At 42.4% G+C, this 144,179-nt stretch overlaps 2 protein-coding genes across 4 annotated transcripts in view; both read left to right on the forward strand.

Moving 5' to 3' along the window:
• The first annotated feature begins 22,343 nt into the window (after window positions 1-22,343).
• CEP170 (centrosomal protein 170) lies at window positions 22,344-115,241 on the forward strand. 3 transcript variants are annotated; one of them, XM_072141159.1, is made up of 18 exons: window positions 22,344-22,543; window positions 35,315-35,457; window positions 36,477-36,566; window positions 37,931-38,009; window positions 46,045-46,103; window positions 46,189-46,339; window positions 52,702-52,830; window positions 57,948-58,424; window positions 61,184-61,791; window positions 69,563-69,689; window positions 78,909-80,621; window positions 91,688-91,943; window positions 95,225-95,399; window positions 96,658-96,822; window positions 99,430-99,518; window positions 104,682-104,775; window positions 105,164-105,215; window positions 110,007-115,241. In XM_072141159.1, exons 2-18 carry the CDS (start codon window positions 35,353-35,355, stop codon window positions 110,288-110,290), a joined length of 4,653 nt encoding a protein of 1,550 aa, XP_071997260.1. In that variant the 5' UTR covers window positions 22,344-22,543; window positions 35,315-35,352; the 3' UTR covers window positions 110,291-115,241. The 3 variants fall into 3 exon arrangements, with proteins under 3 accessions (XP_071997260.1, XP_071997263.1, XP_071997262.1); XM_072141162.1 differs by lacking the exon at window positions 110,007-115,241 and adding an exon at window positions 109,039-109,916; XM_072141161.1 differs by having other exon boundaries at window positions 22,345-22,543; window positions 95,225-95,372.
• Window positions 115,242-140,631: 25,390 nt separating this feature from the next.
• The window catches only part of MAP1LC3C (microtubule associated protein 1 light chain 3 gamma), a 13,209-nt gene continuing 9,661 nt past the window's right edge, over window positions 140,632-144,179 (forward strand). The window contains exons 1-3 of the mRNA XM_072139514.1: window positions 140,632-140,785; window positions 143,006-143,061; window positions 143,158-143,264. Coding sequence (XP_071995615.1) covers window positions 140,731-140,785; window positions 143,006-143,061; window positions 143,158-143,264 — 218 coding nt within the window. The 5' untranslated portion in view covers window positions 140,632-140,730. The remainder of the gene's footprint in view (window positions 140,786-143,005; window positions 143,062-143,157; window positions 143,265-144,179) is intronic.

Below are 144,179 nucleotides of genomic sequence, written 5' to 3' on the forward strand. Positions count from 1 at the left end.
AATCCCATGCCATATCTCTGGAGGGAGGTATGATAATAATATTACTCCTCCACAGTTTGTTATATATATATTTTTTTTTCTTTCTTTGTGTTTCATTCTGCCTGTTATAAATCATTAGGCTCCATTTGTTTAAGACCAGCCAGAAGATGAGCCTAGCAGGGTGGTTATAAAACCCCAGGGAGTCTATGTTTGATCAGAGAAGCATGGTCTTCTAAGTGGTAAAATTAACACCTTTCGGCCAGAGTAGTCTAGCTAGTGGGGGATGAAAAGAAGCCACAGACTGCATGTTTTTCCCTCCAAATTCAGACAAAGGGGAATATCATAGCAGTCCATAACTGGGACATAATTCATAATTATAGGTCCCAAGTTACACAGGACAGTTATGGGGTCTAGACACACTTTTGGACCGAAAATCAGAACATTAGCTGCAATGGAAGGCAGCCAATAGCAGAACACCCCTGATATTAGGCTAAGACACCCCGAGTTTGGTATGGGGTTAATGGGAATAACATGCCGGTTTGGTTGGAAGCCATGGCACAATTGTGCCATCTCCCAATCAAAAGTTATGGGGTTCTGATAAAAACCCAGACCCAAAAAGTAGCTCACTGATGGGAGGGGGATAGAAAAATCCCCTGTTTGTAAGTATTGTATGTGTATTGTTTTAATCCTTTTTTCATTTTATCTGACAATTTAATTCTTTGAGTGTACTGCATTTTTATGTAAATTAAAACTTTTTAATAAGCCTCTGCTTGTAGCCTTAAAGAATCTGAGTCTCTAAAGGGAATCACGTTACCAGAGGTCATTATTAGCATAGTCCATGTAGTAAGCGATTGCATGTTCTGTGTGAATTTATCATTGTAATATAGTGTAAGTAGTGAGTGCATGTGCTGAGTTATCATCAGGGTGCATTGTCTGTGTGGTTGAGGTGCCTACGGCCTTCTTTGCATAAGTAACTCGTGGGTGGTGGCAGTGCGGATTCTGTGGAGTAAATTTAGCGTAAGGACGCCATTTTGTGGAAGTGGGCGGAGCTTAAGGGCTAAATTCTGGGACTCCATAGAGTAGTTATCCCAGTGTGTGAACTCCGGTGAGTCGGGTTCGTGACAGTATGCATAAGCTAAAGGCTGATGTTCTTTTTCTACAGGAGACCCACTTCCGCAGCGGCCAGATACCGGGGTTCCGAGACAGATTCTTCAAGTCCTGGCACCATAGTACAAACCCTGTTTCCAAATCCAGAGGGGTCTCTATTGCGATTCACAGGAGACTGGCTCACGAGGTACTAGATTCAAAAACTGACCCTGAGGGCCGTTATCTTTTTCTTAAGGTGAGACTGTGGGGACACCTGATCACTCTGGCCTCCCTTTATCTCCACAACAAAGGGCAGATTGTGATGTGTAGATCAATCTTGACCAAGCTGCGGGACTTTTCAGAGGGAGTGACTATTCTTGGGGGCGACTTCAACTTCATAATGGACCCACGCACAGATAGCTCCACTCCTAGACCCCCCGCGTCCCCGCTCAGATGCGCTCCCTACAAAGGGCCTTGTACGACTCACAGCTGGTGGACGTCTGGCGTATCCTCAACCCACAGGGCCGGGACTATTCATATTTTTCCCCGGCATACCAGTTGTACAGTCGAATCGACATGTTCTGGTTGAGCCATTATGCGTTGGGATGGCAACCCACAGCCGCCATTGCCCCGGCCCTGTGGTCTGACCACGGTCCGATCTCTATAACCCTGAATGTAACTAGCCCATACTCTACCCCATGGGCTTAGAGATTAAACGACAACTTACTTAAGGACGCAGTTTGTATGACAGGGGTTAAGCAGTGCATTGCTAATTTCCTCGACACCCATGTAGATGATCACACCCCCCAATTCAATGGGAAATCCTAAAGGGAGCGATCCGGGGTGAGTTTATCTCACACGGAGTACGCTTAAAACGAGAGAAAGCCGCCAAAATTCAGGACTTGCTCGGTAAAATCTAGGTGCTAGAGACAGCCCACAAGGCAGGTGGCTCGCAGGCAGTCCTGAACGAGCTGCTCAATACTAGGGAGGAACTACGAAACATACTTAACCAAAAACACCTAAGGTTCAGGGACAGGAATAAAAGATTTTTTTATGAACACTCCTCCACCCTAGGTCACCTACCACCTATATTCCTAAGGTACAGGATAGGGAGGGACGGGTGGCTCACGACCCCTCCACAATCTCTGACGTATTCCGCTCCTATTACCAGGAACTTTACAACATCCAGGGCCAGTATAAAGATATGCACCCGGAACAACTCCAGGATAAAATTAACACATACATTACGGACACGGCACTCCCTAGCCTGGGTGATGAGGATAGGGGGGCTCTTGAGGAGGACATTACTGAGCAGGAGCTCTCAGAGGTAATAAAATTGACCCCGGCCGGGAAATCCCCGGGTCCCGACGGGTTTACCCCCGGTTTTTTAAAGCCCTTAGACAAGAACTGGTCCCCTTCCTTACCAGGGTCTTCAATAGGATCTCATTGCGCACTCCCTTTACACGCCAATCCCTTAAGGCTAATATCTCAGTTATACCCAAGCCAGGAAAAGATCATACAGTGTGTGTTAACTATCGCCCCATATCATTGATCAACGTAGATGTAAAGTTGTACTCAAAACTCCTGGCTAACCGTCTAGGGACCATTCTTCCCTCCATCATACACAAAGACCAGGTGGGCTTCCTCCGCGGGAGGGAGGCCCGGGATAACACCAATAAGACCTTGCTGCTGATATCTGGACGGCCTTAGAGCAAATTGGGGTGGGCCCTAGGTTTCTTAGTATGATTAAAGCCCTATATTCAGCTCCCACGGCTCAAGTAAGAATAAATGGAACCTCCTCCAAACCATTCTCGATTAAGGACGGAACCCTCCAGCGCTGCCCCCTCTCCCCACTATTGTATATTATTGTCATGTGCACGGCGCTTTGTGGCAACCCTAGTGTGCACGGTCTCCAGGTTGGATCTAAACAATACAAGACCGCCATCTATGGGGATGACCTGCTTTTGTATGTGTCACAGCCCGGGTCTCCCTCCCGTCCATCTTGGCAGAGTTTTCCCGCTTTGGCCTCCTTAGCAACTTCAAGGTTAATCTATCGAAATCAGAAGCCCTGAACATCTCCCTCCCTGAGAGTGAAATATCCCACCTAGCATCCCAATTTCCATTCAAGTGGCAGAGATCTCATATTCGCTACTTAGGAATTGACATCCCAGCAGACCTTTCGTGCCTCTACAACCTCAACTATAAAACCCTCCTGGATCACACATTACAGGACCTGGCCAAATACCGTAGCAGTAGTCTCTTGGTTTGGTAGGATCAATGTCCTGAAAATGGACGTAATGCCCCGGTTCTTATACTTATTTCAAACCCTACCGATACGACCCCCGGGCTCATTCTTTACAAGCCTCAAAGCGGCTTTCCGGAGATTTGTGTGTGTGTGTGTGGGGGGGGGGCAAGTAGGATCAGCTATGCCACACTGGCTAGACCCAAAATTGCGGTTGGAGTGGGTCTTCCTGACCCCAAACTTTACCACTCCGCATCGTTGCTCATGCGCATAGTAGACTGCCATTATCATAGAGCAACCAAGCAATGGGTGTCTCTGGAAACAGACCTCACTCACTTTGGCCCAACGGCCAGAGAGCTTCACACACTCACTCTGTCCCATTCTCGGAGGAAGTATGGGGAAAAGACTGGCTTCTCGGGGCACCCTAGTTAGACTACAGGGCCCCCCCACTCCCCTATTTAATAATCCAGCATTCCCCCCTGGGATGGGGAGAGGGAGATTCCTGTGTTGGGAAGCGGGAGCAGATATCCGTATGGGACAGGTGGTGTCTGGAGATACCCTGCCCTCCTGGGACTCATTGAGAGCCTCCAACCCACACATTCCACTATCCTGGCTGGAGTACCAACAACTAGCCTCATATGTTAGCACCGACACCGACTCTAGTTTTGGAGCATCCCTAACCGGGTTTGAGGCACTACTTAGACCTGCATCACCTCCAGCCCATGTCTTGTCTCAGCTATATGCTTTACTGCTCGCTGAGTCCTCTCGGGGGAACCCAGGGTTCGTGTCAGCATGGGAGTCAGACCTATCGACCACACTCACGGAAGCAGAATGGGACAAAGCCTTTTTATTCTCCCATTAGCTCCCTCTGCCCTGCAGCGCTCAGGAGAAGAACTATAAGATCTTATCACGCTGGTACAGGTGCCCCCTCACGCTCCATAGGATCTACCCTGGAGTCTCGGAGCTCTGCTGGAGGTGCGGTGCGGAGGTGGGATCCATTCTTCACATATGGTGGAGCTGCTCGATAATACAGGCCTTATGGCGGATGGTGTTTGACACCTATAGCAGAGTGTCTGGTAAGACTATACAATTTAGCCCACAGGTTGCCCTCCTTTCCGTGCTACCAGGCACCATCTCCTCCATCAAAAAAGGACTCCTTCGCCACTTCCTCACGGCGGCAAGGACAGTGATCCCTCGACACTGGAAGAGACCTCATCCACCCACGGTTGTGGAGTGGATACAGGAGCTCCGCTACATACGGAGGATGGAGGAGCTGGTGGCCGAGGACATGCCCGATCCGAGTAAGACAGCCACTGTGTGGTCCCCTTGGGAGGAATTCCAACTGACCCCGGCCTTTCAGGATCTCTTTGCTTGAAATAATAAGGTCTCTACGTGAATTTGTAACCTTTCAGGACCCTTGCATTGTAAATAGGCGATAGGCTTGTAGTGTATAGCCAAAACATGACACAGCAGCCATCCCTAACCCCAGACCCCTCCCCCTTTCCCCGCCCAGTTATTCCCTTCTCGTCTATGTCTTGTACCCTCTACCCCCTGTTCGTATTTTTGTCTTGTTCTATCACTGAAAAGGTTGAGCGGACCCCTGCAGCCGGTACTTTACGATCTATGCCTCAGTATAATCCCACAGTCTGCTGCTACGTCACTGTATGACATGATGTTGTATGTATATTAATGCTGGGGTCCTGCGAGACCACCCTTCCTGCCTTTGAAATTCTGTTTGCAATTGTTACTCTTTTTTCACCAATAAATGTTGATTGAACATAAAAATCCATCAGGGAATAGAAGATATTATACAAAAATTAAACCTCCTTCGGATAATCCGTCAAAAAACGGGGCAAGCGAAACAAACGAGGAGGGTATGGAAAAAAGGTATACAACACGCAAGAGCAAGAAATAAACGTTAGTGCTGAATCAAAATAAGATAACGTCAAAAACAAGATAACGTCATCGTTCTGTCACCTACAATTTTATCGGAGGACTAACTATCGGTTTTGGCTAAAGGACTTAATTATGTTCCATCCCAGAACTTTGACATTTTCCAGACCCTCCTTGACGTTAACCGTTTTGTCAGGACAATTACTGTAAAAATAAATTTTTTTGCTGATAATTTCTCAGCTGACAAATTTGAGAATTCTTCACCTGGTTCTTCCTTCACATTTCAGGTAGACAATGAATTCACTGATCTTATGTTCCATGAACAGAATGCTCTATTGGATTTGCATGAGCTCAGTGAATTCAAAGACATGCCAACTGTTGATATTTCCAATGTAAATTATGCCATGACCAATAACGATTTTTATCCGATAAAATCTAGAGTGCCTGCACTTGATCTTTTTCAGACATTGGTGGAAAAAGAGTTACATATACTAAACAACACAATCCAGCCTGTAAGGTGTACTAAAAAACACAATTTAAAGCTATGCATATACTTAAGAAAAATACCTACCTTGTAGTCTGAAAATCGGATAAAGGAGGATCAGTTGTTGTGATGGATTCTGGTCTATATGTGCAACTGGCTGAAAACTTCCTATATGATTCCAAAACCTATGTTAAAGGGAACCTACCACCACGAATCTTCCTATAAAGGTAGATCGGGTGGTAGGTGGATGTATGGGACGTGAGGACAGCCCTTTTTAGAGCTAATCCTCACGTCCCCGCTAGCGTAGCATAAACTTTATTGCCTTGATATGTAAATTTTATTAAGCGGCTACTGGGGCGTGCAGTAGCCGGACACGAGGCTACACGGCGCGGCTACTCCACGCCCCAGTAGCCGCTTTCCCCGCCTACCCTGTGATCTTCGGCGCGCAGCTCCTGGCAGCTGCGCGCCCTCGTCCGAGAAGCCGGAGTTCTGCGCATGAGCAGTAACTCCGGCCTCGTTCCCGAGATCGCGCATCCTCGGGCTCCGAGCGCAGGTTTGCGGTGCCCCAATGGGCTCAAAATTCTCCCCATCATTAGCCATATTATTTGTGGCATGGTGGGAGGAAAAAAACTATTTTTTCTATCCATAACCCCTTTTTACGAAATATAATTTTTTTTATGGTAGATATGTGGACGATATATTGGTGGTGTGGCGGGGGGATGCAGGGACATACTCGGAGTTTGTTTTATACATTAATGATAATGATATTAATCTGAAGTTTACATCGGAACAACCTTCTATTAATATACATTTTCTAGACATCGATTTGAGGGCCATACCTGATTGCGAAAACGTTATCACTACCATGTTTTCTAAGCCTCTAGCAGGCAACTCTATTTTATCGACATCCAGTTGCCACCCCTCACATACTGTGCATGCGATTCCCTATGGGGAATTTTTACGAGCCAGACGTATCTGCTCGAATGATGTGGAATTTCGTGCACAGTCTACCATATTCTATTCTCCATCCATGCTAAAAAATGCAAGAGAGAAAGCTGAAACAGTAAATAGGAAAAAAATTGTTAAAAAGAAAGGATACCCCCATTTCCAATCAAACGACAACATATGTTCCTACCTTTAGCACCCCGTACAGTGCACAATTTAATAGAATTAAAAACATCATTCGTAAATATATCCCCGTACTAAATCAGGACACTATACTTTGTAAGGTGATGAAGGATAGCCATAGGAGCGTTGCAAATTGCGGTAGAACTCTGGGTAATATTCTATCACCCAGTACATTTAACACAAGGGTTAATACTGAAAGTTGGCTGTCTGTAACAGGTTTCTATAAATGTGGAGGTAATAGATGCAATATTTGCATATATGCAGCTAACAGAACGTTAGAATTTAAGACTGATATCAACATGAGCAGGAAGATAAAAACTTTTATCAATTGTGACACGCTATATGTAGTGTACATCATTCAATGCATGTGTTGTTCTGTCGTTTATGTTGGTTGCACAATACAGAAATTGAAAGCAAAGATTGCTCAGCATCTTGCAAGTATTAAAAATGGTGACTCCAATTCTTCAGGAGCCGCCAAGCACTTTATAGCTATTGTGGGAGATTTGGCCCAGTAGAGACCGCGGTAGCGTTGTGCTGTGATGCAGTTCACGACAGTGACACCAAAGTACAGTCCAAAACAGGTCTAGCCTGTGTTTATTTCAGCAGGAACAAAATAAAACAGCCTTCACAATCAGGCATCAAAACAAAATAATATCCTACCCGTCAGGGTGCTAACTAAACAATGGTTCTCTGACTCACCACTAACAAAAACACTTTTGCTGCTCCAGGCACAGAGGTCAGGGCTGTGTGCTCTCCAGCCTCCACTCAGAGAGAACACACTCTCAGCTCTGCTGAGCGGCTTTATGCAGGCTGATTGGGCTGTTCCCATCACCTGTGTCCAAGGTGCTGGACAATCCAACCTCAGCACTAAGGCCTTGCATAATAGCAAAACCTAGGGGAAACATACCGCCCATCCACAGTTAACCCCTTCAGTGTCTCACATACCCTCCCCCTCTGTTTGACCCTGTGGGGACGAACACTTTTGGCCATCAGACAGTGGGTACGAGATAGGGCATCGGCATTCCCATGCAGCTTTCCTGCTCGATGTTCTACCGTGAATTTGAAATTCTGCAACATTAGGAACCACCTTGTGACCCTGGCGTTCCTCTCTTTGGCCTGACTCATCCAGGTGAGGGGAGAGTGATCGGTCACTAGTGTAAACTGTCGCCCTATCAAGTAATACCTCAGGGATTCCAGAGCCCATTTTATCGCCAAGAACTCCCTCTCAACTATCATAGTATCATAGTATATAAGGCTGGAAGGAGACGCAAGTCCATCAAGTCCAACCTTCAAGAATTAAATAAATGTTTTATCCCCATAACCCGTGATGTTTTTTCTCTCCAGAAAGGCATCCAGGCCTCTCTTGAACATGTACATAGAGTCGGCCATAACAACCTCCTGCGGCAGAGAGTTCCATAGTCTCACTGCTCTTACAGTAAAGAACCTTTGTCTATGGTGATGGTAGAATCGCCTCTCCTCTAGGCGTAGAGGATGCCCCCTTGTCCTGGTCACAGGCCGAGGTATAAAAAGATCTTTGGAGAGATCCTTGTCCTGTCCGTTCAGGTATTTGTACAATGTAATGAGGTCTCCCCTCAGTCGTCTTTTTTCTAAACTGAATAATCCCAAATTTTGTAATCTGTCAGTGTATTCTAATCCCCCCATTCCCCTAATAATCCTGGTTGCTCTCCTCTGCACCCGTTCCAGCTCTATTATATCCTTTTTATACACTGGTGCCCAAAACTGTACACAATATTCCATGTGTGGTCTGACCAGGGATTTGTATAAGGGCAAAACTATGTCATTATCATGAGAATCTATTCCTCTCTTGATACATCCCATTATTTTATTTGCTTTAGCAGCAGCCGCCTGGCTCTGGTCACTAAAATTAAGTTTACCATCCACCAATACGCCCAGGTCCTTTTCAGCTTCAGTTTTACTAAGTAATTGACCGTTTAGAACATAATTATACTTTTTGTTTCCATGGCCCAAGTGCATAACTTTACATTTATCTACATTAAACCTCATCAACCATTTCTCTGCCCATCCCTCAAGCTTCCACAAATCCCTCTGTAATGCTAAACTATCGACCTCAGTATTTATTACTTTACACAGCTTAGTATCATCTGCAAATATTGAAACTTGACTGTGTAAACCCACTACAAGGTCATTAATAAAAATATTAAAAAGAAGTGGCCCCAATACTGACCCCTGTGGCACTCCACTGGTAACATCAACCCAATCTGAGAATGTGCCATTAATGACCACCCTCTGTTTTCTATCACTAAGCCAATTACTTACCCAGATACACAGATTTTCTCCTATTCCCAGCAGTCTCATTTTATATACCAACCTTTTATGTGGCACGGTGTCAAATGCCTTTGAGAAGTCCAGATATACAACATCCACAGCGTCCCCCAGATCCAGTCTTGAACTTACCTCCTCGTAGAAACCAATCAGATTAGTCTGACAGGACCGATCTCTCATAAACCCATGCTGACGCTGGGTTATAAGGTTGTGCACAGTGAGATACTCCAGGATAGCATCTCTAATAAACCCCTCAAATATTTTCCCCACCACAGCAGTTAGACTTACGGGTCTGTAGTTTCCAGGATCGCTATTTGATCCTTTTTTGTATATTGGTACCACATTTGCTATGCGCCATTCCTGTGGAACATAACCAGTCCTCAGTGAATCTTCAAATATTAAAAATAACGGTCTGTCTATCACGGTACATAATTCATGCAGAACCCGGGGGTGTATGCCATCTGGCCCCGGTGATTTATCTATCTTAGTGGTTGCGAGGCGGCGCCGTACCTCTTCCTGGGTTAAACTGTTGACATTCCAAAGAGAATTAACATTATTCCTCATTGTGTCTTCCACCAGGGGATTTTCCTGGGTAAAGACAGTTGAGAAGGCGACATTCAGTAGATTGGCCCTTTCCTCATCTCCTTCCACCATGACCCCCATGTTATTTCTAAGGGGACCCACACTCTCTGTTTTTAGTTTCTTATCATTTATATACTTGAAAAATACAAGTATACTATGTTCTTCTCAGGAGGTGTGAGCTTGCGGCTCAGGAATGTCACGGGATGTTCCTCACCCTCCACTACTTGGGACAGGACAGCCCCTAAGCCCACGTCAGAAGCGTCAGTCTGCACAATAAAGGTCTTGGTGAAGTTAGGGGTGATCAGTACCGGTCCCTCGCACAAAACCGTCTTAAGTCGCTGAAACGCCCCCTCAGCCTCTTCACTCCACTTTACCATCACCGACCTGCTACCCTTGGTCAGGTCAGTCAGGGGTGCTGCTATGGTAGCAAAATGGGGAATAAATCGGCGATAATAGCCCACTATGCCTAGGAAAGCCCTCACTTGCTTCTTGCTCATAGGTCGTGGCCACTACTGGATCGCCTCCACTTTATTTACTTGGGGTTTGATGACACTTCGCCCAATACGGTACCCCAGGTAACGGGCCTCTTCCAGACCCAGTGCACATTTTTGGGGGTTCGCTGTCAACCCTGCTGCCCTCAGGGAGTCTACCACTGCTTGCACCTTGGCTAGATGACTCTTCCAATCGTTACTATAGACTATGATGTCATCCAGGTAGGCCGAGGCATATCTCCGGTGAGGTTTTAGCACGAGATCCATTAACCTCTGGAATGTGGCAGGAGCCCCATGCAGCCCAAAGGGAAGTACCACATACTGGAATAGCCCATCAGGAGTAACAAAAGCGGTCTTCTCTTTAGCCCTGTCAGTAAGGGGTACCTGCCAATACCCTTTCGTCAAGTCAAGGGTGGAGAAGAACCTAGCCTGTCCAAGTCGTTGTATCAACTCGTCAACTCTGGGCATAGGGTAAGAATCAAATTTGGACACCTCGTTCAACTTCCTAAAGTCATTGCAGAACCGTAGGGAACCATCAGGTTTGGGAATCAACACAATAGGACTCGACCAGTCACTTTTAGACTCCTCGATAACCCCCAGGTCTAAAATCTGCCTGACTTCTTCGGATATGGCAAGCCGGCGCGCTTCAGGGACCCGGTAGGGTTTTTGGTGTACCCGGATGTGGGGCTCGGTTATGATGTCATGCTTGATGACTGAAGTACGTCCCGGTAACTTAGAGAACACATCAACGTTTCGGAGCACAAACTCCTTCGCTTCCTGAATCTGGGCCCTGGAGAGGGACTACGAGATCCGTACTTCAGGCACCTTGGCATCGGGTACACCCACCTCCGGTGTCACCTTCTAGGGGACAGACGCTTTTCCTACTCCCACAGCTATCAGGGACTCTCTTTCCCTCCATGGCTTTAGGAGGTTCACGTGGTATATCTGTTCAGGTTTCCTCCTCCCCGGCTGAGATATCTTGTAGTTAACGTCCCCCACTTTCTCCCTGACCTCATATGGACCTTGCCATTTCGCCAAGAACTTACTCTCAACGGTGGGCACCAGAACTAACACTCTGTCGCCTGGGTTAAAGGTCCTGAGTCTGGCTGACCTATTGTAGACCCTAGACTGGGCCTCTTGTGCCCTTGTCATGTGCTCCTTTACAAGGGGCATTACCACCGCTATGCGGTCCTGCATAAGGGAGACGTGTTCAATCACACTACATTGGGGGGTCCTCTCCTGTTCCCAGGTCCCCTTAGCTACATCCAAAAGCTCATGTGGGGAACGGCCATATAACAACTCAAAGGGTGAGAAACCCGTGGAGGACTGGGGAACTTCACGTATGGCAAACATCAAATAAGGCAACAAACAATCCCAGTCCTTCCCATCTTTGCTGACCACCCTCTTTAGCATCCCCTTCAAGGTCTTGTTAAACCTCTCGACCAGGCCATTTGTCTGAGGATGATATACAGAGGTGCGAAGCTGTTCAACCTGGACTAATTGACACATCTCCTTCATTACTCTAGACATGAATGGGGTTCCCTGGTCAGTCAAGATTTCCTTGGGGAGGCCTGTACGGGAAACACCTGGAACAGCTCCCTAGCAATGTTTTTGGAGGTGGTGTTCCTTAACGGGATTGCCTCTGGATACCGCGTAGCATAGTCCAGGATAACCAGGATGTACTGGTGCCCCCTTGTGGACTTGACTATGGGGCCAACCAAATCCATTGCAATCCGTTTAAACGGCACCTCTATGATTGGTAACGGTACCAGAGGACTCCTGAAGTGGGACACCGGGGCAGTAAGTTGGCACTCAAGGCAGGAGCTACAATACCGGTTTACCTCCTCCCACACCCCGGGCCAGAAAAATCTCTGCAGGATCCTCTCTCGGGTCTTCTCAGCACCTAAGTGCCCTCCCAGCACGTTTATGTGCCAAATCTAGCACCAGCCTTCGGTGAGATTGGGGTACTACAAGTTGCTCAATCTCCTCACCCCGTATCTGGTCAACCCTGTACAACAGTTCCCCAACAATCACCATTCGGGGGTATATTTTGTCAGCCCCTGGTATTTGGAGTACCCCATTTATTACTTTAACATTCTCCCGTGCTTTAAATAAGGTAGGGTCCTGTAGCTGTGCAGCCCCAAAATTTTCACGGGAGATCTCAAGGTCCGGCATGTCGGCTACCTCCCCGTGGCCCTCGACCTCACCAGCTAGGACCTCTAGGGGAGAGAATTCATCGCATGGGGTCACCCCTACTGCTGGTGTGGGTACATCGGCCTCAAAGGGTTCAGGGGCCATGGCCGGACATACCTGTTGTCCATTGTCTGCGACAGCACCTGAGGTGGGTCTTCGTCTCCAGAGGTCCCAAAACACCGGTAAGTCTCTGCCAATAATAGCCTCATGAAACAGGGTCCCCACCACCCCCACTTCATGGGTAATAGTACCACAAGGGGTATGTAGGTTGATGACAGCAGTGGGATATTCGCGAGTGTCCCCATGTATACACAAAACTCCCACTTTCCGCCCACTGTATAGTCCACCGATTGTGACCAAGCACACTTGGGGTTCTGCATCCATGACTGACTCGGCTGCCAGAACCGGCCGGGCAAAAAGTGACACTCGCCGGGTCTGGTTGCAGTCCATTGGCTCCACTGACAGTGGACAGTTGGCAGCAATATGGCCCATTTCATGGCATCGCCAGCACTGGATACGGCCATGACCTCTGTCACGAGCCTAACTGGGTTTCTGGGTATCCACGCCCCCCAATGAACCCCCTCCCAACCTGACATGTCTCCCATTTTCCGCAGTAGCAGTCTTACCAGATGGTTTGGTGACCCTGTCACTGGCACTGCTTCGTGTGGGAGAGGTAAGTAGAAGGTCCTCCGTAGCCCGATATCTCTCTACCAGGGACACGAGTTCCTAAGCATTAGTGGGACCGGCCTGTCCAGCCCACCGCTGGAGCCGAGAGGGCAGAGAACGGGTGAACTTGTCGAGGACCACTCTCTCTACCATCTGTGCTGGGGTGCAGTCCTCTGGTTGTAGCCACTTCCGGACAAGATGGATCAGGTCATGCATTTGGGAGCGTGGGGGTAGTTTTTCTGAGTAAGCCCACTGGTGGACCCGACTGGAACGAACTTGAACGGTGACCCCAAGACGAGCCAGAATCTCCGCCTTTAGCTGGGGGTACTCACGGGCCTCCATTTCACTCAGGTCGTAGTAAGCCTTCTGCGATTCGCCTGTCAGGAACGGTGCCAGGACATCTGCCCACTACTCAGCTGGTAACTCCTCTCGCTCAACTACTCGCTCGAACACAGTGAGATACGCCTCCACGTCGTCGGTCGCCGTCATCTTTTGTAAGGCCTTCTGCACTGCAGCCCGTGCGGAATGCTGGACAACCGGGTACCCTTGCAAACCAGTATGGGACCCCTCAGTAGCCGTCGCCTGCGATGCCGCCATAATGCCAGAAAACTTTTTCATCATCAGCTGGAACATGGCTTGCTGCTGACAGGACCTCTCCTCCTGTTGCTGGAGCATGGCTTGCTGCTGGCGGGACCTCTCCTCCTGTTGCTGGAGCATGGCTTGCTGCTGCTGCCGATTAGCTCTGGCCTCCTCTTGCAGGTATTTAATAAAGTCCTCCATCTTGGCTGTATCCTGCAATTTTCCTGCTGTTCTCACCCAGGCCATGCAATGTTGCAGGATGTAGCGAGCCTTTCAGGTGTGTCTTTTTGAACTGCCCGCAATCCGAAGCACCATATGTGGGAGATTTGGCCCAGTAGAGACCGTGGTAGCGGGGTGCTGTGATGCAGTTCACGACAGTGACACCAAAGTACAGTCCAAAACAGGTCTAGCCTGTGTTTATTTCAGCAGGAACAAAATAAAACAGCCTTCACAATCAGGCATCAAAACAAAATAATATCCTACCCGTCAGGGTGCTAACTAAACAATGGTTCTCTGACTCACCACTAACAAAAACACTTTTGCTGCTCCAGGCACAGAGGTCAGAGGTCTCCAGCCTCCACTCAGAGAGAACACACTCTCAGCTCTGCTGAGCGGCTTTATGCAGGCTGATGGGGCTGTTCCCACCACCTGTGTCCAAGGTGCTGGACAACCCAACCTCAGCACTAAGGCCTTGCATAATAGCAAAACCTAGGGGAAACATACCGCCCATCCACAGTTAACCCCTTCAGTGTCTCACACTATGCATAACAAAAATCTTTCTAGCTTTCGTTTCTTTGGTATTGAACATGTTAACCGACCACTCAGAGGTGGAAACTGGAAGAAAACTCCTCCTAAAAAGGGAGGCGTTTTGGATTCTTGCTCTTAACTCCAAAAATGATTTAGCTTACATTTATTAAATATGCATAACATGTGTAAAATGTCTTTGTATGCTTTACCCCCTTTTTTTGTACCTAGAAATGCATAAGAAATAGATTTGACTGCGTTCAACAAACCGGATGTGACGTTTGAAACGTTTGATTGTTCAGGTGTACTATGGTGTTTAAAGTGCTGTTTTTAACTTGGTTACACTATACCATGATTAAGGCTCCGCAGTGAGCTGAAATGCGTAGGTCTCTGTCTTTATAACCTACACTGTCTATGCACATGATGTGTGCAGTTTTTTAATGGATACCCAATAAAACTACTTTGGATTTTATTCGCAAGCGCTCTGGCTTTTTCTATTTTTTTCCTTGGATCTGCTCTACATGCCAGACGCCGTCGCAGCACTGAATTGGAAAACCCCGATGCGGAGGAGTGCTCAAATTACTTGAAGCATTGTCCGCAATCCACTACATCACCTGTTCGCACTGTTGTGGCCTCAACAGTGCTCTACCACGAGTCCCAGTAAGTTGAGACATGAAGCTAGGGAGTGTAGCTCTGCGGCATTCCCATTCTCCCTCATCAGCAGGTAGTGCAGAAGAAATCAGACAGCAACCTCAGAAGATGATTGCTATGGCTAGTTTCTAACCAACACTGACAGCACACAAAAGGATTTTGTGCTGTGACTGTCACTTTAACTTTTGAAAAACGCTAATGTAGCCCTAACAAGGGCTGTTGGGTTCTTGTAGAATCACTCCTGCCTAACAGTAATCTAATAGAACACCATAACGCTTTCCCTGACCAGCAGCAGCTCTATTGCTAACGGCATCCAGACATAGAATGATCCGAGCAGCTTGGGCAGGGGCTAGTCTATTCCAGGGTCACCTGATCAGGCCAGCCAACCACTGATATCGACATGTAAGTGTACCACGTGATGCTGGGTGTACGGCAGAGTCTCCTGGCTTGTGATTGGCTGTTTCTGGCCGCCAAAAATCTAAATGCCGGGAGATGCCATTTTCTAGAGCTGGCGAAATACTGGTCAGAGCAACGAGCAGTTGCGAGTACGCTAATGCTCGAACGAGCATCAAGCTCGAAGGAGTATGCTTGCTCATCTCTAATCAGCATGTATTTGTGTACATGACTGTGAGTGTATATGAGCATGTATTTGTGTACATGACTGCTGGTGTATGAGCATGTACAGAAAAATATGTTTTGAGCTGCCCGCTCACTCACGTCAACCATAGCTGTGGGACGCCAATTCCTCTATGTGGTCCGGTTATTCAAAGAGATTTGTCGGAGATCTCCGTGTAAACTTGAAAATAGTAGAGATATGACCGGCTCTCCAATCTGCTAAAAAATCTTGAAGCTTTATTTCATTTCTATAAAATAAGGTGCATAATATACATAGACCTACGCGTTTCGAACACTTGTGTGTCTGTTCTTACTCATGTTCTAAAGACTAAGCATAAACACACCACATTAAAAGGGCAGGTAACAGGTGAGGCTAATTAGTTAGCGCATGTATATACTATGTTCTTTTACATGGAACTGAAGTTCGTTTATGTGCAAAGAAAAATTCAGACAGAAACAGCATATTCTGGATAGTACATAACTTATTGTTTTCAATAAAGATACATCGTATCCGTTTTGTTATTCAACCCTTTTGGTGTACGAGTATCCAGCTGTAGAATCCACAACATCGATGCTAGTCATCCTAAGGTGAGGTGATCTCCTGCATTTTTATTTAAGAAGTGTTTTGACAGGTATGAAATGTTTTTATGTTGTATAATCCCACCAAATCTTGACTTAACATCAATACTGATGTCTGATTAAGAAAACATTATTAAACAATATTCGCTGGAGGGTGTCCCTGGGTCTGCACACGGATAAAGAAGCATAATTTTTAGTTCCAGAATTTTCTTTATGTCCCTCAAAACTCACAAAAATCTTTTGCCCCCACCATTGCGCCCTATCATTTCATTGCTAGAAGTGTAAGCAGGTGTGAAAACGTAAACAAAGCTCGAGCCCAGGGGCCCCCACCATCTTGCCACCCCAGGGGGCCCCCACCAGCTGAGCATGTCTGACACTGACTGGGAGCGATGTCCAGCGGCGTGGCTGTAGAGCATCACCCCCAGACAGGCAGGAAAAGTCAGCTTGCAAAGAGCTAGCTCTGCAACATTGCCCGATTGCTGCTGTGAGCTGACAGCCTCTGGATGGAGTGATGTGCTGCAGCGCGGCTGCAGAGCATTGCTCCCAACTAGAGACAGCTCTCAGTGACCTCCCCCTATGATCGGCGGCCATACAATTGCCCCCCCCCCCGCGATCCCCCCTCCCATTTTCCCCCCCAAACCTGTGGGAAACTGTGATGTCAGGAGTGGCTGTATACATGGGGCTGTATGGCTGTATACATGGGTCTGCGAGGCTGGATACATGGGTCTGTTCGGCTGTATACATGGGCCTGTGCGGCTGTATACATGGATCTGTGCGGCTGTATACATGGGTCTGTGCGGCTGTATACATGGGTCTGTGCGGCTGTATACATGGGCGTGTGTGGCTGTATACATGGGTCTGTATGGCTGGTGTTGCTGTATACATGGGTCTGTGTGGCTGTATACATGGGTCTATATGGCTGGTGTGGCTGTATACATGGGACTTCATGGCTGTGCGGGCTGAGGTGTACGTTACATGGGACTGCATGGCTGTGCGGGCTGAGGTGTACGTTACATGGGACTGCATGGCTGTGCGGGCTGAGGTGTATGTTACCTGGGACTGCGTGTCTGGTAGGGGTGAGGGTATATATATAGATGTATTACTTGGGGGGGCGAGGCGGCTGTATGTAGCGGTATTACTTGGGGGGACGAGGCGGCTGTATGTAGCGGTGTTACTGGGGATGAGGCGGCTGTGTGTAGCGGTGTTACTGGGGGCGAGGCAGCTGTATGTAGCGGTATTACTTGGGGGGGCGAGGCGGCTGTATGTAGATGTGTTACTGGGGGTGATGCGGCTGTGTGTAGCGGTGTTACTTGGGGCGAGGCGGCTGTATGTAGCTGTGTTACTGGGGGTGATGCGGCTGTATGTAGCTGTGTTACTGGGGGGTGAGGCGGCTGTATGTAGCTGTGTTACTGGGGGTGAGGCGGCTGTATGTAGCTGTGTTACTGGGGGTGATGCGGCTGTATGTAGCTGTGTTACTGGGGGGTGAGGCGGCTGTATGTAGCTGTGTTACTGGGGGCGAGGCGGCTGCATGTAGCTGTGTTACTGGGGGCGAGGTGGCTGTATGTAGCGGTGTTACTGGGGATGAGGCGGCTGTGTGTAGCTGTGTTACTGGGGATGAGGCGGCTGTGTGTAGCTGTGTTACTGGGGATGAGGCGGCTGTGTGTAGCGGTGTTACTGGGGATGAGGCGGCTGTGTGTAGCGGTGTTACTGGGGATGAGGCAGCTGTGTGTAGCGGTGTTACTGGGGATGAGGCGGCTGTGTGTAGCTGTGTTACTGGGGATGAGGCGGCTGTGTGTAGCTGTGTTACTGGGGGTGATGCGGCTGTATGTAGCTGTGTTACTGGGGGTGATGCGGCTGTATGTAGCTGTGTTACTGGAGGGTGAGGCGGCTGTATGTAGCTGTGTTACTGGGGATGAGGGGGCTGTGTGTAGCGGTGTTACTGGGGATGAGGCGGCTGTGTGTAGCGGTATTACTTGGGGGGGCGAGGCGGCTGCATGCAGCTGTGTTACTGGGGGTGATGTGGCTGTGTGTAGCGGTGTTACTGGGGGCGAGGCGGCTGTGTGTAGCTGTGTTACTGGGGGCGAGGCGGCTGTGTGTAGCTGTGTTACTGGGGGCGAGGCGGCTGTGTGTAGCGGTGTTACTGGGGGCGAGGCGGCTGTGTGTAGCGGTGTTACTGGGGGCGAGGCGGCTGTGTGTAGCTGTGTTACTGGGGGCGAGGCGGCTGTGTGTAGCTGTGTTACTGGGGGCGAGGCGGCTATATGTAGCTGTGTTACTGCTGAGATAGTGGAAAGTGAGAAAGAGGACGTGTATGCACGCTACACTCAGTGGGGGCCTCCACCAGATTTTGCGCCCAGGGGCTCCCACCAACCTTAATCCGGCCCTGCTTCCATCAATGAAGAAAATGGCTTTAAAAGCAGCCAAACACATGGCAACATGAAAAACGTATGGTGGGGCAACAGGAGGGGGCAAAAGCGGGCCGTCACTTTCTCTGATTCAAATTTGGGAGGCATAGTAAAGGGGCCCACTGAGGCACTGGCGCCCAGGGGCCTACTAGAACCTGGAGCCGTCCCTGTGTGTTTGTGTACATGACTGTGAGTGTATATGAGCATGTATTTGTGTATATGACCGAGTGTATTTGAGCATGTATTTGTGTATATGACCGAGTGTATTTGAGCATGTGTTTGTGTACATGATTGTGAGTGTATTTGAGCATGTATTTGTGTACATGATTGTGTGTGTATGCAGGGCCGCATCTGCCATGAGCCGAGATGAAAATCTCGCTTCAGGCGGCAGATTGCGGTTCCCTGTAAAGGGCGGCGATATTCGCCGCTCTAATGTGGGTGATTCGGGCGCCCGCTGCCGCCCGAATTGCCCACCAGCTAAATAAAACTTTAAGAGACAGACGCGATTTATTAGCGGAGCGACGCAGTGCCTATCTTGCTGCTGGCGTCGCTCCGTTCTAAGCAGAGACACAGGCGGCGGATGATGACGTCACCCGCCTGTGACGAAGATGGGAGCTGCACTCCGTGGAAGCACCCTGACGGAGGTAAGTATAAGTTTTATTATTTTTGATGTCCCGCTACTAATTAAATGTGGCCAATAAGGGGGGGATATAGGATTATATAGTTAATATAGCTGTGTAGGGGTGGGGAGGTTTTTCTATATATTTATATATATCGGCCCATATTCCTTTTATCTGGGGGGGGGGGGGCTGTTCATTTTATATGGGGCCATAATCCTTTTATCTGGGGGGGGGCTGTTCATTTTATATGGGGCCATAATCCTTTTATCTGGGGGGGGGAATGCTATTGATATTATATGGGGCCATAATCCTTTTATCTTGGAAAGGGGGGAGGGTGCTGTGCATTTTATATGGGGCCATAATCCTTTTATCTGGGGGGGGGGGGTGATGCTATTAATATTATGTGGGGCCATAATCCTTTTATCTGGGGGGGGGAGGCTGTTCATTTTATATGGGGCCATAATCCTTTTATCTGGGGGGGAATGCTATTAATATTATATGGGGCCATAATCCTTTTATCTTGGAAAGGGGGGAGGGTGCTGTGCCATAATCCTTTTATCTGGGGGGGGGTGATGCTATTAATATTATGTGGGGCCATAATCCTTTTATCTGGGGTGGGGGTGGGGGTTGCTGTGCATTTTATATGGGGCCATAATCCTTTTATCTGGGAAGGGGGGGGGGGTTGCTGTGCATTTTATATGGGGCCATAATCCTTTTATCTGGGAAGGGGGGGGGGGTGCTGTGCATTTTATATGGGGCCATAATCCTTTTATCTGGGAAGGGGGGGTGTGCTGTGCATTAATATATATATAAAATCTTATGTAAAAGGGTGGGATAAATTAGTTATAGGATACAATAGGATACAACTTTGCATCGTGTAAACCAAATGTTGGGGGGAGGGGGTCTGTATTAATAAATTGGGGGTGTTGTATATTGATTGCTGGTGTGCATGCTATAATTCCAGTAGAATGTATATATTATAGTGAAGGGATGTTTTATATGTGGGGAGAGTGTCGTCCATTACGTTGTGAGGGGTATATATTATTTAGGAGCGCAGTGTTGTTATCCAGGAGACTTCATACTGTAAGTGACTGCGGTATTTTTAGGGACACCGGGTGGAGATACTGCACGGAGCTGAAGATATCTGGCCGTGAATTCAGCAGTGATATGTTATGGATTGGAGAACCCAGAATAAAGTCCTCCTGATGGAAGAGATTGTCATCTATAAGGTACTAGATGCCACTAATGACTTCCAGAAACTGTAGTCAGTCACACAGTGTCAGTAAGCTGTCTGTTGGGATGTTAATTGTTAGTAAAGTTTTCAGTATTTACTGAACAGGGAGCGGGGGGCAGCATTTTAATATTCGCCTCAGGCAGCAAATATGCTAGAATCGGCCCTGTGTGTATGAGCATGTATTTGTGTACATTGAGTATATTTGAGCATATATTTGTGTACATGACTGTGAGTGTATATGAGCATGTATTTGTGTATATGACTGTGAGTGTATATGAGCATGTATTTGTGTACATCGAGTATATTTGAGCATGTATTTGTGTACATGACTGTGAGTATATTTGAGCATGTATTTGTGTACATGACTGTGAGTGTATATGAGCATGTATTTGTGTATATGACCAAGTGTATATGAACATGTATTTCTGTACATTGAGTGTATTTGAGCATATACTTATGGACATGATTGTGAGTGTATATGAGCATGTATTTGTGTACATGATTGTGAGTGTATATGAGCATGTATTTGTGTATATGACTGTGAGTGTATATGAGCATGTATTTGTGTATATGACTGTGAGTGTATATGAGCATGTATTTGTGTACATTGAGTATATTTGAGCATGTATTTGTGTACATGACTGTGAGTGTATATGAGCATGTATTTGTGTATATGACTGTGAGTGTATATGAGCATGTATTTGTGTACATGACTGTGAGTGTATATGAGCATGTATTTGTGTACATGACTGTGAGTGTATATGAACATGTATTTGTGTACATGACTGTGAGTGTATATGAGCATGTATTTGTGTACATTGAGTATATTTGAGCATGTATTTGTGTACATGACTGTGAGTGTATATGAGCATGTATTTGTGTATATGACTGTGAGTGTATATGAGCATGTATTTGTGTACATTGAGTATATTTGAGCATGTATTTGTGTATATGACTGTGAGTGTATATGAGCATGTATTTGTGTATATGACTGTGAGTGTATATGAGCATGTATTTGTGTACATGACTGTGAGTGTATATGAACATGTATTTGTGTACATGACTGTGAGTGTATATGAGCATGTATTTGTGTACATGACTGTGAGTGTATATGAGCATGTATTTGTGTACATGACTGTGAGTGTATATGAGCATGTATTTGTGTACATGACTGTGAGTGTATATGAGCATGTATTTGTGTACATGACTGTGAGTGTATATGAGCATGTATTTGTGTACATGACTGTGAGTGTATATGAGCATGCATTTGTGTATATGACTGTGAGTCATTTAAAGTTTCGCCTCAAGCAGTAAAAAAATTGTCCGTGCTGCCTAAGCCCCCTTTCACACTTGCGTTTTTTGTTGATCTCAGCATGCTCTACTTTTGCAAGTCAGGTGCATGAAAAACGCATTATACAGGACTATGATCAGTGAAAAATGCATTGCATTTGCATGTGCAATGTGTTTATGATGCATCTCCAATCGCCATAGAAAACATAGTCCTCCTCAGTTTTGAAAAACTGAACTCTGATCTGCCTTGCAAGTGTGAAAGGGGCCTAAGGAAAAATAACCTAATTGCGCATAGCTTTATATATTTGGGCTCCCCAGCTCATGAACGGCATCACTGATCCTCTATGAAGCAATCACGATCATAAATAGACAGTTTAATTTGCCCCTGCTCAACACTTTGTGTTTTGTGCTTGTATTTGCACTTCTATTGTATTCATTTAGTACCACAAGTAACAAAAACACACAGATTTTAGAGGCGTTTCTTTTCATTGCGTTTAACCACTGACAGTCCCCAAGTCGTCTACTGAGCAGTACCATACACACCCTCCTCCCGACCAAACGTTGCAGTGAACGTAGCTGACTAGTGCGCATGCTCTGTAAATGGTCTCTTCTCTCTCCATCCTTCCCAGCCCCGCCCTTCTTCTCGGTGCCGTTAGTCGTCGATTGTCGTTGACAGCCTCCATCTCGTGATACGAGGGCGATCATTTATGGGAACAGCAGGCTTCTCACTAAAGCTTGGAAGGTGTGGAGCGCAGAAAAGACACGCGGCGACATTCTGGCGGTGAGTGATGACGGCACACTGACGGCCTTTATCCTTCTGACTAGATTTGGACTCTGTGTCCGGAATAATCGCGTCTATTACCGCAGCCTTTGTATTGCTTCCCATTACAATACAATAATCACGGTTCTACTTATATAATTTTGCCGCTTTAATCAGAAATCCTTAAAGAAAGCTAAGAGCACCAGAACAAAGCAGGCCAGTTACTTGTCCCTCTGCCACGACCCATATCTGCTGGTCATGCATGTGATACACAACCAGTATGAATGACATGAAGGTTGTGGGATGAGATCCAGTGCCTGCTTGTTGTTCTCACAGTCAGTCATCTGATGTTACATGATGGCAGGGCTGTGAATTATGGATGCTGGGGATCTGGTAATATAATATGTAGACTGAGGTTAAGTTAGTGGGTGGCACTGTATTGCATACAATAGGTAGTATATGCTCAGCATGTTATATAATGGTCTGAAAATAAGGTTTTCATTTCTTATAGGTAAGATCGGCTTTTTATTTATTCACACACATTTCTGTATTTATACATGCTAGAAGTGGAAATTTGTGTGACAACCTTACTTTATCAAAACAACTGCATTCTCCCTTCTCCTAGTAACATACTATGTTATACTTTTTAAAATATAGAATAAACTTGTTCACATTTAGATGCGAGTGTGATGCGCACATTACACATGCCCGAATGCTTAGACACCAGAACTGAACTCGGCATATGTCAGTTCAGTTCTGGTCTCCAAGAGTTCAGGCTGGACATTCAAGCTTGTGATGCAAGTTTTATGCAAGGAGATTGCATCACCTGTCACCAGGAGACCCATTTTTAGCACTCCCCCAGTCCCCACAGAGCATAGTACATACACTGCCAAAGTGTTTTTGTATTAAAAATTGGTTTTACAGAAAAAAAGATATGTTATATTGTACCTTTCATTAGCATCTGCTGTGTGACTAGGCAGTTGCCAAATGGGAGGGGCTGGAAAGGAGCAGTCCCCCCCACCCTTGGGATTCAGCTACTCCATGTGACCTTTTCAAATATATGAAAACACCCATCACTGGGCTTAGCAACGCCCCCTGCTCCTCTACAGCCAATCCCGAGTGAGGGGAGTTATTCATATATTTGAAAAGGTCACATGTTTCCCAAGGGTGAGCTGGTGCTGGAGCTTACTTTCGTAATTAACCACTGTATTGCGGTTTTAACACTTTTTAAAGTTTATCGCTGTAGCTGCTTTGGCGCTGCGTGCTTCTGAAGCAGCCGAAGCAGCTTCTGCTATAAACTTTAAAAAGTGTTAAAACCCTGATACAGCGGTTAATAACACTAACCAAAGTAAGCAACGGCACCAGTTTGAAATGGTAGGTTTCCTTTAAGTACGCAGCCATTTTGTAGCTTATGGCTTCATTTTAGTGGTAAATGTCGGCTGATAAGTTTTGCGTTTATTTATAAGATTTTTTTGAAAAATTTGCCATTGTCAAAATTCGAAATCGTTGCGTTTTCAGGCAGATAGATTTACCACCTAAATAACTTGCCGGATAACATTTCCTATATGTCTACTTTACATTTCCAAAATTTTTGAAATGTCTGGATAATTTATTTTGACGTCACGCGGGTTACAAATCGAACATCGATAAATCCCGTTTTGAATGAAATTTTACATATTTAGCATCAAAACCCCCTATTTAACCAACCCATTTTCAAATCTGCAGCTTTTAGGAAGATTGTTAGCCCCTTGAGATCTTCATAGTAATGAAATCAAAATGGAGGTGAAATTTGGAATGGTCAAATTGTATCGGTTATACGTTCATTTAGCCCCAAAAAAGGACACATTTCCAAAAGATAAAAAGAGAAAATCCACCATACAATCTTTTGCAGAGACCAATGTGGTCCTAACTTGTTTTATGAGTGCACAGCACGGTGCAGAATGGAAGGAGGGCCCTGCAGCTGCCAAGATTTTAGTTTCCTCATTGGCCCCTTTTGTAGACTATAAAATTTTTGCTTTTTCGTTATGGGGGCCATGTGACGGCTTTTTTTTTTTGCGGGATGAGATGCTTTTTCCATTGTTACCATTTTTACTTTTTTGGCTACATATGTTATTTTTAACACTTTTTATTGCATTTTTTTTTGTGGGATTCAATAGGTAAAAATAATTATTTTTGGCAGGTTTTTAACAGTTTTTTTTTAGCGGCGTTCGGGTTCAATAATTATTTAGTTCTATTCTACGGATTGTTATGGACGCGGTGATACTTATATATGTGGGATTTGTGTCATGATTTTGACTTTTTTTTAGCGTTATATGTTATGGGACTTATGGGTATTTTTACTACTTCCAACATGGGACATGAACAAGCCATCATCTGATTGCTTGTTCATGATAATACTGATGTATTGAAGGATATTAGCAGTGTCACCCTATGCACGTGCATAGGCTGACACTGTGCCTCTCAGGCGATGCCTTCAGGTATCAGACCCCAGAGATGCCATAGCAACGATCGGTGCCCCCGAAAACGGTTCGGGGGGGGGGGGGGCGATCATGGGGGAAAGACCCCCCCAAAGGCATGTTAGATGCCGCGGTCGCACTGACCGCGGCATTTAACGGGTTAAACACCCGCTATCGGAGCCCACTCTGACCACTGTTGTTACACTGAGGTGCCGGCTATCAGTCACAGCCGGCACCCCATGTTTCCTGATGCCGGTTTGGCATATATCAGACGCTGAGCGTTAACAGGTTAATTGTTTGCTGTGTCAAGGAACTGCTTTGCCTGTTTTGCTGTGTGACAGGGAGAATTGGCCTGTTTGAAACTTCTGCCATGTAGCTGTATGAGAGGTACGACACCTGCTGCAGAAAACATTCTCCAAAATCGTCTACACCGACTTCTTTACATACTATGGTGGAAATTTTTAAGTACGATTATTTTTGTGCATACGCCACTTCAACTACATGTGGGCATGGCGGAGAACGACCGCTGTTGGAGTGGGACGGTACAGGGTCTTCCTGCCCTGTGCCTGCATTCTTTCTAAAAACTTGCAATAAAATGTTTTTATACAACATTTCGCCAAGTCGGACCAACGGATACATCATGAGGCCTAATCATGGCGGGCATCAAGCGGCAGTAACTGTATCCTCATACCGCCACCTCAAAAATATGCTGCTGTAAGCTCGGTCCGGCATTCACAGCGCTACAGTGTTTGCTAGCTTTATCGGAAGGTTCAAGCTAGCAGTTTAAGGCTGCATTCAGATCAACGTGTGTCTGTCATATTGTAGCATGGAGGGCACACATCGACGCACGGGAGAGGAGGAGGGGGTGAGCACTGTTCGCCCCGCCCCTCCCCATAGAAATACACGGTGCTGTAATACAGGGAAAGATAGGACATGTCCTATCTTTTCCCGGGAACGGTATGGTGCCGCATGTGTGCTGCACCATACCGCTCCGTACGGCTCCGTGTGCCCCTTGGCTAGTAGGGGGCGTATATATATGACTTATATACGGCGGTCATATATATACGCCTCACAACGGCTGAGTGAATGTAGCTTAACACTGCTACATCTGGGGTAGCGCTAGTAGCTGCTTACTTTAGGGCTTTTACAGGGTGACAGGCCCTCTTTAAGTAATACGTTTTCCGTTCCATTCTGAAAAAAAATGAATATTTGGCAAAAGTTTGGAGAAATTCTTCATTTTTAAAGTTTCAAATGTTCTGCTTTCCAGGCAGACAGTTAAACTACCCAAGAAGCTTATGCTTGGGTCGGCTTATACTTGAGTATATACGGTACACTCTCATAATGAATTAAATGCTCTGCAATAATATGTGGTGGTAAACTGCTGTATGGACAGACGGCCGGGCATAGAATGGAAGGAGCGCCATCCAGAGCAGATTTGTATTGTCACATTGTACAGGCTCTAACATTTCTATTTTTTTGGTAATGCCTTATTTGTGAGGTGAGATACAATGTATAGATGATTCAAGGGGTACACAAACAAAATCATCAATTTTATTTATTCTCTGGTTCACAGCGATTATGGTGATACCTCATTTATATGTTTTTTCTTAGCTTTGCTCAATTTTACTAAGAAAAACCAATATTGGTGAAAATAATTTATTTATTTTTTAGTATCCACAACTTTTCAGGGGCATAACTTCTGTGTTGAGGACTTATTTTCTTTTCACTGAGTGGGTTCAATATTGATTTAGAATTATTGCACAGATTAATACGACATGGTAATACCAGAAATGTACTGTTTTGTGTTTTATGTACTTTATTTGGATTTTATATGTCACCTCGGCTTATACACAAGTCAATTAAAAAAATAAACTTACATACTCCCCCTCCGATGCTTGGTGCGGCTCCTCTTCGGTCTTCTCTCTGCTGTACACTATGGTGTGCCGGCCAGCAGATCGCTTGGATGCATCTCTGCTGGCTAATACAGCAGAGAGAAGGCTGAAGAGGAGCCGCGGTGACGAGCATTGGGGTGCCGGAGGGTGAGTATGTAAGTTTGTTTTTTTGTATGTGCTTGGCAAACTGCGGCCTGGCTGGCTGCATACTACAGGGGGGCTGGCTGGCTGCATACTATGTGTCTGTGACCAATGCATTACTCACCCTCGGCTTATACTCGAGTCAATATGTTTTCCTAGTTTTGGTGGTAAAATTAGGGGCATCGGCTTATACACGAGTATATACGGTATTATTATAAAATTTATTTAAAATATAAATGATAATATATATATATTTTTTTTTACATTTTTCCACATTTGGGCTTGAACAAACATTCATGCCCTTACACCGCAATACACTTGTATTGCAGTGTACAATGTAAGGCTACATTCACACACATGTATGGGGGACGTATGTACGGCCGATATACGTCCCCCATACATTTCTATGGGCTCACGGCCCTGTACGGTAGCGGTACGGTGCAGCACATGTGCGGCACCGTACCACTCCGTAGCAATGTGCTCCATTTATGTCCGGTAGCAGCGAGCGGTCCATGGAGGAACCTCGGACCCCATCAGACACTCCGTTCTTGTGATCACTCCTTTAAAGGGTTAACCTTTAAAGGGTTAACAAGCTTCCTACGTGCTGTTTTGAATGGTTTGAGATAGAGAGCCTACATCCACTATATTATGGACTTACTGGTTGTCAGTGGAAGGATTTTATCTCACTAGAGCTTCCATCGAGTTGCACTGCTCAATTCACATTTCATACATGCTCAATGCACTGGTATATAGAGATGGATCTCCTCAGAGAACTCGCTCTCTCTCTCTCTCTATCTATATATATATATATATATATATCTATCACTACATAATCTGTGTTTTGTTTTTAAGGCATTTGCATTGCTTTTTTAACCCCTAGGCGCACCTGGACGTTATAGTACGTTCCTGTGGCTAGATACTTAGTGCACCAGGACGCACTATAACGTCCTGCTTCTGGCACTGGCTCACAAACGGAGCCGGTACCACAATCAGCGGCTGTCAGCTGTCTAGTACAGCTGACAGCGCTGTAACACCCGCGATCGGAACTGGCTCCGATCGCGGGTGTTAACCCCTTACACGCCGCGGTCATGCATGACCGCGGCTGGTAAGGGTGTTTCTGCTATGGATTGGATCCCCCGTGCCGCTTACCAGGGGATCCGATCCTATTCTGGGCATCCCCGAAGTCTGCCCGATGTCCCTGCCAGTCAGATCCCTTCCGGGTCTGACTGTAAACTGTCTGAGCATTCGTCTGCATGCTCAGACAGTTTACACTGCTCTACAATGAAGAGGTTTGTAGAGCAGTGTATTGGACTTGAACCAGCGATCAGAGCATTGCTGGTTCAAGTTCAACTATGTATAAGTAAAAAAAAAAAAAGTCAAAAACAGTAAAGTTAACACATTAGAATAAATAAAAAATAAATACATTAAAATATAAGCCTCTAAAATGTCACTTAATAAACTATAAAAACCGCAAACACACAAAAAACCGCCACATATTTGGTATTGCCGTGTCTGTAACAATCTATATAATAAAACAGAATACTTACTGGACCTGCACGGTAAAAAAACCCGCAAAAAAACATTCCGAAAAAAGATAATTTTTAATTAATACCTTAAAAAAAATGCTCTAAAAAGTGATTACCGTATGTCTTCCACCAGAGGATTTTCCTGGGTAAAGACAGTTGAGAAGGCGACATTCAGTAGATTGGCCCTTTCCTCATCTCCTTCCACCATGACGTCCATGTTATTCCTAAGAGGGCCCACACTCTCCGTTTTTAGTTTCTTATCATTTATATACTTGAAAAATAATTTGGGATTATTTTTGCTCTCCCTGGCAATATTTTCAATTTTTTTGGGGGGGGAGGGGGGATTGGGAGGCTTTTGTCTTTGAGAACATTATCCCAGTCTATGCCTATAAGGTCTTCCCTTAGTTGCTGAAAATTTGCCCTCCTGAAGTTTAGAGTGCTGTTTGCCCCTTCCCTAACGCTCTTAGTAAAGCGTAATACAAAATCAATGATATTATGATCATTATTCCCCAGGTTCCCCCCAACCTGTAGTTTTGATACCCTATCACAGTGGTGGCGAACCTATGGCACGGGTGCCAGAAGTGGCACTCAGAGCCCTCTTTATGGGCACCCTTGCCATCACCCCAGGCTAGAATTTGCCAGACAGGACTCGAGGCCTCTTGCAGTCTCAGGCAGCCCAGGACCCCAGAAGGAAGCTACAATGATAATCCAAACTTCTTCTCCTTCTTTCTACTGTTATGGTGTCCCCGGGTGCCTATACAATTTAAACCTGTGAAAGAACAGGCAGTAATAAGTTACTGCTTAATTTGTCACATTGGCTCTTTGCGAAAAATACGTGGGTTTTGGTTGTAGTTTGGGCACTCGGTGTCTAAAAGGTTTGCCATCACTGCCCTATCAGGTGTGTTGGTTAGGATAAGATCCAGCAGTGCCCCCCCTCTTGTTGGCTCCAGGACTATTTGCGACAGGTAATTGTCTTTTGTTGTTGACAAGAACCTGCTGCCTTTGAAGGACCTGCATGTTTCTGCCCCCTAGTCAATATCTGGGTAATTGAAGTCCCCCATGATAAGTACTTCACCATGCTTTAAAGCTGCATCCATTTCACTTATCAGCATTTCCTCTGCTGCCTCCATTATATTTGGAGCCTTATAACAAACCCCTAGTAATATTTTATTATTCTTTTTCAGTCCTTCCACCTTCATTCTTTTTATCATCACCTGTTTTCATGCATTCAACTTACATACTTATACACCATATTGTGAAAGTATTATTGATGTTAGCTAAATGATGTTTTGTAGATGTTCCAGCTCATGAGTTACGTTGTTTAACCCTTTAAGGACCTTGCTCTTAAATTATAACTTTTTTAAATAATTTTTTAAAATAATTTTTTACACGTAAAGAGCTCTGTGAGGGATTGTTTTCTGTGTAACAAATTGTACTTCATAGTGATGATATTTATTATTCCATGCCGTGTGGGAGGCGGAAAAAAAAATTCAAAATGCAGTGATATTGGTGAAAAAAAATTACATTTTCAGTGTTTTCTTGTGGGCTTGGAATCTATGGCTTTCACTGTGCACCCCAAATGACATGCCTACTTTATTCTTTGGGTCGGTGCGATCACGGGGATACCAAATTTTATAGGTTTTATAATGTTTTCATACATTTACAAAAATTAAAACCGTGTAGATTTTTTTTTTTCATTTTGCTATCTTCTGACGCTAATAACTTTTTTATACTTGTGGTGTACAGAGCTGTGTGTGGTATATTTTTTTGCGACTTTTGATGAAGTTTTCAATGCTATAATTTTTAGGACTATACAACCTTTTGATCACTTTTTATAGATTTTAAAAAAAAATTTTTTTTTCAAAAATGGCAAAAAAAGTGGCATTTTCGACTTTGGGCGCTATTTTCCGTTACAGGGTTAAATGCAGTGAAAAACGGTTATTATATTTTGATAGAACAGGCATTTTCAGATGCCGGGATACCTAATGGGGCAGATTTACTTACCCGGACCATTCGCGATCCAGCGGCGCATTCTCTGCACAGGATTCGGGTCCAGTCGGGATTTATGATGGCAGTTCCTCCGCCGTCCACCAGGTGGCGCTGCTGCGCTGAAAATCATCTCAACACGCCGGAATGCACCACCTCGGACCAGGTGAAGGTAAGCGCTTCCCAAGCGACACTTTTTCGGTTTTTAAATGCGGCGGTTTTTCCGAATACGATGCAACTGAAGAAAGGATCCCGGCACTTCGAGGTAAGTCGAATTCAAGGTTTTTTTATTTACAAGATATAATACAAAGAATGTCGCAAACGCGTTTTAAAACGCGTTTGAGACATTCTTTGTATTATATCTTGTAAATAAAAAAACCTTGAATTCGACTTACCTCGAAGTGCCGGGATCCTTTCTTCAGTTGCATCATATTCCTATCCACGAGCACGAGGTAACAGTCACCGTGTGCCGACCAACCCCATACCGGTTTTTCCGAATACGTCAGGTTTTCGTTCGGCCACGCCCCCCGATTTCTGTCGCGCGCAAGCCAGCGGTGATGCGCCACAATCCGATCGCGTGCGCCAAAATCCCGGGGCAATTCAGGTACAATCGCCGCAAATCGGAAATATTCGTGTAACACGTTGGGAAAATGCGAATCGGGCCCTTAGTAAATGACCCCCAATGTGTTTATTTTTACTGTTTATTTATATCAGTTCTATGGAAAGATATGTGATTTGAATTTTTAGGGGTTTTTTTATTATAATTTTTTTTTAAAAAACTTTTTTTAAATTTTTACTTTTACTATTTTTCAGACTCCCTAGGGTACTTTAACCCTAGGTAGTCTGATTGATCCAACTTTATACTGCCATACTACTGATCCAAGGCTGTCATGGCAACCAATCGCCGCTCACCGATGACGTCACAGGGAGCGATGATCTCCATAAAGATTGCGCCCATGCGGTGTCATCTTTTTGAAGCCCCCGGCAGTTTTGCTGGCGGCGATGTGTTGGTTAACACCAGCGATCAGTGTTACCGGTAAGTCTTTGCTGCGATATGCTGCAAAGACTTGCTGGCTATGTAGAGCCTTCTCTAAGCACCCGCAGCCGAACTGTGACATAATGGCACGTCACGGGTCGTGAAAGGGTTAAAGTTTAGTGTGGCGCCGCCCACCTGCGGCCAAATGTATTAATGTGATGATGCACGCTGGGACATCTGCTTGAGAAAGCACCATTGCCCGCGAAACTGTCCCGTTGCTATGTTTGGTTTATAATAAATGAAGTTTTTTTAATTCCAACATTGTAAATTATGAGTGCCGTTACCTTTTTCTAATTTGCTTACTGTATTCGTTTGACATTGACACTCGTCCCAGTCCATAGTCTAAGGATGCAGTATGTCAGCAGATAAAGCACAGACACTAGCAATGCTTTACTATACATTCCACACAGACATGAGCAGGGGGTGGAGAGGAGAGGGATAACAGGGGTGACATCACTGCCTCTGACCATGTGACCAACCTCATTTACATAATAAAGAAAAGATGATATTATAACAATTAATGTATGAATTGACTAGATAAAGGCTGGTGAGATAAATCCTTGTGAGATGCTCCAACAGGTAGTAGTGACAGATAAAGTGACAGAGACCTGATGACAGGTGTCCTTTAAAGGACATCTACCACCAGAATGAAGGATTCTAAACCAAGCAAACTGACATGCTGGCCTTTTTTCTTTAAGGCTTTTAAAATTATGCAAATGAACCTGAGGGCCTACAAAGGTGTTAATATAACAAATCCCAAACTCGCTCACACAGCACACACACACACTACGCTCACACAGCACACACACACACTACGCGCACACACACACACTACGCTCACACAGCACACACACACACTACGCTCACACAGCACACACACACACTACGCTCACACAGCACACACACACACTACGCTCACACAGCACACACACACACTACGCTCACACAGCACACACACACACTACGCTCACACAGCACACACACACACTACGCTCACACAGCACACACACACACTACGCTCACACAGCACACACACACACTACGCTCACACAGCACACACACACACTACGCTCACACAGCACACACACACACTACGCTCACACAGCACACACACACTACGCTCACACAGCACACACACACACTACGCTCACACAGCACACACACACTACGCTCACACAGCACACACACACACTACGCTCACACAGCACACACACACTACGCTCACACAGCACACACACACTACGCTCACACAGCACACACACACACACTACGCTCACACAGCACACACACACACACTACGCTCACACAGCACACACACACACACTACGCTCACACAGCACACACACACACACTACGCTCACACAGCACACACACACACACTACGCTCACACAGCACACACACACACACACACACACTACGCTCACACAGCACACACACACACACACACACACACTACGCTCACACAGCACACACACACACACACACACACTACGCTCACACAGCACACACACACACACACACTACGCTCACACAGCACACACACACACACACACTACGCTCACACAGCACACACACACACACACACTACGCTCACACAGCGCACACACACACACACTACGCTCACACAGCGCACACACACACACACTACGCTCACACAGCGCACACACACACACACTACGCTCACACAGCGCACACACACACACACTACGCTCACACAGCGCACACACACACACACACTACGCTCACACAGCGCACACACACACACACTACGCTCACACAGCGCACACACACACACTACGCTCACACAGCACACACACACACACACTACGCTCACACAGCACACACACACACACACTACGCTCACACAGCACACACACACACACACACTACGCTCACACAGCACACACACACACACACACTACGCTCACACAGCGCACACACACACACACACTACGCTCACACAGCGCACACACACACACACACTACGCTCACACAGCGCACACACACACACACACTACGCTCACACAGCGCACACACACACACACTACGCTCACACAGCGCACACACACACACACTACGCTCACACAGCGCACACACACACACTACGCTCACACAGCACACACTACACTGCACGCGCTCACCCGGTCCCGTCGATCATATAAACGGAGGCAGCTGCGGGCAGGGAGAGTTGGAGCAGGGTGGTGAGCAGCAGCCCCACTGTCCACATGTCTCCCCCGGGGCCGGTGCTCTCACTCCCCCTTAGTCATGTGTCCCGCTGAGCTGTTCGGCTCATTTGCAGCGCGTGCTGAACCGCTCAGCCTACGCGCTACAGGGAATAATTGCCAAGCGTAACTTTACGCATGGCAATTATTTTGGGGGGTATTAATGCGACCTCTGTTTGTATGTATATCCTGATGTACTTTTGCACATCTTATACATCTTCACGCCATACCTTGCCCTCTTATTTGGCAGATACTGATGGAAACAAAGTCTCTAGGGACTATAGATCCTTCTTGGGGGTATATGCTTCCACAAATTAGGCACTAAAATGTTCTGTGATGGGCCTGACCTTAAATAACCAATCATAACTGTGTATCATGAATATAATGTAATAATTTATGAAAGGCTTCAAAGCACATCCTGCTCATCGAGGTGTGGTACAAAATGTCTGCGCTCCAATAGTCCCTGAGTGTGGGCTTTTTTACCAGTCCCGTAAGCAGTACTATTCCCCAATATTTCTCCATCTCTGCTGTAGGAACAGTGATCCACCTGTGGGGTTTTGAACAAAAAGTGCAGCATTGAGATTTGTCTTGGATACTATTATACCAATTAGGTCCTCACTAAAAAAAAAAAATCCTAAAAAAAGGCTACTGGTTTGAACCCTGTCGTGTCTACGTATATCCCAGGACTGGCCATAAAATCGGGAACCTGAGGGGCATTATTACTGAAAGTCGCCCATGTGGAGTCAGAAGTCCCATGCACTTCTTCACCACAAGTCTCAAGGTGCCTTCTTGTGGAGTGTTCTGGGTCCCTATGGGATGACAAAAAAATGGACATTCGTCCCCGGTGGCAGATTCTGTATCGGAGGCAATAGGATCCACTCCACTCACCTCCTAATACGGTGTGCACTCGTTCCTCGTCCAGGCACAGCGTGCACTCCTCCAGACACTCCTACACCAATCACTTAAAAGTGCATCCAATGTAATATAATGCTAGAACAGCGCACTAGAAAGTGCGGTTTGGGGGAAGGGAAAAATGGATGATAGGGGTTATAATACACAAGATGATGAGTGTGATCACTCAGATGGTGAAAGATCACACAGACAATGTGGTAATACACAGGGAGGTGGAGGATGATCGATGTAGTAGTGTTTTGCTGTACAGTAGAGGACATATCACAAAGTATCCGCTCTCCAACAACTGAATGGAGGTGTTAGAGAGTGGGACAGCACTTGGATGTGCCCTCCCACAGTTAGAGATTGCTGTCTTTGGTGAGTCTGAATTCACTGGTCAATGGCAGTGATCGCCATCGCAGGACCAGTCACATCGGTCCAGTGATGTCAGAGGATGTGGATGTCCCCTCTCAATCCTGCCATCTTTTGCTGCTGTGACAGGGTGACATCATTAAGGCGTGTCCCACAATGGATAGATATATTCATCACTGAGCATTAAGTTACAGAGCGCAGTGACAGATATATCCGTCAGTGAGTGGCAATAAGTTAAAATATGTTCCATATTTGCTTTTGTAATTTAGAAAACCTCTACATATGAAAGATTAACAGAAGTTTCAAGATGAGTTTGACATCCTGGTTTCTTGTGAGCAGCGGAGGGACACGACATAGACTACCAAGGGAAATGATTTTTGTTGGAAGAGATGACTGTGAGCTTATGTTACAGGTAAGTGTAAGTCTGAGCTAAAATCAACTGTGAAAAACAAATTTAAAGGGACCCTGTCACAAAGTTTTAGCCTACTAAACGAGTAGCCCCCTCAGGTATGGTAAGAAATGTCCTTTGTGGAATTCCTTCTCTTATTTGAAATCTCATCTATTTACCTATAAAAAAATATCCTCCAAAATGACGTAGATTTTGACATCTTATCCCATCTTCACATTAGATGAATAGTTCAGAGGTTGCAATGGTTATGTCACTCCAGACAGTACCAGCCTCAACACAAATATTTTTCACAAAGTGGCAATTTAAGCAGTAACTTATTGCTCCCTGCTCTGTCACAGGTATCAATTGTATTGGCATCCTGAGGGCAACAATACAGTAAAAAGAAGGCGGAATTTTTACATTTTTTAAAATCTACAAAAACCTAATAAAACCTATATAAACTTGGTATCCCTGTGATCGTACCAACCCAAATAATAAAGGGGAGTCCTAAAAGAGTTTAAAAGCATTGCCCTTATGCCTAAATGGTTCCTTTCAATGGCTGCAATGTTAAATATACTGAATTGCAGTATTTTGTGAATATGCATCATTTATACTACAACTTGCCTCCAGCAAGGGGGTAAAAATGAGTGGTTATGGGCAGCCATAAAAGCCTCCCAGAGGCTCCAGGCTTTCATGGCAACCAATCAGTAATCCCTGATGAGGGATGTTGACAGGAATATGGCCCTACAACATGTCCTATCTTTCTACGGAATACAGTGCGGTACGCGATGTTGCTCCCCGTCGCCGATGTGGGCCTGCCCTGCTACGGTACGGCGGACACACATCAGTGTGAATGTAGCCTTAATCTAATTTGTGTACAGCATATAATCAATCACAGATAAGACCTGCTACATGAGTATATTTAAAACTGGCATTAATTATAAATGCAATTGTGTGCCTTTTGAAAGGCTTTCAGTATTGTATCCTATTGGACAATTTTAACTACATATTGTATGTATTATTTTCCCCTTTAAATCAAACAGTCAAGAAGTGTGGACAAACAGCATGCGGTTATTAACTATGAAGTTTCTACAGATGAACATCTGGTGAAGGATCTGGGGAGTCTTAATGGGGTAAGTATAAATGTAATTTGTCTGCATATGAAAATATTTTTAAGGGAACCTGCAATTTGAATGAACCCACTCAAAATAAATACTTCCTAAAAATCTATTTTTTTTTAAAAAACACTGCCCTTATCCCTAAATGGTACATTTCTATTACTGCAATGTTTGTAAACTTATTCGCAACTCAACTGACGTGAGCCCAATGATATTTGTGGGGTTCTGCATACACAGTGTTCACTACACTTCCCTGCCTCCCCAGTCCTGATTGACTTATTGCTCCCAGTACTTAGGAACTGTAAACCAATATTTAAATACAGACATAAATGGCTCTTTAGAAAATACTGGGCTAGATCTATTAAACGCCAGTTTTCTGTCCTACTTTGCATGGAAAAGAACGCCTTTGGAGCTTGTACATTTTGTATTTAAGAAGTGTTTGCACCAGTTTTGTGTCACGGCTGCACTGTATCCGACATGACAAGTTTGCCTCACCTTTGATAAATCTGGGCCACTGGGCCTTGCTGGAATGTTGAGAAAGCTCTGTTACAACCTGCACATTCGTGAGGCAAACTACACTCAGACGACTGTTGGGAAACTTATGTATAGCCGGCGTATATACATCCCCCATAGACCGGCAATGGGCGCCCGGTGCGGAGTCTATGGCGCAGCACACGTGCGGCACTGTACCGCTCCATACCCAGGAAAAGATAAGTCTTATCTCTTCCCGTATTCCGACGCTCACCCCTCCTACCCTCCTGTGTGCCCACCGTGTTACTGCCCAGCAGGCACACGTTCGTCTGAATGTAACCTTAGTGCAGTTTGCCTCACTTTTAATAAATCTGGGACACTGTGTTTTACACAGGGCCTTGCTGGAACCTTGAGGCAGCTCTGTTAAATTATTCAGCACTTCTTGTGATGTGACCAGGGTGATGTCATCTAAGGTCCTGATCACATGAAATCACAGCAGGCCTCCATGGAGCCATGGGGAGGAGTAGAAGTCAATGGAGGCATGCTGTGATTGCGTGTCATCAGATACATTCAGTTAATGGGTTAGATGTTGCAAATGTTCACATCACCCCGAATACATGGCATTAAGTGCTGATTGGTGAGATGGGACATGGGGGAGGAACGGCTGGTCTCAGCTGATAAATTTGCCCGAAGAAATACAATGGCCCACAAAACACTGTAGTACCATAGTCTTCCAAGGGTCTTCCAGATGAGCCTGACAGCTGTGTGATCATGTTCTTATTTTGTTAACTGATTGCTACTGTAGTTCTTCACATCACTCTACACCACCTTTGTAATAACCTTGTAATTATATTGTATGTTTTTGTATATTATATTCATATTACTTTATCATTTTGATCTCCCTACAGACATTTGTGAATGATATCCGAATACCTGAACAAACTTATGTTACTCTGAAGCTTGAGGATAAGCTACGATTCGGTTATGATATCCTTTCAGTTGTGAACTTTACAATTTCTCTAATTCAGTTGTGAGTGATCAGTGAAAAATGACCAAAGCTAGGACTTGCTTTACTTTTTAATTGCATTTCAAACCACTGTGAAAAAATTCCATCAGTGGGCACTGATCCATTAAAGTATTCACTTAGTGCAGTTTTATATCAGACAGCACATAGACGTTTCTCACATCTGCATGTACTTGAATAAACATAGATCAGGGCAGGGAAGGAAAGTGTGGTTAACACGGCAAAAACACATGTTGCTAGTTCCTGAACACAAGTGTTTAGTTCTATATGCATAAAGGGCTGTGGAATTGTAATAAAATAGAATGCCTGTTCTATTCTCGATCTAGGGATTTAGGCCATGGATGAGCTACATTTATTGGTCCAAGGGCCATACTGTCATACTGATCAATTTTTAAGGCATTGCATCAGTAACCTAGATGCACCAACTACCACAGTACAATACAAAATTCTACCCCAGAGTTAAGTGCCTTAGTACAGTAATAAATACCACCCCAGAAATCAAATATTGCATTTACAGCAGACAATACTAGTGCAGACCAAAGAACAGATAATAATAGTACTTGAGACCATATAGCAGGCTTAAAATACTTCACAACTACTAATACTGGAGACCCCCAGAGCAAACGAACAATACTGTAGACCCCCAGAGCAGACAAATACTGAAAACGAAGATTCCCAGGGCAGACGGTAATACTGGAGACCCCATAATACTGAAGTTCCCCAGAGCATAAAACTAGTAATATTGGAGACCACAGCGCAGACAATAATACTGAAGCCCATAGAAGACAATAATAGAGACCTCTACAATACTGCAAACTCCAAACAGACAAATATTGGAGACCCCATTGCAGACCATAATAATGGAAACCCCACAGAAGACAGAAAAAAAAAACCCTCTCCTTTTCTAGTTCTTTTTCTCCTTCTTGCACCACACTGCAGTTTCTTCTCTCCTCCACATCCTGCTCTGCTCTGTGTCCTGTACTGGTTGTATACAACAGCATCAGGACCTGAAGCAGAACTGCGGAGCAGTAGAACTGACAGGTGCTTACCACTCCTGAGTCCTCTCCAGTGGGCACTCTGCTCTGGGACATGACTTTGAAGCATACAACCACTATAAGGACATAGATTGGAGTGGCAGAAGAGGATTCGGGAGCAGCGAGAACTTCCCAGCTGCACTCTCCACTACCCGTCCTTCTTCGCCAATTAACACTTCCATCGGTTATGTTACATCCGTTATGGCAGTGCTCATTGGACTCTTACAGTCAGCAGGGTTAGGACAGTAACTCGTGTCTGGACAGACTGCATGTTGAATGTCAGTGCGGCTTGAGCTGACAGGCGCAGCGTTTAGTAGAAACAAACGACAGAAGTGCTTCAGTTTGTTTCTACTTAAAGAAATTCTACCATATGATTTCCTCCATTATGAACCAAACATATCTTGAGAATGCTGTAGCTACACTTATACAGAAACATATCTTATTTAATCCCTGAACTGAGTGATTTTGCTTAAAAATCAATTAGGAAATTATGATAATGATGCTCTGTCACTCCTTTGATGGCTTGGCGCTTATCATCTTACATTAGTTATGCACTCCACCAGAGAATGATGTAATCACTGTGTTGTGCCTAACAGGCAGAAGTAATCAATCGCTGCACCATCCCCCAGTTTCTGTGTCTGAGTGATCTAACTCAGGTTGATTAGTCCTGTCTGGACAGTTCAGAAAACTCTGTGCAATGTGTTTATCAATGCCAGGCTGAATCAATACAGCTTTCCCAAGGTCCTGAATGTTATAATTGTTCTTTCAGCAAAACCACTTATCTCAGGGATTAAACAAGATATGTGCCTGCATCAGTGTAGCTACAGCTTAACCAAGGTATGTTTGGTTCATAATTCATGAAATGGTAGATTTCCTTTAAATCCGTCATTAATTCTCATTTGAGTTATGCTATGTTACTGATGAAGAGCCCAGGACAGGCTTAAAACGAGTTTCCGTATTATGCCTTTTTTTATTTTCAATTACTCGTGTAGTAAATTGACACCCAACCCAGATATTAACACTTTCCCAGCCAAGGATGCATCTCATTTGTACTAACGGTGGCACGCCTTTGGCCGAGGATGTATGCATCCTGGATTCTAGGAGCCATAACTTTGAATCTGTGGCACATAGAATATCAATCTGAGGCAACCCCACAAATGAAAGCAGATTCAAGTGCGATTGACACAGATTTTTTCACATGTTTCACGTGAATCTTGAGTTTCTCGGTGCCAGGGTTCTGGAGATATTCATGTTTAAAGTGACAACTTCGGTTGCAATTTTTAAATCTATACATCGCTCCCAGCTGTCACTTTAACAGTTAATATCTCTGGTTTCTTGTTCTTAACCTTTTCTTGCCCAGAAAAATCTGAAAATACTCTTGCTCTTTATCATGCTCTTTTAAATTATTACGCCGCTAATAGAATATTAGCAAATATTTCACCCACTATTTTGTTCCAACCTCTAGATGGGTCACATAATTGTGTCAACTAGCAATTACTTTGCAAATATGGAACAAATGACACACAGATCAGGACTGTGGAGTAAAAGTCGGCAACCATTTTTGGTGTAGTCATTTTAACTACACCAAATATATAAACATAAGTACAGTTTGATCAATGCAGTAGGAAGGCCACATTATCATATTGCTGAAATTTAAGGGAACATAAGAGTAACCAGCAACCTGGATGCACCAACAACTACAATACAGCACAAAAATGCCTCCCAAGAAATCATAAATGCCACAGTACCACAATAAACACCACAATACTACATTCAGAGCAGATTATAATAGTGGACAAAACCTATTTAACAAATTGAACTAAGGAGTACACATTTATAGGGGCAAAATAGTGCTCAAATAGGGAAGGGCAGAAAAGAGCTAATACGCTCAAAATTACATGCACTACCAATGTTGAAAAAAGAGAGCATATAATGCTAAAAATTCAAAATGTATTAAATGCACTTAAAAATAGAACGTATGAACAAGAGAGGTGGTTTCAAGGCAGAATCATGTAGGTGCCGGGCAGCAAGCACAGAAATAAGGCTACAAAGTATATGGCGTTTATAAAGTGCTTAGTGCAAAGCCAAAAAGTCCTCTGCGGACGAAACACGTTTCGGGGAGGTGCTGAGCAGCGTCTCGCCTTCTGTGCCGTACTACATCTTGCCATCAGGTATAACTTGTTATTTTATACTGTACGTGCATTGTGTGTGTTTATTCATTGATTCGCTTACCAAACAATGTTTCCCTTACGATGCGTTGCACCTTTTGGCTATGAACTAAGTACTTTATAAACGCCATATACTTTGTAGCCTTATTCTTGTGCTTGCTGCCGGCACCTACATGATTCTGCCTTGTAACCACCTCTCTTGTTCATATGTTCTATTTTTAACTGTATTTAATAAATTTAGAATTTTTAGCATTATATGCTCTCTTTTTTTCAATATTGGTAGTGTATAATAGTGGACACCCCAGAGCAAACAATGATAATAACAGAGATCCCAGAGTAGAGAATAATAATACTGGAGACCCCCAGTCTGTTGGTTGCACGCTCTTGGTGAATTCTCTCGGGCCATTGCAGGGAAGCGCAAGATTCATGATATCTGGCACACCCAGCATTATACACAGGAAAACCGCATTTAGTACAGTTTCCTAGATTCTTAGTAAATGTGCCCAATTTTGTGCCTAAATCCTTACTTTGCTAAGTCACCAGAGAGAGCCGGATGGAGGAAGGGGAAGAGCGGTGCGTGCTCCAATGATGTCAGAGAAGTAGGTGGTTAAAATTGAGTGCCAAGAGGCTTCAGGGACTCTGTGTATTGACTGGCTCGGTCAGCTGGTGTATATTGAGTTCTCTGCTATAAAAGTGACCTGTAGTGCCATGTCCATTGCTGGTCTCTGCTGAATATCGCATATATGTCAGTATGTCCACCTCCGGTGAACAGGAGACCTGCAGATCTGCTCCTACCAGGGTCGCCCCCCCCCCCCCTTCCATATACATCCATTAGTCTACTTAGCTGGCTATACTAGTTACTATGCTTAATTTGTTTGAGCAACCTCCTATAACAGTGATGGCGAACCTTTTAGTTACTGAGTGCCAAAAACTACAACCAAAATCCACTTATTTACCGTGAAGTACCAAGTGGCATTTTAAGCAGGGTCTCCTTGTAGAGGAAGAATGGTGGGTCTAGCAGGAGGACCTCCAAAGATAATGCGGTTCTGTCAACACCTTCTCACTTTTCGCGCAGTTCCAAACAGCCAATAAAGTGTTGGTTTAAAATAGTGCTGAGAGCAGCATCTCATAAGTTGCCTGCGACTGCAGAAAGATTTTTTCCTGTTTGATGAACCCTGTCTTTGGATGATTGTCTGAGTGCCCACAGAAAGCGCTCTGAGTGCCACCTCTTGCACCCGTGCCATAGGTTCGCCACCACTGTCCTTTAAGAAATATAAACAATATAATCCACCTTCTAAGAAATTGTTAGTGCATACAGCATTCTTGTATGACGACAATAAGCGAATTTAGAATGTTGGGGTGGACGAATCACCATATTTGTCTAATCACAAGATGTTTATTAAGTCGCAGCCATTTTACAGCTTAAAGGAAACCTACCACCACAAATCTACCTATAAAGGTAGATCGGGTGGTAGGTGAATCAATGGGACGTGAGGAGAGCCCTTTTAAGGGCTAATCCTCACGTCCCTGCACTGTTTTATAAACTTTTATTACCCAAATATGTTAATTTACTTATGTGGCTACTGGGGCGTGGAGTAGCCGCATCTGAGGTTACACGAGGCGGCTACTCCACGCCCCGGTAGCCACATTACCCCTCCTACTCACCATGTTCGGCGCGCAGCTGCTCGTAGCTGCGCGCCCTCGTCCGCCGATCCTGCCGTCTGCGCATGCGCAGAACAGCAGGCCCGCGCCTGCGCGGTCACTGCTCTGAAGCCGGGGCTGCGCAGGCGCGGGCCTGCTGTTCTGCGCATGCGCAGACGGCAGGATCGGCGGACGAGGGCGCGCAGCTACGAGCAGCTGCGCGCCGAACATGGTGAGTAGGAGGGGTAATGTGGCTACCGGGGCGTGGAGTAGCCGCCTCGTGTAACCTCAGATGCGGCTACTCCACGCCCCAGTAGCCGCATAAGTAAATTAACATATTTGGGTAATAAAAGTTTATAAAACAGTGCGGGGACGTGAGGATTAGCCCTTAAAAGGGCTCTCCTCACGTCCCATTGATTCACCTACCACCCGATCTACCTTTATAGGTAGATTTGTGGTGGTAGGTGCCCTTTAAGGCTCAGTCCCATTTTTGGGATTCTGACTTGCGTCGCTTTATATAATTATAACACTGTTACTTATCAAAGTGATTCTGAGATTGTTGTTTCCTCACATGTTGTACTTTATTTTAGTGGTAAATTTGCGTTTATTTACAAAAAAAAGAAAAATTTATGAATTTTTTTTAAAATTTGCCATTTTTCGGAATTCAAAATCATTGGGTTTTCAGGCTGATAGATTAACCATCTAAATAAGTTGCTGAATAACATTTCCCATTTGTCTACTTTACATTTTCATCATTTTTGAAATGTCTGGATAATTTATTTTGATGTCACGCGGCTTACAAATTGAATATCGGTTTTCCGGATTTTCAGAATTGATCGTTTTGGGGATAAATACAGTTTTGAATGAAATTTTACATATGTAACATCAAAACCCCCTATATAACCAACCCATTCTCAAGTCTGCACCCCTCAAACTATCAGAAACAACTTTTAGGAAGATTGTTAACCCCTTGAGATCTTCATAGTAATTGAATCAAAATGGAGGTGAAATTTAGAATTGTCAAATTTTGTTGGTTATATGTTCATTTAGCCCTAAAATTTACACATTTCCAAAAGATAAAAAAAGAAAACCCACCATACAATTTGTTCTGCGATTTCTCCCGACTGCAGAAACCCCCCACATGTGGACGTTACTTGTTTTATGGGTGCACAGCGAGGCGCAGAAGGAAAGGAGCGTCTTGCAGCTGCCAGGATTTTAGTTTCCTCATTGGCCCCTTTTTGTAGGCTATAAAATTTTTTGATTTTTCGTTATCGGGGCCATGTGACGGCATTTTTTTTTTTTTTTTGCGGGATGAGATGCTTTTTCCAGTGGTACTATTTTGGGGTTGGTATCCCCTATTGTTGAAAATTTAGGAATATTTTTGGAGGCCAGGAGTAGAAAAGCATCAATTCTGTACTGAATTTTTAACTTTTTTTTGTTTTGTGTGTCCCGATGCCGGTTCGGCTCAGATCTTGAGCTGAACCGGCCTAAGCGCTGCATCCGATATATCAAACGCTGAGCACAGGTTAAGGATGAAATTAAGAATGGAAATAATACTTCTCGGCCTAAACCCAGATGAAGATGAAGATGCATCTCTTTGGAACAAGATTTAAAAAGTCAATGCCCCTCATGCCGGAATTTCTAAAAAAAAAAAAAAGGCTCTTCCCCCGCTTGAGGATGTGGGTCTGTTAAAAGACCCCAACGGTTATAAATGTCTTAATCATTCTTGAGGAGCGATCCTGCTAGACAACTATCATCATGTTCACTGCCACCTGTACTGCTAGGTGCATTGGATCGTGGCTTGATCAATTAGAAGAACATATTGTATCAGGTACCCTTGGAGAAAAGAGTTTTGCTTCTTTAGCCATTTTTAAATGGGCTACAAATTACATTGCTGACTGTTCAGTGGATCAAATTATCAGCTAGTGCTTCTGCATTAAATACTGCTAGAAGTTGCACCTGAATGAGGACCTGGTCTGGAGACATTGGTTCTAATAATAAGCTGATTGCTGTCCTATGTAAAGGAGACAAATTATGCATGTAAGAAGTAGACGATATCCTGGAAAAGGAAAAAAAGAAGATATTCCTCAGGAAGCCAAATTCTATAACCCGAGAAGGTCATTTCATAAACAAGGAAATTTTTGTTCAGAACAGCAAAAAAAGAGAAAAGCCTTCAGATTCCAGACCTTTAAGGGCAGAAACAAAAATATGTTTGTCAAAAACCATAATCGTCCAAACAATGACGCTAGTCTTCCAGTGGGGAGGGGGGCTGCGAGGATTCTTTTCCGTAAGGGAGAAGATATCATCCTCGCCAAGGGTCCTAGATGTTGTTTGTCAGGGATATTAACAAGATTTCAGGTCTGATTCCCCAGTAGATCTTTGATGTAGGCATACAATACAAAAACAGCATTTTTTGGAAGAAATTATGTCTCTTCTTAAAGGGAACCGGTCACTAGGTTTTACCCCACTAAACTGCTAGTTCAACCAGGGAGGGTATGAAATCGCCTTTTTGAAATTCCCTATTTTATGTGAAATCTCACCAATTTACCCTTTTAAATTTTACCCAAAGTCAGGCAAAGATGACTCTTCTCATCTCATTTTCACATTAGTTGAGTCAAGTTTAGTAGCTGCTGTGGTAGTGTTACTTCAGAAGCCCCTTTCTTTGGTTCTATAATACCTACAAACAATCTTGTGCCATATTAACACCTTAACGACCAGACCTATTCAACAGCGGGCATTTTGCTTCTGTTAAACCAATCTGGAGAGCAGCTACATTTAGGAACCCTTCTACTTTCGTCAGGCAGAGTAGGTGGATGTAGATGACAAAGCTGATCTTTCATTTGGTAGGAAAGTACTGTGAGTAGTTGTCCCACCCTACATATATGATTACTCTGTTTTTGCTCCTATCGGTGCAGTTGAGATGTTAGAGGAAAAGATAAAAATTACTCTTCCTGGAAATTGGATATTCCAAAACTTTTTCTACCGTTAAGAGTAACTTTTCATCTTTCAGGTGCATGTGTTTGAGTCAATTAGCACATAAGGGGTATTCCTAAACACTATAAGATGATAAATATTTTTTTAAAAATCTTTTAAAATAAAAAAATATTTAAAAAATCTGAAATTTCAATAACTTTTTCTTTAAAAATACTGTATACATACCAACCTTTTCAATGTAGTACGTGGAGAATTGAAGGTACCTGAAGAGGCTCTTAAGGTAGTAATTTTTTTTTTTTTTTAAGAAAAATACTTTTTATCACATTACCATAATTTTTTGATAACTATATCCCCTTATTTTGTAGCATGAAAAATTTACAAGTCAGCTCCATTTTTCACAAAAACATTCAGAACTGGAGGGATCAAAATCAAAAGGAACAGATGTGACGATAAATGTTTCTGTTGAAGGACAGCAGAGGCCATTAGACTCCCAAAAATCTGAAGAAAAAGTCCCAGGTATGTAAATGTTCACCATGATTCCGTGGTTTGATAGCTAAGCAGGTATGGATCCATTTTGTCACTGAACAGATTTCTTTCGAAGCTTCCTTTTTGAAGCAAGAACATGCAGTTTTTGAAGCCATAAACGTGTGGATCATAATGGGTGAAAACATGCATCGAAGAAATGCTCCTCATTTTTTTTCACTCCACTCCTGGTGTGAACATCAGGGGGGATTTATGATTTCTGGCGCCCATTCTTCATGAATCTGACGTCCCCTGCACTGCTCAGGCAGAGTGCACCATTTATTTTTAGGTGCACCTTTAACATGGGACGTTGGACACAATTCTGTCAGACTTTGATGTTAAACCTTGCGCACAGTCTGACAGAACACTGGAACGCCCTCTTATTTGTGTCGCTTAATGGCTTGTGCAGTCGCGCCACAAAAGGGTCGCGTGCGACCCATATGTTGCGCAGACACTTCTTAAATACCTGTGCAAGCAGTTTGCACTAAAAACTTGATTTTGAGAATGTTTTCTCGTGACGCATTGTACTTCATGTAAAAATGAAGTGAAAAGTTTTGCGTTTCGGTCTGAAAAATTTTCGTGAAAATTGCCAAAGCTCACATTTTGAGGAACAACTCAGCTTCCAAGTTACTTTGAAAGGCCTAAAAAATAGTTATACTCCATAAATTACCCCACTATAGAAACTTCACCCATCAACGTATGTAAAACAAATTTTTTTTTTTTTTTTTACTTTTATACATTCTCCTCCTTTTGGCTTGCAGTGTATAGTGTAAGTAACTGAGCATGCTAAGCATGCTCAGTTACACACAGCCGGGTCCTACCAGGAGGCGGAACCCGGCGGGCACAGAAGCCGGCAGCCTTGGGTCACTCGCCGGACCCCGGGGCTGCGGCAGGAGGGAGGGCACTGCTTGACCGTGGCATGTAAGGGGTTACACACCCGGGATCGGAGTTTTTTCCAATATCACAGCCCAGACCCGGGACTATACTGACCCGATGTCCCAAAATCTTCCTTTCTATGGCGGTGCGTCAGAAGAAGTAACCTTAATGATCGCTGTAGGATAGCGATAGGGCGGTCATTAAAGGGTTAATCAGAGGTGTTTCCCAATATCATTGCAGCTGAATTATTTGAAATATTAACTTGTGAAACCTTTCAGATGGCCTCATGGACTACTTTCCAGAATCTAGAAATAATCTTACAATTACACATGATATGCCATAGGTCTGCATAATTTTTTGACAGCTTCTACATCTAACCTCTTTGGGCCAAATTTATCAAACTAGTGGAAACTAGTACAGTTTGTAGAGTGTTCAGAGTGCTACAAATTACTCAAAACTTGGGCAGGGTCTACATTAATCTGGCGCCCCCTGCTCTGCTCTGGAAGTGTGCACCATTTTATTTTGTGCACTTTGTTCATGCTGCAGAATTGTGGCTCATGTCAGTAATAAAGCACTAACTAAAGACTAAGCACTAGCAAACCCACTAACATAAGCAGTTTTTAGGTGCACATTTGGTCAGTCTTTTCGGACACAGTGCAGCCATGACTCAAAACTGGCGCAAACACTTTTGTGCAAGCAGTTTGCATGTTCTTTTCAGTGCACGTTAAAACAAAAAGCTGGCACAAACACTTTAACCCCTTAACGACCTGGCCTCTTTTTGTCTTTTCATTTCTATTTTCACGGCTTGGATTTTGGATTTGGCTTTCACTGCGCCACAAATGACATGTCTACTTTATTCTTTGGGTGAGTGCGATCACAAATTTGTATAGGTTTTATAATGTTTTTATACATTTACAGAAATTAAAACCTCCTGTACAAATTTTTTTATTTTTGGTTTTGCCAGCTTGTGGCGCTAATAAATTTTTCATACTTTGGTCTACCGAGCTGTGGGTGGTATCATTTTTTGCTGAAGTTTTCAATGCTACCATTTTTAGTACTGTACAACCTAATGGTCACCGGAATTCATTGAGGAAACCTGTGATATTAGCTGTAACTGGGTTGTTCCTGTCAAAGATGGGTGGCAGAGAGAAAGATTATGATGAAAGCCACTTTTGGCGAACTGTGAAGGCATCAATTCAATATGCAGATGGCACGCCTGTAAAGATGTGACATGTCTGACCTATTTACAGTAAATTTAAGTCTGCACTACATTATGGAATGGTAGGAAAATTGTCTGGGTCAATGGAAAATGGCTTTAAAAGTAGGTAGTTGGAGGGTCAGGGGAGCATAATGGTTACCAATGCAGATTTGTTTCAATTGCAGTGTGCCAAGTAGTATTATGAAGTTACACTCTGTTATAGTATGTGGATAAAGGTTGTAAAGAGAAGGAGTGTTTAAGAACAATGGCTTCTCCCCTTGTTCGAGCTTGTAAGGCTACGTAGAACCTCCTTAATTAAAAATGAAAGTAGTTAGGTTGATGCGGTAGTGGAAAAAGAATAAACCAGGGATCGTTAGGAAGAGGAGAAAAAACAACCACGAAACAAAGACATATAGATGTTTAAGACGAGAAGACACATAATTAGGATATCCTCTCATTGGAAACACCATGAGAAGTTCAACATATCTCCAAGGTCAAATTTACTCGGAAGTAAAACAGTAAGGTACAGACATTTGCAGAGATGGCATGCACCGTTACATTACATTCTCAGGTACACATAACCTAAAGGACTGTTTGCGGATCAACAGTGCCCAACAACCTATAAAGAGAAACAATTGTTAGAGAAGTCCTACCCAGTCCAGGCGTATGGCAAGCAGGCTTTCACTGCCACGTATGATAAGGAGAGGAGGACACTGGGGAAGTGGGGTCTGATCAGATAACGGGATTCCCCTCATTCCAGAGCTCTGCAGCCTTCATCCAGGGAGCGTGCTGTAAATTGGGATCCATTATGCTTGAATGAGATGGAGAAAGGAAATCCCTATTGGTAGTGGACCTGAGCCAATTGTAGTGCGGCTGTGATGGGACATAGATCTTGTCTTGCTAGAATAGCGGGGCAGATGTCGGTGAATAATTTTTTACGGAGTCTGGAAGGCCTTGGAAGGATGGGTTATCTCTTGTGGCATTCAAGAGCAGGTCCCTGTAGTCCTCATGCTTAAGCTTAAGTACCACTTCCCTGAGGGAACCCATGGTCCTGTAGATTCTTGGTTCCAAGGCTTTTATGCTACTCACATGGTCCTCTATTTGTGGTCAGTCCTTTTCCAGGGCATCCACCATATGATCCATATGGCATTCCAGGTGATCAGTCCTGGTAGAAATCTCCTAGAGCAGTGAAGGAGAACCTTTTAGCAGCCGAGTGCCCAAACTGCAAACTCAAACCCCCCCTTATTTATCACGAGGTGCCAACTAAAAATTAAACTTATTGCTCCCTGTTCAACAACTTTCAATCATATTGGCCTCCTGAGGAGAGCAACACAGTAGAAAGATGGAAAATTTGCATCATTGTAGCTTCTTTCCAGTGTCCCTCTGTACACAGAGAAAATCGTGGGGCCAGCAGGAGGTCCTCCAAAGATAATTCGTCCCTGTCTACTCATTCTCCCTCTTTCTACAGTCCAAAGTAGCGAAGTAAGTATCAAAATATGACTGAAAGCAGCATCTTTTAAGTTGTTTGGAACTGCAGGAAGATTCTTTGAGTCCTGTCTGGTGTGCTGGGGCGATGGCCCGGGTGCCCACAGAAAGGGCTCAGAGTGCCACCTCTGGCACCAGTGCCATAGGTTCGCCACCACTGTCCTAGAGTGATGGTTTCAACTGCTGTAGAGAGTACATTGCGGAACGTCTCCTGGATGGCCGAGGGAAAATCTTCTGTTGCCAATGGAGTTGGGTGGGATGCTGGTGATGGGTGGATCATCCCGAATTGGGGAAGCCTGGGAGGAGTGAGGCTGTGCTTGATGCAGGGGCAAGGGAGCAATCATAATTCTACTTGCTGCCTCAATTAGTTGCAAAATAGAAGAAATGGAGGTACTTCCAGGTGATGGTCCCTTCTTTTGCTGTTGCCATGTCATACTTTTTAGAGAGAGGTAGGTACCTGTGATGGTCGGACAGTGGGTTGAGGTTCATTCCTACTGAGCACTGCATTTGTGTATAAACAATGTCAGTCTCCTGTATGGTGCTGGGAGGCTACAGGCATAAACCTGAAATGCAGCCGCAGAGTAGGCCTTCAGCTGGGCTCCGTATCTTGGCACTTTAGGGACCCAGGCAAGCTAGTGGAGGATGTAGTTGGCCTGGATTCTGTGGGGAGCAGGGTGCAGGTTCAAAGGCCAGCCGCAGAATGTCTATGCTCCGTTTCACCTCCAGACGTCCATCACGAGGTGCAGGAACTACACATGGCCAGGAATTCAGGCCTAGGTAATCATTGGCCACCAAAACGGAATCCAGACATGTGGATGGGACCTAGGGAGCTTGGATGGAGCCCATTATAATGCAGATGGCTCCAGAAAGAGCTAGGAAACGCCGGACAGCCCAACAGGGGTCCCAATAGCCAAAAGAGTGGTACTGTTGAGTAGGTGCCACCCTTAGCTAGCTGGTGCTAAAGTTTACTGGATGCTTTAGGGCTTTGGTGGTTCAATGGGCATGAATTGTGTGCTGATAGCAGGAGCAAGGCCACCATGTATCAGTCCATCAACCTTTTTGTAGATTGTAACAGAAACTAAGAATGGCAGGTGTACAGGATACACCTAGTATAATACTGCCCCCAATGTACAAGAATATAACTACTATGATACTGTCCCTATGAACAAGAATAGAACTACTATAATATTGTTTCTATTTACAAGAATATAACTACTATAATACTGCATCCTATGTACAAGAATATAACTACTATAATACTGTCCCTATGAACAAGAATATAACTACTATAATATTGTTTCTATTTACAAGAATATAACTACTATAATACTGCATCCTATGTACAAGAATATAACTACTATGATACTGTCCCTATGAACAAGAATAGAACTACTATAATATTGTTTCTATTTACAAGAATATAACTACTATAATACTGCATCCTATGTACAAGAATATAACTACTATAATACTGTCCCTATGAACAAGAATATAACTACTATAATACAGACTGCCCCCTACTTAAGAACACCTGTCTTATATATGACCCCTAGTTAGAAACGGCCCTCTGTATTTTGGTAATTTGTTGTACTTTAGTCCTAGGCTACAATAAACAGCTATAACAGTTATCAATGGTGCCTGTAATTAAGATTTATTGTTAATCCTGGTTCTTGTGATAATCCAACATTTTTAAAATTCAGTTGTCACAGAGACCAAAGAAATTTTGACTGGGGTTACAATAATAAAGTATACAGTTCCGACTTACATACAAACTCAACTTAAGAACAAACCTACAGAACCTATCTTGTATGTAACCCGGGGACTGCCTGTACTGCTTCCTATTTACAAGAAAAAAATAATTTACTACTGCCCCCTATGTAAGACAATATAATTGCTATAAAACTGCTTCTCCCTCCCCCCTGAACTTATCTTCCTCCTTACCTCACTCGGGTAGCCCCCCATGTCTGCTACCCAGGTATTGCCCCCCTCCTTAAACGAAATCTTACCCCTTGGTCTTGTCAGCAGCCCTGTATGTAATTGAGAAGCCAGTGGGTCATGAGATGATTACAACCTCACAGGTTTAGCCGGCAGGCTCTAGCAGCTGTATTTCTGTATGGAAGTGTGAACTTATAATTTAGCTGCTATTCGATACATCATCTATAGGTTGAGCCAAATCATAAATAAACTGCAAATGATGTGATCAATTGTTCAGTTAGTGTGCCAGACACCTGCTGTTCTATCAATATTGCACAGTGCATGCCCCCACCCCAATGCCACACGTTGTTGCTTTCTTACCATCTGATAAGTTGTGTAATCAGCTTGATTAGCCCTGATAAAGGTATATTCTATGAAATGAAAAACCTCATAAACCTAAAACTGTATTATGTGTATGTTACTTTTAGTGTTTGAAGACAGATATTTTTTCACCAGGTATCAAAGTCTCATTTATGGCATATTATATGGATACAGTATGTTATAAATATGTGTTTCTGGGATGCCTCTTTCTGATACAATACAAAAGCAAACCAGTCACCAGGAATGTGATTTTTAGCTAGTGATATGTTCCACTAGCCTATGCTATTCTGATTTTAAAAATGCCTTTGTCATTCATTCTGAATCATTTCAGTGGTTTAAAATAGTTTATTTTACATAACCTGAGAAAGGCTTTTTTAAAATCCGCATAGCATCACTACCAGATACGAGCTAAAAACCTTATGATAGGTTCCCTTTAAAAACTTAATTTATTTGGTTTCTTTTCTCTTTATTTAAATATGGTGGCTTGTTCTATTATTCTCAGTTGATCTTTCTGCATTGCCTCGTGGAACTCCCTTGTATGGACAACCATCTTGGTGGGGTGATGAAGATGCTGCTGGAAGCAAAAATAACCAAGACAAGGATAGCAAACTTCAAGACGTTGTCTTTTCAGGTAAGATGCATGTATTACTAGGATATTTTAGATACTTTGTTATATCATGCCTGATAAAGAGACATAAAAGTCTGATTTCTTCCAGTTAGCCATTAAAAGTTTTAACAATCTCAATTGCGCAGTAGGTAGTATTAATGAGATTGCAGTCATGTATTGGGTGTGGCATTGACTCTTGGGTCACGTGACACAAGTACCATTTACAGATGGGGCAGGGTGCTCTGTGTACTTACCCACACAGGATAAATATAGGGTTATTACACTGACCTGGACCCTGCATAATTCAACTGGGTTCTCACCCGGACTCCTGCCCTGTTAAGCATATTTTTTGGCTACCCCGTGCCAGAGGCTCCATGAGACATGTGGTAATTGAAGTTATTTTGTTTGTTTTTTTTAAATATTCATGTAAATTTAACCCCTTCCCGACATTTGACATAATAACACTGTATGGCTGGAGGTGTTCCCCCATCATGCAGTACTATTACGTCATGCTTCTGGCATCGGCATCTGAACATAGCCAGTACCAGAAGCTGCAATTGTCCCTATCACCCGCGATCGGAGTTTCCTCCGATTGCGGGCTTTAACCCTTTGCACACTGCGGTCACACATGACCGCGGCATGCAAGGGTCTTCTATACTAGATCGGACACCCCCGCGGCACTTTCGGGGGGGGGGGGGGGGGGGCCTGTCATTGTCTCAGATGGCAGCCCCGGGGTCTGCTCGACGTCTTCCTGGAGCATGCTCAGTGTAACACATTACACATTGCAAAAGTTAATGTCCCCTAAAAACCAGCATTCCCTATACATAGCTAATAAAGTTAAAAAAAAAAACAATACACAATCACAAAAAAAAAACCCTTATATTTGGTATTGCCGCTTTCGTAGGAATCTGTACAATGACTCAGAAACCTTGTAAAAACAAAACCCAAAAAACCCTAAAAATGTAAATTTTTCATAAAATTCCTTCACAAAATGTTCTTAAAAGTGATCGAAAAAAGTAAAAACATGAACCCTAAACCAGCTCTATCAACCAAAAAACATTAGTTATGTCTCTATTTTAGTTTTTTAGTGATCTATAGAATAAAGATATGTCCAAATCGCCAAAAAAATAAATAAAGGTTGTACATGTTAAAAAGGGACAATGTATAATCTGCTCTAAATGGCATGCCTTCTCTTCAATGCCCTGGTGTGTGCCCATACAGCAGGTTACCACCACATATGGGGTATTGTTATACTCGGGAGAAATTGGGTATCAAAACTTGTGGAGCGTTTCGGTATTTTATCCACTGAGAATGTGTAAAATGTGGGGTTTTACTGTTATTTATGTATAATCAACATTTATTGTGCTAAACACAAGAAGAAGTGCAAGTAAGTGAAGGCAGTATATGACTGATCGCGCAGGATCAGGTACAGCATGGATCGTATGTTCATTGCATATTGGGGAAAGAGACCATAACATAAAACGTTGGCCTAGAAACCCCAGAATGCCATCTCAATCAAAGTAGCCGTTGCCAAATACAGATCATCTTTGACAGGAGCAAGTCTTGGAATTCCTGGAAGCTTAAATACGTGTCCCATGGGGCCAACACACTATTCATCTTACCTGGGTCTGCAGAATCATTGGCCACTAACTCCTCCATTCTATGGATAAACCCGAGCTCCTGGAGCCACTCGACTATCGTGGGAGGTTGGGGACTCTTCCAGTGCTTTGGGATCACCGTATGATCTGCAGCCAGAAAGTGACAAAGAAGGCCTTTCATAACAGAGGAGATAGAGGCGGGTATGATTGATAAAAGAGCCAATTGTGGGGATGGGGTGACCCTCTTGCCAGTGACCTCATGGTAGGTATCAAAAACTCGTGTGAAAATAGAAAAGCCTTATCTAGTTCTGCATCAGTTAACTCAACAGAAAGAGCTTCTTCCCATGCCCCATTAAAGCCTGCCCTACCTGAGGTGGCATCTTTTAGCAATAAACTATATATAGTGGAGAGCGCATGGGCTGGTGAGGAGGGCAGTCCAAACAAGGCCTCCAGGGCCTTAGGGGAAAACCCAAAGGGTATGGGTCGACGGTCACGTAGGATGTCAATTGTCTTTGCTCCAGCCAAGACAAGGATATATTAGGGTGAGAGGCCCTCAAGGACTTCAGCATGGGAATGGACTCACCATCAATAATCTGGCCCAAGCGGATGTCAGAAGAGGCCTCCCAGCAGAGAAATCTCTGTCTGCCCACACCATGGGGGAAGGCAGGATTATGGAATAGGAGAGTCAAAGGGAGATAACAGCAGTCTCAGCACCATCCACTATCGATCAACGGATCCCCACATATGTCCGTAATGGATTTAGGCACAATATTGTGTAATTCGCCACAGTTCTTAATGGTGTTGCTCAGCCAGAAACACGTAGTTCAAATATCCAATGCACCGAAAAGAGAAACAGGGCAGCACTCACCAATGTGAAGAACCCCTTTATTTAGGTGCAGTACAAGGGAAGAGCGGGGCCAGGCGACGGGCAGTTTCACGCTATATCCCGCTTTCTCAAGCCATTGACGTCATCTGTCTGTGGCACACACAATATATGCGTTGTGGCCGGCAGACGGCGCCAAGACAACAGTAAACAACAAAGTGACGTACAAGTAATTAGTTAGTACACTTACAAGGTAAAAACAAAACAGTAATTGTACAGTATATACCATCTTTATCTAAGGGAAAACGCCACAAATGATCATGCAAAATATGGGATGTTTAACTAATCAATAAAGCACAGACTGAGACTAGACATATGATCGTACCTGTTAATAATAATAACACCAAGGGGTTAAAGAAGAGGTCAAAGCTCTTATGTATCCAAAAATTCTGCTTAATCTCACAGATGGTGAATTAGTTGCTTTACGCTGGCTAAGATCTCGGGAGGAATTAATTGACAAGGGGGGCAATATAGTTATTATGACTAGGGAATATTATATGCTGGAGGCTAGAAGACAGTTAGAAGACCTTGAGACTTATACCCCCTTGGACTCTAATCCCACCTTAAGATACTAGACCCTTTTACGCACTTTCTTGAGGAGAAGTGTAGAGATGGGCATATTGTCCGAAAACACAGCTCTAAAATTATTTCCGGAAAGTCCAAAATACCCGGTGTGGTACTTTCTACCAATAGTCCACAAATCCCTATCTACACCTCCTGGTCGCCCAATAGTGGCTGGTATCGGTTCGTTAGCCAAGCCATTATCCCAATACCTTGACTGGCTCCCTAGCCCCCTTCTCCTTGATGTCCCTTCGTATTAGAAGGACACAAACTCCTTTTTGAGAGTTATTAAAGAAATCCATTGGAAAGAGTGTAATGCTCTAGCGTCTCTTGACGTCGAGAGTCTCTACACTCGTATACCGCAGGATCTTGGTGTGCAATGTATTCATGATATTTTGATGAATGCTCAAAAGAGCCCACAGTATGTCAATTTTGTATGTGAAGGTTTAAGGTTTGTGCTATCCCATAACGCTTTCATGTTTGACGGATGGTTTTTCCAGAGAATCGGTACTGCCATGGGCACGCCTGTGGCGTGCACCCTGGCTAACCTTTTTCTTGCCTGTTTCGAGAGTCGTTACATCTTTTCTCTGGACAATCCCTTTGTCTCAAACGTGAAGGCGTTCCACAGATATGTGGATGATATTTTTATCGCATGGGAGGGCATCCGTACCCAGTTCTTTGACTTTGTGGAATATTTGAATTCTTGCAACCAGATGAATATGCGCTTTACCGCGGTGTATGGTGACAAAAAGCTTGACTTCTTGGACGTCGGAGTAATAGAAGTTAGGGGTGAGTTGAGTACCACTTCATTTAGAAAAAAGCTCTGCCACTAACTCACTTCTACACTTTCTTAGCTTTCACCCAGCACACACGAAAAAAAGGTCTACCGTATAGCCAACTATTACGACTCAGAAGAATAAATTATGATGAAGTCCAATTTAATATTCAGGCTGGAGAGTTGAGAGATCGATTACTGGCAAGGGGATATTCGTTAGATTTATTCCAGGGATCATATTGTAAGGCTATGACGCCATCTCAAGATGAATTATTGAAAAGATCTCAGAGGGACATGGCCAAACATAATTGCAATAATAGCAACAATAAGAACAAGAATAAAAACGAAAAGATATTCGCTTTCTCATTTGAGTTAAGTCCCTGTTAGAAGATTATTCGGGATGCTATTCAGAAAAATTGGGGTATCCTAGCACAGAACCCTCAATTTAAGGAGATCACCACAACGAAACCCATTATTGCGTTTAGACGCTCCCCCATGATTAGGAGTATGTTGCTTAGAAGTAGATTCCACACTCCCCGTTCCACATGGTTAGATAAAGGGGCTCCCATAAGGAATTTTAGATGTTGCGCATGTAATGTCAGTGCTCTTAAAAGCCAATTGAAATATATTTAGTTTGGAGGAGAGAGTTTGAAGGTTTATCTATTATCTCTTGCAAATCCACACATGTAGTGTACATAATTTTCTGCCCATGTAAATTTTTCTATATTGGCAAAACTATACGCAGATTAGGTGTGTGTTTTGGAGAACATCAGAGATCGATCAATCGTGGGTACCCATTGCCAGAGCTAATAGAATATGTGAGGACATGCCGTGATAGCAACCCTAACATCTTGAAATTTGCTGGCATGGAAAAAGTTATAGTGGATCCCTTGGGAGGAAATAGGGATCAGATTTTATTGCAGCGAGAGAGCAAATACACCATAAAAGGTTTGATGTGATGGTCCGCTAGGCATGAATGATAGGAATGACCTTAGTGTATTCCTGTTCTTGATTCCCAGACTTCATTAGTAGCTACAAAGCCATTAGAATACCCCCTTTCCCTTAACCCCTTGGTGTTTTTATTATCAACAGGTACGATCATGATATGGTGGATTCTCCTGTCTAGTCTCAGTCTGTGCTTTATTGATTGGTTAAACATCCCGTATTTTGCATGATCATTTGTGGTGTTTTCCCCTTAAATAAAGATCGTATATACTGTACAATTATTGTTTTGTTTTTACCTTGTGAGTTTCTATGTACAGTTGCGCTTTAAATAATTGGTTTTTGGAAACTAAATGTAATAAATGGTTTTGTCATTTTATAGGAAGCTGCAAAGGTGGGAAGAAAGCTTGTGAGCAAGTAACCTCTTTAAAAGAAGAAGCTGTCAGTTCATCCGGCAGAGAACCAAGCTATTTTGAAATCCCGAATAAAGAACTCCAACAAAAATCAGACGCAGAAGGAACTGAGATATATGAGATCACAACAGGAGAGCCTCACTGCCAGCAAGTTGTAGGTGCAGGGCATGCTTCCTTTACAATAGAGTTTGATGACAGTTCTCCTGGAAAGGTAACCATTAAAGATCATGTGACAAAGTTTACAGACCATCGTCACAAGGCAAAAAAACCTTTATCCACTGGCGATAAGGACCTTGCTGGGTTAAATACAGAACTGATTGCTGCGGAAAGTAAAGTTGCTGACTGGTTAGCGCAAAATAATCCACCCCGTTTGCTGAAAGAAGCAGCTGTTGAAGATACAAAAAGTGTTAAAAGTGATGTACCAGTATGCTTAAAAAGGATCCAAGGTACTACATGTTAAACAAAATATTCTTTAGATGGTGTATTAATTATAGAATGTCTGAAGTGTTGTGGTGCTTGAGGTTGGGGATCAGTGTTTGTCATGCCATAACCCATTAAATTCAAAATATTTCTAGGAGTAAAATTTTCAAAGCAGCTGAATATGCCTTAAAATAGCCATTTTATCTACAACCCTGATTTTTGCAGGTCTTTGATGACTATGTCAAGTGTATTGGTACCCTCATTGCTGCTGTAGTGCTAAAAAATTTGAAATTTAAAAAGCAGTTTGTTAGGATTCGGGATGCATGAATCCACTGGACCACCGCAGGAGAAAGTACTAGTCGACATCTGGGACCGGAGTCTAAGTGGCACCTGGTCTTCACCAGAGCCAGCTCCAAAACAGGATGGTCTTGCTGCGGCAGGGTACCACCAGGTCGTTCCACAGGTGCGACTAGCGCGGCGTGGAAGCCGAGGTCAAGGTACCTTAGCAGGAGACAGTCATAGTGGTCAGGTCCAGGCACAAGGTCAGGGCAGGCGGCAGAGATGCGGAGGATAATCGTTATGGAGCTTTCTCTAAGGCTGTGAGGCACAAAGATCCGGCAGGGGACACAGGAAGGGGCTGGAATTTAAGCAGTATGGCTGGCCGGCCAGCGCCAATTATCGGCTGCGCCACGCTGCCGGAGTCGTCATTGGATCCTGGGGAGGTGAGTGGAACGCTGGGAGCAGGGGAGAGGGGCACGGGTGCGCCTGCGACCCAGGTGATGGGTCGCAGGAGTACCCGTGACACTGTTAATTAGTTGTTTTTTTGTTTTTTTTTTCCGTAAATTGTATTTGTATTAGTAAATTACAGTCATGGCAAAAGTTTTGAGAATGTCACAAATATTATATTTTCACATGATCTGTTTCCCTCTGGTTTTTATGTGTGTATGTCAGAGGTTTTTATCACATACAGAAATACAATTGCAATCAGATTATGAGTAACAAAAGCTTTTATTGACAGTTAGAATGAGTTAATGCAGCAAGTCAATATTTGCAGTGTTGACCCTTCTTCAGGACCTCTGCAATTCTCCCTGGCAGCTCTCAATCAACTTCTGGACCAAATCCTGGCTGATAGCAGTCCATTCTTACACAATCAATGCTTGCATTTTGTCACAATTAGTAGGTTTTTGTTTGTCCCCCCCCCCATCTCTTGATGGTTGACCACAAGTTCTCAATGGGATTAAGATCTGGGGAGATTCCAGGCCATGGACCCAAAATCTCTGTTTTGTTCCCTAAGCCATTTAGTTATCACCTTTGCTTTATGGCAAGGTGCTCCATCGTGCTGGAAAAGGCATTGTTGATCACCAAACTGCTCTTGGATGGTTGGGAAAAGTTGCTCTTGGAGGACATTCTGGTACCATTCTTTATTCATGGATGTTTTTAGGCAAGACTGTGATAGAGCTGATTCCCTTGGCTGGGAAGCAACCCCACACGTGAATGGTTGCAGGTTGGCATGAGGCAAGACTGGTCGTGTTGCTTACCTTGTCTTCGAACAAGCTGTTTTCCAGATGTTCCAAACAATTGGAAAGGGGATTCATCAGAGAAAATTACTTTACCCCAGTCCTCAGCAGTCCACTTCTTGTACCTTTTGCTGAATATCAGTCTGTCCCTGATGTTTTTCGTGGAGAGTAGTGGCTTCTTTGCTGCCCTCCTTGACACCAAGGCTTGCTCCAAGAGTCTCCAGCTCACAGTGCGTGCAGATGCACTCACACCTGCCTGCTGCCATTCCTGAGCAAGGTCTGCACTTCTGGTAGCCCGATCCCGAAGCTGAAACACTTTTAAGAGACTGTCCCGGCGCTTGCTGGTCCTGGTCTTGGGCGCCAACAAAAGAACCTCTCTCCTTGAATTTCTTGATGATGCAATAGATTGTTGAGTGAGGTGCAATCTTTCCAGCTGCGATACTCTTCCCTGGTAGGCCAGTTTTGTGCAATGATGACTGCACGTGTTTCTTTAGAGATAACCATGGTGAACAGAAGAGAAACAATGATGCCAAGCACAAGCCTCCTTTTAAAGTGTCCAGTGGTGTGATTCTTACTATTACGTCACATGTCGGTAAGGGGTTAAGTAAGTCAAATGCCGGGTCCCGGTGCATGGACCCAACACGCAATATGCAGCAAAGACTTACCGGCTATGGAAAGGGCTCAGCCCGTGAGCCCTCTCCATGCACCCGCGGCCGACCCGTGACGTGCTATTACGTCACGGGTCGTGAACGGGTTAAAGAGAACCTGTCACCTGTAAAAACTGCACTAGGAGCTGCTTACTAAAGTAAGCAGCTCCTAGTGCTAGAACAGACGCCGCAGTGTTACACTGCTAGCATTATCGGAAACCTCTGATAACTCTTAACAAACGCTGTCACGCTGTAAGCGGTCTGGCGTATTCTTGTGGGGGTACGATTAGTGGCGGTGACTGCAGCCTATGGACCCGCCCCCCCCCCCCCTCATGAATACGCCTGAGCGCCATTCGGTGTTTCTATTGTACAGCGCAGCAGCGTTTTGTTAGCGATTTGTTTGTTTCCGATAATGCTAGCAGAGTAACACTGCGGCGTCTGTTCTAGCACTGGGAGCCGCTTACTATTTCCCTCATAATAGCACACAGTGAAGGAACCTTTAAATTATCTTGTCTTTTTATTAAACTGTCTTTCATAAGCTGTTGAAAGACGCATGCATTTTATGGCCATGCTTGCTATCTGTAATAGTATCCTTACTAATCTTTTTTTTTTTTTTTTGAGGTAACAAACATGAAGATGGAACTCAAAGTGACTATGAAAATAGTACAACTCTTAAACGATTAAACAGATCTAGCCATCACCCAGACCATGCAAAACATAAAAGCCTCGAACAGAAAATGTTGGATCTTAAAATTCAAGCAGGGGGAAGGCAGCAAGACACAGCAAGTCAAACAGCATTTCTTATAGAGTTTATTGATGATGAACATCCAAGGAAGAGGCGTTCACATTCATTTTCGCTGAATGCTAGTGCCACAGGTCCTGAAGCACCATATCCTATTCCACAGTCTAGAATAGAAAAAGCAAAAGCTGGTTCTGTAGATCCTAAAGGGCTGTCCTATGCTCTGCAGTCCAGCTCATCGTCTCATAGAGTAATTCATAGTACCCAGCATGCAAAATTGTTACTAAAGCAGAAATCTGAAGAGCCATGTACATCTTTATTTTCACAAAACATTTTGCTGAGAAGTTCTGGGAGTCTCGGACACCGACCACCAAATAAGAATTCTGTAGTGAACAATACTCATACACCTATTGTGAGTAAAGATCACAGAAACAGTCAGCATACTGAAAAAGCAAAGACAAAAGAAGAAACCGGCACACCAGATGCAAAGGTAAATCAGATTCACAGGCTTGAAAGTATTTGTATTTTGCTATACGTTATTACATAATAAATTACCAAGCATATTATGTGATTGCATTATGGTTAAGTTAACACACAGCCAATTAGGCCCTGCTGATGCCACATCTCAATTGGTTTTTATACTTGGCATACCTATCCATGATAGCAAACTCAACAGCGCTCCTCAGTGGTATGTGGGGACAGGGCTGAGATGACACCAGCTCTCTTCCTCACCAACCCTTAGTGGATTGTGGTCATTAAACATCTGAGAATCAGCTAGACTCAACACAGAAGAGTCGGGCATCTTTCTCTTTATGGTAACCTAGACTAAGGTCTCAAAATAAACACTGTAAAAATGGTGGTTAACTGGTTTAGACAAAGAATGTGTACTAGTCTCAGGCAGGGTAGGGTAAGGAAACTTAGGACCAGGACTGCTCAAAGTAAATGAGAACACCTATAACATGCTACATAAAGTCACATGCAACAAAAAACAAAGTAACATGTCATTTAATAGATATTCATTATCAATACAAAAAAACTGAACAAAAGGTAAATAAAATCAATTAAAAAGGTGAAAACTCACCAAAATCACATCTCTGGGGAAAGCAGAAATCTTCACTAAGATCCTCATTAAGATCGTGCGGCAGAAATCATGAATCTGTCGCTTCCCCGCACTGGTCTGACGGAGTTCAACATCTTTTTTGTGGTGCACCTTTAACGTAGGGCGTGCAGCACATTTTGAAAGTCAAAAACAACGCTCGGTCCGAATCAGTCAGACTGTCCGACGGCTTAAAGACCTGTGCAAGTTGTTGTGGCCATGAAGTATGTGCACAGTCCAACAAAAGTGCACAGGGCGACCCTTAGTAAATGTGCCCCACTGTGTCTAGCAGGTCTGTGTGTGTATGTAGCAGTGCTTTGTTTTTGTATATGTAGTAAAGCTGTGTTTATTTTACAGCATAGTATATAATTCAAGAGAGACACAAATACCACCTTGTTGAAGGACAATTCAAATTATTTTTGATTAGCCAGGCTTTTGCAGTGTAGTGTGTGTATATGGGTGTATATTGCTGAGCTGTGTATATATGTAGCAAATTCTCTCAGTAAGGGACTGGACTAAATGACTATATTTTCTGATATTGACGATTGGGAAAGTTTTTTAATTTATTAAATTATTAAAAATTTATTTCAGTTACCGGTATGTTTAAATTCAGGAGGTGTCTTATAATAAGACATGTGTTGCATTTGGAAAAATACAAATCAACTCATTCTAAAAAAAAAAAAAAATGTAAAAACAGGTGTTCTGTGAGTTTTGGAGGGCTTTACATCTTAAAGAGAACCTGTCACCCTGGAAAAACACCCCCAACAAATTAGCTCCGCTCATCCTGTCCCCTGCCCCTTTTATATTTATAGAATTTTTATTAAAATTTGTGTTTTTATACTTTGTTTTAAACGATCCGACCTCTTATCAAATAAGAGGTCGGATCACCGTACAAGTTCCCTAGCAGTCGGCCGTATTCATCAGGGGGCTGGTGACAGGATGAGGAGGAGCTAATTTGGTGTGGAAATGGTTTTGGGGGTGACAGGTCCTCTTTAAGTTTAAAGAAATACACAACTGCTGGAAATCAACTCCAAATCCAAAACGGAACAACCTTGCTGTGGCTCTGTTGCTTTTCTTTCCTGATTTTCAAACTAATTAAGTCTGCCAAAGCTTGTTCTAATGACTTGCAAAAACTTTGTAATGCAGGGGTTAAACTCTGCTAGGCCCATAGAAATATTTTGGTTGGTTTTCATCTGCATAAGCATAAATATCACAGACCTGAAATATACTTTTACATGTCTGCCACCTTATGGTTTTATAAATCTTTAAGAAATATATATATATATATACACACATAAGTATATATATACAAGTCTGTACATATTTTAATATTATCCAGCACCAGTGCAGCCTGGGAAGCATGGTACACAGGCATCATACTATCTTATAGGGTATTTACAATGTTGAATTCTTCACAATCGTAAAAGACCTTTATGCTGGACTATGAAGGAAGAGCTGCATACAGTAGTGTTGTACATCACCCACTATGAACAGACTGTTCTTGGCTGCTTGTCCACCTCTGGATGCTATAGTGCAGTGATGGCTAACCTATGGCACTGGTGCCAGAGGTGGCACTCAGAGCCCTTTCTGTGGGCACTCAGGCCATCACCAGAGAGGACTCCAGGTATCTTCCTGCAGTCCCAGACAGCCCAGGACTTGCTGTGCACAGAGCTATTTTAAAGTGACAGCTCTACCTGGGACTATTTTCTGCTTTATTGGTGTCCTCAGGGGCTGGTATCAATGAAAACTGTGACAGAGAAGGGAGTATAAATCACAAATTACATTTCTGTGCTGGCACTTTGCGATAAATAAGCGGGTCTTTGTTGTAGTTTGGGCACTCGGCCTCTAAAAGGTTTGCCATCACTGCTATAGTGGTTCTTGTAAAGACGTCATCCTTTAAGTTGATGGTTTTAGCTCCACCCCTTACAATTGACTCCAAGTAACAAGCAGATCTCTCTGAACAGATATCTTTGGTTGCTGGTAATTTGATTAATCTGAGTCTTCAGTGAAGTTTTGTTAATCCTTACTCCCATCAGCAAACCAAAATTTAGAGCATACAGTGGTCACAGGGACAAGAGTGTTTTTTTTTTTTTCTGGTGTTACACATACATTACAGTATACTGAACGACTGTGTTATGGTCACATAACCTTACAATAATGGAAAATAATGCCCAAAACACCACTTTTCTACTATTTTGCAACATATAAAAAATGTCAAAAGGCTGTACAGTCCTCAAAATGGTAACAATGAAAACCTCATCTCATATTGCAAAAAATTACATGTCACACAGCTCCATACAATAAAGTATGAAAATGTTAAAAAGTTATTAGTGCCAAGAGGTGGCAAAATAAAGATTTTTTTTTTTTTGTACAGAAGGTTTTAATTTTTTTAAATTAATTAGACATGTGAATTAAAGCGCAAAGTGATAGCCATAAAAACCAAGCTAACAAGAAAATGGCGCAAATGTGATTTTTTTTTTTTTACTAATTATACTGCATTTGGAATTTTTTCATGCTTCCCAACACACGGCATGGAAAATTAAATACCATCACTGTGAAATGCGATTTGTTAAGCAGAAAACAAGCCATCATACAGCTCTTTACATGAAAAATTTAAAAAGTTATAGATTTTTGAATGTTGAAAGTGAAAAATTAAATTTCACAATTGAAAAAGGGCCTGGTTGTTAAAGGGTTAACCTTGGCTGCTTAGGGCTTTCTTGTTTTCTACAGGGGTATTGCCCATTTTTTTTCACAGTGGAGCAGCATAGTAAGGACGCAAGGCTCAGTCTGGTAGCTGCACAAACAAATGAAGCAAGTGTTGGGTATTGTCTGTGTCATCACTGAATCATGTGTCCTGCTGAGTAGTGACGGCGCGGGCTGCAATCCTGCAAAACATATTTTCCTCCTTTGCAGTATTGAAGAGGGCGCCATAACCGCTCGTAGCCAGCAGCGTGTTTCTAAATGAATAAATCAGTAGTAAGTAAAGCAGCCTGTACCAATGATGCGTTAAAATTCAGTATCAACTTGCAACATATGTGTTGCTTGTTCTAAAACAGTGGTTCTCAGCCTTTCTAATGCTGTGACCCCGCAATACAGTTCCTCATGTTGCGGTGACCCCAAACCATGCAACTCGCAGTAAAAAAACAGTAAAATTGCGGCTCTGATGGCTTTAAGCGACCTCCGGTTTTAGTCGATCGACCCCCGCTGGGGTCCCGACCCACAGGTTGAGAACCACTGTTCTAAAACATAAAATCTTTAGCTATAAAGGCATCAGTGTTCAATTCAAGCTCCCCAATGCGCTTGAATTGTGTTTCATGCTATCCAGCTAGTCTTTTAATTGACATAGGCGGGGAGAGGGGTGCTCAGCCAGGGCGCACAGAACAGCACATGATCTGTTGTCTGCGGCCCACATGCCTCCTGATATGTCCGGCTGCGCTGACAGACATCTATAGCAGCTCCTGGCTGACACAGTCTATATGCTGTGCACAGCCCACTTAACGCTTCTATATTCCAACTTGTTGGGGAAGTGGCCTTTAGTGGGAAAATAGTCTCAATTCCTTGCTGTGCACCAGGTATTGCCAATGTTTGCGATCTTGTATGCCAAGCTGTGATAAATATGCCCCATTGTAGTTAATGGTGTTTTTCAGCACATACCTGTACTTTTTTTTTAACATACGTGAAACTCTCAGCATTCTTTACTTTTGCAATTCACGTGGGGAAAAATGCCCTATAGAAGTCTATGGGAACACATCAAAAATGCATTGAGCCCTAAGACAAATACAAGCATAGTGCATTTTTTACTCATCCATTGCTATAGATCACATTAAACTTTTTTTTTTTTCACTCAGGAAAAAATGAAAAAATGACACTACACAAAATCTGACAGAAAACTCATACGAAGCTGATGAAACTTCAACAAGAAAAATGATAGTTAACCCTTTGATTGCCGGCTGCGGCATTCAAAATCCATAGGTGCCGCCATCCTGTTTTCGATTGTCGTTCCTCTTGAAGTCATCATAGGGTGGCAGTCTGTTTCCATGACAGCCTCGGGTGTTTTTAAAATCTGAGGCTGTTTTGGTTTCTACAGATTGTTTCTAGTGTGTAAAAATGGTAGGAGACGGTCTTGGGTTAAATTACCCTAGAGGGTCTAAAACAAATAGTGAAAACAAAAAACATTAAAAAAAAACCCTTCAAATATACCCCCTTTCCCTAGAACTGAAAAAAATAAATATTTAAAAAATTTCAAACATGATGTGGTTTTGCCGCTTCCAAAAATGCCAGATCTATCAAAATATAAAAATGGATATTCCCGTGATGAACAGAAAATGGTGCCCAAATGTTCAAAAAGCCACCTTTACACCATTTTACATCACATAAAAAATTTAATTAATGATCAAAAGGTCGCGCAGACCTAAAATGGTAGTAATAAAAACGTCAGCTTATCTAGCAAAAAATTACTAAAAAAGTGAAAAAGTTATCCGTGTTATTTTTTTTTTCATACACAATGGCCCACATTCATAAAAACAGTGAAAACTGTACTGTTAAGTGTGCAGGTTGTAGTGCACATTCTTCATGAATCTGGCAGAGGTAGTGGATCCCCTGTACCACCGCGGGCGCTGATGTAAACCGACACCTGGGATCGGAGTCTAAGTGGTACCCGGTTTTCACCAGAGCCCACCGCAAAGCAGGTTGGACTTGCTGCGGCATGGTACCACCAGGTCATTCCACAGGTGCAACTTTGCCTGCGGTGGCGGCCAAGGCGTAGTTCAGAATCGTGACGCAAACTCGTGGTCAGGGACAGGCAAGAGGTCGAGACAGGTAGCACAGAATCAGAGTCAGGAACGGAATCAAGGTCACAACGGGAAATCTGAATAAACGCAGAGGCCTTGGAATACAGCTTTCTCTCAGGCATGGAAGCATAAACATCCATTTATTAAGGCATGCAGCTGGCCAGCGCCAATTAGTGGAGCGCTTGCCCTTTAAATTTTACAGAGCCGGCACGCACTTGTTGGGGTGCGGCCATCAATTGGCTTCCTGCTGTTGTAGGAATAAAATTAGAACTGGTTGCTCAAAAATCTGCGTCTTTTGTACAGGCGCAAATTTACAAACTATAAGTGACTTATTAAAAAAAATTAATAAGATGGCCCCTTTCCAGTTTAAATTTGGCAATATTGTCTATAATGACCAGTAGATTAAAACTGATTTTACTTCACGTGCCTAAATATTTTAAAAAACCTTGAATTTAGGCCTCATGCACACAACCGTTTTTTTTTTTTTAACCTAAAAAAGGGCCCCATTGACTTAATAGGAAATTTGGCTATATATTTAGTCACCATATTTCTCAACGCACTGTGAACTGGCCGTCTGGCCTCAATGAAAAAAAAATGAACGTGTTTTTTTTTTATGTTTTTGCAGCATGATCTCTCCATAGAAGTCTATGGGAGTACAAAAAAAAGAGGTCTATGTCATAAATTACGGATTGGAGTGCCCCCTCTTTGCCAGTTGTGTGTGGAGGGGAATCAACTAGCCCTTATGAGATAAAATAATTAGCACCTGGTCCGTAGACCAACTGCCCCCACTGTGAGTTTCATGTCCTCATCCATAGAATTGGTAATTGGTTTCCTCTATCCCTTCAATAGAATATTAATTGAGCCAGAGGTCATGACTCCAGCTTGCATTTAACGCCAGCCATGTGACATAAAATGGCTACGTGAGGATATGGCAGAATTATACTTTAAAGAAAACAGTTCTAAATCAAATATTTCAATTTCTGATTAACCAATCTGCAATCAGCATCCTCTAATAGTCCTGGGGTGTCGAGCACCAAGGATTTCGGAGTAAGGGAGCCAAGAAAATGGCTATTAGACCATTGGGCCGACATTTCATGATGATGTTTGGTATTGTTATATTTGTTAATTCATGCTGGGAAATGTGGCGGGTATATCTTCTCAGTTAACCCATGTGAGAAGATATGACATAATTTGGAAATATGTCCACAACTTTCCACCTTGAGGGGTAGCCACGCTCCTCTCACATGACCAAGGGGGTGGATTAGGTGGTTAGCTAAAAGTATTACACCACCATTCAATTCTTGTCTGTCCATGGAGATGCATTGAGTTTGCAGGCCAGTCCAAGGTTTTTCATCCACCGTGGATCTCTATGGCAATCCAATTTGCAAGAGGTCTATCTTTTCTTTATTTTATCCCTTTTATCTTACTGTTTGCTTTTATGTACGTCTGTTATTTCACCATTTTTGTAATGGTGAAATGGTAGCTATTTTGCATATTAAATTGTCATTTTTTTTACTGTGTTTTATATGTTCCCATATCTCTGGAGAGGTGAATTACCGCTAAGCTGTGTTACCTTGTGTGTGTCTGTGGGCTAGTAGTAGCTATAGGCCATGAGTGTTAGTAGTAGTTATAGAAGAGTGTGTATCTGGGTGTATGTGTGCGGTCCTGGTATGGGATACAGATGTGTTTGGTTTCCCTGACAGGAGAATTGAGTTGATTGGGTGTGCTGTGTGCTAAGGAAGTAGGAATTAGTGTAAGGATGCCATTTTGCGTAAGTGGGCTAATTTGTATGGTTCCCTGTGCAATCCATATTTGGACTACGTTGTGTGGGGTTTGTGACATTCTACATATGGTGTTGTTCACCGTATATGCAGCGTTTTTGTGGTGGGTTGCTTAGGAGACCAAGGCACATGGGTGCAAGCCAAGCAAATTTTTTTCAGCGTTTCAGCTGATTTTAAATCTTACCGCCCACTTTGAGTGTAATGGGTCTTTGAGCCGAATGGTTGGCGGCAGGGGCATGAACATCCCAGTCCATCAAATTGACTTAAATCTTTTCCTAAAAACCACAGAGAATGTTCCTGATATTTAGACCAGGTTTACTTGTTCTAAATCATTGAATCCTGGTGGAGAAGGGAAAAACGGGCCACACTTTTATGTATTTACTATGAGGCTGCAGTATGCCGGCGTTGTGGGGGATGTAGGCTGGAGTTCAAAACTCTAGCCTTAGAAAATATCTGCCAAAGTTTTTTTTATTTGTATGCACTTGCAATATACATTTAATACAATACATTTTATACAATAAATCAGAAATAGAATCAATAACTTTACAAGTGTTATTTTTCAATTTATTTAATGCTGTTTTTGTCTATTTTTAGGATGTTCTGGATGTATCAGGCAGAAAACGTTGGGTATCCCAGTGGGCAAGTTTGGCCTCTAACCATGTGGGTCATGATCAAGAAAATGGCCAGAATGAATCCAATAGGTTGACTTCTGTTGAAAATGGTAATTTTAAGAACAAATAGTTACTGTATTATTCATGGAGAATTATTTAAAGGATTCTTCCCATGAAACAAGTTAGACCCTATCGTGATGAGACCCCTACAGATCACGAGTATGGAGGGTCCCGATGTGGCTTATCCTGCAGATAGGGCCTAACTTGGGAAAGCCCTTTAAAATATCCATATGCACGGCCCGCAGAATTAACCAACTACTCCCACAGTTGATAAATGGAGACCATGTGGTATTCATCCCCACAAGGCAGCTCCAGACAATGTTTGAAGAGTTCTAAACCTAATACATTCAGTTCAGAACTACTCTTGGGACTATTTGTTCTCAGTCTTGACAAAGTTCGGATTTCAAGCGCCCTTTGTCATATCTCTAAAGTTGCTATATGATACCCAGTGGCAGATTTAAAATTACCCACTACCATGCTAACTCCTGTACACAGAGAAAGACGTACCCATCAGGAGTGTCCGTTGTCACTGGCATTATTTGCCCTGGCAATGGAGCCCCTGGCGGCAGCCATAAGGGCTAACCATTATAAAAAAGGCTTTGAAATGGCGGGAAATTCTTATAAAATCAGTTTATTTGATGACAATCTTTGGCTCACCCTTTCCTCCCCTCACTTGTCCCTTCCACATCCTACATGTTGTGGGAGATTTGGCCCAGTAGAGACCGTGGTAGCGGAGACAGTGACACCAAGGTACAGTCCAAAACAGGTCTTGCCTGCGTTTATTCAAGTAGCAGGTACAACATGAAACAGCCATCACATACAGGCATCAAACATAAACAAAACCTAACATAAAAAGTCACCTGCAAGGACATTGCTGGTTCCAGTCATGGAAGTCAGGGCTGTGTGCACTCTGCCAAACCTCCTTTTCAGAGCCCAACTCTCTCAGCTCTGCTCAGCAGCTTTATCCAGCCTGATTAGGCTGCTCCCACCATCTGTGTCCAAGTTGCTCAGCAACCTAAAACATGACCTAGCCAAACATGGAGGTGGAATGGACTGCCCCACTACCAGCCTGCAAATCCATTCCATATAAATCCGGCCGGGACAGTTTTAACCAACTCTTCCAACAATTAACTTGTTTGAGCCATACTTCCCGGATTTACAGTGTTTGCAGCTGGACCTCTCTCTCTGGTCAAAGGTGCATGCCTCCATGTGCCACCTCATGTGTGCCGCGGCCTCACTGACCTCTTCGAGCTCCAGCACTGCCTCCAGCAATCAGGCAGGTGGGTCTCCACCTCCTAAGGCAGTGATGGTGAACCTTTTAGAGATCGAGTGCCCAAAGGGAGACTCAAAAACCACTAGCTTTTTCCAAAGTGCCAACACAGCAATTTAGGCAGTAACAAACTTATTGCTACCAGAATCTTTGAGCTCCAATCCGACACCTTTTTCACTCTTTGGACAGGACCAAGCAGCACAGGATGGGTCACTTTACAATAGCAGGGCACTACTTGGACTGCCCGAGACTGCAGGAAGATGACACGTCTGGCAAACTCTGTGCCTGGGAGACAACCCGTGTGCCCACAGAAATGCCTCCGAGTGCCATCTCTGGCACCAGTGCCATAGGTTCGCCACCACTGTCCTAGGGCGTGCTCGCCGGCTTTTTGCGATTTAAAGGGCCAGCGGAGCGTTAATTTGTTCTAGCTATTCCAGGTTTTTATATATTCCGGCCTCTTCCTGCAAGCCCCACCGGATCTTTACTCCTAGTGCTCTAGAGAAAGCTTGTTCCTGATGCTACACGTGTATTGGGAATTCCTATTGTGACCCCGCTTCTGTTCCTGACTTCGCTATCCTGCTGCCTGCCTTGATATATAATGTGTGTACAAATATGTATACATACATTTTTTAAGGGACAGGGAGGCCTATTGCACAAGTCTGCCATGGGGCCCAGCCTCTCCTAGTTACACCATTGCGTGCTTCATACAGTTGTGTTCTGCATGCTGCAGTACGTTCATGCAGTGTCCAGGGAGACCAGATCTTCCCGGACACTGTTCTGAGTGCAGCTGGTTTTGGCTCCCAATAAGGATGCTGTCACACGTAGCGCTTTATCATTGACTCAAAGTGCACGGGGGTGTGCCACAACCTGATCGCATATGTGTGTCTATCGAAACACATGAAATTGGTAACCATCACCAGTGTTTTGTATTGTCTAAGTGCAAGACACAGGGTGCAGGTTACTGATCGTATGCATTTCTATAGAAACGCATATGCGACCGGCCCATGCCACGCCCCCGTGTGCTTTGATTCAGTTTCTAAGCAGAGTGAAAGCATTACTTGTGACAGCAACTGATTCAAGCAATTGACTACTTTTTAAAAATGTGAACTGGGCCTAACATGCTAACTAAGGCCTGAAGAGCTTTAGATGCAGCTATTGTGTTTTTCTTTGTTTTGTTTTTTTTTTTTGCAATTTCTGTTAGCATGTGCATAGCAGCATGATAATATTTTTTTGTCACATCCATAGTTTTATGTTGGTGCTACACTCAGGTTGTATTGATTTGACTTGTATTGATTTCTAGTATTCTGGAAAACTCATGTGGAGTTGGGCCAGGGGTGGCAAAACAAAAAAGTATCTGTACTCACCCTGCTTTGGGTCACACCAGTTTTTGTCTTTGGAACTTCCATAGGGCAATGTTGCAGAAGACCGGAGGCACAAAAGGGACACAGGAGAAGGGTAAGTATACTTTTCTAGATTTTTTTGGCAGCCTTGCCATGACCACCTGCCGGAAAAGACTTCTTGTATTAAGCCCTCATATGTGTCTGTTGTTGATGACCGGTTCTCTATAAGCTGACACATAAGAAAAATAATCTGACACATAAACTAAAATTAATGCTCATAACCTACTATAGCCAGGGAGAGAACTGAAAGATTTAATGCTCACTAATCACAGTTGTGTAAACAAACTCTGGTAATTGTACCTGGTTTATCATGATGGATTTTGATTGTAGATTTTCTTTTAAGGGTTTGTCCACTTTTAAATAAATCTCTTCCATTAGACATGCATGTATATGTACCTGTGTCTTTGCCTCCTATGAGAGCTTAAGCCTTTCCCTGTTATTCGCATGCAGCACTTTGTATCTCTACTCTACCGGTTTCTCACTCCTTCAGTCCATCCTAATAGCAGCCTTTCTTTTGTTCGTCTGAGAGAGGGAGAAGGGTGGCAGCAAGATGATTTATAATCTCCTGCTGAAAATCCCTCCTATTTATCAGTGTTCAGACAAACATCTTACAGAGTGCACAGAGAATATGCACACAGCAATAAAGGAAGCATCAGGGATGATGTATCAATTAGTGAGCGCATTCAGGGATTATAATTAACCCCTTAACGCTCTGCGCCGTAGCTCTACGGCGCAGAGGTATAAGGGATGTATGAAGAGGGCTCACGGGCTGAGTCCTCTTCATACAGAGGTGGGGGTTTTTGCATTTTGCACAAAACCCCCACCGCTAATAACCGCGGTCGGTGCTTGCACCGATTGCGGCTATTAACCCTCTAAACGCCGCCGGCAAAGTCGGCGGCTCGCGGGCGCCGCCATCTTTTTTTCGATCACCACGCCCCCGAACGTCATCGGGGGGCGGCGATCGGTTACCATGGTAGCCTCGGGTCTTATTTTGACACGAGGCTACATGGTTTATGCAGGTTCGTTACAATGAGCCAGTGGCTCATTGTAATGTATGACCTGCAAAAATGCCATATATTGCAATACTGTAGTATTGCAGTATATGGTAGGAGTGATCTGACCATCTAGGGTTAATGTACCCTAGATGGTCTAAAAAATAGTGAAAAAAAAAATAAAAAAAAAAGTTTAAAAAATAAAAAAAATTAATAAAATATTAAAAGTTCAAATCACCCCCCTTTCCCTAGAACGGATATAAAACATAACAAACAGTAAAAATCAAAGACATATTAGGTATCGCCGCGTCCCAAAATGCCCGATCTATCAAAATATAAAAACGGTTACGGCCGGCGGTGACCTCCGTGGCGGGAAATGGCGCCCAAATGTCCGAAATGCGACTTTTACACCTTTTTACATAACATAAAAAATTTATCAAAATGTCGCACAGACCTCAAAATGGTAGCAATGAAAACGTCGCCTCATTTCACAAAAAATGACCCCTCACACATCTCTGTGCGCCAAAGTATGAAAAAGTTATTAGCGTCAGAAGATGGCAAAAAAAATTTTTTCTTTTTTGTACACATTCGTTTAATTTTTGAAAATGTATTAAAACACAATAAAACCTATATAAATTTGGTATCACCGCGATCGCACCGAACCAGAGAATAAAGTAGGCCTGTTATTTGGAGCGAAGAGTGAAAGTCGTAAAAACTGAGCCCACAAGAACGTGACGCACGTGCGGTTTTTTTTCAATTTTTCCACATTTGGAATTTTTTTTCAGCTTCGCAGTACACGACATGTTAAAATAAATAACATCACGGGAAAGTAAAATTTGTTACGCACAAAATAAGCCCTCACACAGGTCTGTACATGTAAAAATGAAAAAGTTATGGATTTTTGAAGTTGGAGAGCGAGAAATCAGCCGAAAAACCCTGCGTCCTTAAGGGGTTAAGGCATTAACGGCACATGGGCAATTTATGTAAAAGATTGGCCAAGTTGACAGCACTGCCTGATGCGCAGTGCTACTTTTCTTTTATTTACAACTGAAAAAAATATGCATTGTAGCACTATATTGCAGTTTTTAAATTTAACATCTATATTAGGAGTCCCTTATTTATTACATAATAATATACATTTTAAAGACTACTGATTTTGTGAACTTACCAGTACTAACTCTTTACTTAATGGCTAATATGTCGCATCCTATGGCAGACGCCCATAATCATTAGTTCTTGACCTAACTCTTACCAAGTACAAATTACAGCAAGATCGGAAATAGGTTACTGTCCTTGGCTAGTTTAAGATAATTACCACAGCAATATATTCTATTTATCTTGAACAGGTGGATAGAATTAAAAATACAAACGCCAAATTGGGAAAGAGTAGAAATCAGGTCATTCATTTGCGCACCTTGACGTGATTCTACGTCATAGGATGTGGGTCGTTCCCGCACCTTGACGTAGAATCACGTCATGGCGTTCGCCCAGACTCAGAAGCTGAGCCCGGGTGATCGCCACGGGATCCCAGCAGTACGTGATAGCCAGGATCCCGCAGTAACAGCCCTGATCGCGACTATCCCGATCTCGACTGTTTAACCTATAGACGCCGCGGTCACTATGACAATGGTGCATCGGTTCGCCGATCGGCACCCTCCGTGCAGGGCACGGAGGTGCCGATCGTTACCTTGGCAACCCGATTCCGATCAGGACCCCAGGGCTGCCTATAGTAGCTGCCTGTTAGCTGTCAGCCTGTGTTGCAATACATTAGTATTGCAGTATATTACAATGAACAAGTGATGAAATGATCACTTGTTCATGTCCCACCCTGGGACAAAATAAACGTCCGTAACAACTTTACAATAAAATAAAATTGTCACTGAGCCCATACAGTAAGCGTTGTAAAAAAAAAACACAAAAAAACCCTCACAAAAATTATTACATTTTCATATCTGACCGCATAAAAAGTGATCAAAAAGTAAAATTTGCCCCAACATGATACCAAGAAAAAGTACAGCTTGTCCTGCAAAAAATAAGCTCTAAACCAGCTCTGTAAACAAAAAATATAAATGTTCTGCCCATTGTTACATGGCAAATACATTTTACAAAAACAAACAAATTTCTCACAAAAGGAGTTCTATATTCTTCAAAACAAGTTTACCGTAAAAAAGCCAAATAAATGGGATATCGCCGTAATTGTGATGACCCATAAAATAAAGATAACACATTATTTTTATGGTACGGTGAACGTCCGGCGAAAAAAATGCTAAAAACCATAAACAAGAATTAATGATTTTTTTTTAACCACCACCAAGAAAGAGTTAATAAAATCTGATTTTTAGCTATTGAGCGCCCCGTAAATGATTTGCCTGAAAAGTTCCACAAAAAAAATAATCTCCTACATGTCCAAATCACAAAAAAAACAAAAACATTCCTTCCGTTCTATGCCCGGCCGTACAGCAGTCACCACCGCATGTGGGGGCATCCTCATACTCAGTAGAAATTAGGTATCAAACTTTGTGGTGTTTTTTTGTCATTTAATACGTTGTAACGGTTTACTTTTTGTTCAAAATTAATATATTGTCTAAAAAAAATTACAGCTTGTAAATTACACCTCCATTTTGTTTTAACCCCTGTGAAGCATCTAAAGGGTTAACACACTTCTTAAAGTTGATTTTTTTTACTCATTGAGGGTTGTAGTTTCTAAAATGATTTATGGGGTTTTACTGCTGTTTAGGCCTCTCAAAGTCAGTTAAAGCTGAGCAGGTGCCTCTAAATAAGGGTTTTGGTGATTTTCATAAAAATGAAAAAAAATGCACCCAAAATTCTGAACCTCCTAACAACCTAGAAAAGAGCGAGGATGCATAAAACCCTATGCCAATATAAAGCAGACATTCCGGAAATGTTAGTTATAAAGTTAATTGGGTGCTATGACTATCTGCCTGAAAAGCAAAAAATTTTGAACTTTGAAAATGAATAATTTTTAGAAATTTTTGCCAAATTTCTATTTTATTCAGTACTAAACACAAAAGATGGCATCAAAATGTTTCTATTACTTTGAAGTACAATGTGTGAAGGGAAAACAATCTCAAAATCCCCTGGATATGTTAAAGTGTCACAAAATTATAACCTCCTTTAATGATTCAGGGCAGATTTTAAAAAATAAGGCCTGGTCCTAAAGGTCTAAAATGGCTTAAACACAAAGGGGTTAAAGAAAATCTACCATTTGCTTGTATGCACTATGAACCAAACATACCTTGAGAATGCTGTAGTTACACTGATGCAGAAACATATCTTGTTTAATCTCTGAATTGAGTGGTTTTGCTAAAAAAAAATTAGAAAATTATGATAATGAGACTTTGTCACTCCTGTGGCTCCCCTGGCACTCTCCTCTTACTCAAATTATGCACCTCTCCAGAGCACGCTTTAAATAAAAGAATCCCCCCTTTTAATATAATGGGGCACATTTTACTTACCCGGTCCTGCGCGATCCCCATTCCGGACTGTCCGGCGAGGAAGAACTCTGCCGCGATTCATGAAGATCGTGCGCCCGATATCCTGCATGTGTCGCTTCACCACTCAGGGCCTGGAGTTCACCTTCTTCCTCCTGGTGCATATAAGTGCTTGGCTTGCGACACAATTTTTAGGCTAAATCCTGTGGTTTATCCGAATCCGTCGGATCGTCCGGTGGCCCACCCCTCAATTTGTGTCGCATGAAAGCCGGCGCGATTACGCCAAAATCCGATCGCATGCGCCAAAAACCCCATTTAAATCCCTGTCCCAGCGCTGCAAAACGGAAATTGTTCAACGAAAGTGTCCCCGGGCCCCAATGAGCCCCAATGTGTATAATGTATGTATGGATTGTGTGTGGATGCATAACAGAACCATAGACATCAACCCTTAAAGTTGGACTAAAAAATTATTTTTATGTTCTTTTTATTGCCGATTGCAACTCTGAGAGTGGATATTTCCGGTTCTGTTAAAGGGGTATTCCGGGAATATAAACGTCTGATACAAAAACCCATAATGCTATAAATAAATGAATGCAACAAAACTTAATGGAGCTTAAATAGTTTGATTTTATGAATTCACAAAATTTAATGGCCTCTCTAAAATTATCACCAAGATGGCTGCCACTGGAAACTACAAGTCCCAAGATCCTTTAGTCCTCAGTAACTCCTCCTACCTCTTATACTCTGCTCCCAGTGATGATATAACAGGTTTTCTTGCAGTGGTACCATAGTAATGATGTGTAACTGCCATCACTGCACATTACCACAACACTGGCCATACTGGCTGAACTGCAATCAACCGACTACAGCCAAACCTAGTGGTGATCACATGACCTGCCCAAGCAGGTGCAGGACATGTGATGTGGACATCTTCTGTCCTGTGTCTGCTCTGCAACGGACCGCGCGGAGGAAATTTTTTAATTCTCCATTACAGTCTATGTCACCAGCATTTTTCTGCTAACGGGAGCCTATCAGCTGAAGGCAGAATATAGAATAAGCTGCAGGAAATCCTTTCACTTTGCAGAAGTACATGCACCCTCTTTAGCTGAGCATGGGAAAGGGTGATGGAATAATGCTGTACATATTTATAACATATTTTGGTAAAAGTTACTACTTATTTAAAAAACTTATTGGAGAAATTACAAAAAAAGCTATCTAACATGTCATTAAATAAACTAAGTGAAATTTTGTTATGATATGTAAAGCTTTTCCATAGATATTGTCATTTTAAAAAAGCGCACAGCAGAATGTCAAAAATTGACCTGTACATTCCGGCACCTATAACCACTGGTCATGAAGGGGTCAAACAGATTCCATGGTTGTGACTTGCTTAAAAAATCAGCGAATCTATTGTGGACTTGAAATCACAAATGAGCATTTGGCATTCTATTGAGTGTACTTTTACTATGAGCTTTTACCAATGTACTTTTTATGGTTGAAAAGGAATAACTACTGAAGAAGAACAAAAAAATATCACAAACGGTATTCTCAAATACAGACACTGGGTCGAAGTATTAAAGGGGTTGTCCAAGTCCTAAAAAAAAGTAACATGTGACCTGGATGGGGCTGCTTAAAAAATTAAATTAGCACCTACCTCAACAATCCCTCCCGGTGCCCAGTGCAGTCGTCTTGCCGGGCCATGCCCCCGTTTGTTTACAAGGGCACAGAAGCTGTGCCGAGTTCAGCTTCCGGCCGTCCGAGGTGGCCTGCCACACCCACCCGTCCCTTTTCTCAGCGCTGTATCAGGCGTTTATATATGGGAAAAGGTGTGTGTGGTTGGCCACATTCCAGGCCCTGTAAACAAACAGCGGTATGGTTGGGAGGGACAGCGGTGTGGAGGTAAGTACTAGTTTAAAGCAGCCCCATCTCTGCCACATAATACTTTTTTAAGAACTCTGACAACCCCTTTAACTTACTACAGTTTACATCATGGCCGCAGAGGAAGCACCTATGAATCCTTTATACATATCCAAAGTAAATAAGTCAAGTAAATGTGAACCATTTTAATGTTCATATGTTTGCTATAAGAACAACTAAATCTACATCAAAACTACTGTAAGCAGGGTGTAAAAGAATTTTTTTTTTCTTATTTTAGATGCGGATATGAATGACTGTGAAGTATCACTTAAAAGTAGTGGATCCACCACCTCTGTACAAAGTGATCGTAAAAGGAGAACTTTACCAAAGCTTCCTAAAGAAGAAAGCCAGCCTCCGATTTCTATCAGCAAACACGGCCTTAGATCAGAAATTGGGGAGAAACAGGATACTGAATTACAGGAGAAAGAATCACCTGCTCACGTAAGCAAGAAAAATAATCTATATTTTTCTAATGGCAGAATGGAAACAACAAGTCAACTAGGTAGTAGTTCAGGTGAAAAAACTGCTACCCTTACAGATTATTCTCAACCATTGGTGGATACTTCAAAGAATGACGCTATTGGATTTTCAAGCTCTGAAAAAAAGTCCTTTGCACACAAAACACAAGAGCAGAGTAAAGATCAATTGAAATCTGTAAAAGTTTACAATAAGCCACCAACTATCTCATTCAGCAAAGGTGAATGCTCAACTCAGACTGTTTGCAAACTACAAAAATGTTCAGATGTGGGTCAGAAAACTGAAGCTGTATCAGTCAATAGAAGTAAAAGTGATGAAACTGAACGAAAAGAATCTATAAAACCATTGGTTAGACAAGGCAGCTTCACCATTGACAAACCCAGCTCAAATGTACCAATAGAACTTATACCACATATCAGTAAGCAAACTGCTGTATCATCTGTATTTTCATCAGTGAACAATATAAGAGAAAGAAGTGACTCTGTAGACACTGACTCTAGCTTAGACACCACTATGCTTTTGAAAGATACAGAAGCAGTCATGGCTTTCTTAGAGGCCAGATTGCGAGATGAAAATAAACCCGATGATGATCTAAAAACACCAAGCTATACCCAAGAAAATTCAATATCACCCGAATCTGATGTTGATACAGCAAGTACAATAAGCATTGTAGCTGGTGATTCAGATAAAAAGTGTTCCCAAAAACGGAAAGGTCTCAGTAGTGTACACAAAGAGAAATCCTCAACAGCTTCTCCATCCAAAGACTCCCATGTTTCAACTGTGTACCGAGAAAAAGCTGAGAGGAAAAGTAAAGCACACGTGAAAGACGTTGGAAGTAGAGCAGAAATACGTAAAGTGCTGCGATCAACTGGCAGAAATCGTCAGCCTTCCCTTGATTTAACAGATGATGATCAAACGTCTAGTTTACATTGTTCAGCTGTTTCAGATATTTTGTCATCTGACCAAGAAAATTATTCTGGAAAGTCCATCTCTAAATCTCAGTTTACATCTTCAGATGAGAAAGTTGCTGCATCAAAAATTACCTCTACTAGTAAGTCAATCACACTTCCGAGACCCCGTCCAACAAGGACTTCACTGTTGCGTAGATCACGTCTAGGTGAAACTTCTGATACAGAAGTTGGGGATACTGATAGGGCATCTGTTGCCTCTGAAGTTTCAACAACAAGTTCAACATCTAAACCACCAGCAGGTAAAAAAGCTTTCTCAAGGATTGATTTGCTGGCACAGCCACGTAGAGCAAGACTTGGTTCCATATCAACACGCAGTGACTCTGAAGCAACAATATCAAGAAGCAGTGGATCTTCTCGAACAGTAGAATATGCAAGCAGGAGCAGTCCTAAAACTACTCAAACGGTTGATGGAAAAGGCTCCCCACGAGCCAGAGCTAACAGCATCTCTCGTTTATCAGATACTAAAACTAAAACAACTGTACCAGCTCACAGCTCTCCCACAGGTAATGATAAACATATTGAATATTATTGATTTTTTTTTTTTTTCAAGAAATCTGACCTAATTCAGTTATTAGCAAGACTGCACCAAACTTGTTCCCGTAAATAAAATACCGTATATACTCGCGTATAAGCCGAGTTTTTCAGCACAAAAAATGTGCTGAAAAATCTCACCTTAGCTTATATTTCTCCCCTGTAACATTTGGCAGAGCCGCTGCCATGCGATCTGCCGGCCGGCGCATACTATGATGCGGCCGCTGGTGATGTCATAGTATGCTGCAGCCTGCAATCGCACGGACGCGTCTCTGCCGGCTGTTACAGCGGAAAGAAGACAAAAGAGTACCCACGACGAGCATCCGGAAACTGCGGCAAGCATCGGGATGCAGGAAAGTGAGTATGCAAGTTTATTTTTTATGTGGGCTGGCTATATACTAAATAGGGCTGGCTGTCTTTATACTTAAGGGGGCTGTCTGTCTGTCTTTATACTTAAGGGGGCTAGATGGCTGTTTTTATACTTATGGGGGCTGGCTGGCTGTCTTTATACTTAAGGGGGCTGGCTGTTTGTATACTTAAGGGGGTTGGCTGTCTGTCTTTATACTTAAGGGGCCTAGATGGCTGTCTTTATACTTATGGGGGCTGGCTGGCTGTCTTTATACTTAAGGGGGCTGGCTGGCTGTCTTTATACTTAAGGGGGCTGGCTGGCTGTCTTTATACTTAAGGGGGCTGGCTGGCTGTCTTTATACTTAAAGGGAACCTACCACCACAAATCTACCTATAAAGGTAGATTGGGTGGTAGGTGGATCAATGGGACGTGAGGATAGCCCTTTTAAGGGCTAATCCTCACGTCCCTGCACTTTTTTAATAACTTTAATTTGTAATTTATTCAAATTTACTTATGCGGCTACCGGGGCGTGGAGTAGCCGCATATGAGATTACACGAGGCGGCTACTCCACGCCCCGGTAGCCATTTTACCCCTCCTACTCACCCATCTTCGGCGCGCAGCTCCGCGTAGCTGCGCGCCCTCGTCCGGCGATCCTGCCGTCTGCGCATGCGCAGAAGAGCAGGCCCGCGCCTGTTTCGGAGTTGTGACCGCGCAGGCGCGGGCCTGCTCTTCTGCGCATGCGCAGACGGCAGGATCGCCGGACGAGGGCGCGCAGCTACGCGGAGCTGCGCGCCGAAGATGGGTGAGTAGAAGGGGTAAAATGGCTACCGGGGCGTGGAGTAGCCGCCTCATGTAATCTCATATGCGGCTACTCCACGCCCCGGTAGCCGCATAAGTAAATTTGAATAAATACCAAATTAAAGTTATTAAAAAAGTGCAGGGACGTGAGGATTAGCCCTTAAAGGGCTATCCTCACGTCCCATTGACCCACCTACCACCCAATCTACCTTTATAGGTAGATTTGTGGTGGTAGGTGCCCTTTAAGGGGGCTGGCTGGCTGTCTTTATACTTAAAGAGAATCCGTCAGGCAAATTAACCCCCTAAACTAAATATATTTTCATAAACTCAGATTTTCAAGAGATTTGAAAAACGCTAAAATTTTGGTGACACATTTAGTTTGAAAGTGGTCTAAAAAGGTTATGTTCTATAAACCTCCACAAGTAACTCCATTTTATGGGTAAATCTTTTTATTGAAAGTACTATGAATAAAAGTGTACAACATGTACAATATTCACACGTAGATGGTCAATACAATGCGGATAAAACAGTATTTCACAGGAAATTATATGTCACAAGAGCGTAAACACGGGCATATCTTAACAGTTGCAGTACCATTGCAAGAGTGAGCTGTGACATCAATAAAACAGAACACATGGTAAAGATTGGGGGAGTTGACAAAGACAAAGGGTCACACAGAAGGGGAACACAAAAGGGGTATAGGAGGGGGGAGGGGCTAGGTAATGTCAGTTAAGTATTTTCTGAAGAGAGCCAGGAAGACATAGCTGTGGAGATCCTGAATGTGGACCATGGAGACCAAACCTTATGAAACGTGGTAATTTTATCATTATCTAGAGCCATAAGCACTCTCATAATATGATTAAGACTACTAATTCTGCCTTAGATGGTGGAGAGGGAGACCTCCAGTGGCGTGGTATAACTGTACGAGCAGCAAAAGTCTAAGGAGTCCCTTCTTAGCCTTTGCAATAGAATACGGGTATAACGAGAGTAGTGCCAGTTCCGGAGAGAGAGAGGTCACCTCCCCACTAACTTTCTTATATAGGTCCCATACCTCCTCCCAGAACCGTGCAATTATAGGGCAACCCCACCAAATATGTAGTTGTGATCCTGTATCAGAGAAGTACCGCCAACATGAATCGTCCACCTCAGGATAAATTTTATGCAGTACTGTGGGACATCTGTACCACCTGGAAAGTATCTTAAAATTCCTTTCCTGACATCAAACCTCCGTCCAGTGTTTAAGGAAAAAGGCTTCCTCTCACAACTTAGGGCGTGTTTTAGATGGTAACCAAATATGTGCAGATGGTGGTATCGGTGACATAGAGGCTAGTAATTGCACCCAAAGCTTAGTGCTGGCATTGTGGTGAAGATCTAAGACACAAGTGCTAATCACTGCTTTATGATATATTTCAAAGTCTGGTAAACCAATTCCTCCTCTAAGTTTGTGGCGTGTTAATAGAGAGTAACTAATACGGGGATGTTGCTCTTTCCATACAAACCTAATGATCTGGGATCTGAGCCTACTAAAAAAGGATCTTGGTAATGGTATTGGTAACGCTTGAAAAATATATAGGGTCTTAGGGAGGGTATCCATTTTGATCGCAGCTGATCGCCCAAACCATGATAAAAAGAGAGGATTCCAGCCAGATAATTTTCCGACTAGAGATCTCATCAGTTTATCATAATTGGAGGAAAACAAATCCTCAGTATCTTCCATCAGATTTATTCCTAGATATTTCACGGAACCGAGCCGAGGGGTGACTATAGAGTGCCATAATTCTTTTGGGCATAATTGGGCCCATACCAATTCCCTCCAGAGTAGCTCTAAGGAAGTCCCAGCTGACCCTATCAAACGCTTTCTCAGCGTTGACCGATAGAAGGCACAGCGGGGCTCCCCTAGATTTGGCAAACCTGGTTAAGGCGATGGTTTTAAGGGTATTATCCCTAGCCTCTCTGCCAGCTACGAATCCCACCTGATCAAGATGTATTATTTTGGGTAGTAAAAATTTCAGCCTAGTGGCTATTATTTTAGAATATAATTTTAGATTAATGTTGATCAAGGAGATTGGCCGAAAGTTGCCGCAGACAGTTGGATCCTTTCCAGGTTTAGGCAGGACGGAGATGTGAGTCTGCAAAGCCTGAGGTGGAAATGATCCTCCTTTGCAATGTCATTGAAGACTCTCAGCATGGTAGGTGAAAGGGACTCTGAGAATCTTTAAAAGAATCTGGGCCTGGGCTTTTGCCATTTTTAAGTTCTTTTTATGACAAAATCCAGCTCCTCAGGAGTGAAATCTGATTCTAACTGTTTGATGTCTTCTGCAAGTAAGGAAGGCAGGCCATGGGCTGAAATATATTAAATTTGCCCACTTATCACTTGCTGCAGAGCCCTCAAATTTGGGATGAATATTATATAGTGCAGAATAATAATTCTGAAACTCTTTTCGAATTTGTTGATTCCTGTGTAGTTTTGTGCCATTTTTAGCATTAAGGGACGTGATATACGAGGCCCTAGTTCTGGAATGTAATGCCCGGGACAACCACCAACCACACTTATCAGCATGCTCATAGTAACTTCTATATAGCTTTTCTCTTGCACAGAAAGATCTCTGGTCTAGGAGGCTAAGCAGTTCCTGAGGCGTGTTAGAGATTTCTACTTTGATAGAGGCAGAGCATGACTTTTTATTGCGTGTTTCGAGCTCAAATAGATGAGTTAATAGAGCAGAAATTTTAGCTGTGTTTGCTTTTTTCAAACGTGAGCCATGTGACATAAAGACCATTCTGATCTCGCATTTTAGTCCCTCCCATAATGTGGGTGAGATTGAGGGGGCTTCTCTGTAGTCTTGTGCAAATCTAGATAGGCGCTGCTTAACTACCTTTACATAGAGCATCGTTTAAAAGATTTTTATTAAGTTGCCATGTGAACGGCTTACGGGGGGGTGGGAAATACTAAGAGAGCAAGAAACACTGGGGCATGATCAGACCAAATGATCTATCCTATATATCAGTGGTGGCGAACCTATGGCACGGTTGCCAGAGGCGGCACTCAGAGCCCTTTCTGTGGGCACTTCGCTACTTGGGTTTGGAAGACCTTCTGCTGGCCACACAATTTTCTGTGTACAGAGGGACACTGGAAAGAAGCTAAAATGATGCAAATTTTCCATCTTGTCCTCAGGAGGCCAATATGATTGAATGTTGTTGAAGAACAGGGTGCAATAAGTTACTGTTTTAATTTTTGGTTGGCACCTCGCAATAAATAAGGGGGGTTTTGGGTTGCAGTTTGGGCACTCTGACACTAAAAGGTTCGCCATCACTGCTATATATGCTTTAGTAGCTAGCTCTAAAAGTGGGTGACTAACAAATATCATGTCTATTCTACTATATGACTTGTGAGCTGCCGAATAGAAGGAATTTTCTCTAGTGTGTGGGTTTAGAGTCTACTAAGAGTTGTTTTTGTAACTTTCCTGAGTCTACGCACCACTGCAAAAGAAAGGGATGACTTACCAGAGGATGTATCAACTAAACAATCCCATGCCCAATTGAAATCTCCAGCCAGGATGATCTGGGAGGATTACGCAAACGAGTCCAGAGACGTCAGTGCCTCTAATGCGAAGGCTACTTGACCTGAGTTGGGAAAGTACATGTTAGCCAGGGTATGCAGCTAACACTTAGCTGCAAATGAAATTTTAACAAATAAATATCGACCCTCCAGATCGCTATATGATTCCAATACTGTTGGGGGGAATGAATAGTGAAATCCGATGGAGACTCCTCTTGAGCGACCATCTAGACCTGGTGCATGTAGCCACGTGTTATAATAACGGTCTCTGAAATGTGGTGTTTTGTTTCGCTCAAAATGAGTCTCCTGTAGCATTACTATCTTAGCACGATTTTTGTGCATAGAATAGAGTATCTGACCCCATTTCTTGGGGACGTTAAATCCCTTCACATTAAATGTACAGATTGTCAAATCAGTCATCTTAGAAATAATCAAAGAAGAGAAGCAAAAATATGTTAAACATTACGACTAGCCCTAAACTAGATGCAAGGTGGGTATTAGGGTGGGAGAGAAGGGAAGGAAAGATGGGGGAAGACAAGACAAGCCAGACATAGATAGTAAAGATTAGAGTAGTATTACTAGTATTGAAACTCCAGTCTGAACAATAAATGTCTAATAAACCATCGTCAGAACCTGCCAACGCTTGAATGTCAGTCTGGGGACGTAGAAACATATGGTGAGCGATAGCTTCCCTGCGTCCCGGGACTGAACCCGCTCCCAGCCTCCAAAGACAATAAACCTCCCTTCTCTTAAAAAGAAAACAATTATAAAACAGTAAAGCCAACGCCGGTAGGGCATGGCATTAGATGCCTCACATAACCAGAAGGGAATATAGGTCATGATATATAAGGGGGAACCCCCTTCTCCCCGCCATGCGTGGCAAAGGGGAACATCCTCCCCAACTATTGTAACTTTACAACATGTTAGCTTATGCTAGCGAACCCAGAAAACAATAATCTATTAAGTGAGTGATGACAGTTATTGTTGTGATCTAATCAGGTGGTACCAGGTGAGTTCCCATTAGAAGGCCGTTTCTTAGGTGGTTTCTGCGAGGGTGACCACTTTTCACGATGAGGTGGCTCCATAGGTTGCGGTAACACTGGCCAGTCCGGTATAGCAATCATCGGTAGCTCCAGTATGCCTAGGAACTTAGGTAAGTCCCCTAGATCACAAAATATCGCCGTCTTGCCTTGATGCTTTGCAATTAGTTGAAACTGATATCCCCAGCGGTATTGAATTTTGCAGGAGATTAGCTCTCCTAGGAGGGGACGTAGGGCTCTCCTAAGTTGTAGAGTGCGCCGTGCCAGATCAGGTAAAAAGGTAATTTCTTTATCGATATATAGCACATGTTCTTTGGTTCTGGCAGCCCTCATTAATTGCTCTTTCATCTTTAAGAAATGTACTCTGCATACTACATCTCTGGGACGTTGATTGTCCGCAGGTTTCGGGCCTAATGTGTGGTGAATCCTATCCAGTTCCACTGGAGGAATTGCTGGGTCATCAAGTAAATCGGCAAACAATAATTGAGCCACCGAGTCCAATTCTTTGGCCTCAATAGATTCGGGTAGGCCCCTTAGGCCGGCGCCACACAGGGCGCTTTGTCTGTGCTTGCAAACGCAAACGCAGACAAAGTCGCGCCCACCGGGGCGGGCCTCGGCCCGATCGCATCGGCGTTTCTATGGAAACGCCTGCGATCAGGAACGTGCCGCCGGTGTTTTGCGTTAATTTAACGCGAAACACCGGCGGCTCGTTCCCGATCGCAGGCGTTTCCATGGAAACGCCGATGCGATCGGGCCGAGGCCCGCCCCGGTGGGCGCGACTTTGTTTGCGTTTGCAAGCGCAGACAAAGCGCCCTGTGTGACGCCGGCCTTACGCGAATGTTATTCCGTCTATGACGGTTTTCTAAATCTTCTTGAGCTGAGAAGATGTCTCTCATGGCTAAGGAATGGGCCTGTAGTATCTTGTGGTGTTCTGATATAGTGTCCCAAATGCCCAGTCTCAGCATCTGCAATTCTATGCCCCAATTGTCTCACCTCCTGAATCCACCTCCTTCTTGTATGAGGCCTCAAGGCGGCTTACCAGGCCCTGTAGGTCTGTCTTTGTGGGCAGAGACTCTGGGTGAGCATGCAGGTCCCAGTCTATGCTGTGAGCTGACATGGAGGTGCCTGTAGGAGAGGGCGGTGCTGACATGTGCACGGCTTCCGAGCAGGCCGGAGAACCATATGCTGTCGCCATTTGGATCCGCGTCCCGCGCCGCTGGAGGATTCGGCCGAGTCAAAATATGAGGTAATGGAGCCGCGATTGCCTGTGTGACTCATGCTAGAAGCTCTGGTCCTTCTCCTGTTTCCCATATGGCAAGAAATTCCGGGTTCGCTGAGGTATGGAGGACAGTGGGAGCGGTCAGGCCAGGGAGCTCAGTCTCGGCACGTCTTCACTCCTCCATGCGCAAGCCACGCCCCCCGTAACTCCATTTTATGAACTTAACATCTCAAACAATTCAAATCAACATTTTAGAAGTCTGTTAACCCTTTAATATCTTCTACGGAATAAGCCAAGAATAGATTAGAATTTTTTACATTTTAATTTTTCTGTATAAAAATATACTCATTTAGCCCTAAAATGTACACTTTCCGAAGGTATTAGAGATAAATATATATCCCATATTTTCTGCCAATACATGACATGTGAATGTCAACTGGAGAGTGATGTCCAGAACTGAGTTAGTACTATTGGGTTTTTGGCAGGCCGATTTGGTTACCAATGTTTGTGGTGCCACAGCGTACTTGAAGAGCCCCTAAAGTACCAGTACAATAGAAACCCCTGAGAAGTGACACCATTTTGGAAAGTACATCACTCAAATGTTGGTTATGTTTGTTTGTTTTTTTTGACGTCTTTATGTCCTCCATCATATAAGTATTGACATAGCTAGTGCTGACATAACTTTGATTAGGGGTACTAGTGTTCTCTTAGTTTATAGGCAAAACTGTCTTGCTGTGTTAATCTGTATTCAAGAATACCAAGACTCCTTTAACCCATATGTAATGTCATGATTTCAACATAATCATTTATATTTGAATTAAATATCCATATGACATCTTTGGACCTTGTGAGATGCTGTATATACATGTATATTTTTGCCTCTGATTCTATCATGGGTGGGATATTTCCACCTCACTATACCTTTGGTCGTAACCAATTAATGTTTAGTAGTCTATCTATTTAATAAGGATACCGCAAAGATAATCTCTCTGGATACGTTAGGACTTTTTAGTGACATATGGGGGTGGAGTATGCACCAATGGAAGTTTCCTGCTTCACGCTCCCTGTTGTATAATGGGTGTAATAATAGCATTTGCAATTATTTTAGGGCTTCTACGCCACTGACGTGGCACAGAGGCCTTGATAAGTATCCCCCTAAGTATTAATACAGAGTTCCCCATTCTATGTCAGTAAATTAACAAACTGGGGATTAAGGTGTTGATGCTAGCTAGGCACAGACACAAAGTTCCCAATTTAATTTCAGAAAAGTGACATATCGGGGTTTAGTGTTTGCACTTTAGGTGTTCATGCAAATCAAGTGTTGATGCAGACTTTGGAGCACATTTACTTACCCCGTCCCCAGAGTTCACTGAAAGTTCATTGCTGACATTGCCAATGCACAGTCCCGCAATTCAAACCATGCGCCCGATATCCTGCATGTATCATTTCACCGTTCAGATCCGACAGGGTTCACCATCTTTTTAGTGGCTCATGAAAGTGCTTGGGCTAGCGACACAATTTGAAAATTATATCACACGCTCAGTCCGACATGGTGGAGTACAGAGGTCGCACTAGCATTTTTCCAGAAGGGTAATAATACTCCTCTCACCATTTTTGAGGAGTATTTTTAGCCGAGGAAGAGTATGGAATTTTCAGTAATACAAATATACAACTCCTAGTCGTATACATTGTTAATAGCCAGCCCCAAACCCCCTACCTCCCCACACTGAGCAGGCTGGGGCTGCCGCCTCTAAATTTATTTAATTTATTTTTCGGGGGTTTAGGGCATAACACTTTTTTTTTTACACTGTTTATTTTTTAATAGATAGTCCTTCCCAAAAACATAAGCCTTCTGACCGATGCACTTGCGTTCCCTAACTAGTAACATGTGTTTGCTACTTACTGAGCACAAGTGTTTTGGTTCAGAGAGGATTTTTTTCAATAGAATGAGTTTCAATACAATGTGAAAACATTGGGGTCTTTGGGGTATTTATTTATTTTATCCCTTACTTGAAATGCCTGGATCATTGTACAAGCACTATCACCTCCTGTGTCCCCTGCTCCTCCTCATAGATTGTAAGCTCTTGTAACCATTGGACAAGCACGATCACCTCCTGTGTTCCCTCCTCGTTCTCATAGATTGTAAGCTCTTGTGACCATTGGACAAGCACTGTCACCTCCTGTCCCTTCCCCCCTCCTCATAGATTGTAAGCTCTTGTGACCATTGTAAGATCACTGTCAACTCCTGTGTCCCATGTAGTCCACCCATAATCTCAATCATAACTATTTTGTACTTTATTGAATACATCTTATGTCAGGCTCAGGTAACCACTATTAATCAATTGAACTCCCTGGGTATAGGTCAGTCACACAAACCTGTGAGACCCCCACAGAGGACAACAAACACCTTGGAAATCAAACGCTCATCCACTCTCCTTCTTTCTCTCAGACTTTGTATGCTAGCGTGCATGTGCAGCTGTATCTATTAGAACTAGAGAGACTGGTCAGGAGGGGAGGAGGAGCTGAGACCCCTGTAAAGGTCACATGTCCTGTCCTCCTGCTTGTGCTTGCCCCGCCCCTTTTTAGTGTAATGTGATTCCCCGGCTGCCCCCTATATGTGATATGACATGGGACACAGAGCAGCTGGGAGAAGACCGTGACCGGCAGCAGTGAGTGCTCAGGGGGCGTGGCTTCAGCTTCCCTTCTGCCGGCAGAAGCAGAGACATCTCTGCAGTGTAGTGGTCGGTGTGCACGTGACTGCTCTGTGTCTGTGAGCTCCGCTGTCCGCTCTACTCCTTACAAACTAGCAGGCGGCAGCTGCACATCGCTACTGCCAAGAGCCAGCGCTTTTTTTTTGGAGAGTAAATCAGCCTCTGCATGCGTCATAGATGCATCTCTGGTGGAGTATTTGTCGCGCTCGCTTTTTTTTCCCCAATGACCATGGAAAGAGGGTTACCCGGCAAGGGTCCCTGGAAAAAAACTTAAGGTGCAGCTGGTCCCCAGATAGAAAAAGGTTGGGGAACACTGCCCTAGGGGGTGTAAAAAAAATTCAAATCAGCCCCTCTTTCCCTAGAACTGTTATAAAAATAAACTGTAAAAATGTTTGATCTATCAAAATATAATGGCTGTTATTCTTGGAGTTGAACCCTGTAATGGAATGTAATGCCCATTTAGCAAAAATGTAATAAAGTGATCAAAAGGTCATACAATCCACAAAATGTTCTAAAAAAAAAAGGCTCATCCCGCAAAAAATAAATGACATTTTACACAGCTCCAAAGTATGAAATAGTTATCAGTGTCAGAAATATGGCAAAATGAAGATTTTTTTTTTACGTACAGAAAGGTTCAATTTTTTAAATGTATTAATACACAATAATGCTAAATTCACACGATATGTGCCTGCCGTACCGTAGCACGGCGGACACCAGGTCGGCACCAGGGAGAGGAGGAGGGGGTGAGCACCTCTCTCCATAGCGATATATGCCACACGGAAGCGTATTCTGGGGCAAGATAGGACATGTCCTATCTTTCTCCCAGCTACAGAACCGCTCCAAGCGCCCATTGCCGACTTTGAGGGACGTACGTCAGTATGAATGTAGCCTAAAACCTATGGAAATTTGGTAAAGCCGTGATCATACCGATTCATAGAATAAAAGAGAGGAGTAATTTCGAATGTATATTGAAACCTGTAAAAACGAAGCCCAGAAGAAAATGGCGCAAATGCGTTTTTTCACTAACTTTACTGCATTTGGAATTTTTTTACCACTTCTCCAAAAAAAATTTTAATGGTGTTGAAAAATGTTAAAAAAAAAAATGTTGAAAAATGAAAATACAAAAAAGGGCCAAGTTGTTAAGTGGTTAATGGACTAGTTACACATACTATGCTTCTGCCTAAAGAAGCAGAAGGGACATGTTTAGGCTGGCTGCTGCCATCTGAGTAGTGTTCATAGAAGTCAGATTTCTAAATGGTGATGTCCTTGGTGCAACCAGCCCTTTTGATACTTGCTCTTTTGATACTTGCTCTGTGTATCTTTTGTAGAAAAATAAATATTTTGTTTTCTTCCTAAAAATACAGTCAGTGCCCGATGGAGACGCTTACCACCGGAGTATGCTTCTACTTCTGAAGATGAATTTGGAACAAACCGAAATTCTCCTAAATCTTTGAGGCTACGTGCCTCTTCAACAATTAAAGTTCAGAGGCCACACATTAATGGAAGTAGCCCAGTCATAGCTCCATCTGGAGCATTAAATGCATCAACTTTTAAACATAAGGCAAAAGAACAGGAAGATTATATCCGTGACTGGACTGCACATCGTGAAGAAATAGCAAGGTAAGGGCATTAGTGACAACCTTGGAGTATACTCGCAAAATAGTTATACCTTATTTGCATATATTTATTATTTACATGAAGAATTGTGAGCCATATGTCACAAGGCTGTTAAGGTAGTGGGCTGAACCCTCTCCATACAGCACAAGTGGTTTCTGTATATATGCCTTCCATGCATCATCAAGGGCAACAATCCCAGAGTCTCTATTAGACTAAAGGGCCTGTCACTTCCAAACCTGACATGTATTGCAATACAGTAGTATTGCAGTTTATGGTAGGAGTGATCAGAACCCCTAGGGTTCAAGTACCATAGGAGGCTTAAAAAACTGTAAAAAAAATTATTAAAGATATTGCTATATCGTAAAAGTCTGGATCCATAAAATTTGAAAACTGTTATTCCCGGCGGTGAACTCCTTAATGAAAAATAGTGCTAATGTGTCTTTTTTAGCCATTTTGCAACAGATAGGGGCACATGTATAATTTGTTTTCTTTTGCCACTTTTGCTAGAAGTTGCCATACTTTAGCAGTGCTAATTGTATCTCTCTAAATTTGCAGTTGTGACTTTAAGCATTTTCGGCACTAAGCATAGGGTCAGTTGTACAAAGAAAACGTGTCTCAGATAGATTTGGAAACACTGCAACAGACACACCCAGGGGCTAACTTCTTAAGACTCAGGAGTAGCCACAAAAATGCACCTAAAAAGTCCCTTAAAATAAAAAAAACTGCAATAAGTGAAAAAAACAAGTCAAAGTACAGATACATGTCCCCCATAAAATACTAAAAAGTGATCAAACATCAGCTTGTCCCACAAAAAAATTTACTTTTACACAGCTCTTTACACTAAAGTATAAAATAGTTATTAACAGAATGTTTAAAAATAAATTTCTTATTCTGCAAAAGGTTTTAATGTTTTAAATCTGTTAAAACAGAATAACATTGTAAATTTGATATCCCTGTTATTAAAAAGAAAGCCCACAAGAAACTGGCACCAACGCATTTTTCACCACGTTTGGAAAATATTTTGGCCAAATCCTTAAGAGCTTTAATGTGTATTAAAGTGTTTTAAAATGCACATCAAAATGTAGATAAATATCACTGCTATGTAGTTGGTTAAGGGGAACTTTTTAGGAAAGGGCAATTTTTAGCTGCTGTCGGGTTCCATCAACCTATGCCAGTGGTGGCGAACCTATGGCACGTGTGCCAGACAGGGCACGCAGAGCCCTCTCTGCTGGCACGCACACCATCATCTTCCACCGTGTGCAGTGGCAGGGAGTGCACTTGCGACTGGGACCTTGAGAGAGAGAGGCACGCAGGTCCTCAGTTTAGAAGAACAGCATCTTCCCCTTGCGCTCAGATACAGAGCAGACAGGTCACACTGCAGGGGGTAGATGCAGTTCTTCTAAACTAAGGACCTGCAAGAACACAGCCAGGTGCAGGATTATGCTTGTACCTCCCCCTCCTACTAGGAGACCTAAAGTGGAGCCAGGACAGAGAGAGAGGGGGATGCTGTGACCCGGAACATCCAGAGGCTGCTGTGTGCCTTCCTCATAGATAACTGTACGTTGTACAGTGTCTAAAATTTGTTTATACAGTTCACATACATATATACCTGTGCAATGCATATATGTGTGTGTATAAGTGACATTTACATACATATGCATACCACAGATACATAATATGTCTTTGTTATGCACGTGTGTGTGTTTGACTGTGTTATGTGTATATAAGTATATGTGTGTGTCTGTATCTGTGCTGTGCATATTTGTGTGTATATGTCTGTGTTATGCATACGGTATATATGTGTGCACTGTATATGTCTGTGTTATGCATATTGTATATATGTGTGCCCTGTATATGTCTGTGTTATGCATACTGTATATATGTATGTACTGTATATGTCTGTGTTATGCATACTGTATATATGTGTGTACTGTATGTCTGTGTTATGCATACTGTGTATATGTGTGTACTGTATGTCTGTGTTATGCATACTGTGTATATGTGTGTACTGTATATGTCTGTTATGCATACTGTATATATGTGTGCACTGTATATATGTCTGTGTTATGCATACTAATAGTGGTGGTAAACATGTGGCAGTTTTATTTGGCCCTTATGTAGGTAATATTGCTCTAAATTACCATGTTGGCACTTTGCGGTAGATAAGTGGGTTTTGGCTTGCAGTTTGGGCACTCGATCGCTAAAAGGTTCGCCATCACTGACCTATGCTATGCTGATTTTAAAAATGCCTTTGTCAGCATTCTGAATCATTTCAGTAGTTTATAATAGTTTGATTAACATTACCTGGCCAACAGTGTGTGGTGAGTCATGAATTCTTCCTTTCCTCCACACCACCTCCCTCCCCTGCCTGCTCAATGCACATTACAGGAAGTGGGGAGTGGTGAGGGAGCTGCATGAAGAAGAGGAGACTGGCTCAGGCACACACAGGCTGCTGCTGCCTCCCTTCCCCCAGGACTCTCCACATGCTGCTGGCAGGAAGCCAGGTAATGTGAATTAAAATTATATAAATTACTGAAATGACTCAGAATGCTGATAAAGGCATTTTTTTAATCAGCATAGCACAGGCTATTGGAACCTGTTGCCAGCTATAATTCACATTCCTGCTGACAGGTTCTCTTTGAGAGAGAAACTTTTTTTTTTTTTTTTGGGAAACCTTTACCAAATCAAATACACTTGTGTATTATTATAAAGTATAAATTATTATGTTGTTCTTAGATTTGTGTGTACAGCAGTGGTCTATAATGGAGATTTTATTGATAATAATTTTGCAAGGGCACATAAAAAGCATCAGCTTTTTTTTTCACTAAAGGAAATCAACCAATTAAAAAGACAAAAAAGACTCTAAATACTCATTTGTGCTACTTTTGCTCTTGATCCCGGCACTGTCCATCGCTTGTCTTGACTCACCTGGATCACCTAGAAAACAAATTTATAATTAGCAATACAGAGTGCGGGGACAGGATGTCTGGTGCTTCGGTCTGCTAATTATGCACACCCTCGTCACCTCCCTCTGCCATGTTGGGACGGCGTGCATAATTAGCAGACCGAAAAAAGCACCAGACACTCCGTGCTGCTAATTATAACTTTCTTTTCTAGGTGATCCCAGCGTGTCATGACTAGTGAAGGACACCGCTGTGATTAAGATGAAGAGGATCGGGAGTGAGGATTAATATCCTTTTTTGTATTTTTTAGTTAATTTCCTTTAATACAAATATTCTTTTGTAATGTAGGTTAATGTCTGTATTTTGTTTTTTATTTTTTAGAATTAGCCAAGATTTGGCTCTCATTGCTCGAGAAATTAATGATGTCGCAGGGGAAATAGATTCGGTGACTTCTTCAGGCACTGCACCTAGCACCACAGTAAGCACTGCAGCTACCACACCTGGTTCAGCTATAGACACCAGAGAGGAGGTAGGAGATCTTCATGAAGATGCACAGGTTCTTTCTTCTTCCTTGCCTTCTGCTTTTCAAAAAACTGTTCATTTTTAACAAATTAAATTTGTTTTCCTTTTTGCTGTGATCGAAAATATGTTTGAAGTTCTAATCAAAACGTTTATCACCAATGAAATTCAACATTTATGTTCTGCTAACATGGTGCTGCTGCCTCTCTTCCCCCAGGACCATGCTAACATGGTGGTGTTTCCTGCCATTAACTTGGAATTTTTAATGTCTACTCTTCTTGTCTGTTTGATGGCCTCCCATGATAGTTCCTTTATTTTGACAGAAAATGTAATGCAGGCTGCCACACTTTTCTTTCCTATAAAAGTAACAGCAATGTTGCATAGGGATTCAATTTTATTTACATGAAAGCATTACTAACCACTAAACCTTAATTGTCATCAATAAAACTTTTTTGGCTATTCACGGAAGTACTTACACTATGTTGTTAAATTAAGGTTACAAAATCCCCAAATATATACTATTTGTCTATTTGTTAACAGTAAATAATTCACAAACTGTCCACAGAAACCGAAAAAAGTATTAATCTTAGTAGAATAGGCTTGTCCCCTACGCTTGCCATGAGATGATAGTAGGACTGGGCAATTAATCTGATTAATAATCTATTTCTGTTGAGCATGATTATTATATTTTAAACCTTGTTGCTTTTTTGTGAGGGGTATTCTAGTTTTCATTTTTTGCGCTTGAGGGGAAACGTTTAAAAAAAAAAAAAAAAAATTAGCACCAGCTGCCATTTCCCTTTGGTTGACTTTCTGCAGACGAAAACAGCCAGGCGGTCAGTGCAGCCATTGGAGTCAGGGTTACTACTGAGGCCAATGGTGACCTGGGGGAACAAGAAATCCCTCCATGGGATATAAATATAGGGGAGAAGAGTGCAAACTTTTTTTTTCTTTTATGCCCACAACATCAATTTGAGTGTTAGAATTCTTAGAATGATGTCTTTACTTAAATACTTCTTACCGTATATACAACAAACAGGCCTTGGCAGTAAAATAAATCATTTAGTGCTGGTTATCATGTACCAAGTTTGTTGCTTCTTCTTTTATTCTTTACATGTTATACAACATAAATTGCGTTGGAAATTTCTGCAAATATTTCAATATCAGCTATTCAGCAGCTATGTGTAGAGATATTAAACATCAAATACATGCTATTCAGTAATTTTATAACTTCTTGCAAGTTTTTATTAAAATGTAATTCATATATCTGCTCTATAAGCTTTTTATTTTTATTTTAGCTGGTAGATCGTGTTTTTGATGAAAGTCTAAACTTCAGGAAGATTCCTCCTTCAAATGTGTCTAAATCAGAGGCAGCTTTTCGGCCAAATAATTCAAAGCCACAGCCTAAGGAAACACCAGAACCACAAATTATTACTAGAAGAAAAACATGGAGCAGAGACGAAGTAAGTTTAAAGCCTAACTTTTCTTTTGATAACATTGCATAAATCAGCAGTGATGATGAGGACAGTAAACTTGGTAATATAGAGTATTTTTTGGACTTCAGGACACACCCCAGATTTAGGCATTACAAACTCTTTGGTGGTCACCCACACAACTTTGCAATATACACACAAGCACCACACTTCTGCATACACATACATGGCCCTGCTACATTAACACACACAGCTACACTACACTCACTTTTTACCAAGATTTTAGTCAGGAATATGTTACTTGATTAAATAAATATTTTCCTTTTTTTTTCCCCTTCTTCTACCTTTCTTCCTTTTTTAAGCAATTTGTGTACATTACCTTTCCATCCCTTACTCCACTGACAGCTGAGAGATAAAAAAAAACCTGAAAACCTGTGTCTAGTGACTTAACTATTTACAGACAGTCCCTGAATAGTCTAATCACTCCCATATATTCTTCAGCCTCCTTTTCTCATCTCTATGATGTGTAGTGGACTTAACTTCAAAAATGGTTTGTTCCCGTAAGATGTGTTGTTTTTGCTCTCAAGAGAGTCATCCAAACCCCTCTTGAACAAAAATATCAGCCAACACCAGATCCTTTGGGAGAATTCCATAATCTTACTGTTCTTCCACTCAAAAATCCCTCTATGGTGATGGTCAAACTGTCTCCCGTATAAGGGCAGAGAATGCCTCATAGAAGCCTAGGTATAAAAAGATCTTTGAAAATATGCCACTACTGCAAATGTAGATATTTGTGGATTGTAATGAGCTTGCCACTCAGCCATCTTTTTTTCTAGCCTGAGCAACTCCAAGTTTAGTAATCTGTGTATTCTGGTCTGCCCATTCCTCAATAATCTTCGTTGCTCTTCTCTACAACAATTCTAGTTTTTCTATACGTGTGCCCAAAATTGTTGACAATATTCCACAACAGAAATTATGCCCCTCGATACATCTACAACTAAATGGCTCTTCTGTCTAAAATTAAGTTTACTGTCTACCCAAGTCTTTTACCAAGGTTTACGTAATTTAATTAAACATAGTTGTACTTTTTGTTTCTCAGCCCAAAGTGCATAACCTTACATTTGTAATGAATTAAAATTCATTAGGCAAGTCTCTGCCCAATCCTCCAGCTTCCACAAATCCCTGTGTGATATTATACTATCCTCTTCTGTATTAATTACAGTAAAGAGCTTAGTATCATTTGTAAATATTGCAATTTTACTGTGTAAACCCACTACAAAGTCATTAATAAAAATATTAAAGAGAAGGGGCCCAATACTGCCCCCTGTGGCACTCCACTGGTTACATCAACCCAATATGAGAATGTGCTATTAATGACGACCCTCTGTTTCCTATCACTAAGCCATTTGCTAAGGCAAATACACAGACTTTTATCTAGTCCCGGCAGTCTAGTTTTATGTACCAACCTGTTATTCGGTACAGTATCAAATGCCTTGGAAAGGTCATGGTATAAAACATCAACCCCTTCTAAATCCATGCTGAAATACACCGTAAAAGCAGCTCTAACAAACCCAAATATACTCAAATATTTCCCCCATTTTCCATTTAACTGATGTTAAACTCACAGGTCTGTAGTTCAACTTTTGATCCCTTTTGAATATTGGTCCCATATTTTCTATTCTCTAGTCATTTTGAACATAACATGTCCTTAAGGAAGCTTCCATTAAAATCATCAAATATTATTTATTATAAAGGTCTGTCTATCACAGTACAGGCAGTCCCGGGTTACGTACAAGATAGGTTCTGTAGGTTTGTTCTTAAGTTGATTTGTATGCAAGTCGGAACTGTATATTTTATAATTGTAACTCCAGACAATTTTTTTTGGTCTCTGTGACAATTGGATTTTAAAAATGTTGCATTGTCATAAGAGCCAGGATTAACAGTAAAGCTCAATTGCAGACAACTTTAATAACTTGTATAGCTCTTTATTGTATCCTAGGGTTTAAGTACAATAAATTACCAATTACCAGAGGTCTGTTTGTAATTAGGGGGTCGTCTGTAAGTCAAGTGTTCTTAAGTAGGGGACCGCCTGTAATTAAACAGCCAACATTTAATACAGAATTTCTTTTACCCCTGGTATTGTCAAGTGGGTAAATAATGGATTACCTTTATAGATTTGGGCATTATCTGACGACTTCGCTTGCCTGACACAAGATTAGATTAGATTCAATGCTGTATCAGGTGCAGGATGAATGGGTGTGCCTGTCTCTGTAAATAATCAGGGTCGTGGAACAATGGGAGCAACGTAGGAGGAAAGAAAATTTGTCATTTAGGGGTTGACTTACCTTGAGCTGCTTTTAAATGTTGTATGAGTAACCAGCTGAAATCTGCAGTCTTTGGAGCAGAATTGTATAATTCCAGAAGTCTGCGTCATTGTCTATACTTTTTATTGGTGCAAGTGATGTGCATTCTGGGAAGTGTCATTTTACATAAGACAATGTACATTCATCTGATTTTGTAAAAACCAATCCTGTTGCTGCATCAGGAGCATATCTATCATAAAAGATGTCGGTACATGTGTCACACGTGGTGGATTTATGTCTGCTCTTTAACTTCTTTATCCATTCTATTATTTAGGTAATGGGCGATAGTTTGCTGCTTTCTTCAGTATTCCAGTTTTCCAGGAAAATTAGACAAACCATTGACAAAACAGCAAACAAAATTAGGTATGTCATATTTATCTAGGTAATTTTTTGATATTTCATGGATAAACGTCAAAGAAATTGAAATCAAACACTATATATGGGTTCATTTAGACAGCCAGGTGTTCGTCCGGAACGAATCCCGGGCAAGCAGAGGGCTAGGTACAGATTGTGAGAGGGGTGAGAGTTCTTCACCCCATCTTCATCCATAGAAAAATAATCGTGAACATTTTCAGCTGGTCCACAGCATTTATCAAACTCTTTCAGCCGTAGAATGAAAGGCACAGCCTTGCCAAAGGAAGATTCTCACAACTGTGCCCTTCATTCTACGCCTGATCCTTTAACCAGCGGCTGAAAGTGTTTGGTAAAGGCTGTGGACCAGCCGTAAACATTGACTTCTCCCTCTATAGGCAGACGGTGATTCAGTGACAGGGCGGTGACACGCTGTGTTCTCACTGCACTGTCCCTGGCAGCCAAAGAAGTCTAGGAAGTGATCTGGTCCCAAATCGTACGACCAGATCACGGCTCCCTCAACGGCTGTCTGAATGCACCCTAAATGTTAGATTAGCAAATTGGCTGTCATCATTAAAGGGGTTTTTAAGCAACACACAAGTTACCCTGGGGATAGGGTGCTGATCTATGTGTGTTACATAAACCGTTTAGTGCAGTGAGTTTGACAATTTGAATTAATTGATCTCTTATGGCAGCCTGGTAATGGGTTAGGAAACACTATTGGATACATCTGTGCAGTCCCAGTAGGTATGATAAAAGCGATTGTATGCAGCATTCGTTGTATGACATCTTAATGTTGCAGATTTTTTCTGCTTGCATTTTCAAAAGACCTATACGGGAGTATGTTTTCTGTAGATTGTATTTCTTAGTAGCACCATTTAAGATCCTATGAAAACAATAGGAAAACCTATCTGTATGTGGTGGAATTGAAAATAAAACATAACAAGCCACTTTCTTATTGGCTATGCTTACAAAGATTTCATTTTGTTATCTTCTCCCAAGTTTTGTAATTTTATTGAAAGCATGTTTGTTTCCATATTCCGACAACTGTAACTTTTTAAATGTGTGTATAGAGCTGTGTAAGGGATCTTTGTTTGCAATGTAAGTTTGTATTTTTTAATAATAATATTTGATCACTTGTTATTTAAATTTCTTTAACAGATAAAATGAAGAACAAAAACTAAATCAGACATTTTTTAACTTTTGAAACTATGCAATTATATGAATGGGATAAACATTCTTTTAATATTTATTCTTTCTTTTCTATATGTTCTCTATATGTTTTTTTTTTAAAAAATATGGTGTATGAAAAGTATTAGAGTTTAGTTTGTAGGTGCTGCATTATATAATGCTCTGACTCCTGCATCTGTCGCCTTTTAGGTGCCACAGTTGCGTTTGACCAAGGCACCTAAGGGATTAACATCCATGATGGCACTGGCTAGAATCGTTGCTGTCAGTGGAAGTTACCCACTATTTAAGGAGAGAGCCTAGCTCCTGAGCCTTCTCAATATGCCACCAGGATCAAGGATTGATGTTTTTACAAAAAATCTTTAAAAATTATGCAAATTAGCATGTAGAGCTCCATAAATGTTAATTAAGCTTTTATCCCCTCAGGCTAGTTTGCATGATTTCGAAAGCCTTTTTTTGTGAAAACGAGAGAGAAAGTAAAACAAGAGTGGATTCTGCATGAAGGGGAACGCACTAGCCTGTATCTGGCCTGGGTTTACAATCCTTGATCCTGTTGGTAGCTTTCCTCTAACAGCAAAATGTTTTTGTGGGTTTACGCCCAACCCTTCTTTTTTTTGTTTGTATTGAACCATTGGAACCAGGTAAAGGAGCCTCCTTTATAAGGAGTCTTATGTGACTTATAGTGGGGGGAAAAAGGATTTAGTCAGCCCCCAATTATGCAAGTTGTCCCACTTAAAATGACGAGGGGCAAGTAATTTACAAATTTACATCATAGGTAGATCTCGACAATGAAGGACGAAATGAGAAAACGCCAGAAAATAGAAAATCACATTAGCCCACATTTATTATTGGTGAGGCAAACTGCACTATTGCGCACCCTGCGCCACATTTCTGAGCACCAGAGCACGGTCTTCATAAATGTTGACTTCTGAAATAAATGTGGCGGCTGGTGCGAATATGCATTGAAGCTCCCTATCCTTGCACAATCCTAGCATAGACATTTCATAAATACATGTGCTACCAGTTTGCACATGTATTTATGTGCAATCTATGCCGGAATGCTGGCATAGATTACTTAATAATTGTGGGACATTGTTTGATTTTTAAAGAAATTATTTTCAAATTATGGTGGAAACGTTTTCTGTAAGTCTTCCCAAAATTGGTACACACTATTGTTGGTATGTTGGCCCATTCCTCCATGCAGATCTTCTATAGAGCAGTGATGTTTTGGGGCCATCACTAGGCAAGACAGACTTTCAATTCCCTCAAAGGTTTTTTATGGAGTTGGTATCTGGAGACTGGCTAGGCCACTCCTGGACCTTTAACCCTTTAACGCAATAGGACGTGCATGTATATCGGGAAATGTGGTCAGTTGTCGCATCAGCACGTACATGTACGTCTCGGCGATCGGCTGGGCTCAGTAGCAGAGCCTGTGCGATTGCTGTGGGAGCTCCACTGTATGTGACAGCTGGGTTCCCACAGTAACAGCTGGGATTGCAATACTCGCAATCCCGGCCGTTTTACCCCATAAACGCTGCGGTCATAGTGACATGCTTCCAAGGCAGTCCTGGGGTCCTATGAAGGTCCCCAGGGCTGCCGGCAGTAGATGTCTGTGAGATCGTGCTTTCAGCATGATCTAATACAGTGCCTGTCAGCCTTTGTAGAATGCATAGGCTGACTATGTAATATGTTGCAATACATAAGTATTGCAGTATATTACATTGAACAAGTGATCAAATGATCACTTGTTCATGTCCCCCCCTGGGACAAAGTGAAACAGTAAAAAAAAAAAGTTTCAAAAAAAGGTGTAAATAAAAAAAATAATAAAATAAATGAATAAAGATCCCCTAATGCCCCATCAAATATAAAAATCTAATTTTACTTTAAAGTGAAAATTACCATAAAACGTTACATATTGGGTATCTCCACACCAGTAACAACCCATAAAATAAGAGAAAATAGTTACTGAACCCGTACAGTGAACACAGTAAAGAACTTTGTTGAAAATTATGATATTTTCACATCCAACCTCCTAAAAAAAATGTTTAAATGTGATCAAAAAGTAACATTTACCCCGACATGATACCAATAAAAAGTACAGCTTGTCCCGCAAAAAATAAGCCCTCATACAGCTTGGTATATAAAAAAAAATAAAAATTTTATGTCTTCGCGTACTCGGATGCGAAGCCGGAGCTATTGCGCAAGCTTAATAGCTCCGGCTTCGGGAGCCAAGTATGCGCAGCGGCCAGCTCTTCATAGATGGTCTATGCAGAGCGTGAACAGCATGGCAGGAGGATCCAAAGAGGCCACTAGGGCGTGGAGTAGCCGCTCCGTGTAGCTTCAGATCCAGCTACTCCACGCCCTAGTAGGCTCTTTCAGATATTTGCATATTAGGTGATAAAAGATTTATGAAGTTACAGGCCACTCAAGGATTAGCCCTAAAAAGACCTCCCATGTCATTCATTAGTTGAACCTGCCAACAGATCTACATTAATAGGTAGATCTGAGACGGAAGGTTCCCTTTAAATACCATCACTATGAAGTGCAATTTGTTACGCAGAAAACATGCCGTCACACAGCTCTTTACGTGTAAAAATAAATAGGATTTATAGATTTTTTTTTAAGGTGGGGAGTGAAAAATGGAAATGAAAAAACAAAAAAGAGCCAGGTCGTAAAGAGGTTAAAAATGAGGTTGCCTGTCTGGAACATAGAACAGCCCTGCATTGCATAATTTTAATGTGTCATAAAGGTGGGCCTATCTCTACTTTTTTAACCAGTTCACGACCGCCCGCCGTGTATTCACGGCGGCGGTCGGGTCGCGCTGCATGGAGAGGGCTCACGGGCTGATCCCTCTCCATAGCCGGTAAGTCTTTGCTGCATATTGCAAAAAGATAGTGGGGCATGGGCGCCGCCATCTTACCTGGGATCGCCGCTCTGTCTCCATGGTAGCCTCGGGTCTTCCGAAGACCCGAGGCTATTTCGTTTTAACCCCTTCATTACAATGTTCTGATAGCACATTGTAATGAATGAGGAGGAAAATCCCCATATACTGCCATACTGTAGTATGGCAGTATATGATGGGATCGATCAGACAACCTAGGGTTAAAGTACCCTTTCCCTAGAACTGACATAAATATAAATAAACAGTAAAAATCATAAACACATTAGGTATCGACGCGTCCGAAAATCCCCGATCTATCAAAATATGATAACGGTTTTTCAATGCGTTTAACCCCGTAACGGAAAATAGCGCCCAAAGTCGAAAATGGCACTTTTTTGCCATTTTGAAAAATATTTAAAAAATCTATAAAAAGTGATCAAAAGGTCGTACAGTCCTAAAAATGATATCATTGAAAATATTATCAAATTTCGCAAAAAATGACACCACCAACAGCTCCGTACTCCATAGTATAAAAAAGTTATTAGCGCCAGAAGTTGGCAAAATCAAAAAAATAATTTTTGTACAGGAGGTTTTAATTTTTGTAAATGTATGAAAACATTATAAAACCTATACAAATTTGGTATCCCCTTAATCGTACCGACCCAAAGAATAAAGTAGACATGTCATTTGGGGCACTCAGTGAAAGATGTAATATCCAAGCCCACAAGAATATGGCACAAATGCGTTTTTTCACCATTTTCACTGCATTTGGAATTTTCTTCCCCGCTTCCGAGTACATGGCATGGAATATTCAATACAATCACTAAGAAGTGCAATTTGTTACGCAGAAAACAAGCCGTCACACAGCTCTTTACGTGTAAAAATAAAAAATTTCGATTTTTGAAGGTGGGAAGTGAAAAATGGACATGAAAAAACAGGAAAGGGCCCGGTCCTTAACCGGTTAAACTCCAACTCCAACTTGCATTTTTATAGGTGCTGCTGCACTGATTTTGACATGGTTAGAGTTTCATTATTTTATTATTTTTATCTTTATCGTTCTTGAGTGATCGCTTTTATCTTTGATCTCATATATTTTATTCTCACAGATTATTATTTAAAGACAAGGAAAGGAACTGGGATGAGATTGAGAAAAAACTCAGATCAGAAAGTGAAGTTCCTATTTTGAAAACTTCATGTGCGGTATGTTGTTTGATGATGATTTGTTTAATTAATTCTCCAACACTACAAAGAATATGTGCTTCCTGGATGTCTTTTGCTGTGATTAATTAAGAAAAGGGTAATTTGTGCATTTTATCACCCCCCTGCATCTAATCTGGTACATCAATTCAAAGGCTTCCTGTATCACTTGGGGAGCACACAGCATACTTAGTTTTAAAAACACTGCTTGTCTGTATTGCTGCAGATTCCTAATGTGGATTTATAGCTTTGGCCTTCTGCTTATGTTGAAAAGGGCTTGTACACTTGTAATTTTTTTCATTTGGTCTTACTGTTAGTCTTAAACTTGATCTTGTATGTTTTTTTACCATAAAGTGGCATGTATCACTATGAAACATATTTCTCTTTGCAGGAAATTTTATCAATACTGCAAGAACTAAAGCGTATAGAAAAACAGTTACAAGGTATTTGTTTTATATTTCTCTTACTAATTCAGTGAATTCTTTAATTAACAGTATAAAACATTTCTCTTCCTCATGATAAAACAAAAACTATTTTTTGTTTCTTATAGCAACGTAGTGCATAATACTCTTAAAAAGTAAAAGCTACACAGTAATTTGGTTTCTGTGAACAATTTATCATTCCTGCTATGCCATTAACCCCTTAATGACTTGTGACATAATAGTACAAGATGGGTGTTTGCTTCATATTGCAGCACACATTACAGATCTATAGAAAATTCTCCATATACTGCAATACCGTAGTATTAAAGGGAACCTGTAACCAGAAGGCAGAATTTCACTGATAAGGTCCCAATAGGCACTGCAGAGTACATTACATAACAGTTAGAATGGCTTCTGTGCTCCCTCTGTTCGTGTAATATCCCCAAAATAAGATTATATGACATCCCCGGGTGATTCAAATCGTAACGCTTCCTTGCTCATTTGCATAGGTCTCCGCTCGCCCCCACTAGTAATTATTCAATTATTTCCCTTCCCACATCCTCCATGTTCTCATCCCACCCTTCTTGACGTCAGCTCACCGCACAGAAAACCTCACGCCTGCACAGTGAGCTGTACACCCTGGCATCTGTGCAGTTCACTGCTTGGCGGCTCAATGTGCCTCAAAGCGGCTGCGTATGCGCACCTTCTCTGTGCTTTTCAACTGCACATGAGCTTCTTCTCTGCGCTTTTAAACATGGGCGAACATCTGTTTTTGATAAGGAACGACCAGGATGTGATTATAAGTTGGTGATGAAAAAAATTGTCGTCCCGAAGGGTGCCACGATTGGTCACAGTGGACAACAAGTGGATGCGCCTGTTAACTTCAAAGCAGTGTTTGGAGCAAATTAAGCAAGATCCGAAGGAGTTTTTGCGTCGAGTTGTCATCGTATTTTGGAGAGTTCGACAAATCCTATTTTTTGGAGGGGTTAAAAAGATGGCAGGAACATTGAGAGAAGTGTATCTTTCTAAAAGGGGACTATGTTAAAAAAAATGAAAATTTTGGAAAACTTCAATTCTAACATGGGTACTTATTGAACCGCCCTCGTAATGTACTCTGCAATGTCTATAGGGACCTGTCTCCAGTGAAATTCTGCCTTCTGATAACAGGTTCCCTTTAAAGCATATGGTAGGAGCAATCAGACTCCCCAGGGTTAAAGTTAAAAAAAAAAATAGTACAAAAATAAAATAAATAAGAACAGGAGCAAATATTCTAAGGCAGGGAGAAGTCAGAACTCAGAAGGGCAGATTCATTAGGGAGATTTATTTTTGTTTATTGTATAATTAATGGTCTAAGATTAATGTTATGTCAAACATATATCTTCCCCCACTATTTTCTTCACTGATTATAAGTCAACTGCACACTTTTCACAGATAGGGAATGCATGTATGCAGTGGGGTAACTTTGAGAGACAGAAGTTCAGCAGACTTCGGAAAAGGTCCCCCCCCCCTTCAGAAAATATACATATTTGTATACTCACACATTTATACACATATACACATATTTATACAGGCATGCACACATATTTAAGCACTGATATATACATTTAAACACTCACACAGATCTGTCCCAATAGCTGATGACCACATGGGGGAAGTAGATGGCAGGAATTAGAGATGAGAGATCCCTAGTCCTGTTGTTCTGCTGTCCCTTCCATCTCCCCCTGAGATTTCTTATTCTGGCTGTGTACTGTGGAAGATGTGCACTGTTATATAAAGTACATATTATGCTGTACGATGTGTATCATAATGGGACACATTTACTTACCCGGCCACAGACGTTCCCGAGTGTGCGACTATCATGCACTCCAGCACGATTCACAAAGATTGTGCACCCGATTTCCTGCATCTGTTCACCATCTTCCTCCCGGTGTATGTAAGTGCTTGGATTGCGAAACAAGTGAAATCCTGTGGTTTGTGCAAATCCGTTGGATTGTCTAAAGGACTGCCCCCGATGTGAGTCACATGAAAGACGACCGATTGTGACACAAACTGATCGTGTGTGGCACAATCCTCTTCTAAATGCCTGTCCCCGAAAAGTCGGTAAACCTGACAGAAATGCGGCCGCAGGACCCTTAGTAAATAAGCTCCAATATGTATATAATGGGGCACATCCTCCATTCTTCAGTGCGTCAGGTCAGATGCCGGGGCCCCCTGACACTGTGGCCGCGATAGCAGCTGCTACCACTGTAGTTACTCCCCTTAGTATGGTGATATGTCACCAATTAGATGTCTATAAAATAGATGGCAGGGGTATCACATACACACAAAAATAGTAGCAAATATAGTGGAAGCGTTTGGATCGCACAAGATGTGGTGCAAACTGAATGTTGGAAAAATAATTTATTCTTTATTTTTTAGGTTGAATATGGCCCTTACTAATAAAAAAAAAAGTTGCACTTAGGAAAGCCATTTATGGAACCAAAGTACTATGTATCATTCTCCCTTGATATTGGTTCTAGAAACAGGTGATCAACACAAGCTTTTTCCCCCATTATGTATGGGTGCTGTTTGAGAGATAGGAAAGGATTTATTAGGCAAATTTATAAGACTTAAATAAAGAAGTAGAAAAATATAAGTTAAGCACTAACAACTACTAAAATTTACAAATTATTTTATACACTTTATTAAAACAGACACATATTAATAATTGCAGTTAGGATGGTGAATTTCACAAATTTCAGGTAAATATGTTTCTGTAATTGTTACTAACAACAATGATATTCATATGAAAAAAAAAACACTTGATACAGGCTGGGCTGAGGGTGGGTTGACACTGAAGGGCCCTAGTGTCGACCTCACCAAACATAAAATAGAAAATAGTAAAAATCTGGGAATACCAATACAAATATGAGTTGGTATATTAACGAGAATATCTTAATTTCTGTAAATATCGGTACAACAGTATATTTAGTAGTTGTTGGATTTGAAACATATTTACCTGAAACTTGTAAAATTCATCATACTAACACTGCTAATATTATCAGTATGTGTCTGTTTAAATAAAGTGTATAAAATAATTAGCAAATTTTAGTAGTTGTTATTGCTCCTAAAGATATTAATTTTAAAAAAGTAATCAAAATGACTCAAAACTTAAATTGTTATTTTAAAAAAGGAGGATTTGACTTACCTGACTTGCACTCATAACACAGTGGAAATTCATTGTAAGCAACACAGTGTTGAGAAAGGCTCCATAGGGGCTGAAACGTCGCAATTTTGATGGAATAAAGGGTCCACTTTTCTTCATCCTTGCCTGTGGGAGTGCTGCTTTTTTCGTTTGAATACTTTTGAAGGTCCGTTGCCTGGTCCTTATTGAGCTTGCACCCACCATTTTGGACTATTGTTTGTGCTGCTGGATTTCTTCCCGTTGTAATGTGGGAACCATATATAAATTCTAATGAACAGGATACCTTTTCCAGGATGTGATAAGAAAGCATTGCATCTTTGGCTACCTTGTAAGGGAGTCTCCTTTAACATCAAGTATTAAAGCCAAAACATTAAACCAAAAGAGACAGATTCCCAACTGTAGATATTGTTGTTTCAATGTCTTTGCATCAGTTTAGTTTAAAGAGAACCCGTCATGCAAAATAACCCCCCTAAACTAAATATATTTTCATAAACTGCCATTAGAAAGCATTGCCTCTATCCCTTCATTGTCCCTCTACATGCCTCTAAACCTAAGCAATAAGGTCCTAAAGCTGTATGCAATTGAAGCGGGTATAAATTGATTGTATAAAGTCAAGGAGGCAGAGATTTTAACACTGAAGTCAAGCTCTCTCTTCCCTAGAACGCTGCCTTCATTTTAATTGACAGTCCTGCACCCAGAGAAATCACTAACCAGATATCCAGAAATCTTGTGCACAAGGGAAGAGGCATTCTGTGGCAGGGAGAGCCTGACTTCCACATTAAACTCTCCGCCTCCTTGACTTTATACAAGCAATTTACATCTCTCTTCAAAGTTGATTTTGTGGATGATGGAACCAAGCTGGGCAATGAGAGAACCATGATCTGGAAGGTGTAAAGCTGCTAGACAACATACTGGTAATCATTTATTAGGCCTATTTCTGATTACAGGTTTCCTTTAACCCCTTAACGCTCTGCGCCGTAGCTCTACGGCGCAGAGGTATAAGGGATGTATGAAGAGGGCTCACGGGCTGAGCTGAGTGCTGGACACCACTTTTTCACCATTTTGCAACACATATTTTATAATAAGTGATCAAAAGGTCATACAGTCCCCACAATGGTAGCAATGAAACATCAGTTCAAGCTGATTACATATTACACAGCTCTTTACACCAGAGTATGAAAGAGAAACAAAGACATTTGTTTCTCAGAAAACACAGCCTTTACACAGCTCTGTAGACAGAAAAATAAAAAGTAGAGGAGCATGATCTACTGCTTGCAAGCTGTGAGACATTGATGGTGAAATAAAGCTGTTGCTGCATAGTCACGCAGGATTAGGTCCTGGCCCATAATTGACAGGATGGACAAACAGCCTGATGACCAAGCTTCATAGAGCCCAGTGAACACACTACGTAGTGTATTATCTACAGCTACCACACATCCCTATGTCTTTCGGTGGGCTCATTCACATGGCTGTGGATTCTACAGCCATGTGCAGGAGCTGACTACTGGATACAAAATAAATATCGGGGAGGGCCTATCCCTGCCTGGCCAGGATAGAATTAGAATTTAAATCGAATTTAAATTCATGTAAACCAATTGTGTTTATTTGTGTGATTCCTTCTTTTCTAGTAATTAATGCAATGATTGATCCAGATGGCTCACTGGATGCCCAGAATGCCTTGGGATTTGTTACTTCACTCCCCTCTGTGCAGTCAAGAATGAAGGAAAGCTCATCAACACACACTACCATTTCAGGACTACCAAGCCATTGTCAAAGTGACAGCCGCACCAGTCGACAAAAGAGTACATTTGTTTCTTCAGATGTGGATGGTGCCGAGTCGAACCCTCGTTATGGTACTACATTAAATAGATTTAATCCCGATGGTAAAGAAGACTCCGCTTTACATGAATAGTTTTCCTTGTGTTGAATCCCTAACACAAAAATGAAAATAAAGTGATACAATTCTGGTTTCAATTTAATGCATGTAAGTCTCGCACAGTTGTATATCATTCTGTTAATGACAGTTCCCCCTGAGTGCAGTAGTAAGGAAATGAAGCTCATCTCTAACAAAGAAAACGTCTTCAAAACATGTTTCGTGGACATCACATGCAAACACACATATTTGAATACCCTTTCACCTGTAATTTATATTATTTTATGGCCTTAAGACTTGACTACTTATGCAAAATTAAATGACATTAAATCGATTTTATTCACTATTAAGAATATGCAAAATTATATGAAATTACATTGATTTTAATTAATTATTTACAATATTTCCTTTTAGAAAACATGTTGTATATATATTGCCCTTATTCTATTATGTATGAATTGAGTCCTAATTTACCATATGAAATCACTTATTATAGTGGTATGTTAACACTAAAACTGTGTATAAAACAATTGTAAATTGTATTATTAATCCTTTTAGATTAAACCATTCAAGCAAAAAAACAGCAATTTGTATTGAAACTAAACCACCTTTCACACTGAGCATCTTATTAATTGCAACAGTAAAGCAGCGTGTTTGTTTACTAAGGAAAAAAAAAGTATTTGTAATGTTTATAATGTATAGATTTCTTTCAAAACAAATTCATACTAGGTTTTATGACCCACGCAATCTGCAGTTCTTTATGATGGCTAAATGTGTTGTATTTTAATTCTTCGCAACACTTTAAAGCAAATGTACTACTTTTGTTTTTATCTAAGCAAAATTACGTGCCTTTGTCATGATCCTAAAACAAGATCTTATCTTCATTAGCGCTGAAAATCCTTAAATCCAGCAGAAATCACTTTGTAAAAATATTTAAATGATGCCTGGGTGCTCCTGTGAACGTCATCCAAGCCGCTCAGTGCTAATAAACGCATCTTTGTGGCACTTATTCCCTCCTTCCTGACTTCACCGGCGCAGTGAAGCAAATTTTAAATTTGTTTTAAGAATATAAACAAGACATTAAAGCAGATTTATGAAAACTGTCTAAAATAAAAAATATAATATTTTGCCCACAGCAGTAAATCCCAGTGCAGCTTCAATTTTTACAACAACTTTATGGTAAGTTGCTACTCTGAAAATAAATGAATTTGTCACATGTAGACAAACATAGACGTGTAGATAAAAAAATATTAGCATAAATAATCATAGCATTGAACTTTACTTTGCCACTGTGTCATATTACTAAAATTTGGGAAGCAGAATGCATCTAACTGTTAAGCCTAAAGCCTTTAGCTATTTGATTCAGGATTTCCATTAAAGGTAAGTTGTTCTAGTGAGTCACACAACAGTTTAAAGCAGGGGTCCACAATTTTTTTACATTGGGGGCCGTTCACCACTCAGACCGTTGGAGGGCCGGATTAAAGTTTAAAAGTAAATAGCGGTACATGTGACCGCATTCGTAATACACTGGGCCCTCCCTAAATTAATTATATAATGTACTGCACTGCCTTGTGAACTATTTTATAGACTGCCCCTCATAATGAATGATTTCCTATTCCCCTGACCATTAATTATTTCCTATGCTGACCCCCACCATTAATTATTTCCTATGCTGCCCCCACCATTAATTATTTCCTATGATGCCCCTCATTAATTATTTCCTATGCTGCCCCTCATAATTAATTATTTCACATGCTACCCCTCATAATTAATTATTTCCTATGATGCCCCTCCTAATTAATTATTTCCAATGCTGCCCCTGCTAATTAATTATTTCCTATGCTGCCCCTCCTAATTAATTATTTCCTATGCTGTCCCTCCTAATTAATTATTTCCTATGCTGTCCCTCCTAATTAATTCTTTCCTATGCTGCCCCTCCACCATTATTTTCTATTATGCTCCCATAATTAATTATGGCATATATTGGGCCCCCGGCCCCGATCTTTTTACTGCCTAAAACCTTGTACTTGCCTCAGTCTCCCGCCGTGCGTCTTCTATCTTCTTGCCGCGGCCAGGCAGGAAGGGGTGCACGGCTGTGTGATGACGTCGTGCGCCGGGGTTGTCGTAGTGACGAGCAAGAGCTTCCTGTCTGGACAGACGGAGGTCCTTGCCCGACTGTCAAAGGCCGTGGGGGCCTGGCGCAGGTGCGCCAAGTAATGGGGGCCGGATAGAAACGGTCCGCTGGCCGCACGTGGGCTGTAGTTTGGGGACCCCTGGTTTAAAGCATGATAAAAAATAAAAGGATATATGCACTACCACTACCACTATGTTTGTGCAAAAACAAATGTAACTTTATGATACTCACTGAATGGACAATCATAAATGTGATTGTGTGGATATGAGAATTGCATGCACCTTGTCAGTGTAAACAAGTGACAAATCCAGTGAATTGTAATGTATTGCGTGTTCAACATCAAATTCAATAAAGTTAAATACTAAAAATAACATGCTAAGAATGACCAGACCAGGTTAATCAATATACTGGCAGATAGAGTAGTCACTGTATAGCCTGGGCCCTGGCTCGTAAAACCTCCGTATGATATACTACTCAGAATAATTAAGAGTCATAAGTCATAAACTATTGGTGTTGCATAAAATTATCATATGCCCATATTCCTTCCAATGGATTTGCACTTATGTGCATACTGTTTTTTTATATACAGCTAATAACTGGGGCATAAAGGGATATTCTCATATGGGCATTCACATTCAGTTTCATTAATCTGATATATATATTTCTTCAATTAGATGTTATTAAAAAAAATTGCGTGTGTGAAGAAATGTAGTGATATGGTCCCTTAGAAACAAGACTGTGTCCTTGGATACTGTCACCTCTGCTGGAGGGATTGCCCAAAGAAACAAAAGGTTTTTGTATATGAAATGTCCGGGAGCTACTGCATATCCCACAGCCGTCCTGTGGTAATGAACGCTGAAGCCAGGAAGTCAGGCAGGACTCAACAGAGCATGTCTGGCCAATGCTGCCAAAATGTGAGGTGGTCATATCCGAGGAAGTTATCTCGTTTCTAAGGGACAACATGACTACATTTATGAGAAATTATCTTCACACAGGAACATTTTTTTAATAACATCCAATTGAAGAAATGTTTACATATGGCAAATGAATAAAATTAAATGTGAATGCCCAGATGGGAATACCCCTTTAAGGTCATATTTGTGTTAGGTGTATCTCTCAGTTGACTGATATCATTTGAGGGAACTGTGGCTGGTTTGGTAGCAGATGCCTCTACTTGAACCGGAGAACACTGATCCCTTCCTGGAGCCATATTCCACCTTGCTCTACCTTACTAGAGCCAAAAGACTCTGATCAATCTCGTCTACCTTTTCCCGCGTGCTGCCAACTGCCTGTATATCTCTGTGTCTTCCGAACAATCCTACTGCTGCACTGCTTTGTGTGTTCACCGGTCCTGAGTAGAATATCAAGTTTTGTAATAGTTCCACAACGATTATTGTATAGTGGTAATCCTTAGAAATGGTTCAAAAATCGAATGCCAATATAGAGTATCCTAGCCTTGTTTCGGGGCATCTGGTCCCTTTATCAATAGCTATTTATGATAATATTTGTTGTGATAATATTCAGTTTATGAACTCTTTTTTTTTTTTTTTACGAATTACCACTACAATCAATAATCAACAGTCAATAATCGTTGTGGAACTGTGGCATACCTCGATATTCTACTGCAGACTGGCAAACACACAAAATAGTCCAGCATTAGGAACGTTCAGAAGACTCAGAGATACACGCACAGTCACAGATAAAGAAGTAAGACTAGATTGATTCTTTGGGTTGGTCACTGACACAGCGCATGCAATTCTCATATCCACACAATCGCATTAATGATCGTCCATTCAGTGGGTATCATAGTTAGAATTTTTTTTGTTTTTTTTGCAGAAACATAATGTTTACTTGTTTTTGTCATGTACAATAGGTTCTTTATTGAGGTATAAATACATTTTATTGCTACAACAGAATGGGATGCATATATCTCTATATTTTTAGCAATTTCTCTAACCGTTTGACATGCAGTGTGACCATAGCACACCTCCTCTATTCAACAAGTTCTAGTTCGGTCTGGTTGTATTTATACTATTAATAAAAAAGGTGTTTGAATAAACATGCACTAGAATAATTAGAATATGGGCCTGTTGTGTGGTTATTGTTGGAATAATTGTAACATTGTTCAACAAACTCACCCATTTATTCATGAATAGTGTGTAGCCAATTAAATATGATTTATTTATATTTTTTAAAGTGTTAAAACCTTTATGAATGTGTAGCATATTCATAAGATAAGCTTTACTGGTGTCGGTCACACTGTTGAAGGTGTGTAGATCTAAACACAGTTGATAAAGCATTTGTTTAAAAAATATAGTCAATATTAATGAGGTGGAAGGAACTTTCATTTAAGGAATTTGCAATGGCAGTCTCTACACTCTTAAGTGAGGGTTCTAAAGGCAACCATACTCCATACTTTTAAAAATATGCATTATATATATAATTAATGCCTTAGATGGGAACACCTTTTTAATGAATATGAATTCCAAGAGTAGCAATAAAAGTTAAACAAAGAAGCAAGAAAATGAATCATAGTAATGGGTGTCTAAATGAAGAGGTAGGTGGATGACATTACAACTGGAGTTTATAGGCTTTTACTTTTAGAACGGCAACCTGCATGTACAAAGATACTACTTAAATGGGGTATATGGTGTTAGAAAAACAAGGGTTACTTTTTAATACCTGTTCCTTGGTTATTTCTGATGTTGCTGCACCTATCTAGTGCAGTTAATGTAACTGAACTGTGATAATACTCTCAACCTTAACCCTTGTAAAAAAAAAAAAAAGAAACCATGTATTTCTTTCTGTCTGTAAGAAACAAAAACATGATAAACCAGGGAGAATTACTCATAGATCCAGGCACCATGATTGTGGTAAACTTCTTATATTTGTTATCCATGGCCTCCTTCCTTCTAAAATTTTAAAAATGTTTAAAACTTTTAAAATTAGTGCATCCTCAGCAGTAATACTGAGGGAGCAAAGGGTAAATTTTGATTTGGAAGGAAGGAGGCCATGGTTAACAAATATAAGAAATAATATTACCACTGTCACAGTGCCTGGATCTAAGTAAGTAAGTGGAGTAAGTGTATTTAGTTTATCATGTTGATTATAATGGTAGATTTCTTTTTATTTGGTTCTCTTTGGTATAATTATAGTTGGTTAGCGATAGTAAGGAGACATCTTTTCATTATGTACTGAAGACATGTACAACTTCTTAAACAGCTGCAGTTTTATTTGTTGAAAGACTTCATATTCTACATACTCTTTGTTTCACCTGTGTACTCTTTTTCTTAAAACCATCATTTACATATAGTAGAGATTAATATTTGAAAGCATATTATTTCATGTGTATTTATGAGCCACAATAGCATAACCAGTGAGATTTTTTTATAGTCCAGTAAAAAAAAAATTACAATTTAAGTGGGAGGGTTTTTTATTTGTAAGATCCTGGAATAATTTAATAAAATAAAATTGTAAAACTGGACACAAACTGGAAATATATTTCTTTTAGGGCTTTATTTTTGTTCATGTGAATGTTTACAGTTTTTATGTTCTCGATGTTTACCAGTATCTTTTTATTTCACAAGCATAAAATAGTTTTCTAAATATGTCTGACAGGTTAGGGTTTTTGATTATAAGCCAAATGGACTTATTTATACAGTTAACACCACTTCATAGGTGTTAGCGGGATAGTTTTGCTAGAATGTAAACACTGAAAAAAATTGAGCTTTATTTATATTTTACATTAAAAGAAATGTACTTGTTTTTTTATTTTTTTTTTTATTAAATTGAATTACATTTTTTGTTGAAATGTATGCTTTACTATTAAATACTTTTGTAACTATAAAAAAACATAATAAAAGATAAAATACTTGAAAAATTACTTGTTACAGGCTATTTATAAGTTTTCTCTATGTCTGTAAGCATTTCATGCAAACTTTTTATTATTGACAATGTAGACTTCTCTAATAAAGATTTACAAAAAGCGATTATTTATGGTCTAGATGACAAAAATTTGGCACAGGGGTTATCATCATTTTAGTACAGATACATACTTTGGGGATATAATATCTGTCAAGTGCTGAAAAGGTGGTGAATAAGAAGAAATTACATACTACTGGAAAGTAATTTACTTCAAGGTTTTGTTGGCTAAAGGGCCAACTGTCAGGCTTTTCCAAATTAGGAAGAATCTTAAAGCAAACCTGTCACCAGGAATTACATTTTCAGCTGGTGACAGGTTCCAATAGCCTATGCTGATTTTAAAAATGCATTCGGAATCATTTCAGTAGTTGAAATTGTAGTAGTTTTAATTCACATTACCTGGCTCCATACCAGCAGCATGTGGTGAGTCCCCGGGGAGGGGGAAGCTTCAGCCTATGTGCCTGTGTCAGCCTCCTCTCCTCCACCCTCATGCACATGCAACTCCCTTACCTTTTCCCCCTGTCATGTGTTTTCAGCAGGCAGGGGAGGAGTGGAGTAGAGGCTGTAGCTGCCCCTCCCCAGGGTCTCACCACATGCTGCTGGCAGGGAACCACGTAATGTAAATTAAACTTATGTAAAGTATTGGAATGATTCAGAATGCTGACAAAGGCATTTTATAATAAGCACAGCATAGGCTTTTAGAACCTATCACCAGCTGAAAATAACATTCCTGGTGACAGGGTCATTTAAAATAATCTAGTTGATGACCATGTTAAACTGCTAGGTCAGATGATGAGAATAAGAAACACTATAGATACAAAACTGAGAATGCTGAAGTGCTCAGTTAGTGACAATAAAGAACGCATTGCTAGTACCAATAATACCATGGAAGGTATCAGAATTAAAGGGAACCTACCACCACAAATCTACCTATAAAGGTAGATCGGGTGGTAGGTGGATCAATAGGACGTGAGGATAGCCCTTTTAACCCCTTCACGCTCCGCGGCGGATATATCCGCCACGGAGCGCAGTGACTTAGCGCTCAGTGGCGGATATATCCGCCACGGCGCTTATGCCGGCTCGGCTCTGGATCAGAGCCGAACCGGCATCGGGAAACACGGGGTGCCGGCTGTAACTAATAGCCGGCACCCCAGTGTAACACCCGCGATCGGAGTTGTCTCCGATCGCGGGTGCTTAACCCGTTAGATGCCGCGGTCAGCGCGACCGCGGCATCTAACAAGTATCTGGGGGGTCTTTCCCCCACGATCGGCCCCCCCGAACCGTTTTCGGGGGGGCGCCGATCGTTGCTATAGTAACTCTGGGGTCCGATCTGGACCCCAGAGTTACTAGCAAGAATTGCCAGTAAGATGGCGTCTGTGACGTCATCTTACTGGCAAAGTGCCAGCCTATGCAAGTGCATAGGCTGACACTGATAATACTCTGCAATACATGAGTATTGCAGAATATTATCATGAAGAAGCAATCAGATGATTGCTTCTTCATGTCCCATGGTATAAAAGTGAAAAAGTAAAAAAAAAAGTTATTCAATAAAAAAATAAAGTCATAAATCACTAAAAATGCCCCAAACCCCCAAAACATATAAAGAGACATATAACTCAAAAAAAAAGTCTAAATCATAACACAAACCCCACATATATAGTATCACCGCGTCCGTAACAACCCGTAGAATAAAAGTAAATCATTATTGAACCCCCACGATAAACGCCGTAAAAAAAAACTGTTATAAACCCTCCAAAAATTATGATTTTTACCTTTTCAATCCCACAAAAAATGATATAAAATGCGACCAAAAAACCATATGTACTCAGACATGATACTGGTGCAAAGTACAACATGTCCCGCAAAAAACAAGCCATCAACCAGCTCCGTAGCCAAAAACGTAACAAAGTTATGCCACTTGGAAGATGGCAATACAAAAATTATAGATTTTTCCCCACATTAGGGTTTTGTTTGACAAATTTAGTAAAACGTAAGAAAATATATTCATGTCTGGTATCCCCGTAATCGTATCAACCCATAGAATAAAGATAACAGGATTATTAGGCTATACGGTGAACACCAAAAAAGTCAAAAATCCAGTACAGAATTGATGCTTTTCTACTCCTGCCCTCAAAAAAGTTCCTAAATTTTCAACAATAGGTGATACCAACCCCAAAATGGTAACAATGGAAAAAGCATCTCATCCCGCAAAAAAAATGCCGTCACATGGCCCCTGTAACGAAAAAGCGAAAGTTTTATAGCCTTCAAAAGGGGCCAATGAGGAAACTAAAATCCTGGCAGCTGCAGCACCCTCCTTCCCTTCTGCGCCTCGCTGTGCCCCCATAAAACAAGTAACGGCCACATGTGGGGGGTCTTTGTACTCAGGAGAAATTGCAGAACAAATTGTATGGTGGGTTTTCTCTTTTTATATTTTGGAAATGTGTAAATTTTGGTGCTAAATGAACGTATAAGGGAACAATTTGACCATTCTAAATTTCACCTCCATTTTGATTCAATTACTATGAAGATCTCAAGGGGTTAACAATCTTCGTAAAAGCTGTTTCTGATAGCTTGAGGGGTGCAGATTTGAAAATGGGTAGATTATATAGGGGGTTTTGATGCTAAATATGTAAAATTTCATTCAAAACTGTATTTATCCCCAAAATAGTCAATTCTGAAAATCCGGAAAAGCGATATTCTATTTGTAAGCCGCGTGACATCAAAATAAATTATCCAGATATTTCAGAAATTATGAAAATGTAAAGTAGACAAATGGGAAATGTTATTCAGCAACTTATTTAGCTGGTAAATCTATCTGCCTGAAAACGCAATGATTTAGAATTTCGAAAATGGCAAATTTTTCAAAAAATTTATCATATTTTCTTTTTTTTGTAAATAAACGCAAAACTTATCAGCCAAAATTTACCACTAAAATGAAGTACAACATGTGGGGAAAAAACAATCTCAGAATCGTTTTGATAAGTAACAGTGTTCAAAAGTTATAACCATATAAAGCGAAGCAAGTCAGAATCCAAAAAATCGGGCTGAGCCTTAAGCTGTAAAATGGCTGCGTCCTTAAGGGGTTAAGGGCTAATCCTCACGTCCCCACAATGTTTTGAAAAGTTTTATTGCCCCAATATTTCCTTATGCGGCTACTGGGGCGTGGAGTAGCCGCATCTGAGGTTACACGGGGCGGCTACTCCACACCCCGGTAGCCTCTTTAGTTCATAAAATCACAATTCTGATGCAATTTGAAAGATGAAATTCTCATGGGGTGTGGCCTGAGCGAGCACCGAAAAGGACATGTAGGAGAGAGCTCCATCTCTAGACGTCCTAGTGGCTGCTATCTAGTGACAGATAATAAGCTCTGTGTCCATGTCAGAACATCCTGAGAGTCCCTTGAACCAAGATGACGAAAAGAGGTTGGTGAAGAGTGGCTTGAAAAGAGACACAGACTTTTTTTGCTGCCCAACTACAATGAACATCTCAAGATTGATGGACCAAGCCATTGTCCTGCATGGAATGAATCCCATCCATCCTCATCCAGCTTGATGTTAGTCTTGATGCTGTCCTAGGCGATCTCAGTGCTAATGCCCCCTATTCGTACCGCCAGGCTAACCCTCTGTTCATAACTCCCAGCATGTTACTAGAAGAGAGCAGCTTGTTCTGCATTCACACAATGCATTTGCATAATGTTTTAAAACACATAGGCAAACTGCGTGATCACATGTTAATATATTTTCTTAGTAGCAGTATGTGTGGTTGTTAGTTTTCACTATTAACCCCTTAAGGACACAGGACATTAAGACTCAAGCCTTTTTTAAAAATCTCTGACCAGTGTCTTCCTGTTGTAATAACTTTTCAACACTTTAAGGGTACATTCACACGCGGTATGCCCGCCGTGTGGGCATACCGCCGTGTGCTGGAGGTGAGGAGGAGGTGACCCCTCCTCCCTCCATAGGAAGTAGCGGCACACGGCCGCACATCCGCCGAAAGATAGAGCTTGCTCTATCTTTTTGCGGTGTGCGGCCCGGATCGGTGCCACACATGTGTGGCACCGGATCCCCGCCGTGCCGCTATTGCCCTCTATGGGGACGTACATGCGGCCGCATGTACGGCCCCGCAGACGGCAGTGTGAATGAGCCCTAACTAATCTAAGTTATTTTGAAATGGGGGGTAAAAGTTCAACAATTTAGGAAATTTTTACATTTCAATTTTTTTTTATAAGAATATTCTTATTTATCCCTAAAATGTAAATATTCACAGGGTAATAGAGGTAAAATTAAATCCCAAAATGGATGTCAAGTACAGCGATGTGGAGATGGGAATTAGTTCTATTGGTTAGTTTTTGGCAGGTCGATTTGGTTACAAATGTTTTCGGGTGCCACAACGCACTTGCATTTTGGAAGCTACACTCCTCAAAGAATTTTTTTTGGGCAGTGGTATTTTATTTATTTCTTTATTTTATTTGAGCCATCATATTCATTTACACATATTAGCAATATTACATAACAAGTGATACATATCTTTTTATACAATGCCATATTCTCTAGGCTCACATTCCCCCGGGTGTTGGCCAAAATTTAATACAAAGAGAATGGTGCAGAGTAAAAATTGATTTCTTTTCCCCTCAGATATGCCATTTTAGTGCCAAATAAATTTCATGCCAAATTTCAAACACATGCCACTGGAGACAATAATCCCAAAAATCATTATGCGGGTTGTCCCGGGTACGGCAATACCCTATATGTGGCAATAATGGACAGGCTGAGCACACAGCAGGGCTCAGAAGGGAAGGAGCGAAATTTAGCTTTTGGAGTAGAGTTTTCTCTAGTTTGGTTTTGGAGTGCCATGTCGTGTTAGCAGAGCCCTGAGACGCCAGTACAATTTACAAAAAAAATACTAAATACTACTTGTGGATTTCAGCCTATATACTACAGGGACTGCAAGGCTGCAGGTGGCTTGCAGACTATATAGTGCAGGTGGCTTGGTGGCTCTATCCAGGTGTGAATGTGTCAAATGCATTTCCTACCACTTTTTTGCCTAATAAATTTGTTTTTTTTATTTAGTGTTTTAAAAGATTGTTTAATGGCTTATACTATGGTCTGCTTTCACTTGAGTACATTCCTAAAATGTTTCCATTTTTTATCTTTTGGGGTTGCATTGAAAAAATTTCAGACTTTTCAGCGTTCTTTATCAATTAACTTTTTCTGACCTTTAACATTTTTAACAAGGTACATATTATTTTTTATCAACTTGAAGATAAGGTGAACATTATAAAATCAAACATCCTTGATGTTCAAAAAACAACGTTAATGGAGCAAACGTTATAATTGGTCCAGCACTCATTGTTGTGATTAACAATTTAAAATTGTAAACTTCTGCAATGGGCCACATTTGATTCATTTAGAGTTTGTGTGGTCATGGCCGTGCTTGAGTATTTTTGAACAATAATCTGTGTGTCAATGCCAGAGATTGGTAATTGTAGCAATTGCGTGAAGCGCACACTGGGAAGCATGGTTGGGAGGTGGAGCATGTAGAGGTGATTGATGCCAGTTCGATCTGTCACCATAGAGAGTGGCTTGGGAGTGGCAGCAAACTGGTTTGTGTTTTGTAATTTTAAATGGTCCTAGTTTGTAATTCTAGCCCCCACATAAAAAATAGCAGTGTGTACTTTGTGTTTCCAAAAAATGTATAACCTTACCAAGTCTTTAATTAAGTCTTTAATTAATTTTGTAAAGATGAGTTTACAAAACTGTAACTGTAAAATGTGTAAATATATTTTTGGCAATGTAAGGATCAGTGGATCCCCTGGATCACCGCGGGAGGTGGTACTAGCTGACACCTGGGACCAGAGTCTAAGTGGCACCTGGTCTTCACCAGAGCCCCCCGCAAAGCGGGATGCACTTGCTGCGGCAGTGTACCACCAGATCGTTCCTCAGGCACGACTAGCCCGCGGTGGCAGCCGAGGTCGAGGTACCTTAACGGAAGACAGTCTTGTGGTCAGGTCCAGGCACAGGGTCAGGGCAGGCGGCAGAGACGCAGGGTCAAGTCCAATCCGGGGTCAGCAACGGGAGGTCCAGGTAGATTGGAACGGGAACACAGGAACACAGCAACCCGGAGGAACTCTGGTAACACAGGAACATGGAGGGACTCTGGTAACATGGCAACACAGGACTTAGGAGCAAGAACACACAGCAACGCAGGAATCCACAGGAACGCAGGAATACACAGGAATGCAGGAATATCGCTTGGAAGCTTTCTCTTAGGCTGAGAGGCACAAAGATCCGGCAGAGCAGGAAGGGAGGTGCCGCATTATAAGGTGGAGGTTTTCAGCCAAAATGTTTTTTTTCAAATTTCCGGCAGCCGTGCCCTAGGAGGTGGGGAAGCGCGCACATGGCAGTCCGGATGATAAAAGGAGCAAGGACAGGTGAGCCCGGTGCAGGGGCTTCAGCGGGGCACACAGAGGACCACGGGTGTGCCCACCAACCCAAGACATGGATTGCGGGAGCACCCGTGACAGTACCCTCCCCCTTTGGCCTCCCCCTCTTCTTGGGCCTGAGAAAATGCTGAAGCAGGCTCTTGCCCAGGATGTTATCCTCTGGCTCCCACGATCTCTCCTCGGATCCAAATCCTACAAGAAATAACTGCCTACCTCTCACCGTCTTCATATCCAGGATCTCTTTCACCTCGAAGACATCCGTGGAATCAACCTGTGGTGCTGGAGGAGGAGGAACTTACCGGGCAAAGCGGTTGAAGATGACTAGCTTGAGGAGAGAAACGTCAAAGGAGTTGGGAATGCGCATGCTAAGAGGCAGTTGTAACTTTTTAAGCCACCGATGCGACTGAGGACCTCAAATGGACCCAAGAACCGGGATCTTCAGCGGGACATACTTGGAGGACAGCCAGACTCTTGGCTTTTAGATCGTTGTACCAAGTCCTCCACAGCAGGAACATCTGAAGGGTAACGGAAGTGGAGGCCGAGGATGCAGTCCATAGTTAATAAAGAAGGGAGCACCACTTGGCCGTTAGTCTGAGGGTGATAGGCAGAAGAAAAGTCCAATTTCACCTGCAACTGGTTGCACAGAGTTGTCCAGAACTTGGACACAAACTGAACTCCTCAATCCGAAACGATGTGCCGGGGAGGCCATGAAGCGGGAAGATATTCTGGAGCAAGACATGGAGCAGAAGGCATACCTGGTAGAGGGACAAAATGGGACATCTTAGAAAAGCGGTCAGTCACCACCCAGATGATGGTATTGCCAGATGATGGCGGTAGATCCATAATAAAGTCCATAGCCACATGAGACCACGGGCTGGTAGGCACGGGTAACGGCAACAGAAGACCAGCAGGTTTTTGTCGTGAGGGCTTATTGCGAGCACAAGAGGCACAGGAATCCACAAAATACTGTATGCCCTTAACCAAGCCAGGCCACCAATAGAATCTGGAAATGAAGCGCTGCACCCCAGTGTGCCCAGCCACATGAGAAGAATGTCCCCAGGTTAGGATCCTCTTTTGAAGACCAGCTAGCACATAAGTCTTGCCAGGAGGTAGTTGCAAGCACAAGTCTCTCTGAAGGAACAATATGTCTTGGAGCAGAGTCCTCCCTCATAACATCAGAAGCACGGGACAAGGTGTTAGCCTTGATGTTTTTCTCAGCAGGGCGAAAATGGATCCGAAAGTCAAAGCGAGAAAAGAAGAGGGACCACCGGGCTGGATGTGGTTTCATTCACTGAGCCGTCTGTAGATACTCAAGGTTCTTGTGGTCCGTGTAAATGCTCCAGCAGATGGCGCCACTCTTCCAAGGCAAGCTTGATAGCCAGAAGATCCCGATCTCTAATAGAATAATTCCTCTCTGCAGAGGAGAACATTTTGGAGAAGAAGTGAGAGTTTGGCCCTTAGAGCCCTTCTGGGTAAGGACCTCCCCAGCGCCCACAGAGGAGGCATCAACTTCCACAAGCAACGTCTTTTCAGTATCAGGTCGGGTAAGAACTGATGCAGAGGAAAAAGCAGTCTTTAATTTCGTGAAGGCCTCCTCTGCCGCTGGAGGCCAGACACAGGAAATAGCACCTTTCCTCGTAAGCGCCACCATCGGCATGACCAGAGACGAGAAATGTGGGATAAATTGTCTATTTATCCCACTGAAGAACCGCAGATAACGTGGCAAGATCCATCTGCAAGCCTTTATCAGAAATTATGTAGCCGAGGAATGAAAGGCTCTTCTCCAGTTTGGTGTAGAGATGGTTAATCCTGAGGCCACCGAGTACTTGCCGTACGTGGGACTGGTGGGACTCGAGATCAGCAGAATACACAAGGATGTCAGCCAGGTAAACCATAACACAACTATACAATAAGTCCCGGAAGATATAATTCACAAATTCCTGGAAAACGGCTGGCGCATTACAAAGTCCGAAGGGCATAACTAAATATTCAAAGTGCCCATCATGGGTGTTAAAGGCGTTCTTCCACTCGTCACCCTTCCTGATACGGATGAGGTTGTAGGCCACACGAAGATCCAATTTGGAAAAGATTCTAGCACCCCGTAGACGGTCAAACAGCTCAGTGATCTTCGGCAAAGGATAGCGGTTCTTAATGGTGATTTTGTTAAGACAATACATATATTTTGTTATAGTCTATACAGGGGCGGAGAGTGCAATCCTTCTTAGTGACATAAAAGAAACCAGCGCCAGCTGGTCAGGAGGATGAAGCCTCTTTGCAGATTCTCCTTGACATATTCAGACATGGAGGCAGTCTCAGGTACCGAGAGCGGGTACACCCGACCCCGTGGAGGAGAAGTACCGGGCAGCAGGTCAATGGGGCTGTCATAGGGACGATCTGGAGCAAGGGTATCAGCCTGTTTCTTGGAGAATACATCTGCGAAGTCCAGATATGGAGTGGGAAGCCCCTCCAAAGGCTTGGGAGACGTGGTACAATTCCTGACAGGAAGCGGTTGAGGGATCTCCATACAGCGTGAGGAACAACTCGAGCCCCGACGGAGAATCTCCCCAGAAGACTAGTCCAGCACAGGGGCATGATGTTGTAACCAGGGGAGACCCAACAGGAGAACGGAAGTGCTTTGGGGTAGCACAAATAAAGAAAGTCTCTCTTTATGTAGAGCACCAACTTTCAAGAGCGGGGGTTCAGTGCGAAACCAGATGGGTATGGAAAGAATCTGGCCACTGACCGAGGCAATGGACAATGGTTTCTCAAGATGAACCACCGGGAAGTGGTGCTTGGAGACCAGGGCTGCGTCCACAAAGTTTGCTATAGAGCCTGAATCCAAGAAAGCAGAAACCTGAATCTGTGTGCCAGTGCCAAGGCTGAGGAGCACAGGAATCGTCAGGTGTGAAGAAGCTTTGCTCAGACCTAGGGACGCTTCTCCCAAGAACCCTAGGTGCTGACATTGGGGACGGACAGGACACATGAAGTGCTATGGGCGGGCACAATACAGTCAGAGGTTCTCCTGACTTCGTCTGGATTGCTCTTGTAGGAAGCTTTCTCTTAGGCTGTGAGGCACAAAGATCCAGCATAGCAGGAAGGGAGATGCCAAGTTATAAGGTGGAGGTTTTCAGCCAGTGCACCAACCAGTGATGGGCTGGCCCTTTAAATTTTCGGCAGCTGGCACGCATGCCCTAGGAGTCGAGGATGCGCAGGAGCACAGGTGAGTCCGGCATAGGGGCTTTAGCGGGGGCACATGGAGGACCAGGGTTGTGCCCATAATCCGAGACAGGGATCATGGGAGCACCAGTGACAGGCAATTTTTTAAATAAAGTAAGCCAATAAATAGAAAGATAACTAATTACAAATGTAGAGTTTAAGACATTTTTGAATAATTCAAAATTCTTAAACCCAAAATAGGTGAAGGAAAGACCAATGTTATGGGACTTAAAAAACAAACATTATGCAAACAAAAGCAGAAGTCAGGCATGGCTTCAAATATGTAATGAATTAACCAACGATTGGGATGAAATCGAATGCAGAGAACAGTGGAATATGGCTAAATGTGATCAATAAATAAATATCATGCTATGAATAGTGTGTATTGCAATTTAAATTTATTTCTTTTTCGTTTTTAAAAAATCAAAAAAGAAGAGCAGGTGCGCACTAGGTGGTTGTCATGAAGGGATCAATTTTGAAGAGAAGTCGCATTTAATGAAAAGAGTGGCTGATCCCCGTCTCGAAAAAGACCATATCAGCATTTTGAGGAATTAATTTTTCTTTTACCAACTCGTGCTCTGCATCTGTAAGTTTTTATTCATTTTTGTTTTTTGTTTATCTTGGCCTTTGTGATATTATTACAAAATTACAATCAATTTTAAGGTTTTTAGGACCGTGCTCTAGTACTTTTCATGAAATATGTGTTTAAAACCAGTACTTCCATTTAAAAAAAAAAAAAATTTTAAAGTCCCGTCTATAGTCAAGTATAAGCAGAGTTTATCTGCCCAAAAAAGGGCTGGAATTAAATCCCATTGGCTTATACACAAGGCAATTAAAAACATAAACTTACATACTCACCTTCCAGCGTCCGTGATGCTTGCTCCGGCTTCACCCTGATTGACGCATTTACCCTTCTGTCTTCTCTCCGTTGTATCAGTCGTCAGAGACGCGGACATGTGCTCTGCTGCATGCCACAAACTATGATGCGGCAACTGGTGACAGATCACATGACTTAGTCTCTGCCGGCTGTTACAGCAGAGGGAAGTCACAAGAGTACCCGCGGCAATCAGCGGGAAGCTGAGATGAGCATTGGGGATGTTGGAAGATGAGTATTTAAATTTATCTTTTAATGTGCTTTGCAAAATGTGTTCTGGCTCCATACTACTGGGGCCTTGCTGGCTATATACTTGTACGCAGTGACCAATGCTTTCCCAACCTTGGCTTATACTGGATTCTCAAGATTTTTTGTTTGTACTTTTAAATTTTGGGGCTTTGGCTTATGATTTCCTAAGATTATCCTCAGGTATATACGTTAAGAATTTACTGCCTGTTGAAAAGAACACTTAAAATATAAAATTTTATTTTAATCAAAAATTAAAAAAGGGCCACTCTTCAGCCACTAAGATTTCGGTATTTCAGGCAACTCAGTGTATGTTTTGGGGATCAGGAATATGTTACTATTCTCATTCAAAAATATCGCCCCCTTGAACATACAACTGACTAAGATATGTGTCACACACACGCAGTCATCATTTAACCAGTTTAGGTCACTACACACTGCTGGCACACAGTCCACCTGTAGAGTGCTATTCACATTGGTGCAAAGTATACCAATGTGAATAGCACTCTACAGGTGGACTGTGTGCCAGCAGTGTGTAGTGACCTAAACTGGTTAAATGATGACTGCGTGTGTGTGACACATATCTTAGTCAGTTGTATGTTCAAGGGGGCGATACTTTTGAATGAGAATAGTAACATATTCCTGATCCCCAAAACATACACTGAGTTGCCTGAAATACCGAAATCTTAGTGGCTGAAGAGTGGCCCTTTTTTAATTTTTGATTAAAATAAAATTTTATATTTTAAGTGTTCTTTTCAACAGGCAGTAACTTTTTGACACGTGAACACAAACTTCTCTATCTTTATTTTGTTTTGAATATACGTTAAGAATCTTGTCTAAAAATTTTAAATGTCATCACTTACACCACCATTACAAAGAAGGCGGACAAATGATCTAGAAGAATCAGCAGGCAAAACAACAACATTTTCCCAAATGAAAATTGAACCCACTAATGCAGGCCGGAGCACATTATATTCTGAGGATACAAATAGTTCATATCTCCGAATGCTACTTTCAGATTCTATCCCATGGAGGCAACAAAGGGTAAATGAAGATTTGCAAACAGTAACTACCTTGCCAGCCTCCATATTTTCATTTCCACCATCAAATACTCAAACTCAACCACACGACCTTACTCGACGCAATTAGTTGTCTTTATTGTAACTGTTTTAGTTACTGTGTTCGCTAAGTAAGTATTCAAATTTTTGCTTAAATGCATTGCTTTCAACATTTTGGACCTAGACCACTTGAGACATGATCTTGAGACATGGCCTTTTTTCGTTTTTTCATTTTTCACTCCCCCCTTCAAAAATCTGTAACTTTTTTATTTTTCCATGTACAGAGCTCCGTTTGGGCTTGTTTTCCGCGTAACAAATTGCACTTCATAGTGATTTATCATTCCATGCCGTGTACTGGGAAGCGGGAAAAAAATTCTGAATGCAGTGAAAATGATGAAAAAACGCATTTGCGCCATTTTCTTGTGGGCTTGGATTTTACAGATTTCACTGAGCACCCCAAAAGACATGTCTATTTTATTCTTTGGTTCGGTACGATCACGAGGATACCAAATTTGTACAGGTTTTATAATGTATTAATACATTTAAAAAAATTAAAACCTTCTTTATAAAAAAAAAAAAAATCTTCATTTTGCCATGTTCTGGCACTAATAACTTTTTCATACTTCAGTGCACGTAGCTGTGGGTGGTGTCATTTTTTTCTGACTTTTGATGATGTTTTTAATTATATCATTTTGAGGACTGTAATGACTTTTGGTCACTTTTTATAGAATTTTTTATATTTTTCAAAATGGCAAAAAAGTGGCATTTTCGACTTTGGGAGCCAAATTTCGTTATGGGGTTTAATGGCAGGAAAATTCACTAATATATTTTGATAGATCGGACATTTTGGGACGCGATGATACCTAAAGTGTTTATGATTTTTACTGTTTATTTATATTTATATCAGTTCTAGGAAAAGGGGGTGATTTTAACTTTTACTTTTTTTTACTATTTTTTCATATTATTTTAACTTTTTTAAAAAAAATTTACCATTAATTTAGATCCTCCAGGGTAATTTAACCCTGCAGGGTCTGATTGCTAAAACTATATACTGCAATACTACTGTATTGCAGTATATAGCTATTTTACTATGATTTCTAATAGCCTGCCCTCTGCTGGCTATTAGAAATCATTACACATGGCAAGCCTACGAGTCTCAATGAGACTCTAGGTTGCCATAGCAACCAATCGCCTCCCTCCGATGTCATTCCAGAACCGACCGCGGCTGTGACAGGTGGGTGTTGGCTTTTTGTACAGCCATTACCCAGTGTGTATGGAGAAAGCTCAGCTCGTGAGCTCTCTCCATACACCCTTTACCGCATGAAGATGATATAGTTCGTCCTCTGTCGGCAAGGTGTTAAAGATGTACAAAAAGACAATACGGCCCATACTGTATTTAATGGATAAATCCAAAACCATTGTGAAAACCTTAAAAAAGGAACATTGCCAAATCCACACTTTTGCAAAGCTCATTTCTGTCACGGGTGACAGGGAAGAACACGGGTGCTCCCGCGATCCATGTTGCGGATCGTGCGTACACCCGTGCTTCGATACGTGCGGCCCCCATCCCTGACCAGTAGCTTACCTCTCTCAGTTCCTGGCTCCGTTCCGGTCCCGTGGTGGCGCTCTTGCTGTCTGACTAGGCGGCGTGCGCCCCCTCTCACTAGGGCGCGTGCGCACGACTCTCGACGAATTTAAAGGGCCAGTGTCCTCCTAATAGGCGTTGGCATTTCCGGCTCTGCTATATAGCCTGGCGGCTCCCAGCATCCCCTGCCGGATCTTCAAGTCAGACTAACTGAAGTGAAAGCCTCCTGAGCGTTTCCAGACGCCTCCGTGATCCTGTGGTGTTCCCGTGTTCCTGTGGTGTTCCTGTGTTCTGTAATCCCGTGGGGGTCCTGTAGTCCTGTGGCGGTCCTGTGGCGGTTAAAAAAACGTAAACTAAAAAAATTTGTGCCAAAAAATTGTTAAACAACTGAATATGTAGAAAGACATCTGATTTATTAGCCAAAAAAGGGTTTATAATGTATCCTTACAGTAATCCAAAGCAGGTGGACGTGTGTTTGCAAAAAATGTATGCTAACAATTTCACACAAATCAAAATAAAGGGTTATGCAGTTAAATTTGGATAAATAATAGGTCATTTATCGTAATGCAAGCGGATAATATTCATTCAGAGAACAAGGAAAAAATAGGTTGAAGATTCATAATTTGAAAATATAGTAATCAGAAATGGTGTAATGCATATCACAATGAAAAATAAAAAACTAAATATTATCATATTTCCAATCAACCGCTCCATGTTCACTATTAAAATTATTTAAGACATTCATCTTGTGTGTGACATCCAGATATAGTTCGGCAATTGGAATGCTCAACAGTGTTTATAGCGTTCATATCATCACCAACGTCCTGCATTGCAATTGGAGACAAACCAATCCGAGAAAAATTATGCAACACACAACAAGCCTTCACAACATTGTCCGCATTATCCACACGTAAGCAGATTGCTGATTAAAGTACACGCCATTGTCCACTTACAATACCAAAGGCACATTCAACTGACTTTCTTGCACGTGCCAAGCGTAAGTTTAAAGTCTGCTTCATGTTTGTCAAACCACGCTTGCAATATGGCCTCAATAAATGGGTCAGAGACCAAATGCCTCATCTGCTACAAAGACATGTGGGAGACACGCAGTTGTGCCTATTAGTGCTTTTGCGGGTGGCAGATTCATATGGTTTTGAAGCAACTGTTTCGCAATTGAACTGGTTTCCAAGATGCGGAAACCAGTTTCAATGGCAATGAAGATGGCTCTCCAATAGTTTACACTTTGAAAAGGCATGCATAGAGGCGGCAAAGTAGCCAATATTACTTAGCAAGTGTGAGCAATTATAGAGCATAGCACTTTTTTCAATAAGAAAATTGATGATGCATGGAGTGATAGCTCTCCCCTGTGGCCAGGAACCTTATTAGAATTTTTTTTTTTTTTAATTAATAAAGAAGAAATATCCACAAATAATTTATTACACATAAATTAACCTTTTACATTTATCACATTAAATACTTAAATTAAAAAAAAAGTTAGAAGAAAAAAAAACAACCTTAATGTCACAAGCAGTTGCTTTTCCGGACATATCGCTTGCCTCATGACAGTCGATTGAAATGTAGTATGAACCTTTATTAGTTCAAGCAAAAGGTCATATTGCTGAATAGTTATTCTGCAATATTCCTTAAATTTAATTGGAAACCTATTTAACCCCTTAACGCCGCATCTTTTTTTTGTTTTTGCGTTTTCATTTTTTACTCCCCACCTTCAAAAATCTATAACATTTTTTATTTTTCCATGTACAGAGCTGTGTGATGGCTTATTTTCTGCATAACAAACTACACTTCAGAATGTTGGTATTTAATATTCCATGCCGTGTACTGGGAAGAGGGAAAAAAATTCCAAATGCAGTGAAATTGGTAAAAAAACACATTTGTGCTGTATTCTTGTGGGCTTGGATTTTACGGATTTTACTGTTCGCCCCAAATGACATGTCTACTCTATTCTTTGGGTCGGTACGATTACGGGGATAACGAATTTGTAAAGGTTTTATAATGTTTTCATACATTTAAAAAAATTAAAACCTCCTGTACAAATTTTTTTTTTCCATTTTGCCATCTTCTGGTGCTTATAACTTTTTTATACCTTGGTGTACGGAGCTGTGGGTGGTGTAGTTTTTGCAGATTTTGAGTATGTTTACAATGTTATAATTTTTAGGACTGTGCAACCTTTTGATCACTTTTTATAGAATTTTTTTTTTGAAAATGCCAAAAAAGTGCCATTTTCAACTTTGGGCGCGATTTTCTGTTACGGGGTTAAACACAGTTAAAAAACTTTATCATATTTTTATAGATTGTGCATTTACGGACGCGGCAATACCTAATGTGTTTATGATTTTTAATGTTTATTTAGATTTATATCAGTTCTAGGGAAAGGGGGGGTGATTTGAGTTTTTAGGTTTTTTATTATAATTTTTTAAAACTTTTTTTTATTTTTATTTTTACTATTTTTCAGACTCCCTATGGTACTTTAACCCTAGGTTGTCTGTAAGATCCTATCATATACTGCCATACTACAGTATGGCAGTATGTGTGGATTTTACTCCTCATATATTACAATGTGCTGCATGGGTTACCATGGCGACGGATTGCTGCTCCCCGATGACGTAACGGGGAGCGACAATCCTCAGAAAGAGGATTGCTGGCGGCTTTGCCGGCGGCGATCAGCGGGAAAAAACCCGCGATCTGTGTTAGGAACCGATCGCGGGTGTTACCGGTAAGCCTTTGCTGCAATATGCAGCAAAGACTTACTGGCTATGGAGAGGGCTCAGCCCGTGAGCCCTCTCCATGCACCCGAACCCGCATGTGACGTAATACTACGTCTAGAGATGAGCGAACACACTCGTCCGAGCTTGATGCTCGTTCGAGCATTAGCATACTCGAAATGCTTGTTGCTCGGACGAGTATTGCGCCAGCTCGAGAAAATGGCATCTCCCGCCGTTGTGATTTTTGGCGGCCAGAAACAGAGCCAATCACAAGCCAGGAGACTCTGCACTCCACCCAGCATGACGTGGTACCCTTACACGTCGATAGCAGTGGTTGGCTGGCCTGATCAGGTGACCCTGGAATAGACTAGCCCCTGCCCGCGCTGCTCGGATCATTCTCTGTCTGGATGCCGTTAGGGAGAGAGCTGCTGCTAGTCAGGGAAAGCGTTAGGGTGTTCTATTAGAATAGTGTTAGGCAGGAGTGATTCTACAAGAACCCAACAGCCCTTCTTAGGGCTACAATAACGTTATATATATATTTTTTTATTTGCTTGTGGCTGGGCTTGCTGCCACTAGTAGTGCAGCTAGTACCATATTGTGAGGAATTTGCAGGGAGACTTGCGACCGTTGTGTTTAGCTCTTAGTGACACACATATCCATCTCAAACACCTAAGTGGGACAATTTATTGGAGGTTTGATTTGAATTAGGCACAGTCTGCTGATTTTTTTTTTTTTAGGTTTATTTTTTTTTATAACTCAAAGTAATCTGGCAAAGCAGTGTGCTTTCAGTGTAGGCTAGAAAATAGCCATAGGAGAACCCTAACGGCTTACTTAGGCCTACAATAGCGTTATATTTTACTTTTTTTTTTGTTTGCTTGTGGCTGGGCTTGCTGGCACTGGTAGTGGAGCTTGTACCATATTGTGGGGAATTTGCAGGGAGACTTGCGACCGTTGTGTTTAGCTCTTAGTGACACACATATCCACCTCAAACACCGAAGTGGGACAATTTATTAGGGGTTTGATTTGAATTAGGCACAGTCTGCTGATTTTTTTTTTTTTACGTTTATTTCCTTTTATAACTCGAAGTCATCAGGCACAGCACAAAATACAGTGCTGTCAGTGTAGGTTAGAAACTAGCCATAGCAATAGGATAGCATCGTTTTGTTTAAAAAAAAAACAAAACACAAAAAAACAAAAAAAATTTACAGTTTACACTTTAATTCAACATTAACCATGTTATCCAGAGTTTACCAGCAGCGCAGAGCGATTGTAGACTGCCAGATGTCAACTTCCACCAGAACTGGTAGTCAGGTCAGTCAGCTTCCTCAAGTCTACAATGAGGAGTGGACGTGGATGTCTGATATCTGTCAGGTGCTGAGTAACTTTGAGGAGTCAACACAGATGGTCAGTGGCGATGCCGCCATCATCAGCCTCACCATCCCGCTGCTTGGCCTGTTGAATAACTCTCTGGTCAGCATGAAGTCGGAAGCTTTGCGCTCGTCACAAGAGACGGGGGAAGAAGATTCCCTTGTTGATAGCCAAAGCACCCTCAGGTCTGTTTCTCAGCGCATATCGGAGGAGGTAGAGGAGGATGAGGAGGAAGAGGAGGAGAATGTTGGCGAGACAGAAGAGGGGACCATTGTTCAGTCCTTCACTGTTCAGCGTGAAGAAGTTGGAGGAGTTGGAGGAGGATGAAATGGAGAGTCAGGCCAGTGAAGGGAGTGAATTCTTGCGTGTTGGTACTCTGGCACATATGGCGGATTTCATGCTAGGCTGCCTATCCCTCGCGTTCAAAGAATTTATTCCAGCACCGATTATTAGGTATTCACTCTCCTGGACCCACGGTACAAGCAAAATCTTTCCACTCTCATCCCTGGAGAGGAAAGGAGTGTGAGAATGCATGAATACCAGCAGGCCCTGGTGCACAAGCTGAAACAGTATTTCCCTTCTGACAGCGCTAGCGGCAGAGGGCGTACTTCTGCGGGACAAGTAGTGAGGGAGAGTAGGCGAGCAGGCAGTTTGTCCAGTACTGGCAGGGGTACGCTTTACAAGGCCTTTGCCAGTTTTATGTCACCCCTGCAAGACACTGTCACCTGTCCCCAGTCTCGGCAGAGTAGGGCTGATCTTTACAGAAAGATGGTGAGGGAGTATGTAGCTGACCATACCATCATCCTAAATGATCACACAGCTCCCTACAACTACTGGGTTTCAAAGCTGGACATGTGGCACGAACTGGCGCTGTACGCCTTGGAGGTTCTTGCCTGCCCTGCCGCTAGCGTGTTGTCCGAGCGGGTTTTCAGTGCAGCTGGTGGCATCATCACCGATAAGCGTACACGCCTGTCGACTGACAGCGCTGACAGGCTGACGCTTATCAAGATGAATGAAGCCTGGATTTCTCAGGATTTCCATTCTCCACCAGGTGAAGGAAGCTCAACCTGAATAATTTATGCACTCCTCCTCATTTTCCTCCTTCTCCTCCTCTTTGTACACTAAAGCAGAGGAAACTGGCTATTTTTTGCCAGGGCCAACTGGCTCTAGCTATAGTACTCTATGTATTTAGTACTATCGGGCCACCTACCCGATCCTCTGTTTTAAACAATTTTTGGGAGTGCCACATACAGGCTCTCAATCTATTAAATTTTTCTGGAGGACCACCTACCTGCACCTCTGGTTTGAAAACTTTTTTGGACTGTCACATACAGGCACTCAATCTATTTAATTTTTCTGGAGGACCACCTACCTGCTCCTCTGGTTTGAAAACTTTTTTGGACTGCCACATACAGGCACTATCCAAATTAAATTGTCTCCATAGCAGCCTCCACACGTCGTCTTTTTAGCTGCCTCCACACGTTGTCTCCATTGCTACCTCCACACGTCATCGCCATAGCTGCCTCCAAAAGTCGTCCATATAGCTGCCTCCATACATCGTCCCCTTAGCAAACGAGCTGTGTCAGGCAGAATTTTGGGTTGTTTTTATGGCTTCCACATCAAACTTTGTTAACTTTGTCGCCACCCTGCTGTGTTATCCACAAAATATACTGGCAAACTTTTATCATTTACCGATATTATTTCAGCGCTTCTTGCGCATCTGTTTACATTCCCCTCACCCGCCATAACCCAAACTTATAAGAACACTACTACACTTGATCTTATACAAAAGGTTCTTAGAAGTGCTGTTTGGGGAGTAGCCGAGAGACAGGGGCTTGGATAGGCGAAAGCTCGCCTGGCAGCGGAGCGCCAGCTCCATCCCAAGATCCAACTAACATAGTTTTAACTGCAGCACCTTTAATCTACTACTACTTCACTGCCTCCATACATCGTCCCCTTATCAAACGAGCTGTGTCAGGCAGAATTTTCAGGTGTTTCACCAGATACATAGTGGAACTCGGCCCATCTGTCGCCGCCATGCTGGAGACCTGAAGTTGCAATCATAGCAGCGCAATATGGACGCCCCATACTGTCGCTCTTAATCATGGAACCATTTCCGAAAAAACAATTAAAAATAGAACCACTATGCTATTCCATTATTCCTAGGTGAAATATTCAAACGACCCGGCCTGCTTTGAAAATTATAATTTTTTCAAAGTAAACGCTTCTGGCCCCCAGGCCCATTTTGGGTGGGGAGGAGCCGAGAGACAGGGGCTTGGACAGGCGAAAGCTCGCCTGGCAGCGGACCGCCAGCTCCATCCCAAGATTAGGCAGCCTCAGAGGCATCCATGCATGCTATTCTGTTTTTAGATCTGCACTGACTTTTTCCTTGTCATGAAAAAAAAATCAAACAATTAAAAATCATTTACACAAAAAAAGAGGAAAAGAATATGAAAGAACCTTAGTCAAACAACCATGCGCAGCGATACCCAAAATAATACCAACACAGCCAAATAAAATATTTTGACTTGGCCCAGTATATGGCTTCATCATTTCTGCAAATTCAAAACCCACCATGAACTTAAAAAAAATAAATAAAAAAAAGACAATGACAACATCATAGAGATAAGCATCAAGCACCCAAAAAAGGCAAACGGACCTGCATTTGCACTTTAATATTGCTACACAGGTTTCATGGTTTGAAAACGCATGCACGAAAAAAGCACGCACCAAATGCAAACACCAGGTTGTGCGTGTGATCACGGCCTTGGCGTATTGGACGCATTCAAAAGGCTTCAGCCTTGATCACACGTTGAAGTAACACTGCGTTTAAGCAAATGCAATGGAAACGCAATGTGATCAACATTGAGGCCTTTGGAATACATAAAAAAAGCATCAAAAATCGCGACGCAACGCATCATCGCCTGAAAGCGCCTTCCCACATGTCATTTTTCTTGCATTTTTAAATGTATTCAAAACTAAAGTGGGAGGGGGAAAAGCATGTGTTTCAGGGCGCGTTCAGACGTTGTGTCTTGACCTGCATTTTCATTGTGTTTGAAATGCATACACAACAGCTGAGGAGAGGTGATTTGCCTAATGACATTTCCGTTTACAAAACGCATTGTAAACGCGACGTTAACGCATGTGTTAACAACGCGTTAACACATGCGTTTTGTTAACACATGCGTTAACATTGCGTTTACAAACATAAACGCTAATGTAATTAGGCAAATCACCTCTCATCAACAGTTGTATATGCGTTTCAAGCGCAATGAAAACGCGACCAAAACGCAACGTGTGAACGCGCCCTCAGGCAAACCCCCCTCCCACTCGCGTTTTGGATGCTTTAAAAAATGCAAGAAAAATGCCACGTGGGAAAGTGCTCTGAGGACTCATTCACACATTGCACTTTGGTTGTGTTTTCATTGCATTTAACACACATTACAGCTGAGGAGATTTACATTACTATTTACATTTGTTTAGGCAATGTTAAGACATGCGTTAACAAAACGCATGCATTAACACATTGTCAATACATGTGTTAACATTGCGTTAACTATGCGTTTTGTAAACTCACATGTTAACAGTAATGTAATTAGGCAAATCACCTCTCCTTAGTTGTTGTAATGCATTTTTAATGAAAACACAACCAAAGTGCAATGTGTGCAAAGGGCGCTTCACACCTGCCGTTAGCGTCGCGTTCATATGCACGCTAGCGTACATAGAACGGGTCTCGGCCCTATCACATTTGTGTTTTCAGAGAAACACATGTGATCGGGTTATCGATCGAATTCATTTCCCGGGAAACGCTTATGAGATCGGGCAGAGGCCCACCTCCTGTACACTAGCGTTGCTTTATGAACACACCCTTGGGGTGATGCCACACGTTATTGCTTTGATTCTGTTATGATGATTGCATATGCAAACACATGCGATCGGCGATCAACGCCCTGGGGGACATTTACTATGGCGTTTCCGCCAGTTTTGTGGCGCTCTCAGGGCGCGTTCACACGTTGCGTTTTCATTGCGATTGAAACGCATATACAACAGCTGATGTGAGGTAATTTGCCTAATTACATTACCGTTTACGTTTGTAAACGCAATGTTGACGCATGCGTTAACAAAACACATGTGTTAACGCTTTGTTAACATCGCGTTTATGATGCGTTTTGTAAACGGAAATGTTAACAGTGATGTAATTAGGCAAATCACCTCTCCTCCTTTAAACGCAGGTCAAAACGCCACATGTGAACGCGCCCTCAGGGTGAAGACACACATGGCGTTTTTTGGGCCGTTTTTGGGCCGTTTTTACTAAGTGCGTTCTCAGATCATTAAAAACGCATGCGTTAAAATACGCATCTGTTTTTTAAAAATGCGGGTTTTCATTGCGCAATTTCGGAAAAACGGACAAAAACGCATGCGTTTTTAACGATCTGAAAACGCACTTAGTAAAAACGGCCCAAAAACGGCCCAAAAACGCCATGTGTGTCTTCACCCTCAGGGTGAAGACACACGTGGCGTTTTTAGGCCGTTTTTGGGCCGTTTTTAGTTCGTAAAAACCGCATGTGTTAGGCCGCGGTCACACGATCCGCTAGGCGTCCGTTCATAACGCGATGCTAGCGCACAGGGGGAGGTCCTCGGCCCCAACGCACATGCATTTCCAGAGAAACGCATGCGATCGGCTTAACAATCGCATGCGTTTCCCTGGAAACGCATGTGCGTTCGGGCCGAGGACCTCCCCCTGTGCGCTAGTGTCGCGTTATGACGGACGCCTAGTGGTACGTGTGACCGCGGCCTTAAAAAACAGTTTTGAGCAGTTTGAATTAGGGTGAAGACACACATGGCGTTTTTGGGCCGTTTTTACTAAGTGCGTTTTCAGATCGTTAAAAACGCATCCGTTTTTAAAAACGCGTGCGTTTTTGTCATGTTTTACGAAATTGCGCAATGAAAAACGGACAAAAACGCATGCGTTTTCAAAAAACGCATGCGTTTTTAAAAACCGCATGCGGTTTTTAACGCATGCGTTTTTAACGATCTGAAAACGTACATAGGGCGCGGTCCCACGTTGCGTTTGCAAACGCAGACCAAACCGCGCCCACCGGGCGTTCCGCGGTCCAATCGCATCGGCGTTTTCAATAGAAACATAGAGAAACGCCGATGCGATTGGACCGCGGACCGCCCGGTGGGCGCGGTTTGGTCTGCGTCTGCGTTTAGGGTGAAGACACACATGGCGTTTTTGGGCCATTTTTACCAAGTGCGTTTTCAGATCGTTAAAAACGCATGCGTTAAAAAACGCATCCGTTTTTTGAAAACGCATCCATTTTTTTTAAAACGCATGCGTTTTTGTCCGTTTTTCCAAAATTGCGCAATGAAAAACGGACAAAAACTCATGCGTTTTTTAAAAACGGATGCGTTTTTAAAAACCGGATGCGTTTTTTAACGCATGCGTTTTTTAACGATCTGAAAACGCACTTAGTAAAAACGGCCCAAAAACGCCCCAAAAACGCCATGTGTGTCTTCACCCTTAGGCCGGCGCCACACAGGGCGCTTTGTCTGCGCTTGCAAACGCCCGGTGGGCGCGACTTTGTCTGCGCTTGCGTTTGCAAGCGCAGACAAAGCGCCCTGTGTGGCGCCGGCTTTAGTAAAAACGGCCCAAAAACGCCATGTGTGTCTTCACCCTTAAGATAATTGGTCAAACCTGTCAAAAATGCATGCGTTAAAAAACACTTTTTTACGATCTGCAAACGCACTAACTAAAAACGGCCACAAAAACGGCCCGTCAAAAACCGCAAGCGTTAAAAAATGCATCCTTTTTTGAAAAATTTTTTGGAGAACGCATCCTTTTTGATTGGTTTTAATAAAATTAATTGGGAAAAGCAGTCAACACATGCGTTTTTTAACAGACTGTTTAAAAAAGGGCCAAGAATGGGTTCAAAATGCCACATGTGACTGCAGCATTAGAGCGCGTTCACACGTTGTGTTCTGTCCTGCGCTTTCATTGCATTTGAAACGCATTACAACAGCCGTGGAGAGGTGGTTTGTCTAATTACATTACATTTCTATGGAAACGCTTGCGATCGGGAACGAGCCGCCGGTGTTTCGCGTTAATTTAACGCAAAACACCGATGGCTCGTTCCCGATCGCAGGCATTTCCATAGAAACGCCGATGTGAACGGGCCGAAGCCCGCCCCGGTGGGCGCGACTTTGTCTGCGTTTGCAAGCGCAGACAAAGCGCTACGTGTGGCCACAGCCTGAGGGTGCGGTTACAGGCCGCGTTTAGGGCGTGGTCACATGTACCGCTAGGCATCCGTTCATAACACGACTCTAGCGCACAGGGGGAGGTCCTCGACCCGAACGCACATGCGATTGATAAGCCGATCGCTTGCGTTTCTCTGGAAACGCATGTTCGTTCTGGCCGAGGACCACCCCCTGTGCGTTAGCAACGCTGTATGAATAGATGCCGAGCAGTATGTGTGACCGTGGCCTTAACGCATGCGTTTAAAAATGCATTGCAATAGCTGAAGAGAGATTTGCCTAATTAAACAGCATTTAGCACTTGCGTTTACTAAAAAGCAAATGTTAACACTTGTGTTAATGCATGCGATAACAATGTGTTGACAAATGCATTTGTTAACACATGCATTAACAATGCGTTAACACATGCATTTTGTAAACACAGGTGTTAACAGCTGTTTAATTAGGCAAATCTCTCTTCAGCTGTTGCAATGCGTTTTTAAACGCATGGGTTAAACTCGCTGTGTGACCACACCCTCAGTGATACAAGCGCAAACCCGTCCTCGTTTATAGCTGCAATCACCTGAGTATTGTTACACTTTTTAGCCAAGCTGATTCCATGGTTTTATAATTGAGGAAAGCTCAGTGTGATTCCCACACAGACTGATAAGGAACAGAATGCAGTCACCAAAAGTTCCAAAATCTAAACCATTTAAACAAAGGAAAGATTTAGGTAAAATGTAGGTTGGGGTTTTTATAATCAAAAGTATTTAGGATGTGGTCACACGGTGCATTCATTGGAAATACATGCGTTTTTGTGCAGTTTCCATATGTTTGGCTGGTTTGAATCAGTTTTTCTTCTTTGCTGGAAGTATAAGCAGCTGTGTTAGGCTGATGCCACACGTAGCGCTTTGTCTGCGCTTGCAAACGCAGTCAGTCACGCCCGATTGCATCGGCGTTTCTATGGAAACGCCTGCGATCGGGAACGACCTGCCGGTGTTTTGCGTTAAATTAGGGTGATGCCACACATGGCGTTTTTGTTCTGAAAACGGATGTTTAAATCGGACCAAAAACGTCATGTGTTACATCACCCTTAACATTTTCAAAGCTGCTAATACTTCCAGAAATGAAGAAAAACTGATTCAAACCAGCCAAACGCATGGAAAACATGGAAAAATGTACCGGGAGACCACACTCTACGGCTTGGGGCACACAGGGCGTTTTGCACGTTGTTGGGCTGTTTTTAAGCAGTCCGTTAAAAACCGTATGTGTTAAACGCATCCATTTTTGAAAGCGCCTCCTTTTTTCACCCATTTTAATTAAGATAATTGGCAAAACCGGTCAAAAATGGATGCGTTTTCAAAAACTGCATGCGGTTTTCAAAAACACATGCGTTTTTTTAACTGACTGCTTAAAACCGGCCCAGAAACTGGTTCAAAATGCCACATGTGCCACTAGCCTAAGGGTGATGCCACACATGGCGTTTTTTTGGTCCGTTTTTCGCAATTATCTTAATAGATAAGCAGGTTGTAAGCAGCTAAATGTCTGGTAACCTGCTGAAAACGGATGGTTAAAAACAGACCAAAAACGCCATGTGTGACATCACCCTAAGGGTGAAGACACACATGGCGTTTTTAGGCCGTTTTTGGGCCGTTTTTACTAAGTGCGTTTTCAGATCGTTAAAAACGCATGGGTTAATTTCGGAAGAACGGCCAAAAACGGCCTAAAAACGCCATGTGTGTCTTCACACTGACACACGTGGCGTTTTTTGTCAGTGCCTTTTCACATCGTTAAAAACGCATGGGGTTTTTGAAAACGCATGCGTTTTTGGCAGGTTTGACCAATTATCTTAATTCAAACTGGTCAAAAACGCATGCGTTTTCAAAAAACTAAAAACGGACCAAAAACGGCCTAAAAACGCCACGTGTGTCTTCACCCATGCGTTTTTGACCAGTTTGAATTAAGATAATTGCTCAAACCTGTCAAAAACGCATGCGTTTTCAAAAAACGCATGCGTTTTTTACGATCTGAAAACGCACTAACTAAAAATGGCCTAAAAACGCCATGTGTTACTTCACCCTAAGGCCGTGTTCACATGTACCGCTAGACGTCCGTTCCTAACGCGATGGTAGCGCACAGGGGGAGGTCCTCGGCCCGAACGCACATGCGTTTCCAAAGAAACGCATGCGATCGGCTTAACAATCGCATGTGTTTCCCTGGAAACGCATGTGCGTTCGGGCCGAGGACCTCCCCCTGTGCGCTGGCGTAGCGTTATGACGGATGCTTAGCGGTAAGTGTGACCACGGCCTTAGTGTGATGCAACACGTTGCGTTTGGGACCGTTTTGAAGCATGCATTTTTAGTTCGTAGAAAGCATACGTTTTTTGAATGATTACCATGCGTATGACTGCTTAGAACCTGTTTATCTATATTTTTAGAAGTGTAGGCAGCTGTGAAACAGATTAAAACCCACACATTCAAAATCGCAGGCTTTACAACGGTCCAAAAACGTGACGTGTGGCATCGCCCTTTTGGGTCCCTTTTTTAAGCATGCGTTTTTAGTCCGTTTAAAAACGCATTTTTAAAAACAGACCAAAAACTCTGTGTGGCATCACCCTTAAGCCGGCGCCACACGTGGCGCTTTTGTCTGCGTTTGCAAACGCAGACAAAGTCGCGCCCACCGGGGCGGGCCTCGGCCCGATCGCATCGGCGTTTCTATGGAAACGCCTGCGATCGGGAACGAGATGCCGGTGTTTCGCGTTAAATTAACGCGAAACACCGGCGGCTCGTTCCCGATCGCAGGCGTTTCCATAGAAACGCCGATGCGATCGGGCCGAGGCCCGCCCCGGTGGGCGCGACTTTGTCTGCGTTTGCAAGCGCAGACAAAGCGCCCTGTGTTGCGCCGGCCTTAGATGGATCTAAAGTTTTTTTGTTTTTGTTTTTTTTTCTCACAGATAAAAGAAAATCAGAAGTCATTGGCATAAAGGCCAAGTTTCCTACTAAAGTCCCGGTAATGTAAATTCTGATTTTCTTGAACTCCTATTCTGTGCAGTTACTGGTTCAATGTTATGTGAAACATCATTTTAATGCTGTTCTTTTAATTCAGGTCATTGTAGAGAGATACAGCAAAGAAAAATACCTGCCTCGCCTTAATAAAACAAAATTTCTTGTTCCTCGGGATATTTCTATGTCTCAATTTGTGAATATTATCAGGTATGTTTATTTGGTAATATACATGTAGAATATCCACAGTATAGGCCTTGGCTGCATTCGCATAATGTTTAGAAATGCATGTGGGTGGGGCGCGATGCTAATTTTTTAAACTGAATTGCCATTTTGGCTGCATTCGCATAATGTTTAGAAATGCATGTGGGTGGGGCGCGACGCAAATTTTTTAACTGAATTGCCATTGCCATTGATATTTCTATGTCTCAATTTGTGAATATTATCAGGTATGTTTATTTGGTAATATACATTTAGAATATCCACAGTATAGGCCTTGGCTGCATTCGCATAATGTTTAGAAATGCATTGGGTGGGGCGCGACGCTAATTTTTTAACTGAATTGCCATTTTGGTGCACAGTCGGCCCATGCACCGCATTTAACATGCAAAGTGTAACAAAAGTCTGTAGCATGCCCCATGTCAAAGGTGCACACTGTCAGGGCAGTGCAGGGAGCGCTAGATTAACCCCTTAAGGACGCAGCCATTTTGTAGCTTAAGGGTGAAGACACACATGGCGTTTTTGGGCCGTTTTTACTAAGTGCGTTTTCAGATCGTTAAAAACGCATGCGTTAAAAAACGCATGCGTTTTTAAAAAACGCATGCGTTTTTGGAAAACGCATGCGTTTTTGTCCGTTTTTCATTGCGCAATTTCGGAAAAACGGACAAAAACGGATGCGTTTTCAAAAAACGCATGCGTTTTTAAAAACGGATGCGTTTTTTAACGCATGCGTTTTTAACGATCTGAAAACGCACTTAGTAAAAACGGCCCAAAAACGCCATGTGTGTCTTCACCCTAAGGCTCAGCCCGATTTTTTTTTTTTTGGATTTTGACTTGCGTCTCTTTATACGGTTATAACTTTTGAACACTGTTACTTATCAAAACGATTCTGAGATTGTTTGTTTG

The sequence above is a fragment of the Engystomops pustulosus genome, chromosome 3 (assembly GCF_040894005.1).
Source record: "Engystomops pustulosus chromosome 3, aEngPut4.maternal, whole genome shotgun sequence".
Lineage (NCBI taxonomy): Eukaryota > Metazoa > Chordata > Amphibia > Anura > Leptodactylidae > Engystomops > Engystomops pustulosus.

What these genes read in the sequence shown, in the direction of transcription:
- CEP170 (XM_072141159.1), top strand. Translation starts at nt 35,353, where the DNA reads ATGAGTTTGACATCCTGGTTTCTTGTGAGCAGCGGAGGGACACGACAT. An exon ending in ACTGTGAGCTTATGTTACAG is followed by an intron (nt 35,458 to 36,476) that starts GTAAGTGTAAGT and finishes TAAATCAAACAG; the next exon opens with TCAAGAAGTGTGGACAAACA. An exon ending in TAAGCTACGATTCGGTTATG is followed by an intron (nt 38,010 to 46,044) that starts ATATCCTTTCAG and finishes AATACTGTATAC; the next exon opens with ATACCAACCTTTTCAATGTA.